The sequence below is a fragment of the Zalophus californianus genome, chromosome 11, assembly GCF_009762305.2.
Source record: "Zalophus californianus isolate mZalCal1 chromosome 11, mZalCal1.pri.v2, whole genome shotgun sequence".
In the NCBI taxonomy this organism is placed as follows: domain Eukaryota; kingdom Metazoa; phylum Chordata; class Mammalia; order Carnivora; family Otariidae; genus Zalophus; species Zalophus californianus.
In genome coordinates this window covers 49,318,652-49,462,830 of record NC_045605.1, presented here as the reverse complement: position 1 = coordinate 49,462,830, position 144,179 = coordinate 49,318,652, and the positions used below count along the sequence as shown (strand labels likewise).

The 144,179-nt window shown below is 41.5% G+C and overlaps 1 protein-coding gene, 1 long non-coding RNA gene and 1 pseudogene across 2 annotated transcripts; 1 reads left to right on the top strand and 2 right to left on the bottom strand.

Annotated features, from left to right (window-relative positions):
* The first annotated feature begins 47,239 nt into the window (after positions 1 to 47,239).
* Positions 47,240 to 49,571, top strand: LOC113913692 (annotated as a pseudogene).
* A 15,127-nt stretch (positions 49,572 to 64,698) lies between these two features.
* On the bottom strand, positions 64,699 to 66,252 carry FAM181B (family with sequence similarity 181 member B). The gene has a single exon (XM_027580805.2). It carries the CDS (start codon positions 66,121 to 66,123, stop codon positions 64,843 to 64,845), a length of 1,281 nt encoding a protein of 426 aa, XP_027436606.1. The 5' UTR covers positions 66,124 to 66,252; the 3' UTR covers positions 64,699 to 64,842.
* A 1,641-nt stretch (positions 66,253 to 67,893) lies between these two features.
* On the bottom strand, positions 67,894 to 124,228 carry LOC113915090. The gene is made up of 4 exons (XR_003517585.2): positions 123,798 to 124,228; positions 102,609 to 102,699; positions 70,713 to 71,256; positions 67,894 to 68,709 (listed from the first exon to the last, which is right to left on the bottom strand). It is a non-coding gene; the product is annotated as an uncharacterized LOC113915090 (long non-coding RNA).
* Between the last annotated feature and the right edge of the window lie 19,951 nt (positions 124,229 to 144,179).

Genomic DNA, 144,179 nt, shown 5'->3' with positions numbered 1-144,179 from the left:
GGATATGCAGAATATCATCACTCTATATCAAAGAGGTCCCTAACCCAACTTGGAAAGTTCAAGTGAGTTTACATGAATGAAGTAGTTCAAGAACACCCTTTTTTATTTGAACTTTTTATTTGAGTACATTGAGTACTAAATAGCATAGTAGAAGTTAGTGAGGAGTGGTGTAAGGAATAGGCATAAGTGAAAGCAAAGATAAGAACTGTGCTCTCTAGGAACTAGAAGTAGTTCATATTGCTGGAACACAAGGTATGAGGCAGGGAGGAAAGGAGATGAAACCAGAGAGGTGGATGGAAGTCAGAACACAGAGTGCTTGCGTGCCATGACAATGATCTTGAATTTTACCTCGTCAAAGATGGAGAATCATTATAACCCCTAATTATTACATAACTAGTGAGACTGATACCCAAAATAAATAAGAACATGTATTCTTATTTCTCTGGAATCAGTGTTTGATACCAAATGACTCCACCATTTACTGTGTGATTTTAGAAAAACCAATAAACTTCTCTAAGACTCATCTTCCCCACCTCTAAAATGGGGATCACAATACCTTGTAATTTTTTGTGAGGATTAAATGAGACAAAATATTTAAATATAGTGGAGTAAGAACTCAAGCCCTGTACAAAGTCGAGTCTTGCCAATTTTGACTGCTTCCTGCTTGAGTTTTATTATATAATGAAACAGTCTTCACAGAAAAGATTATTAGCAGAGAATCTCTTCTACAGCATCTTGTTAAATTGAATAAAAAAAATAAAGTGAAATCATCCTCCCCTACAGTTTCATCCATAGGTTATTTTACTTTCTACAGCAGGGCATCAATACCTTGCAGTATATGGGAACTGACTGAATGAAAAGTTGTATTTAATTGGAAAATCAATGAATAGAAAGAGAGTATCAAGGTCACAGAGACAGTACTGTCTTGACCACTCTCATTCCCTTGCCCTTTCTCTGGGTATTCCATCATCATATCACACTTGCCAATTCCTAAGCAGTCTTAATTATGGACACAGCCATTTGTCTTCAAATATCACAGCTCTGTGAAATCTATGCATCGATAAATACAGCTCAAAAGCTGTTTTCCACACTTCTGGAGAGTTAATTGCTTCTGTGGTTAAAGCAAATGTGGTCATTCTTTACCTTTGAGGGGGACTTTCAAGGTCTCCAAGTGGCTGGAGGCTTCCTATAAAGACAGAAAAAAGAAAACCATAAATTTAGGACTTCAAGTTGATTACCTCTCCATGGCCAAAAAGTAGCAAACCAGGCTTCCAGGATGAAACAAAGCCAACTAAATCAATTCTCTATTTCAAAATAGACATACTCTTTGTGCCAATCATCATTCCTTTATCTATTTCCTTTCTCAGAAAACATTTACTGGATGTGAGAGATGTGTCAGATATTTGGAGGGGAAAGAGAGAAAAATAAATGGCATCTATTTTCAAGATTAGCAAAAGCAAATATGCTCAAGAAATTCAAAGAAGCATAAGGGCATTATGACAAAATTCTGATCAGTACACAGGATCTCAAAAAACAGAGGATTAGTTCTACTACAAGATGGGGGTCAGGAGAAGCACCATGGAGGAGATGACACTTAAACTGAATCTCAAAATGAATATGGACTTGTCTGACCGTCACAAATGGGAATTCAGAAAGGAAAAGCTTGTCAGATGAAGCAGAATAAATAAAGGGATATATATATATATATCTATATATATATATCTATATATATATCTATATATATATATCTATATATATATATCTATATATATATATCTATATATATATATCTATATATATATCTATATATATATATCTATATATATATAGATATATATCACATCTTCTTTATCCATTCATCTGTCGATGGACAGCTTGGCTCTTTCCATAGTTTGGTTATTGTGGACATTGCTGCTATAAATAAAGGGACAGAAACATGTTGAAAGCAATCAAGGAACTCTAAGTCCTCTGATGTGGATGGCACATGGGGTAGAATAGAGGCAGAGGGAGAAGGGAAGCTAGGGAGGTAAGAAAGAGCCAGATGACAGAATGCCTTGTGAAGTTTAAGAAAGCTACAGGAACACTGATGGACTTTAATCAAGAAAATTATACACTAAAATATATTCTAGAAAAAAATCATTGTGACTGCCAGCCTGGATAGTGTTTGGAGAAGAGAGAGAGACAAGACTAAGGAAGACCAATTAAGAAGCAGTTGCAATCATTTAAAAAAGAGACCATGAAAACTAACCTAAGGGAATAACACTAAGGATGTAGATGAGCAGACAAGCACAAAATGAGAATGACAATTCCAAAGGCATGGCTGCAGGCAGGTAGAAAATAAAGTTCTTGGTTACTTCTTTCCAAGAACAGATGAGTACAGCCTTGGAAATCAGTAAGATGAGATTAACCAGAGCAAAAAGATGCTGAGATAAGATTATGGAGACCTTAATTCCATTAAATTCATCTGATTTTGACTGGACATCCAGATTGTGTCAGGAACCATGATACAGCATGCCTCATCCTGTGCAGAGATGAACAAGAGCAGATCTCTGACTCCAAGCACAACAGAAAATAGATGGGCAGAGTGGCTGTACAGGTTCAGAAGACCAGAGGGTAAGGACTAATCTCCCATTTGTGTTTATTGTCCATTTCCCCCCAGCCTCAACTAAAATGTAAGCTCTATGATGGCAAAAGTTTTTATCTATTTGGTTCAGCACTTAACAACAGATTTGGCATATAATAGCTGTTCATTAAGTATTTACTAAATAAATTAATCAATTTATCCGACCAGAACCTGTGTGCTCTTTCAGTCTATAGATTCAAGTATTTAAATCTAGAAGTTTTCAGGCGCCTGGGTGGCTCAGTTGGTTAAGCGACTGCCTTCAGCTCAGGTCATGATCCTGGAGTCCCAGGATCGAGTCCCACATCGGGCTCCCTGCTCAGCGGGGAGTCTGCTTCTCCCTCTGACCCTCTTCCCTCTCGTGCTGTCTCTCATTCTCTGTCTCTCAAATAAATAAATAAAATCGTTAAAAATAAATAAATAAATAAATAAATAAATAAATAAATAAATAAATCTAGACATTTTCAGCTATTATTTCTTTCAAAGTTGCCTCTATCCTATTATCTCCATCCGTTACTTCTTTAACGTTGGAATCTCTGGTTTCTGTGTCTCAATTTCTTTTTTTATATTTCCCATCTCTTTATGTCTCTATGCTATATTCTGGATAATTTTCTCAAATCTATCTTCAAAATGATTATTTCTCTCTTCATCTGTCAATTGAGTGTTTTATTTTCATGACTTTTTTTTCTTTCATTTCTAGCATTTCATTTTGGTTCTGTTTCAAATCTATCTATGATTTTTCAAATTATCTGGTTTGTGCTTCATTTCTATTCCTCTTTGATCTTTTATTTCTTTGATCAATTTAAATCTATTTATTTTAATATCTTTTAGATTGATCTAGTATTGCTATACACTGAGATATTTAGCTCATCTGCTGATATATGTTTTACCTGCTGATTTTTCTCATGGCATTTTCTTCTATTGTATGATTTTTAATATTTGATGTGCACTCATCTTCACCAGTACTTTGGGAGCCATGGTACTTTAGAAGTATCACAGAGAAAGTCAATTATCATGTGGTTTCACTTATCTGTGGAACATGAGGAATAGCATGGAGGACATTAGGAGAAGGAAGGGAAAAATGAAGGGGGAGAATCGGAAGGAGAGACGAACCATGGACTCTGAGAAACAAACTGAGAGTTTTAGAGGGGAGGGGGTGGGGGGATGGTTTAGCCCGGTGATGGGTATTAAGGAGGGCACGTACTGCATGGAGCACTGGGTGTTATACGAAAACAATGGAACATGGAACACTACATCAAAAACTAATGATGTATTGTATGGTGACTAACATAGTAAAATAAAATTTAAAAAAAAAGTATACCTGTTTCAAATCTGCCTCTGTTAGTCTCCACAGTTTTCACTGGTTTTAGACTAGTTTTTATGTTAATTTTTTGGTTTGGTATTAATACTACATTGGTACTACTTTGACGCATATCCCACAGCCATGTGTGATGCAGAAATTCTATTTCTCATTGGTGATTTGTTTACCAGACACAGCCCTGGGTAGAAAACAAACTTCCTTGCTGCCTCCCAGCAGAGGCAGGCCAGGTTTTTCTGGTCCTTATTCAGAAATAGAGAGATTTTCATGACTCCTGCTTTTAGGCAACTAGTTCATCAATAGCATAAGCTTGAAATCTGAGGTCTTTAATAACCTCCTGATGCCAATATCAGAAAATTCTAATCACCAGTCCCTGGACTTTAAAATTCTATATGATGTTACAATACCTATATAAGTTTTGTCAGCTTTACCACTCTGAGCTCCCTCTTTGTTTTGGCATCTGGGTATTTTCTGTTCTTGCTTTATTCTTCAGCTATGTATGCAAAAGTTCTTTTGTTACTGTATCCAACATGTTCATAAATTTGAAGAAAAGCAGTCCTTCCATTTCATCTCTATTTGCCAGTATTCATGATTCCATAATCCTAAAACCAAAATTGTAGCTTCAATCTTAATTGGGCAAGTTGCAAGAACTTATATTCACTCTCCTTCATTAAATATTTTAATGATATAAGCTGGGATGACATATTCATTACCAGATACCAATGTCTGAGAGGAAAATTGACAATATGATACACTTCTGGAAAAGATTGAATGTGGTGAGGAATCTAGAGACTGCCACAATGGAAGCATTTGACCATGAAAGCCTGCTTAGACTGAAGAAGAGGAGACTTGGGAGCACAAATATTTAAAGGGCTGTCATGTAGAAGAATTAGTCTTTTCTCATGTAGTTCCAGAGAACAGACCCAAAATTGTTCTGCAAAAATCTAGGATTCTGGTGAGCAAGCTCTGACACTGAATCATAACATAACAAGCCTGGACAAATCACTTACCCCTTATGGACTCCCGAGTACTCATCTGTAAAATAAGGAGGTTGAATCACATGAGTGCCAGGTTCCTTCAGCTCGATTAGACTTTGCTTCATTTCTCACCAAAGGTAATGAGCAGGATTTTTCCAGCAATGAATCAGTGCACACACCTGATGAATGATTTTGACCTCCCTTAGTTTATCCTCACTCAAAATAATGTATTGCTTTCTTTGTTCCACCTAGACTACAGATTTCATACCAGGTCTCCATAACCCCCTTTTGGGCCAGAAATTATAGTTTAGGAATGCCTGAGTGGCAGAGTGGCATGGGGAAAAGACTGTGGATTTTGGTGTCATAGAGACAGGAGTACCAAGCCAAATTTTCATTTTCCTTGTGCTTGAGCACCCTTTAATTTCTCTGAATATCCTTCTTGCATAAAATGAAATAATATATAACTTAATGGTTTTTAGGATTATTAAAATTTTAAAGCCAATATAAAAGTATCTGACACACAATAGGCATTCCATAAACGTTAATAAAATCAAATATCAAAATCAAATGTGCTGTATTGACAAGAATTGGAATAGTGCCTATGACAACAGGATGTATTTTAATCCTTCCAACATGTTATACCATCAAGCCTTCATATTTCAAAACATCTTCTATCCCCATCATAATTTGCATGCATTTCAAATTCTAGTGGTTAATTATTTTCATACAAGGTACAGTTATCTGAATTACACCAACACCTTGAGCATCTCTAGAAAATTATCTTTCCCTTGAATTGTTAAACCATGGGTAATCAAATCCCAGTCTCATAAATATTTGATTTAACGAAAAACAATTGCTATTCTTCTTGGTAACCAGTGTTTCTTCCAACTTATCTCTGGCCTCCTTCATTATCTCTTTACACAGAGGGATTCCAGCCTCTCATATCTTTCCCATCACACCAGAACGGTACTTTATGAGCTGACATCTATGCATCTATCTCCTGACATCTGAGAGGATCTTAACTTGGTAAACAATACAACTGGATTCATTAAAAGTTTCTGACTCATAACAACTCCATGAAAACTTCCTCTACTTTTCTGATGAGATTTCCTTCCTGGGCTCCTTTGTCATGGGGGTTTCATTCTGGTAAAGTTGTTCTTGTCTCTGAAAAAAGGAAATTAAAATCATCTACACTCCCTAGATACACAGGAGTAACTACAGACATACCTCATTTTATTTTGCTTCACTTTATTATACTTTACAGATATTGTATTTCACACAAATGGAAGGAGCAAGGAGCAACGCTGCACTGAGCAGGCCTATTGGCACCATTTTCCAAAAACATTTAATGCTCCATTTGTGTCTCTGTGTCACATGTTGGCAATTTTTACAGTATTTCAAACTCTTTTACTATTGTCATATTCATTACAGTGATCTGTGATTAGTGATTTTGATGTTATTATTGTAACTGTTTTGAAACACCATGAACTGCACCCATATAACATGGTAAACTTAACCAATAAATGTGTGGGGGCACCTGGGTGGCTCAGTTGGTTAAGCATCTGCCTTTGGCTCAGGTTATCATTGGGCCCCCTACTCAGTGGGGAGTGTGCTTCTCCTTCTTCCCCTGCTTGTGTGCTCTCTCTCTTGCTCACTCTCTCAAATAAATAAAATCTTTTAAATACATACATACATACATACGTACATACTTAAATGTGTGTGTATTCTGACTGTCCCACTGACCAGCCATTCCCTGGCCTCTCTTCCTCTCTTAAAGCCTCCCTATTCCCTGAGATACAACAATACTGAAATGAGGCCAACTAATAACCCTACAATGGCCTCTAAGTGTTCAAGTGAAAGTAAGAATTGCACATCTCTCACTTTAAATGTGAGATTTAAACTAGAAATGATCAAGCTTAGTGATGAAGGCATGTTGAAAGCTGAGAGGCCAAAAGCTAGGCTTCTTGTGCCAAACATTTAGCCAGGTTTGAACACAAAGGAAAAGTTCTTGAAGGAAATTAAAAGTGCTACTCCAGTGAACATACAAAAGACAAGAAAATGAAACAGCATTACTGTTGGTATGGAGAAAGTTTGAGTGGTCTGGATAGAAGATCAAACCAGGCACAACATTCCCTCAAGCCAAAGCCTAACCCAGAGCAAGGCCCTAACTCTTTTCAATTCCATGAAGGCAAGAGAGGTAAGGAAGCTACACAAGAAAAGTCTGAAGCTAGCAGCATTCGGTTCATGAGGTTTAGGGAAAGAAGTTGTCTCTATAACATAAAAGTGCAAGATGAAGCAGCAAGTGCTGATGTAGAAGCTGTAGCAAGTTATCCAGAAGATCTAGCTAAAGTAATTCATGAAGGTGGTTATACTCAACAATAGATTTTCAGTGTAGATGAAACAGCCTTCTAGTGAAGGAAGATGCTATCTAGGACTTTCATAACTACAGAGGGGAAGTCAATGTCTGGCTTCAAAGCTTCAAAGAACAGGCTTTATTAAGGGCTAAGGCAACTGGTGACTTTAAGTTGAAACCAACACGAACTTATCATTCCAAAAACCCTAGAGCCCTTAGGAATTATGCTAAATCTACACTGCCTGTGCTCTATAAATGGAACTATAAAGCCTGGAGGACAGCACATCTGTTTAGAGCATGGTTTACTGAGTATTTTAGGCCTCTGTAGAGACCTACTGCTCAGAAAAACAAATTCCTTTCAAAACCTTACTGTTCATTCACAATGCATTGGGTCACCCAAGAGCTCTGATGAAGAAGTACAAGATGAATGCTGTTTTCTTTTTTTTTGTTATGTTAATCACCATACATTACATCATTAGTTTTTGATGTAGTGTTCCATGATTGTTTGCGTATGCCAAGCAGTGCTCCATGCAGAACATGCCCTCTTTAATACCCATCACCAGGTTAACCCATTCCCCCACCCGGGCTCTCTAGAACCCTCAGTTTGTTTCTCAGAGTCCACAGTCTCTCCTGGTTCGTCTCCCCCTCCTATTTCCCACCCTTCATTTTTCCCCTCCTGCTATCTTCTTCTTTTTTTTAACATATAATGTATTATTTGTTTCAGAGATACAGGTCTGTGATTCAACAATCTTACACAATTCACAGCGCTCACCATAACACATACCCTCCCCAATGTCTATCACCCAGCCACCCCATCCCTCCCACCCCCCACCACTCCAGCAACCCTCAGTTTGTTTGCTGAGATTAAGAGTTCTTCATATCAGTGAGGTCATATGATATATGTCTTTCTCTGATTGACTTATTTCGCTCAGCCTCATACCCTCTAATTCCATCCACATCATTGCAAATGGCAAGATTTCATTTCTTTTGATGGCTGCATAATATTCCAGTGTGTGTGTGTGTGTGTGTGTGTGTGTATGTATGTATGTATATATATATATGTATATATATATATATATATATATATATATATATATATATATATATATATATCACATTTCCTTTATCCATTCATCTGTCAATGGACATCTTGGTTCTTTCCACAGTTTGGCTATTGTGGACATTGTTGCTATGAACATCAGAGTGCAAGTACCCCTTCGGATCCCTACATTTGTATCTTTGGGTTAAATACCCAGTAGTGCAATTGCTGGATCATACGGTAGCTCTATTTTCAACTTTTTGAGGAACCTCCATACTGTTTTCCAGAGTGGCTGCACCAGCTTGCATTCCCACCAACAGTGTAGGAGGGTTCCCCTTTCTCCACATCCCTGACAACATCTGTCGTTTCCTGACTTGTTAATTTTAGCCATTCTGACTGGTGTGAGGTGGTATCTGAGGTTTTGATTTGGATTTCCCTGATGCCGAGCGATGTTGAACACTTTTTCCTGTGTCTGTTGGCCATTTGGATGTCTTCTTTGGAAAAATGTCTGTTCATGTCTTCTGCCCATTTCTTGATTGGATTATTTGCTCTTTGGGTGTTGAGTTTGATAAGTTCTTTATAGATTTTGGATACTAGCCCTTTATCTGATATGTCATTTGCAAAAATCTTCTCCCATTCTATCAGTTGTCTTTTGGTTTTGTGGACTGTTTCTTTTGGTGTGCAAAAGCTTTTTATCTTGATGAAGTCCCAAGAGTTCATTTTTGCCCTTGCTTCCCTTGCCTTTGGCGATGTTTCTAGGAAGAAGTTGCTGCGGCTGAGGTCGAAGAGATTGCTGCCTGTGTTCTCCTTTAGGATTTTGATGGACTCCTGTCTCACATTGAGGTCTTTCAACCATTTTGAGTCTTTTTTTGTGTGTGACATAAGAAAAGGTCCAGTTTCATTCTTCTGCATGTGGCTGTCCAATTTTCCCAACACCATTTGTTGAAGAGATTGTCTTTTTTCCACTGGACATTCTTTCCTGCTTTGTTGAAAATTAGTTGACCATAGAGTTGAGAGTCCATTTCTGGGCTCTCTATTCTGTTCCATTGATCTATGAGTCTGTTTTTGTGCCAGCACCATACTGTCTTTTTTTTTAAGATTTTATTTATTTATTTGACAGATAGAGACACAGTGAGAGAGGGAACATAAGCAGGGGGAGTGGGAATGGGAGAAGCAGGCTTCCTGTCAAGCAAGGAGCCCGATATGGGGCTTGATCCCAGGACTCTGGGAGCATGACCTGAGCCGAAGGCAGACACTTAACGACCTAGTCACTCAGAAGCCCCTCAGTACATACTGTCTTGATGATTACAACTTTGTAATAGAGCTTCAGGTCCAGAATGGTAACGCCACCAGCTTTGCTTTTCTTTTTCAACATTCCTCTGGCTATTCAGGGTCTTTTCTGGTTCCGTACAAATTTTAGGATTATTTGTTCCATTTCTTTGAAAAAAGTGCATGGTATTTTGATAGGGATTGCACCAAATGTGTAGATTGCTTTAGGTAGCACTGACATCTTCACAATATTTGTTCTTCCAATCCATGAGCATGGAACGCTTTTCCATTTCTTGTGTCTTCCTCAATTTCTTTCATAAGTATTTTATAGTTTTCTGAATACAGATTCTTTGCCTCTTTGGTTAGATTTATTCCTAGGTATCTTATGGTTTGGGGTGCGATTGTAAATAGGATTGACTCCTTAATTTCTCTTTCTTCTGTCTTGTTGTTGGTGTATAGGAATGCCACTGATTTCTGTGCATTGATTTTATATCCTGCCACTTTACTGAATTCCTGTTTGAGTTCTAGCAGTTTTGGGGTGGAGTCTTTTGGGTTTTCCACATAAAGTATCATATCATCTGTGAAGAGTGAGAGTTTGACTTCTTCTTTGCCAATTTGTATGCTTTTATTTCTTTTTGTTGTCTGATTGCTGTGGCTAGGACTTCTAATACTATGTTGAATAGAAGTGGTGATAGTGGACATCCCTGCCGTGTTCCTGACCTTGGGGGAAAGCTCTCAGTTTTTCCCCATTGAGAATGATATTCGCTGTGGGTTTTTCATAGATGGCTTTTATCATATTGAGGTATGTACCCTCTATCCCTATACTCTGAAGAGTTTTGATCAAGAAAGGATGCTGTACTTGGTCACATGCTTTTTGTGCATCTATTGAGAGGATCATATGGTTCTTGTTCTTTATTTTATTAAAGTATTGTATCACATTGATTGATTTGCAGATGTTGAACCAACCTTAGAGCCCAGGGATAAATCCCACATGGTCGTGGTGAAAAATCCTTTTAATGTACTGTTGTATGCTATTGGCTAATATTTTGGTGAGAATTTTTGCATCCATGTTCATCAAGGATATTGGTCTGTAATTCTCCTTTTTGATGGGGTCTTTGTCTGGTTTGGGGATCTAAGGTAATGGTGGCCTCCTAAAATGAGTTTGGAAGTTTTCCTTCCATTTCTATTTTTGGAACAGTTTCAGAAGAACAGGTATGAATTCTTCTTTAAATGTTTGGTAGAATTCCCCTGGGAAACCATCTGGCCCCGGGCTTTTGTTTGTTGGGAGATTTTTGATGACTGCTTCAACTTCCTTAGTGGATATAGGTCTTCTATTTTTTCTATTTTATAGGTTTTCTATTTCTTCCTGTTTCAGTTTTGGTAGTTGATACATCTCTAGGAATGCACCCATTTCTTCCAGGTTATCTAATTTGCTGGCACAGAGTTGCTCATAATATGTTCTTACAATTGTTTGTATTTCTTTGGTGTTGGTTGTGATCTCTCCTCTTTCATTCATGATTTTATTGATTTGGGTCATTTCTCTTTTCTTTTGGATCAGTCTGGCCAGGGATTTATCAATCTTGTTAATTCTTTCAAAGAACCAGGTCCTAGTTTCGTTGATCTGTTCTACTGTTCTTTTGGTTTCTATTTCATTGATTTCTGCTCTGATCTTTATTTTTTCTCTTCTCCTGCTGGGTTTAGGCTCTATTTGCTGTTTTTTCTCTAGCTCCTTTAGGTGTAGGATTAGGTTGTGTATTTGAGACCTTTCTTGTTTCTTGAGAAAGGCTTGTATTGCTATATACTTTCCTCTCAGGACTGCCTTTGCTGCATCCCAGATTTTGAACAGTTGTGTTTTCATTTTCACTGGTTTCCATGAATTTTTTAAATTCTTCTTTAATTTCACGGTTGACTCATTCATTCTTTAGTAGGATGCTCTTTAGCCTCCAGGTATTTGAGGTCTTTCCGACTTTCCTCTTGTGATTGAGTTCTAGTTTCAAAGCACTGTCGTCTGAAAATATGCAGGGAATAATCCCAGTCTTTTGGTACTGGTTGAGACCTGATTTGTGACCTAGGATGTGATCTATTCTGGAGAATGTTCCATGGGCTCTAGAGGAGAATGTGTATTCTGTTGCTTTCAGATGGAATTGTCTGAATATATCTGTGAAGTCCATTTGGTCCAGTGTGTCATTTAAAGTTTTTATTTCCTTGTTGATCTTTTGCTTAGATGATCTGTCCATTTCAGTCAGGGGGTTGGTAAAGTCCCCCACTATTATTGTATTGTTGTCAATGTGTTTCTTTGATTTTGTTTTCAATTGGCTGCTCCCATGTTAGGGGCATAGATATTTACAATTGTTAGATCTTCTTGTTGGATAGACCCTTTAAGTAGGATATAGTGTTCTTCCTCATCTCTTATTACAGTCTTTGTTTTAAAATCTAATTTGTCTGATATAAGGATTGCCACCCCAGCTTTCTTTTGGTGTCCATTAGCATGGACCTCACTTTCAATCTGGGGATGTCTTTGGGTCTGAAATGAGTCTCTTGCAGACAGCATATCGATGGGTCTTCTTTTTTTATCCAATCTATGCCCTGTGTCTTTTGATTGGGGCATTTAGCCCATTTACATTCAGGATAACTATTGAAAGATATGAATTTAGTGCCATTGTATTGCCTGTAAGGTGACTGTTACTGTATATTGTCTGAGTTCCTTTATGGTCTGTGTTACTTTTAGGCTCTCTTTTGCTTAGAGGATCCCTTTCAATATTTCTTGGAGGGCTGGTTTCGTGTTTGCAAATTGCTTTAGTTTTTGTTTGTCCTGGAAGCTTTTTATCTCTCCTTCTATTTTCAATGACAGCCTAGCTGGATTTAGTATTCTTGGCTGCATATTTTTCTGATTTAGTGCTCTGAAGATATAATGCCAGGCCAGAAAGGACTGTAGGTTACAGATCTCTTCTCCCGAGCTGCTTTCAGGATTATCCCTTTGTCTCTGAGACTCGCAAGTTTTACTATTAGATGTCGGGGTGCTGACCTATTTTTATTGATTTTGAGAGGGGTTCTCTGTGCCTCCTCGACTGGATTTTGATGCCTGTTTCCTTCTCCACATTAGGGAAGTTCTATGCTATAATTTGCTCCAATATAGCTTCTGCCCCTCTCTCTCTTCTTCTGGAATCCCAATTATTCTAATATTGTTTCATCTTATGGTATCACTTATTTCTCGAATTCTGCCCCCATGATCCAGTAGTTGTTTATCTTTCTTTTTCTCAGGTTCTTTATTTTCCATCATTTGGTCTTCTATATCACTAATTCTCTCTTCTGCCTCATTTATCCTAGCAGTTAGAGCCTCCATTTTTTATTGTACCTCATTAATAGCCTTTTTGATTTTGACTTGGTTAGATTTTAGTTCTTTTATTTCTCCAGAAAGGGTTTCTCTAATAACTTCATGCTTTTTTCAAGCCCAGCTAGTATCTTTAAAATTGTCATTCTGAATTCTAGTTCCAACGTCTTACTAATGTCCATATTGATTAGGTCCCTGGCAGTTGGTACTGCTGCTTGTTCTTTTTTTTTTTTTTTTTGAGGTGATTTTTTTTCTCTCTTGTCATTTTGTCCAGAGGAGAATAGATGAATGAGAACAAAATGCTAACAGGATAACAACCACACCAGAAAAATATACACTAAAGAAATCAGAAGAGACCTGAAACAGGGGGAAAAGAAAGGGAAAGAAAAAAAAAAGAAAAAGGAAAAGATAAAAAACAAACAAACAAAAAACAGAATATGACCAAATATGATCAGGCTGGTGCACAGATCAGTGCCACACACTAGATTTTGGGCGTATTTTGATCTGTTAGAAGAAACTGTATCCCAAAATTTTAAGGAGAGAACAACTGATAACACACCAAAAATAAGGTTAACTACTATGAAGGGATAGAATATGACTCTAAAAATGAAAAATAAAAAGGATTTTTAAAAAAGGGCTTGATAAGATGTTGGTTGTAAAAGGGGAAAAGAAAAATTAAAAAAAAAAAAAACTTTGAAAGACTAAAGAATCATTGTAAAAAGGCCATGAATTCTATGTGCAGTACTCCCCTAGTGCTGGAGTTCTGTCGTTCTCATTGGTTGGTAAACTTGGTCTTGGCTGGCTGTTCTTGCTGATATTCTGGGGGAGGGGCCTGCTGCTGCGGTTCCCAAATGTCTTAGCCTGAGGCATAACTGGCCTGCCCTTGTCAGATCCGGGCTAATAATCTACTCGGGTTTGCTCTCGGGAGCTTTTGTTCCTGCAAGCTTTCCGTACAGCTTTGGAGGACGAAAGTGAAAATGGTGGCCTCCCAATCTCCACCTCAGAGGAGCCGAGAACTTGGGGGCCCCACTCCTCAGTTAACCCCCAGAGAAAAGCAGTCAGTCACTCCCTTCTCCTAGTCTCCGGCCACACTCCATGCTCAGCCAGCCTGTGACTGAGCGTTTCTATCTCTGGCACCTGACTCGGTGTGGACTCTCCAAACCCAGCCGATCCCTGCGGTTCGCTCTTGCACCATTCCTCCCAGGGGAGGAAGGGGAGTCTCCCTGGATCCACCGCTTGTTGGGTCCCTGCTGGAAGAGCAGTGGCCCGACTCTGCCGCAGATCGCGGTTTATGACAACCCTGAGCTGAGAGCCCACTCCTCGGCTCCGTCTCTGCAGCCAGCTTCCCCGCTCTGATACCTGGGAGCTCTGCCACACTCAGGCACCCCCGGTCTTTCCGTGACCCCAAGGGTCCTGAGACCACACTGTCCTGCAAGGGTTCCACCCCCTGCTTAGCCACTGGAGCGGCGTCCCTCAGTGGAGCCGACTTCTAAAAGTTCTGATTTTGTCCTCCACTGCTCTATCACTTGCCAGAAGCAGCCGACGGAGGCCCCCTCCCCCGCCATCCATCTTCCTGAATATTGCCTTGGATTCACTTCTCCGCACATCCTATCTTCCAGAAAGTGGTCGCTTTTCTGTTCAGCAAGTTGTTGCTATTCTTTTCTTCAATCTCCTGTTGAGTCGTATGTGTTTAGAATGGTTTGATCCCTATCCAGCCGAATTCCTGGGACCAAACAAAATCTAGGTGTCTCCTACTCCTCAGCCATCTTGCTCCAGGATGAATGTTGTTTTCCTGCCTGGTAACACAACATCCATTCTGTAGCCCATAGATCAAGGAGTAATTTCAACTTTAAAGTTTTAATACTTAAGAAATACATTTTGTAAGGCTATAGCTGCTGTAGAGAGTGATTCCTCTGATCAATCTGGGCAGAGTCGATTGAAATCCTCCTGGAAAGGATTCACCATTTTAGATGCCATGAAGAGCATTTGTGACTTATGGGACGGGGTCAAAATATCAATATTAACAGAAGTTTGAAAGAAGCTGATTCCAACCCTCAAGGATGACTTTGAGGGGTTCAAGATTTCAGTGAAGGAAATAACTGCAGATGTGGTGAAAAGAACTAAAATTAGAAGTGGAGCCTGAAGATAAGACTAAATTGCTGCAATCTCATGATAAAACTTGAATGGATAAGTTACTTCTTTTGGATGAGTAAAGAAAGTGGTTTGGGAGATGGAATTTACTCCTGGTGAAGATGATTGAAATGAAAACAAAGATTTAGAATATTACACAAACTAAGTTGATAAAGCAGAAGCAGTGTTTGAGAGGATTGACCCCAATTTTGAAAGAAGTTCTACTGTGGGTAAAATGCTATCAAACAGCATCATGTACTATGGACAAGTTGTTCTTGAAAGCAAGAGTCAATCAATGTGGCAGACTTCATTGTTGTATTATTTTAAGACATTGCCACAGCTACCCCATCCTTCAGCAGCAACCATCCTGATTAGTCAGTATTCATCAACATTGAGGCAAGACCCTCCACCAGCAAAAAGATTATGAATCACTGAAAGCTCAAATGATGTTTACCATTTCTTAGCAATAAAATACTCTTGATTAAGACATGTACATGTTTTTTAGACATAATGCTATTGTATACTTAATAGACTACAGTATAGTATAAATGTAACTTTTATATGCACCGGGAGATGAAAAATTCATTTGATTTGTTTTATTATAACATTTGTTTTATTGTGGTGGTCTGGAACTGAACCCACAATATCTCTGAGGTATGTCTGTATAACTGAACCATGAGGAAAATGTTGAAGAGGAACCAACTGAACTAATGTAGTATAGGGAATCTGGGTTTGAACTTGGGTTCTAAAGTCAGACCCACTTCGATTTCAGGCTAACACTCACTAGTTGCATGACTTTCAACAAGCTGAAAAAGCACATAAGCTTCAGTTTCCACATCTGCAAAATAGGCAGCCTCATCCCTAGCCCCCTTTTTGAAAAGTCCCCATTTCCCTTTCCCACTGGTTGAGAAATGCTCCATGGAGCACTAACTCTCTCATACATCCAGGTTGTACATGAGTGAGTGTTGGACAAGCTCTTGCAAGCATACTAGGAAAGAAAGCAGCACACACTTTATTGAGGTGCTATTAACAGTGAAGTTGGTAGACACTTGAGCAGAACTGTTACAGTGGCTGAACTGGAACAGAGAGGAACCAAAGAGGATGTGAGGCACTGAGTACACAAAAGGGATCCCATAAAGGTGAAGTAACAAGGCTTATAATGTCTTGCCCAAGATGACACAAATTAAAAACACAAATCTGGTCTTCCATATTAGATCCCCTTCTCTTTCTATTCCCCAAAGAGAAAAAGGTGAAGCTATGGAAGGATGTATATCCAGACACAACATTCAAGAATAAAAATCTCTCCATGACATATGTCCTACTTGGCTCTTCAGTCTCACCTGCCAACACTTTTCTCCTCACCCCCTATGCTCCAGTCTTACCACAACACTTGCAGGTCCTGGGTGACTTCAAAACCTAAGTTCTTATCGGTACTACACACTGTACTTCTGCTGCTCCTATTAAAGCAATCTAAGACTGCATTAGACAACCCACAGCTTTATATACTTGATGGCCAGCAGGAACTCCAAACAAGCATTACTCCAAGTTCCCAATTACTGGAAGTAAAAGGACTGGAGCCAGGAGCCCTGACTTCTAGTTCAGGCTACCTCTGACTCGACTTTGAGACCTTGGGCCTCCTTCCACTCCCTTGATCTGGCCTTCAGTTTCCTAGAATTCTAAATTATTGGGTAAAACAAATCCTTGCCAAAGTTCCTACCAACAGTAACAGTCTATGTATATGAGGCTATTATAAAAATAGATCAGGATTGCTGGAGTGGAGGTGGGGGGGATGGGTAACTGGGTGATGGACATTAAGGAGGGTACATGCTGTGATGAGCACTGGGTGTTATATGCAACTGATGAATAACTGAACTCTACATCTGAAACTAATGATGTACTGTATGTTGGCTAATTTAATTCAAATCTAAAAAACAGATCAGAATAATTCTTTCCATTTTCTCTTCTCATTATTTTCCTTGAGAATGAATAAAAAGTCTTCTGTGTTAAACAGATCAAACTTCTGGTTTTCCCTGAGCAGGCTGTCTGGGGCACTGAAAGTCAAGATTGTTGCGATTGGGGTAGAGTCAGGTGAGGAGATCATTCCAAAGCTAAAGGTCATCTCATAAGCTTCTTTCCAAATCTGGACAGTGATCCAGTGAAAGCACACCCTCAAAATCTTCCCATTATAGGAGTGTGTCCCAAAGGCACATGGATTGTCAGTGCAAGGAGAAACCAAAGAGGCCATAATATCTAAGCTCTTCATTTTATAAGTGAGGTACTTGAGGCCCAGAGAAGGGACATGACTCCCCCAAGATCCCATGAGCCACTCACTGAGATTAAAGCCCCAGCCCTCTGACTCAAGCTGGTGCTCTTTCAAAAGCATCACACTATCAACCTGAGGAATAAGATCATTGAAAAAAAGAAAATAAATAAAGCAATAGACAAAGAAACCAAGACCTGGGTTTGTGGCCTGGTTACTCTGCTTTCCAATTACCTACATTTCATCAAGTGTTGAAAGTCATGTGGACATGCTTAGTGACTGAATCTAACATAGTGAGTGTTTAATAATAAATGCCTTTTGAATCTGAATCCCTCAAGGAAGTGTAGTAAGATTTGGTTGAGGTAATTCATGTGAATATATTATATAAAATGTAAAGTAGTATAGAAATGGAAAGAACTGTTATATTTTCAACAATAAAACAAAGATCTTTTTAAATAGGATTGCAATAGATGAGAGAAATCATTACTTTCCCTCTCATGGACAAGTTGCGGCAATATTTATGCTCTTAAACTACCAATACTTGCAATTCTGCATCCAAAGTCTGAGGCTTGGACATCAGCATTCATCTTGACTTGAAAATAAATCCATTCTGTCTGGACCAACAGGAAAGACACAGTGCATAGCGAATATACTGAAATAAATAACTTAATGTAGGCTCTTGCTTGCTGAATAGCCAGCTGGGTTGACTATCTCCAGAAATAATTCAAGATGCCCTTGAAACAAGAAAGTACTACTTAAAATCCTCCTAAATATTTTATGGACACCAAAATAAAATGGATTGCTACTACAATAAACTCTTACTCCCTTAAAGCTTCTGAAAAAAAAAAATCTGTGACAATATCTATTAACCTCTCCTGAGTTGGGGCAGGGGGCAGGTAACTAGCACTAGAGAAACCCTCCACATGACTTTGACTTATACTGTCTCATTTAATTCTCCCTCTGGCCCTATTATTATCCCCATTCCAGAGATGTTGTCAAATCTCCCTAGAATCAAATCCAGGTCTATCTTTCTACCACATACAACCAACCCACTGGAAAACACAATCTCACATGCACCAGGGATATACCTTTCTGATGAGTCAGGTCTAAAAACCAAAGCAGAAATCTAAACCCTTGGAACACTCTTTGGGAATTTGGGAGTCCATTTGGATAACTGGGGTTTTTTTTTCTTTCTCTATAATAAAAAGATAGTAATACCTTGCTATGTAAAGAACTTTATAAAGTATTTTTTTATCAGTGGCATAGCTAAGATTTAAATCCAAGTTTTCTGACTCCAAGTCCAGCCCTCTTCCCACAAGAGCCTGTCTCAAGGGAATCAAAACAAGATTTCAGATACCTAGGGGCGCCTGGGTGGCTCTGTCAGTTGAACATCCGACTCTTGGTTTCAGCTCAGGTCATCTCAGGGTCCTGGGATTGAGCTGCCTGCATCAGGCTCTGCACTCAGCTGGGGGTCTGCTTGAGATTCTCTCAATCCCTTTCCCCTACCCCTACCCCAGCTCACATGAGCATGCTCTCTCTCTCAAATAAATAAATCTTTAAAAAAATCAAAAGAGGTCAGAGATCTAATGGATGACAATATAATCCTCTAAAAAGAAAAACCTCCTTATTTACTGAGTATATTTCCAGAGAAGAAAACAATTCCAATAGTATCATCTCCAGGATGGGGTCATCAAAGAAGCTATTGCCTTGATGAGAAAATTAACAAGCAAGGGATGATAGTCTATTTTCTAATTTCCCATATAGAAAGCATATATCAGCCCCCTGATGAAACCATCCCTAACCATAAACAAGAGCAAAAAAAGAAACCATAAAATATTTTTTTAATCCAGTAGAAACACTCTTGGGAATTGACATCAAGGCAGAGAGGAGTGGGAGGACGAGATCCCTACAGGAAAAGCTACAGATGCAAAGACATTCATCGCAAGGCCATGTAAACAGCGAAGCACTGAAAATAAACCACAAATCCAACAACAGAATTGTTAAATGAACTGTGGTACACCAACCAGATGGTATTTTATGTAACTGTTAGAGCATTTCTAAATGCTGGATAGTTAACGCTAAAAAGTACAGGATACATTAAATCAAAAAGAGAAAATTACTATGTCATGCAAAAATAACATATGTTATAAGCAAAAAGCAGAAGAAAATATTAAAGTGACAACTATGGATTTATAAGGATAACAGAATTATAAGATGTTTTGGTCTTCATTTTTAAATTTTCAGTACATTTTTATTATAATATATCTTATTTCTACTCCAGCTTAGCATTATTCCAAACTGACTTTCTTTTAGCCAAATAACAGAAAAAGACAAGACATTTACAATCTCTTTGGGGAATCAGTGATTTTTTTTATCCACCATGTGAAAGTTCTTGTAATTGATCTTTGTCATTCAATTCAATGTCACCCAAATTTACAGATCTTTGTTTCAAGGTAATGTAGATAAATGAGTCTCACTTTAGACTATTGACATTTTCTTGGCACTTGTACACCTCAGCACTTTGGGTGTTTGATTAACACGTAATCCAGGCTTGGGAAAGCTGAGAACTTGGTGTAAGGAAGTCCTCTTCTTCTTTCTGATTTTCCTGGCAGCACAGAAAGAGCATGGCTCAGAACTGAGAGACCAGGAATCCATTCTGCTTTGGTTCTACAACATACCACTTATGTGAATCACTTAGCCCCATTTGTCTAGTTGCTCATCTCTGACAGAACAAGGGTGGGAATGCCAGCCCACCCACCTCACAGGGCTGTGGTGAGAGATTCTCTGAGGTGAAAACGTGCTGTGCAGAGCTCTAGACGGGCGTTTCCAAGACAGGAACAGTTTTTCAGGTGTTGCACAAGTGATAAAAACTGCCATTTACTCAATGCCGTCTACATGCCAGGCACTGTGATCAGCATTTTATATTTATTATTCACATATTTTAAAAATATGCATTGATCATCCACTATGTAACACATTCTGGTACATGTAGGTCCAGAAATGTATCAGAGGAGAAACCAAACCCTTGCTCTCATGGAGCTGACATTCCTGTGATACAAGACAGACAATAAACAGCAAACATAAAAAAAATAAATTATACGATGTGTTAGAAGATGATGGGGAAAAGGTAAAGGTGTCATTGAGTAAAGGGGCTCCTGAGTCCTGGGACAGAGGAAGAAGAGATTTTAAATGGGGTGGTTTGGGGTAGGCAGCACTGTGACATTTGAGCAAAGACTTGAAGCAGAAGCAGCTGGTTCATGCAGATTATCAGAGAGAACACTGCAGACAGAGGATATTCCAGGGCAAAGAACAAAGGCTGGAGTTTGCTTGACATGTTGGTCAAAAAATTAAGGGGGATTCCATGACTAGAATAGGGTGCAGAAGAGAGAGAATAATCAGAAATGAGGTCAGAGAGGTAACAGGGATTCTGATCACACAGGACCTGGTAAAAGACCAATGTAAGGACTTCAGCTTTTATTCTAAGAAAAATGGGCATAGGGTTGGATCAGAGGAGTGAGATGATCTACTTGCATTTTAACCCAATATGTCTGGCTAATATATTAAGAATAAAAGGTGGCAGGGAAAGAGTAGAACCCAAGAAACCAGTTAGAAAGCTATTGCAAAAACAGGAATGGTGGCACAAACCAGGAGAGCAACAGAGGAGTTGGTGAAAAGTAGCTGGATTCTGTGTTTATTTTGAAAGTGAAGTGCACAGAATTTGCTGGCATGTTGAATGTAGGCTATAAGAAAGAGAGGAGTCAAGGATGACTATATGCCTTCTGACCTGAGAAATTGGAGGGATCAGGTTGCCATCCTCTAAAGTGGGAAAGACGGAAAATGGAAATGTTTGTCTTGATAATCCTCACCAGAAACCCATGATGTAGGTAATGTTATCTGCATTTACAGATAAGAAAACTGTTGTTTATATGGTTAAGTGACTTACCCACAGATCATACAACTTTTCAGCTATAGAGCCAGGATTTAAGCCCTGGTCTATCTGACCCCAAAGCCTAAGCATTTAAACACTGCATATTGCTGCTTTGCAAAGCAAAAGCCAGGAACATCCAAGTTTTGCCACCAGTGGCCACATACTCAGAATCCCATAAATGTGTAGATATATGACTATTTTATTAATAATAGTGGCAAATGGAAAGGGATTTCTGATAATGGTCATTATGTGAATCAACTGCCCAAAGAGACTTGACTCACTTCTGTTTACCCTTCTGTCAGTAAGCCTCCATGGTGCCCAGTTTCTTGATGTAGCTCTCAGGATTATATATGAGTTGTGTTCAGTTTCAATTATAATAACTAATAGATCTCAACACGCTGACTCAACACCTGGCAGCAGTTGTTGCGTGGCTGGTTCCCATTAGGATCACCTTTTAAAAGAAGCCTTTCAAAAATACAGACTTCAAGCCCCCTACCCCTTCACCTATAGAAATAGAATCTTGTGGAGGGTATTATGCTGAGCAAAATAAGTCAATCAGAGAAAGACATGTATCATATGATCTCACTGATATGAGGAATTCTTAATCTCAGGAAACTGAGGGTTGCTGGAGTGGTGGGGGGTGGGAGGGATGGGGTGGCTGGGTGATAGACATTGGGGAGGGTATGTGCTATGGTGAGCGCTGTGAATTGTGTAAGACTGTTGAATCACAGACCTGCACCTCTGAAACAAATAATACATTTTATGTTAAAAAAAAGAAGAAGAAGAAGAAGATGATGATGATGATGATGATAACAGGAAGGGAAAAATGAAGGGGGGTAAATCGGAGGGGGACATGAACCGTGAGAGACTATGGACTCTGAGAAACAAACTAAGGGTTCTAGAGGGGAGAGGGTGGGGGGATGGGTTGGCCTGGTGAAGGGTATTAAGGAGGGCACATACCGAATGGAGCACTGGGTGTTATACACAAGCAATGAATCATGGAACACTACATCAAAAACTAATGATGTAATGTATGGTGATTAACATAACATAATAAAAAAAAAGAAATAGAATCTCCTGGGGTAGATTTAGGAACCTTTATTTTTACAGTTGATTCTTCTGCAGTCATATAGGCACCGGTTAATTAAATGGTGCTTGAGAACTTCTGAGTAAAGCAAAAGCAGTAGGGGACAGATGGTTGGGCTATATTAGCTTACTAGGTTAGATGTGCTAGCTAAGGTTAAAATATGTCACTAGTCAATATATGGCCCTTGAATAGTAGCAATGGCATCACCTGGAAACTTGTGGGAAATGTAGGTTCTCAAGCCCCACTCTAGACCTACTGAATCTGAACCTGGATTTTAGCAAGGTTACCCACTGCTTTGTAGGCACAGTGAAACCTGAAAAGCACTGGAACATATTAATGAATCCTAATTGGACCCTACTCTGGGGTCAGATGGGCTGCAGATGCCTCCCTAGCCATTTTTTTTGTACGGTTGACATTATGTACAGCTTAGTTGATACTGGATTGGGTGCTTTACATACATCATCTTACTTACTCCTTACAACAACACTACGATTATTATTCCTCTTTTATAGGTGAGAAAACTCAGAGAGTTATAGTAAGTCACCAAAGGCCATTTTTAAGAAGCAGAGCTGGGATTTGAACCCAGGTCTGTTTATTCTCTCAAGTAAATGCTCATTGCACTGTACCATATTGCTTAAAATGAAGATCAAATTGAGGGCTCAGCCAAATTCAGGAAAACTCATATGGGCAACCAGGTGAAAAATGGAATTTGCCATCCAAGAATGTCTGTAATGGGATTCAGAACAACATGTCATTGAATCAGGCTTCTTCACCCAAACTTTAATCACATTAGATACCTGCCATTACATTTTTATAAAACAGCAGGTCTGGCTACTCTCTATTGCACACATAGTGTGGCATCTGGCATCTAGCTGGCTCTTGGGATGGCGTAGGCCACATTCTACATGAGGTAGGAGGCACCCTGTGCTATTTGTAGCAGTCGCAATCCTGTACGGAGTAAACTATTCCCTTGGAATAAACTATTCACCCATGTGCAGTAAACAGAACCAGAACAGCTGCTTCAGGGTGAGCCAAGCAGTACCATTTATGTGCCGTCAGGTTCCCTAGGATTCTGCAGGTAGCAATAATAATCATAGCAAATTCTTGTAGAGTGCCTTGGAGTCTGAAAAGAGCATTGACATTTATTGTTTTATTTGACTCTTAGAGAAGTCCCAAGAGTTAGATATTTTACTGATGAGAAAACAGATTCAGAAAGATTGATGACTTCTCCAAGACCATATAGCTAGCAAATGACCAAGCATGTACTCAAACCTGTCTTCTGATTTTAAATCCTTTGTTATTAGCCCAAGACAGTGAGTATAAATAGTTTAAGAGTTGAGCCCCAGAGCTACAGAAATCAGGGTGGATTTACAGTATGGATATACCGGAAGTTGCAGCCAAATGAAAGACATATATTTCTACCGAACTAGAATCTAGGCATGCCTTTTTGAGGAAAGACAAACATTTGGTTTCCAGTGGCCAAAGGACATCCACCTCCTCCCCATGTCCAGAGGTCTTCACAATAAACTAGTTCGACTATCGAACAGAAGTGAGGGTATCCCTGCTAGCAAGGGTAGCTTCACAAACTCCCTAGCTAAACTAGGAGGTTCTTCAGGGTTACTCCCTTTGCTACATGGAAAACTAAGTGATCGCTCACCCCAGCCTCTTCTTCCTGGCCTTCCCTATAAATATGTAAGGTACTGAACAACATTCTTCTACCAGAGTGCTTTCCATAGCATTATCCAGCTCTGTAGGCCAAACACACCTCACTGCACAACTGTGAAAGCTCGGGGGATCCTATATACTCTGCTACTCCTCTGCTTGTAGATCATTCTCAGTAAGTCTTTTCATTAAGTAATACCATACATCATTAGTAGTGTGGATTACTATGCACAATGTATAGAGAGGTATCGAATGTGGTGGGTTCATTCATTCTAGTGTTATGGGATTTTGGAAGTGGGAAAAGAATTTAACCAGACTACTTCAATTGAAAAACCTCACTGCTGGGGAACAGTGGTAGGTCACCAGCTATTTGGGATGGTCACTGACTGGATAGCTGGAAAAGTTATACCCTTAAACATGGAAGCTATAGAGCAATAGATCTGCGGTTAAAGGGCACCTAAAGAAGATAAGAATGCTCAAAACATGAGGATTTTTACTAACTTGGAAGTCTTTTTGAGCCATAAGGAGAAGTAATAAGAGATTATCTTGGAGACAGAGAGGTAGGGCATCCCACCCTCTACAGGACTATGATTCAGCTAACAGGGCAACTGACTCTCTTGGAAACAGGGAAAGCATATCCAGAAGGAAAAGCAAGACAGGCTCCCTTTATCATACATTCAAGCCACAGCAGTCAACCCCACTAGATATGAAATAGGTGATATTAAATGTAGCATATCTAACAGGGGCCCAAGGAAAACATCACCATTTCATCAAGTGTGTCAGTGTGTGTTAGTGTTAGAATTAGACTGTCGCTTATGATGAGCAGCTATCATAAGTCTCCAAGCCAGAGACATCCTTAGAGGTTTGAATGGTTAGTTTGCATGAAGTATGCCATCAGCCTTGTTGAATGAAGCTGACTGGCCTGTTATGGGGAGACTTTCATATGACTCTCACCACAGAATGAGATCTCTGGCTAAGAACAATGGGAGAATTGCTGTCTTAAACTGGGCACTTTTTGGAATTGTGTGTCCACAGACCACTGAGATTTCGCAGAAGAAGTGTATGTAACTAAACAACCCAAGGTTGTGGCCACTCTGTGAATGCTTGATCTGGTGGCATGGTTATAGAAGACCCAAGGGCATCAGGGGGAAACTTAAGCAATAAGGTTTTGACCTAGGGAATGCAGGATGATTTGGTATGGGCAGCCCCCCCCCCCCAGTTGGACAAACAGACAATGGCCTTGAATTTGCTTCTGCACTCAGGAGTAAAAGGGTAGACAGTCTGTTTAATCCTCAAAAAGGAATAATAGACCTACCTCTTGGGGATCCAGATGGAGAATAACTTTCTGCATTTTTATTATAGATATGGTCAAAGAGCCTCAAAGAGCTCTCCCTGAGAATCCCAAACACTGGATTAGAGTGTGAACTCATCACTACGTTGAATATATAACTCCTTATCAAATCCAGCTGCAAGAAACTTTATTGACTTCCCCACTCCTACACATTGCTATAGAATCAGCTGGGGAAACAGAATTTCATAAGCCCCCAAGAGTAGGGGATATAGTAAGGAAAGAAAAATCCTGATTTGGAGGAGGAGGCTGACTTCCATCTCCCCTTTTGTAACTTAATAGAACTGCCTCTGTATGGGTTAGCTCAACAAATAAACATTCAATGACCAGTTCCTGAGCTTTTCTGATGACTTCTTTGTTCTAACAAGGCTACTTGTTCAATCATTCCAGTTTGCAGGAGGCTAAAGAGTTTCCCAGGATGTAGGACATTAAGTTCTATAACATGAACAGCAGTCCCAAGCAAAACAGGATGGTTGGTAACCCTAATGACCAGGGATCTTCTATTCTAACAGTAATATAGATATCTCCTGGCTCCATAGCCCTTCATATGTAGAGCATTTTAGAAGTAGAAACAGAACATCTCTCTCCTGGAACTCCAAGCATGAAACCTATCCTTGTGGGATAATGAAACTATGGAGTTTTTGTCCTTTGTCCTTCAATACCTCTGCTTCTAAATTTTTCCTTTAAAAATCTTTTTTATATCTGCCCAAGATGGCATTGGTATGAGTACATCCCTTTGCACGTCACTGTTCCTGCCAAAGTTGTGGGTTTCTAAGATTCAGCAAATAACTTTTGCACAGGCATGAGGTAAGACACTGAGTCAACACATTAGAGCAGTCAAGAAAGATACAGAAAGTTGCAGGTATATACCAATGCAAAGAAAAGTCATGTGCTATATGGGCATGGATCAGAAAAACTGAACAAGAACAGACAGCCAGCTCACAGGCGTCTATTGTTTGGCCCATTCATGGTTTTTCTTTCATTGACTTTGAATGTCTAAAGAGCCTAGCAAGAGCTCTGTAGGTCATTGTGACTCCCAAACCCTACTGCCTCACTCTTGGCCACTGTACTCATTCACTACTCGTTGTGGATATAGAAATGCACTGCTGGATCCTCTAACCGTAGAGTCATTAGGCATGTCCAAAAAAATACAAAAGAAATACTTACCATAGGGTGGAAGTATCAGCAGGAAGTTTACCACAAAGTAAACGCAAAAGCACAGAAGGTGTGGAGGAAAGAGTTAAAACGCTGCTCTATAGTTATTGTTCCAGATGTTACCACTTCATGTCAGGACAACTAAAACTTGCTACTCATCTGTCTCCATGCTTGCAGATACCCTCCCCCGCACCTACCCCGCACAGTGCCATGACTGCCATCTGCACACCACTGCCCTACTCATCTGTACATCCCCCACTCCCCAGCATGTGGTAATACAAGTGTCCAATAATGACTTATTAACAATTTGTCCACTGATTTAAAATTTTGATGGCTCCCCCATCACTACCACCATGATTTCAGTCCTTTTTTTACCCATAGAAACCTTTGTTAAAATGAGTTTATTTGGAAACCCAAAACACAAAGGCATTAAGTAGAGCTACCCAGGTTGAAGTTGAGAAGGAGACCTGGACTCTTTCCCACTGTCCCTCCTCCTCTAGCACTGGTCTCTGAAAAGGAGTAGGAAACATCATGAAAAATGCTTTGAAAACCACTTACTTACAGTCTTAAAGCTGAACTCTAAAGCTCTTCATAACCATATCCATATGCCTCTTCATTGTCTCATCCTCTCTAAGGTGAACCTTCTCCTTCAGAGTGTTCAGCTCCCCCTGAGTTTGCCCTATTCATCCTCACCTCTTCCTGCAGTGCTTTCCCCAACTGGAATTCTTTCTGTCCTCTCCTCTGCCTGTCTAAACCCTACCTTATCCTTCGAAGTCTAGCTCAAGTCCCTTCTCCTTCCCACATCCCCACCAATTAGGCCCACATTGATTCTTCCTTTTAGGAAAATCATCGTTGGAACCTGAGGCACCATTTTGGAATATTCAGTACTTAATCTGGCATGGTTAACTGTCTCTTATGCATGCATAGGGCTTTCTAAACTAATCTATTTGCTCCTGAAGGACAATAATTATATCTTTCATTTTCACAAAGTATCTGGCACATGGCATGTGGTCCATACATATGACCAGAGATTTAGGTCTGTTCACATTACAGGTCCATGTAGATCAAGAGAGAGGAGTCCTATGATCCACTTTCTTCCTGTTACTGGAGTCATGCCTCTAGATGGGACCAGGTGTTGGTATTGTGGTATGTCTTATTTGTGGAGCTCAAACACTATGAAAAGCAAGAGGATTCACAGATGAATTCCTGTAGAGTATGCAATAAACCACGAGTCTCCAGATTAGTCACCAAGACCATGCTCTCTGTCCTGAACTTAGGTATCCATCTTTTGCCCATCTGAAGGGCTATGCCTGGAACTAGAAGGAATTTGACAACTGAAAAGCTTCAATGACATCTGATAGAATCATCACCAATGTAATACAATATATAACAATGTGATGCTAAGGCCCCAAGTGTAGGAGACACTGTCAGTGCTCTGTCCAGATCCCCTCAGATCCCTCACTATTTACCTTCATGTCATCACCTGTGTCTTCTTGGAGGGCTACCTCAAGCTAACAGAACACACTGCACATGCTGGAAATGCCTGGCATTTAACACACACATACACACCAGGGAGGGGAGGGGTAGACAGACTTAGCCAGTAACTACAAATACCCCAGCTCCTTCTTCCATTGGCTGGGAGAATTCTGAGACATGTGTTTTGCAGTGTTTTCTAGAGTTTCTCCATGGAATAAAGTAACAATTTCCCGTCGTGACGACTGACTTAAAGCTCTCCCTTAAGTGGCTGACTTCTCTTCCCCATCACTTCCTCCTCACCTTCTATGTTCCTTCCACCGTCCAATAAACCAAATGCATTCAAATCCTCATCTCAAGGTCTGATTCTCGGGAACCCAAACCAAAATACCAAAGCCATTAACCTAGAAATAGGAGTCATCAGAGATAGGCCTGTGTCAACATGAATGCTCTGAGATAAAGCGGCCAAGTAAGCATGTGCTGACCTCCTTCCTACAAAAGGAAACACACGCTTCATACTTCACCTCAGAGAATGCATGTTCCTCTCCCTCTTTCCAGGTGAGAAGAGCATTAACAGAGGACATGAACAACCAGCCGCACTACACAGAGACTCTTCTTTCCAACTCTTCTCATTGGCCTCTACTCATATTTAAACTATCAACCTCCCGCACAACACGTCTCGCAGGAAGCCTTCCCTGATCCTTCCTTCCTCTCACTTTCACTCCCACACACCCTCTATCCCCCCAGTCCTAGCACCAACAGCCTGTTCCTGATTGCTGCTTTCTGTTCTTTCCACCAGACTGTAAGCTCAGTGGAAGGTAGGACTGTATTTCATCTTTGTGTTTACCCTCAAAATATAACATGAGCTCTGGCACAAAGTAAGTGCTTAAAGGATAATTGCTGCATGAATGAATGAGTGAGTGAATGAATGAATGCAACTTTCCAAATGCCTATACTATTCCTGGTCATTGTTTATGATCTTGGATCATATTCTCTTCCACTTTCCAGAGTGACTGACCTAAACTCATAGGATACTTGGGTTACAAAGGACCACATAGATCCCTTAGGAGGCTATTTTCACAGGAAAACTCAGATCAGTACATTACAAGGCCAGGATTCAGAAAACCTGGCTTCTACCACTTTTAGATGCATAACCTTGAATAAATCTCAAATTAATTCTCTCATTCAACAAAACCCTGGACCTGTCTCTCCATCTATAAAACTGGGAATTTGTCCTACCTACTTTGAAGAACAGTGTCCTTCTCTCAATATTTATTGGGCATTAACTAGTTTCCAGGTTCTCTGCCTGGAACTGAAAATATAACACTCAGCACTCAGACTGTACTGTCCTCAAGTTGCTGAAATTGGTGATGATCCAATAAGATGAAGAATGCATCCTGCGAAAGGGGAAATTGATATTCAGAAAGGTATGTTATCTGTGCAAGTTCACACACTAGTTAAAATAACCAAACTTCAAAAACAGCTTTATAGTAAACAAAATACCACCTTTCCATAGCCTAGAGTTTCAGGTTCCCCTGTTCTACCTCCCTCCAATATGAAGCTCATATGTTCCTGCTCTTGCTTTAGATTTTAGTGTAGCATTATAATGTGCAATCTAATTTTAGCAGCGGCTGGGTGATATGGCCAAAATTAGCCAAATAGTAAGGGAATAAAATGGCAGTCACTCAACAAGTGCTGGCCACATTGAACCAAAGTGAATAGTTCCAGTAATTTGGTTTCTTAAGACTTGGAAAGTCCAAGGACCTGGAGCACGTCAAACACTCCAGCTGTATCAACCAGTTCAATTCAACCCCATTCCATTCAGTAAGCCTTTATTGACTGCCTATGATGCAGGACACTGCACTAGGATGGATGACACAAGGATGAACCTGGAGAGCTAAAGAATATTTACAAAGGACTAATCTTAAGTGAAAGCAGCTGCTACCATGCTTGGTGTTAGTTGCTGCCTGGTCAGTGTTTGTTGAGTGAATGAGTGATGAGTTTGCATATTCCAGTGATATTTACCTTCTTAAAAGAGCAGATACTCTGAGTCACATAAACTTTATTTGAACCCTAGCTGTGCTACTGAGTCTCAGTTCTCTCATCTGTAAAATGGTGATAATACTGCATTCTCTCCCCCTCCCCATCTTTTTTTTTTTTTTTTACAAATAGTTTCTTGAACATTTACAGGAACAAAAGTTTTAAGAAGGTAAGAGGGAGTTTGGTGCTGGCTGCACCACTAAATGACGGGTTTTAGAACTCCTCCTTGTACCCCTTCTGCCCAAGTCTTTGGGATCTGCTCCTTAGAGCATGAACTAGTACAGAATCCTAACTGCAAAGCTGTCCTCCTTAGAGACTTTGGGCAAGTCTGTTCAACTCTCCAAAGCAGGTCCATTCATCTATAAAATGGGGACAATAATAGTAGCTAACTCACAGGATTAGTGTGAGGACTAAGTAAGACAACATGGGGAAAGCTCCCCTCTCAGTGCCTGGCATAATATATAATAAATACATAATAAATAACAGTTCCCTCCATTATGCTGCTTCCTCCTTGCTGCCTTAACTGTAGGACACCAGGGTCTCATAACTCAATTCTCACCTTTCCACTGGGACCTTCCAGTCCACATTTAGTAAATGCTCCTGCCTGTACCACACCAAAAACAAAAGCAGAAAGATCTCCCTCAACCTGAAATCTACCATCTGTTATAACTAGCGGTGCAACCACCCCACAGCATAGGAGCCCCATCGTGGGCCACCTAATTGCCAAGGACACAGATCCTGTACCAGTGAAGGTCATGGAAAGGACGGGAATCACCCCAAGCCCTCTTTACTCCAAAGAGAACCAACTCAGCCGTGCCCCACCTGCCCAGAGTTCAGAGTAAGCTTAAAGAGAAATTCCATCTGCTGGGGGATGCTGAATCTGTGTGCAGGTCCCCAGGGGCACTTGTGGGCTCAAGGTGGGCGCTTCAGGAAGGACTCCATTACTGAGCTTGCAGCGCCACCTGGTGGAAATTCTGGCCAACACAGTTACTTTAATCCCACAGTCAAAGGCATCAACCTCTGGAGCCCAGGAATTGCATCTGGGCCAATGCTTAACAGGTGTGTATCATGATTGTCTACCAAGGGAAAGAGACCCATTAGCCCTTTTATTAGCAATCAACATATTTAACTACCAATCAGACCTTCCCCTGGGGAACTGTAGTGTGGGAAGTATGGGGGGGAGGGGAAAGCATTGTTGTATGGACCTGAGTTCAAATTCTCCAATGCAAAACCTACTGAGCCCTACACCTACTGGGTGGCCTAAGGCAAGTTCCTGCTTAGCTTCCACATCTTCAGAATGGAGATAGTTGTACTGATCTGGCAAGGTTATAAAGCATTAAATCAATTCTGTATGTAGAACACCTGGAACTCAGTAACTGTTCATACACCCTACAACCACCAGCAAGCATAGACCACTGTGAGCTTACTGTATAGACAGTCTTCTAACCCAAAGCAAGGAAGGTTAATGTTGAAATCAGTCCATGGGTCCCATTTTCCTAAAGCTTGTAAAGTGTTTAAATAACTTCCCATCACTTTCTTCCTAACCCTCTTCCCCAGAGACCCAAGTTAAGAACCTCCTATTAAGACCCTTTTCTTTCCTTCTGTCTCATTACAAGAGGTCACACAAGAATTCATGTAAGAGAGGGTTTAACCTTTCAAAGATTCAAACATAATGATCTCATGCAGAGAAAGGTAACAATAAAAGGGCGTAGACACCGCCCTAGCAACAGGCCCTGAGCCCTGGGTGGTTGGTGAGCCTGTCTTCACAATTGACTGGCAAAGACTGGAGGAGGGAGGGTCTGATATCATGATAGAAGTGTGGCATCAGCCTACAGTACGAAGGCTGGAAGGGGATTCAAACATCATCTCTTCCAATCCTTCACTTTACACAGGAGTAAACTAAGGCCCATGAGGATGGAGCTTTGCAGAAATCACATGAAATTAGTGACAGACTTGGAGACAGAACCCAGATGTCTTAAGTACAGAGAGCAAGATGCTCTACATATGAAAAAGGAGGTGTTTCAAATCAGCAGGAAAAAGAAAGATTAGCCAATAAATAGCACTGGGATAACTAGCTGGCCATTTTAGAAAAGGAAATAAAGCTAGATTCTTACCTCGCTTTCTATACCAAAATAAATTCCAGAGACTTAAAAAACATTTACATAAAAGCAAAGAAATACAAATAGAGAAGCAACAGGAAAAAAATGAGTTAATAATTTTATACACTTGGAGTGAAGAAACAACTAAGTATGACATAGATCCCAGAAGCCCTAAAGGAAAAGACTGCTAAATCTGACTATATAAAGTGTTTATACTTCTGCACAAGAAAATAAAGTTTAAAGAACACAAAAACTTAGGAGAATTATTGGCCACTCATTTGCTAGACAAAGGACCAATTTCCTTACTATAAAATGAGTTTTTACAAATCAATGAGGAAAAGCCACACAGCCAAACAGAAACGCTAACATCCAATAAGTAGATATGAATATGTTGTCACATTCATAATCAAGAAAATACAAATTAAATCAACATGGGGATACCACTTTATATCTCTATCAGTTGGCAAAATAAAGCTTAATAATACTCACTGTTGTCAAAGATGAGAGAAAATAGGCACTTTCATACACTATGGAAGTATAAACTAGTCCAAATTTTTAGAACAATTTGGGAAAATCTACTTCCCAATTCAAGGTGCAAATACTAGCACTGTTTTTTGTTTTTATACACACATGATCTCTTGTGCAAGTCCAGAATCTCCTTCCTGAGGGGCCACCCCAGGAAGTCCAAGGGCTTCTCAGAAGGAAAGGGTAGCTGTCAGCCCTGCTCATATCTTCCAGCAGAAAGAGATTTTGAAAATTAAATGTCTGCTCCTACAGGTGCTTCTCATTCCCCACAGCTCTGAATCACCGCGGGCAGCTAGTTCCGGAGTAGTCCTCAGACAATTCTTGCCCACTGCATGTATCTCCCTTGTGGTCCCTGCCTTCATCACTGGGATTCTTCGAGAGTGGGAGATGCCCACCTCCCAGGGCCACCTCAGAGAAGCAGGCTCCCCTTCACACTGGGGCCCACAAGGTTTTCTGCACAAAACTACATAAGTCCCCCTTTATTATGGGGGGGGATCTTCCAAGACCCCCAGTGGATGCCTGAAACCACAGGTAGTACCAAACTCTATATATACTATGTTTTTCCCTATACATAAATACTGTAAAAATAAAAGGAAACCTCATTTAAAATGGAGTCGTAAACCCTGAAGGGGGAGCTGTCACGTACACAGCAGTCCCACAGCCTACAGAACCAGCAGGAAGAATGAAGATACCATTTCAACAAGGGAGGGCACATTTCACATAGGAATTTATCTCCTGCCTTTAAATAAAGGAGGAGCCCACCCCGCCCCAGTAAGAATGCACGAACCACCGCCTGCAACCACTGAGACGGCCACAGCCTCAAACTCTTGTCCTTCTTCAGTGAACTTCTGTTCAGAACAACCCTCCCCAATTTCCTCCTAAAGCCTAATCAAAGCTGACCTTCCCTTTGTTTCTGCAGACTCGCCTGCAGTTCACCGCAGCCTGCTTGTCCCTAATTGCAGCTCCTCTGCTTTTCCTGAGTAAACTCACTCTTTTACTTAAACGAAGTTGCTCTTCGCCCTGTTTAAAGTTAACACTACGTATGATAAAGCTTAATTTATAGACACAGTAAGAGATTAACAACAATAGCTAATAATAAATAGAACAATTATAACAATATACTGTAATGAAAGTTACGTGAATGTGGCCTCTCCCTCTCAAAATACGTTATTGTGCCGGACTTGCCCGTCTTGCGATACCGTGGGAGAAGACGCCTGTGGGATGAGACGACGTGGAATGAATGACGCAGGCATTGTGACGTAGTCGTACGTACAACGTATTCTGACGATTCGTTAGGAGGAGGATCGTCTGCTTCCAGACCATGGTTGAGCAGGAGTCGCTGGAACCCCGGGAAGCGAAACTACACATATGGGGGGAGGGCTGCATTCCCCTTCCACGGGGCTGGAGGGTGCCTCCCAGTGTGGAGGTGAGGTCCAGCCGCTGTCCTTCCCGGGCTGAGAGGGGTGGTGCTCTGCACTGGTGGACACATGCCCCAGAAGGTTTGGGAGTAGGCCGCGCCCGAGCGCTGTGACAGATCTGGCCTCTGCCAGAGCGGCTGGTGTTGGACCCTCTTCTGGATGCCAGAGGTCTTTGAGAGTCCGTGAGCGCCTGGGTTACAGCCAGACCACAGGGCTCCATGCAGGGGCTACAGGCTTCTCTGTTCAGTCAGAGCCACGTCCCCAGAAAGCAAGGGAGCCCCCGGAGAGCTGGTTCCTGCGCACTCATCACTCTTACACATCACTAGGATCGCCCAAGTCTACCCCCCAAAGCTCTCCCTAACTCTGAATCTCAGGTAGAAGGTGAGAGCAGGAAGGAAAAGAGAGAGGAATAGAACCCCCTGCCTCCCAGAGGGACTTCTTACATCCATTGGCCTAACTCCTCCCGAGTTTCCCACTGGCTCCATTAAACCGTTTATTCAAGGCAAGGACGCAGCCTGGTGTACCCCTGCAGATGAAAGATGTCGTCCCTCAAGATGTGCTGGGGGGCGGAGAGCAGTTGCCAGCTACTTTCACCGAAAAAGAATAGTTAATGGATGGTGGGGCTCTCCCTTATACCAGAAATGTGATTTGTAGGAATTTGTCTTACAGAACTACTTGAACAAGGACACAATGATAGCCTTCGTAGCAGAAAACTGGAAACAACCTGAAGGTCCGTAAATATGAGTGGTTAAATAAACGAGAGTATATCCATACCATACAGTGCTACACAGCAGTAAGAGCAATGCAGTAGATTTATGTTTACTGATGTGAAAATGTGTGCGAGATTCTCTAGTAACTGAGAAAAAGCCATACTGCGAAGCATTTTTATAATATCCTCTATCATTTTTAAGAGATTCTCTACAAAGGGGCGCCTGGGTAACTCAGTCAGTTAAGCGTCTACCTTCGGGTCAGGTCATGATCCCAGGGTCCTGGGATCGAGTCCCACATTGGGCTCCCTGCTTTGCGGGGGAGTCTGCTTCTCCTTCTGCCTCCGTTTACTGCTCTGCCTGCTTGTGCCTCTCCCTCTCTCTGTCAAATAAATAAATAAAATCTTTTAAAAAAGAGAGAGAGATTCTCTATAAAAATATCACTCTAAGCCAGGTACTCTGAGTTAATATATGCAAGGCACTTATTTACTCCTCATACTGAACCTATAGTGTAGGTGTCCATTTACACATAGGAAAACTGAGCCCAGGGAGGTCATGTAACTGCAGTGAGCCCATGAAGCTAACAGGGACTTAGAGTTATCATGGGAACCCAAGCAGGCTGGCTCCAGGGTCCGACATCTCAGCACCACAACTCCTTTTTCTCTGTAGGTGGGTCTGCCCACACTTGTTTGGAAAGAAATCCAAGAAAATTCTTAGTAGTTACCTCCAGGAGTCAGGATTAGGAGACTGAAGAAATGGGAGGAGAAGTTTTACCTTTTAATATATGGCCTTCTGTACTACTCAACTATTTTTATAATAAGCATGCATTGCCTTCACAATATAGACACATATATTTCTTGTTTACAATGAGTCTCTAGACTTGGACCGATGCCATCATCCACCTTGAGCTTCATCCCACTGATACTCCCTACACTGATTTGCTAAAATCCTATTCAGCCTTTACTCACTCATCCATTAACACCGAATCTGCTCTGAGTGCCAGGCCTGCTCACTGGATGCACTGTCCTACTTAAAACCTCCAAAGACTGTCCCCAGCCATGACAAAGTCTGTGAGGCACTTCATACTCAGGCTTGGTCCTTCGGCAGCACTCAACAGTTACTCCCTGCTCACAAATTTCTCTCATGAGGTTCCCTTCTGTCCCCTCTTCCCGGATTGCTCTTGCCCAGCCATCCATTTCCACCCCCCCTTGTGGAACTCTTACTCATCTTTTAATGACCATTCCAGAAGAAGTACCCCAGTCTGGCAGCTTTCCCCAAACTCCTCACTGATGTCCCTTCCCCATCAAGAATGAGTTTGGTGCCTCTCCTCCTGCTCCCATAAACTCAATCCTGGACTTCACACCTCATTTTCATTACCTGATATGTGCACCTGTCTCCTGTGAGCTCCGTGAGGGTTCTGTGCTCATCTTTGCTTCCCAGGCAGCTAGCATAGGACCTGGCAAAATATAGATGCTCAAGAACATTGGGGAGCTAGGGGTGCCTGCCTGGCTCAGCTGGTGGAGCACATGTGACTCTTGATCTCGGGGTCATATGAGCCCCATGCTGGGTATAGAGATTGCTTAAAACTAAAATCTTTAAAAAAAAAAAAAAAAGAACATTTGGGAACTAATAGAAAATATTAAAAATAATAGTTAGCCCTGTCATATGCCAGGTACTTAACGCTTTGCATGGATTAGCTCTCAGTTAATCCTCACAGAAGCCTTATGATGGAAGAACTATAATTATAGTTCTAGCCAAGTGATTGTCATTTGCTTAAATTCGCATAGCTGGAAAGTAGTAGGGGTCAGATATAGATCCAGGCATGTGACCTCTTGAGAACCATGGGCTGAACCCCTGTGCTACAGCTGCTTCTTGATGGAAAACTAAGTACTCTGATTCTAGGCTCCTAACTCCTCTCTGGGTCTCCCACCACTCCCTAAGCTCTGACTTGGGAATGTAGCAGCCATGAAGCCTACGCTTTATGGAATACATACAGATGCCATTTCCTTGTTCCATCAAAGCTCCCAAAGGGGAAGCCAAATTTTGTTATTTGTGCTACCCCAGTGATCAGCCAGAGCCCGGAGCCCAGGAGCCAGCCCTAAGGTGAGTATCTTCAGGAGGAAGGAAGAGAGGGAGGGAGGGAGAGAGGAAGGTATCTCACCTCTTCTGAGTCAGTTGTCCGGGTAAAAAACAACTTCAAAACAGCATCTCAGCCTCTTTGCTATGTTTTTTTCTTTCTAAAGAGAATAGGGTGTGGTGGCGCCTGGGTGGCTCAGTCGTTAAGCGTCTGCCTTCGGCTCAGGTCGTGATCCCAGGGTCCTGGGATCGAGCCGCACATCGGGCTCCCTGCTCAGTGGGAGGCCTGCTTCTCCCTCTCCCACTCCCCCTGCTTGTGTTCCCTCTCTCGCTGTATCTCTCTCTGTCAAATAAATAAACAAAATCTTTAAAAAAAGAGAGAGAATAGGGTGGTCCTACTTCCAGAATTCCTAGGGGCACCAAAGCGCCTCAGAACTGACACTACAGCACCACCTTGTGTTCAAAGGCCATTATGTCACCCCAGTTGAAGTATGTAAATAAGGTAGAAGTCCCTTTTTTCCAGTTTGATGAATGGTAATGATCACACACACACACACACACACACACACACACACACACACACACACACACACACTGTCATATATACCCCCCCTTTACAAAATACCACTGTATGGTGGACACAGTGTGCTCTGCTTACATTCCCTGTCAGTAAAGGACTTGTCACCCAGCTGCAGGGAGTGCACAACTGTTGACAGCCTTTTCGTGTCAGCTCCAGGAATTACGTCTGCTGCAGAGCGCTGCCTCCCCCCAAGGTCACATCCTTCCTAGGGAGACTCACACACAGTGACTGATGGATGCAGTGATGTAGAGACTGGTGGTCTTTGTCCAACTAAAGACACCTCTGAAGAGTCATTCTCGCTCCAGAGCTCCCCCAGGGGTTGGCTGAGGCTGTCACTGGATCTGCATTTCAAAGATCTTCCCCCGTCCCTAGTCATGCTTCCTATCCCTCTTTTCCATAGGTATCTATCTGGATGTCACACCTTAATAACCATCCTGCACACTACACTCCATCACAGAATCTATTCCCACAACACTGCCTCTGAAATGTGGAAGTATCTCCGTTTATTCATCTATTCAAGAAGCATTTACTAAGCCTGTGTGTATTAAGGAATGAATTAGACACAAGACCAAATTCTCTATTTCTCTAATCTGGAACTTAAACTAGTCTAAATGCAGCTCCTCACTCTGTAGCTGGTTATAGGCAGGCAAGACTACAAATAAAACTGGTGAACTAGTTCATAGTACCAGTACCCTCTCTGAGGTCCTGAAGTAACCAAAAGAAATAGAACATCAGGGCCACACTGATACTTTATCAATGTCCTGTGACCTGCCAATCATGGGGAAAGGGGATGGATATTTCCCACATGGGTTCAAAGAGTACATTTTGAAAAATTTTTTTTTTAAGTTAGAAGTGAAAAGAAAGGACCTTCCCTGTGGCAGCATCTTATTACCCTTCTCGGCTTTAGTCCCTTTCCTTAACCAAAGCAATTAAGGGCATTCCTGGGGAGGTATCAGATGCCACCAATACTCTGACCCCTAATTCAGAGATGCAGGTCCTGGGAATTCCCCACCAATTTTCTAAATGTGAGCTCCTCAATTCTTCCATCATGCGTTTCAACATTAGGGCACCGAAGCATCTTTACTCAGCACCAGCCTCACAAATCCCAATATCATATTGACTACATATCACCTAGCAAGAGAGGAAAGTCAGGTGTTCTAAGGGCATGCATGTTGTCTCTAGTAGCTTCAAATGGTTAACAAAATGCAGAACATCACTGAGTGGACACCCATTGTTCCTGTCTATCCAGCACCTGCGCATCTTCCACATCTGGGGTACCTAAGCTTCTTCTGGGAAGTACTCTCTTCTTGCTCTAACCACATGGTTCTCCCAGGGCTCTTATGTCTGTATGTGATTCCACCACCTCTATCAGCATCAACATTGGGGAGAGACCCCACCTAACAAAAGAAGCACGGATTCACCAACCCCTGGAGGAAACCCATAACAGAGTGCACCCTAGTAAGAAATAAACATGCAAAGTCGTAAGGGTGGCTGGTTTGCTACAGTCTAAACAAGTCACTCACCTCTCTAGGTCTTCTTTGTTTGCGACAGGAGTAAGAACAGTCCCCATTTTATGGCCTACTATGTGTCAGATGCTATGCTTGGGCTTTACTTATCCTGCTGCCCTCACTTGTCTCAATGACACAGGGAGGCTGTTATTATTTATTCCCATTTTACTGATGAGAAAGTGCTGGTTCCGAGAGGTTAAGCAACTTGCCCAGTGTCACAGAGCTGAGAACGGGCAGGGCTCGTATTTGAACCTAGGTTTGTTGGTGTTAACAACAAAGCCCAGCTTCTTTACTCCACATATTGCCATCTCTTAATAGCGCTTCACAAGTTCTTAAAAGAGTGTATGTGAAAATTCTTCCTAGCACAGTACCTGTACATCACAGGCACTCAATAAAATCTAGGAGAGAATGTAGCCCAGGTGCAACAGTGGCTGTTCAGTGGAAACTTGCAGGATGGACTGCACAACCCAGCCCACCACCATCTGTCAGTAAAGATGGTGAAGTCACAGTGAATACAGAAGAGGCCGTGCGTGCTCCCTTACCCAGATCACCTCCCACAGAAAGAGTGTCTAGGGGGCAGTTTCAGGTGCTACCGAGACCCAAGCGTCCCTGAGAATTTCTCCCCTATCACTCCAGCTCTTCAATTCAGTAAACAGCCTCGCTCTTTCTCTGCCTCAGGCGAGAGGTTTATTATAGGCGTTTGTGTATTTTCATCACATCCCTCCGCTCCCGTGATTGATGCTTTCAGAATAAATGATCTGCCCCTCAGTCACTAATTGCCTGCATTTCAGGAATTTCTTCGGTGACCACAGAAAAGTCAATGAGTCATCACTCACCCCTACCTCAACCTCCTTCCAAGGCAAAACTGAAGCAGCAAGGCCGGAGCAATAGTATTTTATTGACAGGCTTATGTGAGCAAAGACAATGAAGCTTCTAATCTACCTCAGAAATAAGACTAGTGAAGAAAGTAACACTCATGGCCCATACCCAGCATATCTGACATCTGGTGGGGATCATTTTTTAACGTCTCCCTCCTCCATAAAATAAATTTAATTTCGGTAATAATCATGAAATAAAACAAATAATCAGGATGATAAAACAAGGAATGCAAGCGGTAAAAATGTTCTTTTTTGGCACTATGTATATCTATGCATGCCATTCAAATTAAAACTGAAATAATTAAAGTAGAAAAGGAAGCAAGTATGGGTTAACACTTCATATTTATGTTAGCTACTTTAAAAGAGAGGGTTGTAAACATGTAACGAACTGCTACCAAGAGACTGAACTGCACATTGTTCCAAGAATGATTGGCACAGAGAACAAAGGAATTGGAGTAACTCAAGCTCTGTTTCTTCATCTTTCAATCATGGTGTTATCCCTCTTTATTTTGAATCTACTGCTTAAAGGCAGAAATACATGCCCAAAATGGGCTAAAACAATTCCACATGGTTTCAAATTTCCTTTCCAAATCCACCTGTGCAGCTGAGTCCACGTGTGTCAGGGGCTCATGGAATAACTGGAAGTCCTCCAAATTAATTTCCATGTAAATTACAATTTTTAATAAAAGATAAGTAACAAAAATGTACTAGATGATGCATATATATGTGCATGTTGAAATTATTCAAACTCCACAGTACCCACAGTTGTTGGTTGGTTTGTTTGTTTTTGTTTTTTCAGGGACAAGTATTTTGTAACTGACATTGTTTAGAATTTCTTATTTATGGTGACCATAAAAAGCAAACCAATTTCCAGACAGCTTTATTATTGTTTATAAATTCTCCACAGACAGTGCACCCCCTTATTGCTCACACGGGCAGCAGACCCTTCAACTGCCCCACCCTTGTTACACCACAGTTATTGGCTACTGTGTTTAGATTCCTGCTTTGTCCACAAACCGTGCTACATACTTTAAATATGCTATTTCATTTAATCCTCACAACAATCCTGTTAGATGAATCCATACACTTAAGGATCTTGCCAAGCACACAGTGGGAACTCAATGAATGTTAGTTCTCATTTTCATCATCTTCATCATCATCAACCATCCCCCTCAATCATTTGAAGCTGAGGCACAGAGAGGGTAAGTAACTTACTCAGTGTGACCCTGCTAGTAAAGAACAGAACCAGAATGTGAATTCTGATCTACCTGACTTCAAAAGTGAGTTCCGTCCACAACACCATTTGACTAAACATGTGCAGGCTGGGTATTGTGTAGCGGAAAGAGAAGCTGCCTGTTTTCAACAGGATTGAATAGGTCCCGGACTCAATAGGACCCAAACGCTTGTGTTCAGTTAATTCCCTCTCACACTAGTTTTTCATAATATCTGACTTTCAGCCATTCATCTTTCTTTTCATTTTTTTATTTTTGTAAGTTTCATTTTATTTTAATTTAATATTTTATTTTAATTCCAGTTAGCTAATATACAGTGTTATATTAGTTTCAGGTGTACAATATAGTAATTCAACACTTCCATACGTCACCTGGTGCTCATCACAAGTGCCCTCCTTAATCCCCATCACCTGTTTCACCCATCCCCCACCCGTCCCTTCTGGTAACCATCAGTTTGTTCGCTATAGCTAACAGTCTGTTTCTTGGTTTGTCTCCCTCTCTATCTTACTTGTTTTTCCCCTTTGCTTATTTGTTTTGTCTTTCCAGTTTTAACAGGCAGAGCATTTGTTAGAGTTTAAATATTTCTGTGATCATTGGATAAATGTGTGTGCCCCCCATAGGGTGCTGACAGCTGCAAGAGGGCAGGGTGGGACCATATCTGCTTTGTTCCCAGAGTGTTCCCAGCACCGAGCATAGTCCTAGAACATTATAGGCATCAAAAATGCCTAAGTTGCATGAGTAAAGAATGAATGACTGGAAGAGCTTTTTCAAGTATATTTTCAGATTAAATGGGGTTCTCACAACAGGACGGTGAGGTGGACACTATTTTGCTTATTCTTAAATGAAAAAAATGAAGATTGAAAAAAATGAAACTTCCATCCCAAGATTCTTCACTTGAGTTACTTTCTTGTTATTTCCATTAATTTCAGACCCCTTTGGCCTTCCTTCAAACCTGCCTGGAAACCTGCAGTAACCCAGCACCTGCCTCCTTGGTTTCTATATGTTTAACTCCTATTTCCCTTGCCTGTGTTCCCAGCTGCACTGTGAGCTCTGTAAGGGCAGGGATAGTGTCTTGCTGTACATTGGAACCTCAGCACTTAGAACAATGTTTTATGTATATATTATACGTAACACATTGTGTATCTAAAATACATGTATAATATGAACAGACATATGCACAATAAATAATAGCCTGAATATGAGTTTAAGTCTGCCTTCTGTCGGCCATGTGTTTTTGGACAAGCCGCTTAAACTCTTTGAGCCCAGTTTGCTCATAGATGAACTGGGGATAATACCTTCTTGTAAAGTTTCTGTAAGGATTAACTATGCTAGGATGCCTAGAATAGATCCTGACACCTAATTAGAACGAAACAGATGATGAATGCTTATTTTCCCCGCCCTGCTCAGCTGCAGGCACAGAGGGCCTTCTGACCTACCTCTAGTCGTGGTGACAGGAGGCTGTAACACTCATAGGTAGGTCGGCCCAACTAGGGTACGACCCACAGAGGTATTTAGGGACCAGGGACCACAGCTCTCGTAGTAATTAAGACTGCCCTTTCGCCTTCTGGGACACAGAAGGAATGAGTACTGTCACTGGAAGCTCTTGCCCAGAGGTTCAAATTCTGAACACTTTCTCTGCAGAGGAAGAGACACCAGCTGGGACCACCAGCTTGTGGGGCTCAAGGTACAATGAACTCAATGCCACATACTGTAGAAGCACAAAGCCCTTGAGCCCTGGGGAGAGAAGTGGGGCTTTCAGCTCCTAGTTTCCACTGCTTCCCCTTCTAGGTGTCTGCTTCTCCACACTTCTCTCTAGTTTACACCACTTTTGCCAGACTGGAAGCTTTCCTCTTCTCTGAGTTCACAAGGATGCCTCCCCTCACCTATGGATATGTAGGCTGCTTGCCTTAGCTGGAGATTTGGGGTGGGGGGGAAGGGGGGTTACACAGCACAGCACAGAAGCAGCCTCCAGTGGAATGGTCAGCATCCTCTCATCGCTGCCTGAGGCCCTTCACCATGGAGCCTCAAGGACCCCTCAGCTCACCTGTTTCCAGTCTCTCTTGTCTCAACTTCTTCCTCCTCCTTCCTTTGCCCCTTACCTCACCCCACCAGCTGTCCTTACCTCATCCCCTACCCCAGAAACTCCATATTTTTCTCCCTTTATATCCAAAACTATAGAACCAAAGTTTTCAAGTCAATAAAAGGAACAAAACACCTGCCATTGAATATTACCCGCTCTCTTTAAAGGTATAGTGAATCTATAACAAGCAAAATATTTTCTGGGGGCGCATTTAATAAACATCATATCCTCCTTGGTTGCAGCAGCTCTGGGATTCTACCTTGACCCATTTCTTATCACTAGCTTCAAGGTGCTTATAGCCACCCCTCCCTCCTGGCAATGTCCAAATGCTGGCATTTAAGTCTCTAATGTACCCCTCACTCAAAGGATCCATGAGCTTCAATTCAATTCAGCATTTATAAATTGCCAGGTACTGGCAAGGAGATGCAGAGAATATTAAGCAACATTGCTGCTCTTAAAGAACCTGCATTCTAGCAAGAGACAGGTATATACACAACTGGACTGGATATAATTTGCTTTCAGTCATTTTTATGTGTCAATTACCACAACCTAATTTCTTTCCTAGACACAGTTCTGAAGTTTGTTTTATTTCTTCTCTAGCTAGTCCCTATGCTTCTCTCTCCCTTTCATGATGAGGATAGCTACCTTGAGACTAACTAAAAGAAAAGACTTGAGTGGGAAAATAATACCCTTAATCTGGTATTTGTTTAATGTCTTAAATCTTTATGTGCCTTGTAATCCAAATTTTCCCAGCCACATCTTCTTCTATTACATAGAACAGATCCCCTTCCATGGACCTCTGGAGCAAGAGAAAGGGCAAGAAATAAACTTCTACTGTGTTGAACCATTACATGCCTGGGTCCGTTATATGCTATTACATGCCTAGCCTACACATGCTAATTTTAAAACTACCTGCAATACAAGAGAGAATGAGGTAAATGCTAGTTAGAGATATAAGTCATGTACTTTGAAGAGCACAGATGAAGAAATGATATTTTCTGCATAATATTTATTGTTTAGTTTATCAGATTTTATCCTCACAATAACACTGCTGAGTATATTTTCTCTCCTTTGTATAACTCAGGAGAATGAGATTCGAAAAATTAAGGAATTTGTGCAACATCGCAAAGCTACCTTTAAGTGGAAATGGGGTACAAATTTAAGTGCTGCTTCAAAACCCATAGTCTTTCCATGACACCATGTTACCCCTGTAGTGGAGGTCAAAGGGGACTTGATGTGGGCCTGGTATATGAACTGGGCCCGAGACAATGAACAGGCTATAAAACCTAGTATCAGAGGCAGCCTAAGGTATTCCACTGATATCACACTCTTATGCAAATAAGTTTTGCATAACTGACCCAGAGTTATGTTGTAGTGGCTACAAAAATTGGAAGCAAACCTTATTTAATTCATAAAGCCACTTTCTGGAGAGATAATTAATATTCTTGAGTGGAGGAAATATTTGTCCTCCTTGTCTGGGTACACAAGTCATTGGGATGATGGGCCCCACCACCATCTGTCTGCGTAAGTGATAACTGCCAAAAACCAGGGGCTGAAGCTCTTAGTGGAGTGAGGATACTAGTATCAGCAGTTGGCTTGAGCCTCCTCGTATAGAACACACCAATTAAGAGAACTAATTAGGCTTCCACTAGATCCCACTGGGATTCATTAAAGGAAAATCTTGTAAAATATTTCATCCCAGAACATGTATTTGGATAATCCAGAAGAGTGATTTAATTAGAGGATTAAAATTCATTGAAGTAGGTTCCAGAATAGAATTGTTTCTGTCAAAACAACATGGAGATCACTATCTCAGGGCAAAAAAAAAAAAAAAAATGACAAGTGTCCTCTGCGTTCCTTTTTAATGGGCAGATGGTTGCAGTTATTCATTTCTTAGGGTTCAAGCATATAAGAGTAATTTTCATTGAGTCTTTCCTGCCATGATTAAACCACATTGATAATATAGATCTCAATTCCTCCTCCCAGGGTTGCAAAACTGTGAAGTCATTGGGGACCTGGACCTTCCGACAAAAGTCTTGTTCAAGGTCAGCCTTGCACTGAAGTTCTGTGTATCCCTTTCCAGACTGTGAGCCAAGCACAAGCTGTGTCACATAAAATTAATGCCAACCCAGCACCTGGTATATTTTGGTATAACCCAGAGTCTAAACTGCTCCAGGCAATGAAAGAATATACTTGAAATTTGTATGGGTCTCATATTGCCCCAAACTTCAAACTCTACCTGTGAATGAGGTTGGGGTCACAGTAATGGTCAAAATCCAAATTCTACTCTTTCCTGCCTCGACTTGTGTATGTGAGCCTCAACTTCTGCAAAACAATGTCAGAATCTTTCTAAGAATTCCAGAGACATGTCTAACCTGTGCCCTCAAGCAAAGCCAAGCCACAGTCTCTCTCCTCTTCCCACCGCTCTTCACTTTCCAAAAACTCAGACCCAGAACCAATGGGGACTGAATGAGGAAAAAAACTGAAATAGTAGACACCACATGTACTCAAACTTGCTCTCCCAACCAGCCACCAAGAACTCCTGGTGGGGTCTCCTTTATCCAGAACGTTTCTCCCTCAAGGCAAGGTCCTTTTTAGGGCTCCTCAGACCCTCAAGCAAACTGATTTCTGATGAGCTGGGCATCTCCCAGGCAGCAGACAACTTTCTCAGACTAGTCCATGTTGATGTTCCTTTTGCACATTCGCACATGTACCCTACCTTCATATCATTTATCAGAGTCCCCCCCAATTTATTTATTATGTAATTAATTAATTAAACTATGTGTCCCAGGGCACCTGGCTGGCTCACTCAGTAGAGCATGTGACTCTTGATCTCAGGGTTGTAAGTTCAAGCCCCACATTGGGTGTAGAGATTACTTAAAAATAAAATCTTTTTTTAAAAAAGTGTCCCCACTAGACTATAATCTCCAGGGATGAACTGACCCTGCCCATTTCGCTCGCCATTTCATCCCTGCTACTCAGCACAGATCCTGGCAAACATAGAAGTCACTCAGTGAACAGTTATTTAGTGAAAAGCCTCAAGCTTGGAATGCTTCCTTTTTTCCTTTCCCCTTCCCTGGCTTGTAACTGCCTATACTGTAGAAGACTAGCTGGTCAGGCCAGGAATTACTGTGATGAGGAAGGGATTCCCCTGCTGCTAGAAAATGGAGCTTCTGCTTAAATTATTAGGCATTATCACCTCCAGTGTGCCAAACACCTTCTAAGCATATTCTCTCATTCAATCCTCATAATAACACATGATAACACTATGAGGTGGATCTTACTATTATTATCTATATTTTATGGAAGGGAGGACTAAAGCAGAGACGTTAAGTAGCTTGCTCAAATGGTAAGAACTAGCAAGTGGTGGGGCAGGTAGAACAGGTACGTCTGCACACGCTTTGACAAGAAGATTCTGCTGCAGAATGGTTGCCCTAAGTCTATGTGGCCACACCTGAACTGACCCTGCTGGACAAGCCTATGCAGAGTAAAAACTGAATTTGGGGGGTTCAGTCAGTTAAGTATCTGCCTTTGGCTCAGGCCATGATCCCAGGGTCCTGGGTCCCCATGGCGGGCTCCCTGTTCAGCGGGGAGTCTGCTTCTCCCTCCCCCTTTCCTCCCGGCCACCACCCCTGCCCCAGCTCATGCTCTCTCTCTCTCTCACTTGCTCTCTCTCTCAAATAAATAAATAAAATCTTTTTTTAAAAAATTGAAGTCAGTTTTTTGGGGAATTTTAAAAGATTATGGTGTGAATGAAAATCCTGGGTTTTCTTAGACCCAAGACTAGGAGAAATGGTCACGGTAGTGACTATGACACAGACCGTAGCATTGCACCGCAGGATTTTCCTAACAGTCACAGAGGAGATGCCTGGTGACAGTGGACAGTCTCCCACACCACCTGTCAGTAGAACCCGCAGTGATGGCCCAGTGGCAGGTGGGCAGAGGGGAAACCAGTGGGTCGAGCGACTGACTTCACTAAGCAATGCCACACAGTTAGGCATGAATTCCCAGACTGCTGTGCCCATCTGCATCAAACTGCAGAAGGAGAAAAAGCATGGAGGACCCCATGTGGGAAGTTTTATGAGCCCGACCTACAAGTGAAGCATATTGCTTCTGCTCACATTCCACCACCTAAAACTCGGTCACATGGACACATCTGACAACAAGCCTGGACCTAAGAGCGGAAAGCATAACTTAGGAGCAGTTCAGGCCGGCAGAGCTTCCCAGTGTGCATCCAGCACCGCTCTGCAGTCTGGTCTACAAGCAGAGAAGGTGGAGAATTACATCAGTTTCCATTTGGTGGATGCCAGGGTAGACAAATTTAAGAGGGGAAGAAAACAAATCTGTTCCTGGTACCCCCATGCCATTGAAGCTACCGACAAAAATAGAGTCATTCACCAGTGTTGCCACTAGATGGCACTTTAAGCCTTTGGATTCCCCAAGTTTCGCTCGCGATGCTTTTGGGTGAAGCGGGATGAAAGGATTTTCCCGTCATCTGAGCAGAGATATAAATGGCCTTATTCTTCCTGGCCTCACCCCAAGAATGGGTCTGGGCCTGCCTTCACCTCAGGAAGATTAGCCACTGAGAGTAAAGAGAAGTCAGTGCTGTTAAGCAGGGCATAGAGGATGTCTGCAGGAGGCAGAGACACTGAGGCCACAAGACCTGGCCCTGAATGCTCAGAGGTTGTCACCTCACACTAACTCTGTTCATCATCTGTGAAATAAAGACTATAACACTACTGTAGTGTAATGCAAGGTTTTGGCTTTTTCAAACACTTTCACAAACACCCTCTACTTTGTCCCCATGACATCCCACCAAGGTCAGCATTAGGCATTACAGGTCCCACTTTGCATCTGGGGAAAGTAAGGGACTACAGTGAAAGTTAATTTGCCCAAGATCACAAGGCAGCTGGGGGCAGATGCAGAACCTGTGACTCTTTCCACTGTTCTGTTTTTTGCGTTCTGTAAATCACGGCCAATGGTTTGATTCCCTTGCTCTTGACTACCACATAAGGAAGTAAGCAGGACAAGTAATGTCATCACTGTATTCTTTTCATAGAGGAAAAAACTGAGATTCAGGGAGGTTTAATCAACCTGCCTGGGCGCCTGGGTGGCTCAGATGGTTAAGCGTCTGCCTTCGGCTCAGGTCATGATCCCAGGGTCCTGGGATCGAGTCCCGCATTGGGCTCCCTGCTCCTTGGGAGCCTGCTTCTCCCTCTGCCTCTCTCTCTCTCTCTCTCTCTGTCTCTCATGAATAAATAAATAAAATCTTTAAAAAAAAAAAATCAACCTGCCCATTTTGTCAGGACTAGGGCTATAATTCACATTTCCAGATTTCCTCATAAAAGAGGCTTTTTTTTAACCTTAACACAAAAGACTTCTATTGGCCAAAAGGGCTGATTTTCTCCACTTGCTGCCACACTGGGTGTAAATATTTACGTTCTTTTTAGATGTTTAGAAAAGACCTTTGTCCTCTCTCCCATCAAACGTGATCCTATAATTTTGGGCAGTGTCAAGATTAACCCTGCCCTTTACGTGCTTTAGTTGAACCTTTTGTCAACTACGTGAATACAAAAAAAAAAAAAGAAAGAAAGAAAGAAAAGAAAAGGAAAGCCAGAAAGGCATTCACAGAGGCTGAGGAAAAAGCAAGTAATAGAATAGGCAGCCAGGCCTCCACCACCTCTGTAAGAAGCATGTAGCACAGAGCAGCAGTTCTCCAACTGAGCTCCAACCCTGCCCAGCTGCCCCAGTCACCTCAGCAAGTGTCGGTGGAACTGGGGCTGTTTTTCAAGCCCTCCCCTCACCCCCAGTGATTCTGAAGACCAGCCAAGACGGAGGACCATTCTGCTCTCCAAGGCAAGTCCACGATTTGTTCCTATGTCTAAAACTTTTACCTTAGCCAAAAGGAAACACAAATCTCACTCAGAAGAAATGATGGCAGCCTTGAAGACCCCACCACCCGGGAGCCCCCCCACACCGCCCAGCCACGTCAACCCCACTGTGTTCTTTGACATCCGCCTTGGTAGGTGAGCCTTGGGCCATGTCTCCTTAGAGCTGTTTGCAAACAAAGTTGCGAAGACAGCAGACAACTTTCGCGCTCTGAGCACTGAGGAGAAAGGATTTGGTTCTAAAGATTCCTGCTTTCACAGGATTATTCCAGGACTTCTGTGCACAGGGTGGCCACTACATGTGCCATAATGGCACTGGTGGCAAGTCCATCTATGGGCAGAGAATTTATGAGAATTTCATCCTGAAGCATACGGGTCCTGGCATCTTGTCCATGGCAAATGCTGGGCCCAGCACAACCGGCTCCCGGGTTTTCATCTGCACGGCCAACACTGAGCGATTGCGTGGCAAGCGTGTGGTCTTGGGCAAAGTGAAAGAGGGTACGAATATTGTGCAAGGCATGGGGCGCTTTGGGTGCAGGACCCGCAAGACCAGCGAGAAGATTACCATCACTGACTGTGGACAACTATAATATATTTGACTTGTATTTTATCTTAATGACCAGACCATTCCTTCTGTAGCTCAGGCGAGCACCCCTCACCCCCATCTGCTCGAAATATCCCATATCTTTGTGCTCTTCCTGTACTTCTATAGGTTTCATATTTTCCTTACTCCCTTCCAAGTCCAGCTGCATTGCAGAGTTAAGTTTATGATTATGCAATAAAAACTAAACAAAAAAAAAGAAGAAATGATATCAAACTGACCTAAAACTCAGCTACAAGTATTAGTGATAGAGTTGGAAACCACTGAATAGCCAACAGGACTTGGATCTTCCTCAGACTCCAGATGAAATGGAAAAAAAATTCACAGCTAAAGAGGGAATTGTATTCTCTGACCCTGGGATTCTCAGATCCTGCTAATAGTTAGCGATGCGTGCGCGTAGCAGACACTATGCTGGGATTGTGTTTTAGTTCATCTTATAACCACCGTGCGGAGACGCCAGCACTCCCATTCGATAAATGATGAGAACACACGCTCAAAAATGGTCAAGGGCCTGACTCACTCAGTGCTTATAAGTAACAGGGTTGTTTACCTCCAAGTGTTAGAAATAAGGATACCCGGGGCGCCTGGGTGGCTCAGGTGTTAGGCGTCTGCCTTTGGCTCAGGTCATGATCCCAGGGTCCTGGGATCAAGTCCCACATCGGGCTCCCTGCTCTGCAGGAAGCCTGCTTCTCCCTCTCCCACTCCCCCTGCTTGTGTTCCCTCCCTCTGTCTCTCTGTGTCAAATAAATAAATAAAAATTAAAAAAAAAAAAAAACGATACCCACCCTTGCCTGGCCCTTTGCCAGTAGCCATATCTATGATTTCTCATCATCATACCAACCTTGGAAAGCAGGGAATATTCATATTCCCACTCTCCAGGTGAGAAAAGCAACACTTAGAAAAGTTCCATTACTCTTCCAATGGCATCTCTGGGAAAAGACAGCCACAGAATTCAGCCCAGGTCAGCCTGGGTCTGTTCTAAAGGTTCCTGCAACTCCAGGCCCAGGGTCACGGCTCTTGTCGCATCTGGGATTGTTCCCAGTTTCCACTGTTTTCCAACTTGCTCTCAGCACTTGGTGTGTGGTCACGTACAGGAGCAAAGGTAAGGCCCTTGCCCTGAATCATGGCCCCGCTCATAGAGAGGCTAGTAATTAAAGTCATGCTGCCGCACTTCCTGTTTCCTCATGCCATTGTGTGGGCAAGAACAGCTTTTCTTACAATGTCCTGGCAGCAGCCGAGACGCGGGCCTGTGCCAAGGTGATTCAGATTCTGTCTGAGTTCCGGGCTACTGTTCAAATGTGTCCCGAGTTTCTCTCCGGCCATTTTATCCCCTGCCATGCATTGCAGTCCTGTTGTTATGGACAGAATTGATTAAGAGATCAGATTCTGAGCCGCATTCTGCCTCCAGGACTCGGGCGTCCGGGGACTCCCTGGGAACAACACTGACCGTCCACCATGGGGCCCTCAGAGGGGGGGCCTGCTCCCCGCCAGGAGAAGGACCAGCCACACGGAGCTGCGAAGACACATGCTCCTGGCCCCACCACTGCTGGGAGTCCTTTGCGGGGGAGTTTGTTTTATCTTCAGGGTGAAGCCTCACTCTGCCATCACTCCTCTACAAACCAGATCATGGGAAGGGACAGGTTAATTACCAATTCTGAGTCATGGTGGACGGTTGGGCCCTTCTCGGTGCCAGAGCTTCCAGTGACCTTTTACCCCCAAGACGAAAATCCTGGGGCATCCAGAGCCCTTCCTCACTGGATGCAGAGAAGGGAGGGGACCGAGAAGTCTCAGCTATTTGCTGGGGTCTCTTTGGGCAATAATGGTAACAATAATAGTTACCGTTTAAAAGGGGTCTTATACAATGCTAGGGCCTCTGTATATGTCACCTAGTGCAGCCACAACCCTATGTGATATCATCATTGCCATGCGACAAAGGGAACTGAGGTTCTGGTTTAGTCATCTGCCCAAGGGCACACAGCTAAAAGGGAAAGGCAGGAATGAACAGTCAGCTCTGTCTGACTGCAGAGGCTCCAAAGATGCCCTGGAGCATTCAGCCCACCTGACTAATGTAGCCAGGACTCACCCACAGTGGGTCCTATCAGAAGCTGGGGGCTGCCAGCTAGACTAGGGACAAGGAGGCAGGAACAGGAAATAAACTAGAAACATCGAGGGAGCGCCCCTCCCTTAAAAGTAAGGAGCCCCAGTCTTTGTTGGCTCGGGCTGCTATAGCAAAGTACCACAGACTGGGTGACTAAAACAACAGACATTTCTTTCTCATAATTCTAGAGGCTGAAAGTCCAAGATCAGGGTGCCAGTGTGGTTGTGTCCTTGGTGAAGGTGTTTCTCCTGGTTTATGGACAGCTGTCTTCTCTCTGTGTCTTCACATGACAGAAAGAATAAGCTAGCTCTCTGGCCTTTTCTGATAAAGGCACTAATCCCAATGATAACAGCTCCACTCTCATGACCTCATCACTACCCAAAGGCCTTCCCCTCCAAGTATCACCACATTGGAGATTAATTTTCACCAAACAAATTTTGGGTGGATACAAACATTAAGTCCATAGTACCCACAGTTCAAATACCCTTTAAAAAAAGAAAAGCTGATGGGACACCTGAGTGACACAGTTGGTTAAGCATCTGACTCTTGATTTGGGCTCAGGTCATGATCTCAGGGTCATGAGATCGAGCCCCAGGTCAGGCTCTGCACTCAGCATGGAGTCCACTTGAGACTCTCTCTGCCCCTATCCCCCATGCACTCCCTCTCTCTAAAATAAATAAATATATGTTTTTTTTTTTTTTTAAGGAAGACCTGATGACCCAAGTAGATTGTAGAAAGAGAGGAAGGGTGAATATTGGTGGTACTGGGTCCTTGAGGTGACAGATGCCAGAGCCAGTCCCAATTCAATGTTCCTGGGCCCTGGTCTTGAGGAGGAGATTGTCTTCCCACATGAGACCTTCTCAGCAAATAGGAGCAAGTCTGTTCTAAGTAGGACCAGTCGTCAGCAGTGACCCCATAGGGCCACAGCTACTTACACAGTGCCCTTGTGCAAATTTGAAGAAGTGGGAGGACGAGGAGGAAGGTGAGGGCATCCCCTTCCTTGGGTGCATAGCTTGGAGAGACCAGGGTAAGCCTGGGCTGGATCGTAGTTTCCACTCACCATCTCCTTGGCTCTGCAGGCTCCACAGTGTGTATAATCTATACAATTCTGTGATCCTGAGCTGTATGGCAAGCAATGATGGTAGCAGATTTATCAGACCCCGTTCTAGACTCACTTGACAAAGCCAGTCTGAGTCTCCTTTTGGGACTGTATATCTTTTGGACTATGTAAGTCTCCGGGGTTCTGGTACTCTCTGGGGAGAGGAGAAGACTCTAAGGGGAGAAATACTAAGACTTTATGCAAATAAAGCAGTAGGTGCTTGAGCAATTAGGTGAACATAAAAGAACCCTAGCCATAGCTGCCCCCAAATTGTGGAGTTGTTCACACAAATTATACCACTTCTCCCACTTCTAGTTTCGGCTCACCGCGTGCTGTTCTGGTGTTCATGTCTTCTGTCTAGGTAGGTCCTAGGGATTCTCCTGGTCAGGCATGAACAGATTTATGTTTATGTTTCTCACTGCAAGAGGACTTATAGTTTATACCCTGCAATCTCTTGTGAACTTAGTGTGAGTCAGTCTTCCAGCATTGGATCAATTCTGGGGCACTGACTAAAATGTCAGGTGGAAAACAGGTTTCCACCTGGGCAGATGATCGTAAATGGAAGTAAATTCAGGCTCAGAGAGCAAGAGTACTCTGTTGAATTAGCAATGTCTGCCATGACTGCAGGAGTGAGGAGTGCTTCCTGCCCACACATTTGCCCAGGGCAAATTTCTGCAAATGCCTGTTACATCCTTCCCTCTTTTCCATAGAGAATATGACACACTCCCTTGCACTTTCCTCACACATGCTTGCCGTTGTCTGAAACTAACCAGAGGTACTCTGACTTCACATGTCATAACCCAGCAGCCTGGGCCACGTAGGCGTGATTGAAATGGCAGGCTGGGACACAGATTATTTAGATTTGTTGAGAGATCTCTCCATAAGATGACCTGGATGACATTTCTTTCTCTTTTTTTCTTCACCTTTATTGAGATATAACTGACATACCACATGACATAAATTTAAGATGTACAATGTGATAAACATATATATTGCAAAGTGATTACTGCAATAAGGCTAATTATATTATATGAAGTGATGGGTGACCCATCACCTCATATAGTTACCACTTTTTGTTGGGGTAGTGGTAAGGACATTTAAGATCTACTCTTTTAGCAACTTTCAAATATACAATACAATATTGTTAGTTACAGTCACCATGCTGTACATTACATCGCACAACTTACTCATCTGATAACCAAAAGTTTGTACCCTTTGACCAACATCTCCTAATTATCCCCAACCCCCAGCCTCTAGGCAATCGCCAAGCTGTTTCTATGTGTTTGACTGTAGATTCCACATATAAGTGAGATCATATAGTATTTGTCTTTCTCTAGCTGATTTATATTACTTAGCATGGTGCCCTTAAGTTTCAACCATGTTGTCACAAGTAGCAGAATTTCCTTCTTTTTTAAGGCTGAGTAACATTTGTGTGTATGACATTTTATATATCCATTCATCCACCAGGGAACATTTAGGTGGCTCTGATATCTTAGCTATTGTGAACAATGTTGCAATGAACTTGATGCAAAATCTCTTTGAGAGAGTGATTTCATTTTCTTTTGATATATATCCTATAGTGGGATTGTTGGATCATATGGTAGTTCTATTTTAAACTTTTGAGGAAACTCCATACCGTTTTCTATAATAACTGTACTAATTTGCATTCCTAATGGTGCACAAGGGTTCGCTTTTCGCCACAGCCTTGCCAATATTTGTCTCTTGTCTTTTTAACACTAGCGATTCTAATGAGTGTGAGATATTTCACTATAGTTTTGATATCCATTTCCCTGATGTTTAGTGGTGTTGAGCACCTTTTCATATACATGTTGGCCATTTGCATGTCTGGAGAAATGTGTATTCAGGTCTTTTGCCCATTTTTAGATTGAGTTATTTGTTGTTTTGCTATTGAGCTTTTGGAGTTCCTTATATATTTTGGATGTTAACCCCTTACCAGAGGTATTGTTGCAAATATTTTCTCCCATTCCATAGGCTGCTTTTTTACTTCGCTGATTTTTTTTCTATGCAGAAGATTTTTCGTTTGAGGTAATCTCACTGTTGATTTTTTATTTTATCGTTTGTGCTTTTGTTGTCATATCTGAAAAATCATTTCCAAGGCCAGTGTTAAGGAGCATTTTCCTTTTGTTTTCTTCGAGGGGCTTTGTGATTTCACATCTTATATTTAAGTCTTCTAATCAATTTCAAGTTAGTTTTTGTGAATGGTATAAGATAGGGATCCGATTTCAATGTTTTGGTGTGAATATACAGTGTTCCCAGGACCTTTTATTGAAGAGACTGTCTTTTCCCCCGTAGAGTCTCCCCAAAGAGTCTTCTTGGCTCCCTTGTCAGATATTGGCTGACTGTGCATGCATGGGTTTATTTCTGAAATCTCAATTCTATTTCACTGGTCTATGTTTCTGTTTTGATGCCAACACTCTACTGTTCCGGTGACTTTAGCTTTGCAATACAGTTGAAATGAGAAAGTGCTACACCTCCAGCTTTGTTCTTCTTTCTCAAGATTGCTTTGACTATGTGGGGGTTTTGTGGTTCCATGCAAATTTTAAAATTGTTTGTTCTATTTCTGTAAAAAATACCATTGGGAATTTGATAGGGATCGCATTAAATTTGTAGATTGTCTTGAGTACTATAGACATTTTAACAATATTATTTCTTCTGATTCATGAATACAGGGTATCTTTCCATTGATTTGTAGCCTCTTCAGTTTCTTTCATCAAAGTCTTATAGATTTCCCTGTACCGATCTTTCATCTCCTTGGTTAATTTTATTGCTATGTATTTTATTCTTTTTTATGCTACTGTAAATGAGATTATTTTCTTTATTTCTTTTTTAGATGGTTCACTGTTAATGTACAGAAACACAAATGATTTTCATATGTTGATTTTTGCACCCTGAAATTTTATAGGCTTTGTTTATTAGTTCTAACAGTTTTTTTGGTGGAGTCTTTAGGGTTTTATATATATAATATTATGTCATCTGCAAATAGAAACAATTTTACTTCTTCCTTTCTGATCTGATGTCTTTTCTTTCTTTTTCTTGCCTGATTGCTCTAGCTAGGACCTCCAGTACTATGTTGAATAGGAGTGGTGAGAGTGGGCATCCTTGTCTTGTTCCTAACCTTAAAGGAAAAGCTTTTAGCTTTTCACTGTTGAGTATGAGGTTAGCTGTGGGTTTATCATATATGACCTTTATTATGTTCAGGTATGTTCCCTCTCTACCTAGTTTGTTGAGAGTTTTCATCTTAAGAGGATGTTGAATTTTGCCAAATGCTTTTTCTGCATCTATTAATATGATCATATGATTTTTATTCTTCATTTTGTTAATGTGGTTTATCACATTTATTGATTTGCATATGTTGAACCATCCTTCCATCCCTGGAATAAATCCCATTTGTTCATAGTATATGATCCTTGTAATATACTGGTGACTTCAGTGTGCTAATGAGGAATTTTTGCATCTATGTTCTTCAGGGATATTGGCCTATAATTTTCTTTTTTTTTTTTTTTAGTGTCGTTATCTGGCTTTGGTATCTGAGTAATGCTGGCCTCATAAAATTGGCTGACTAGACTGCATGATCAAGAAGGGCCACAGGTTGTCCCTGTAGTTGGCTGGGACCACCCGTTGGATTCCATGCAGGCTGCTGGCTACGCTCTCCTGTTGGGTGGGGTTGCTATTCAAGATCCTTGATAGGGTGGGGCTTCAGACTATGCTTAGCAATCAACCTAGGCTATGAGACTGGGCAAGGTTGGTGCCCAGGCTCCCTGGTTGGGTGAGGCTACAAGGTGTGCTCTGCAGTTATGCGGGGCTGCTGACTTGGCTCCCTGCCCAAGCAGGTGGTAAACTGAACTCCAAGCTTGCCCAGGGTCTCTGGCCAGGCTGTCTCATTGAGTAGGGCTGGAAGCTATGCTCAGTAGTTGGGCAGGGCTGCTAGCTTGCCTCCCTATCTTGGCAGGACCATAGAATGGGATCTAGAGCTGGGACAGCCCCTTGGCTGGGAACCCAAACTGGGTGGAACTGCCAACCGACCTCCCTGGCCAGACAGGGCTACTGGTTGAGCTCTGCAGATAAGTAGGGCCCCTGGCTGGGCTTTTGGCTGGGGTGCCACCACAAGCATGAATATAGTGGGCCAAGATCCACATGCTTGCTGCTGTGAGCCTCTCCCTCTTCTCAATCTCTAGCTGATCCCTGGTGGTCTAGCCCTGCTGATTCCCCTAGTGATGAGGTAAGACTAAAGTGGGCCTCCTGGGAAGCAGCCCAGAATGCTGGGGAAGCTGGATGTCCACCTTGGGTTCTCTTTTCCCACAAGAAAAACTGTAGGCCCAGGAGATCCTCTAGGTGGGGTGCTATGCTGGCCTGTGAGAGGGGTGATGTAGTCAAAGTGAAACAGCAGCTTAGTCATGAGGTGCTGAAGGCAAGTGTGACTTGGACTTGGATATGTGCCCGGGGGGAGAACAGGATGAGAAGGGCAGGTGAGACATTCAGGGTTGTTAAATTCAATGAATGGTGGTCACATGAGAGGCAGGATTCTCATCCCAAGGCATCTTGGATTCTACTTTAAGCAGTGGCTGGAAGTGCAGAGAATTTGGTAGCAAGGAAGGACAGAGTCTTGCCAATAGCAAAGAGGGCTAGCAATTTGTTCCCATGATAAATGTTTGAGACCCTGTGTGTCAGACAGATAGTCCCAGAGGTATAACACACAGTGCCTGCACTCACAAGCTTAAAGTTTAACAAAGAGGAAGGGTGCCAGCCCCAGCTAATTGAACTGGGCGTCCTAATAGAGCTCCAGATTCCCCTGAGCTTGAGTGGGAGACAGGGCAAAAACCATGCCATGCACATCAAGCGCATACCAAGGAGGGTAGACGAAAGGCTGCACCATCTTGAGCAGGCTTGCCTGCTTCCCCACCACCAGGCGGTACCAAGGTGGCCATTAGATGTACATCTTTGTAAGGAGCAGATTCCCCATGCACTGTCAGGATGCCTTTACTGGTCCAGAGGCTGAGTACTTGCAGCTCAGTGCAGCTGTATGTGATGAGGTTCAACAATAGCCTCAGAGGGTGTAACAAATAGTTAGCCACAACACTCTGCCAGATGTGCCTCCAGCCTGGGCTGAACAGAACTGCTCCGACCACTCTCTAGCATTTTTGGCTACTGAGAGCCCCTCCCTCAAATTGTGGACAGCTTCTAGAGTTTTTCTTATATCTGTACAGAGTCCCTTTCCTAGAATTCCCTGACATAAAATGAAATAAATGTTGTTTGGTTACATAAGTCTTGTTTAAGCACAAAAAAAACCCCACTTTGTGTGACACAAATAATAGGATTAATTTTTAGTTGCCATGGTGTTCATTATTTTATTAGTTTCCTAGGGCTGTTGTAACAAAGTACCATAAACTGGGTAGCTGAAAACAACAGAAATTTATTATCTCGCAGTTCTGGAGGCTAGAGGTATGACATCAAGGTGTCAGTGTGACCACACTGTCTATGAAGTCCTAGAGGAAGATCCTTCCTTTCCTCTTCTAGCTTCTGGTGCTTGCTGTACAATCCTTGGTACTCCTTAGCTTGCACGGCATCAACCCAGTCACACGGCTGTCTTCCCTCTTCATGTCATTACATGTTGTCTTCCTCTATCTGTATCAATCTCTGTGTCCAAATTTCTCCTTTTTATAAAGATGCCAGTTATATTGGAATAGCTTCCACCCTAGTGACCTCATTTAAACTGGATTACCTCTGTAAAGACCCTATTTCCAAATAAGGTCACATTCTGAGGGTCTAGGAGTTTGGAATATGTTTATAGAAACATCACTATTAAAAAAAAAAAAAGATTTGTGTATGTATTAGAGAGAGAGAGCAGGGTTGGTGAGGGGCAGAGGGAGAGAGAATCCTCATGCAGACTCCCTGCTGAGCACTGAGCCCATCCCAGGACCTTGAGGTCATGACCTGAGCCAAAATCAACAGTCAGCTGCTTAACCAAATGAGCCACAGGCGCCCCTAAGAATATCACCTTTCGAAAGTGAAAAAAACAAAACAAAACAAAACCTGCCTATACCATTCATTTAGCAACAAAACTATCGAGTACTTTATGACCTCTCTTAGATTATTTTGGTTTGTTTCTTCACTTCCTTATTGACACTGAACATTTCATTGTGTCAACTGCTCAACTCAATTGCAGACTCATTAAAAACAGGGTTTCTAGTTATTGCTGATCTCACAGAAGAAAATTCTGGTCACACTCTACACATGGGACAAATGATTGAAAGCCTGTCACAATATCCTCAGTGCCTGCCACCAAAGGCCCTGCTCCAGGCAAAACAACTCTGCTCGCTGGTTTGATAAAATTACTGGTATGGTTGTTATTCCACACACATAATTCCTGCCACAATTAGGGTTCCCACAGAAGGGGGCTATCTTTGCACAGTAGGTTCTTAACAAATAGTGACATATGATTATATGGGCAATTGACAAGTTTGGGATGAAGGTCAAATGTGTGGATGAGTGGGAAGTTTCTTTTTCATCTCTAAAGCACCATAAAATTCATCCAGTAATCATTTATTACATGTTACTATTGCCAGATTCCAGAAAGTGGTAAGAATGCAGAGGCAATTACCTGCTCCCAATGGAGGAAGCAGAGAGATAACAACTGTTTTAACAGTGTAATTAATTGCTATAAGAAGATAAGCCTGGGATTTGAGAGTATCATAGATGATTCCAGAGTAGAGGGGCTTAATTGATCTAGGGAAGTTAAAAAAGAAGTCGAGACTTAAGCTGAGAATAACAGGGTTAGCAGAAATTAGCAAGCAGAGAAAATGAAGAGTGCATTCTAGGTATAAGTAGGGCAGAAATAAATTCATGGAAGTGATATGGATATGGAGTATTCAAGCAACTATTTATAATTAGTACTAAATCCCCGAAACACAGGGACTATAGAGGGCTGGTAGGTAAGACCAGAGAGGCTGGCAGGAGCCACATGTTTAAGCTGAGGACTTTGAATTTCACCTTGGAAATGACAGGGAGCCCCTGAAAGATTTTAAGGAAAGTAATGATGGCACTAAAGTTGCGTTTTAGAAATAACAGCTCAGGGAGCGGTGGTGAAGATGGATTAAAGGATCGTGACTTCATAGACAAGAAAGTCATTAGGAGATCCTTACACTAGGTTAGGTGGGAGGTGATGAGGGCCCAAACTAAGGAAGTGACATTGGCAAAGGAGTGCTGAGGAGATACACAAGAGTTGCTCAGAACAGCATCTTTCAAAGAGCAAGCCCAACTCATTAGTGAGCCATAAAAGCCATAGAGTGGATAATAACCAGGTTTTATTAATAGAAAAGAAAACATCAGTGTTTCACATAGCTCCTAGTAAGAATCTGGCTTGGTAGAAAAAAATTTTCAATGACCTATTAAAGTAGATCATTGAATATTAATATAGATAATAATCTAATAATATCTAAATTATTAAATGTGAGTATGTTTATATGGATATGAACTTATATGAATAGGAAATGGATATATTGAGACATAACATAAAATGAGGTTTTTCTGAAGGTGATGAAGAAAAATATTTGAGACCTACTGACTTAGAAGCTAGTATGGACTAGGCCTCGGTAACTGTTTGGTCAGGATGAGAGCCGCTACAAGAAGAGTGGGGCTGGGTTGACTGTGGGCGACTCCAGTTGTGTATGCATTCAATTTCGGACATAAAGTTTGAAAAGCTTATGAGCCCTCACCCCTCCAAGAGAACTTGTCTAGGAAATAGGTGGGGAAATGGGTCTAGGATGAAGGAAAGACGCCAAGTAGGCCTAGATTTGGGGCATCCTTAGTGCATCAGTGATAGCTGGAGCCCTGGGAAGAGCCACCATCACTGGGAAAGAATGTGTGGAGTATAAAGAGCAAAGGGCCGAAGTGAGAGGAGCCAGGGCCACACCAGTGGATGGGAGTTCCAGCAAGAAGTGGGCATGGGCACAAAGTTAGGAGAAAACCAAAAGAAAATAATATTCCAAAAACCCAAGGAGGAGAGCTTTAGGAAGGTGGGGCCCAGTTGTTCAGATGCAGTGCCGAGGTCAAAAAAACTGAAGGCTGAAGACCCCGTGGTTGGTGACTGAAATTTCAGTGAGACCAATTTCGGGGAAACACTAGGCAGAAGTAGAGTGACCATCTGTACTGGTTTGCCCAGGACTGAGGGGCTTCTTGGAACTTTTAGGGCTAAAACCAAGACAGTCCCACACAAACTGGGGTGGTTAGGACCCCAAATAGGCAAGGTTTAAATAGTAGGTGGAGGCAAAAGGTGTGGATTCTTTTCCTGAAAGACTCAACTCTAAAGAGAAGACAGTAGAGGAATATCTAGAGAAGAGCTTTCCACTTCTTTATTCTCCCTCTTTCTTATTTTTAATCCATATCAAATGTTTATTTCTAGGAGGAGAGGAACAAGTGAGGGTGAGGCCGAAGATACGGGTGACTAAAGATGATTCATCAATCATCAGCGTATTGTTCTCATGAAGTAGGGGGGGCAGGATGCTGAGCTGTGAAAGAGGGGGTGGGAAATAGAGAGAGATGACAACAGATACTCTCCATCTTGTCGGGATGTGGGAGTGAGGAGAGGGGTAGGGCAGAGGCTTGAATGGAGATGAGCAAAGGCTTAGGACAGCCACTTAAAGGATGCAGGAAGACACTCCAACACATTCCAGGCACCAAGTTTGAGGTGGGGAATCATGAATATGCAGCATACACTGTAATTATTACCAACTAGGTTAAGATCCATAGCCTGTCAGTCATACAATTGCAAGCATATTATATTTCTTATCTTGAAAAATATCTACCATTGTACCCCCCCCCAAAAAAATCTCTACAAGCACTTATGTGACTAAACAAGAGGCAAAAATACTTTCTAACAGGCTGCACTAGAAAATGACATATGAGAGGAAGCAAAAATAACGTCAGCCCTTGGCCAGACTATTATTAATGGCTGCTACTTACGGTACTACAGCAGATGGCATGATCATGGTCAGACACACATGTGCTCAGATGGGAAGGCAGTGTGGGGAGAAGAGGAATCAGACATGGGGCAATTTGGAGCCTACATAGTGACCAAGCACACGTTCTCTGCGTCCTGGACAGCAGGGGGGGTTCGGAACCTTGGCGTAATGCCAAGCCTTGGCTGGCTGGTACTAAGAACTAGCCCTTCCCTCTTGGTGGGTATTAATACATTCCCTATGCCAAATCCCCACGAGAACTCTTTGTGAAGATTGTTACTCAATTTTGCCAACAGGAAGCCTGTGTCTCAATACGGCCGAGTGACTGGTCCGCCGCTGGTAAGTTAACACAGTAAGATACCGCTGAGTTGACTGGTGGAACCCCTCCCTTCAGCCTTCCTTTGTGGTGGGGATTATAAAAATACCTGAGCACAGGCCTTTTGTAAGAACTAAATGAGACCATGTCTGCAAAGGTGCCAGGGACCCCATAGATGCTGTTTCTGTATTTGTCTAGCACAGTGGTTCTCAACTGGCAGCCATCTTGCCCCTCAGGGGACACGTGGTAATGGAGATGTTCTTGTCACTACGAGGGGAGTGTCATTGTTACCTAGTGGGTAGAGGCCAGGGATGCTGCTAAACATTCTACTATGCACAGGACAGCCTGCGTAGCAATGAATTATCTTGAACAAAATGTCAATAGCAGTGAGGTTGAGAACCCCTGCTGGTAGCATAATGCAGGGGACTGGGGACCCTAACACACTAGCAAAGCACAGCAGAGCCTTGCAAGCAGCAGCAGGTCTTGCTGTTCGGATACTTGTAGATCTGGATCTCGGGCCCATTACTTGATTTCAACAAGTTATTGAACCAGTCTGAGCCTCTCTTTTCAAACAGGGATAATAATAGCACCTACCTCATGGCACCGTTAAGGAGCTCAGTGCGGGCACAGGGAAACACACAGTGTTGGTATTATCATGGTTAATGAAAGGCATGGAAAAATCCTGGGAGAGAGATAACCTGTTTTACTGAACTGGGTATAAAAAGAAAGAAATTAAGAAAGAAACATTGCAGTACCTGCTATGGCCTTAGTAATTGTCACAGGGTCGTTAACGTTTTCCTCCCGTTAAATTCTACCCTGGATAATACTCATCATAAAGTAGTTCAGAGAAACTGAACCACTGTTGAATAATATTCTGCTAACACAATGGAATTAGTCACTTTTTATCACTTTGAAAGAAATCCGATAGACACCAAGTTTCTGGAGTTGAAAAAGTTCTCTTATCATTAACAAGACTCATTGCTCTGTTTCCTGTGGCGCCATCTTAAGAAAGATTTTATTCAGAATAAAGGGACTCAGTAATAGCACTTAAAGTTTTCTGCCATGTCTTGATACCTTACAAATTCCTTTCTGAAAATGTCACAGCACTTTTGACTTGTACAAACATTAATCTGGATTTTAACATCTTTTGCAGTAAGACGGGGGTTTCTACTTTCTCACATGTAGATATTCTTAGAATCTGCCTTGAACCGAGGCAGCTCTTTGCAATGTCATTAATCAGTAAATGACATCTCCTTACACATCCTGATTGTTGGTCTTCATGCATTTTCATGGCAGGTCTGCAGAACTAAAGGACTCCCTCTTTTCTTTCCAGCTGCTCCCTCCCCACCCAGTCTTTCGTTCTCTGCCCCTCAACCATGCCCATGACGTCATCTGTTCTCTCTGCCAAGTTATGGCTGGTTAAAACATTTATCTGACTTTCCCCCCAAAATCTCTCTCAGATAACAGATCGGACTCTTCTGGGCCCTTCAGATTCCACTCATCAACCCTGCTATTTAGGGAATAGAGACTCCTTAGGAAACTCATACCCTCACCATTCCCTTCCACAGGGAGAGTTTGAGTATAGGGAGTGAGGACGCACAGGGAGGCAGAAACCAAGCAAGGGGGTGTGGGGTGGGGAGTGGAACAGAAGAAGAAAGGGTAGATAGCATTTACAGCTTGTAAGGGAAAGGGCAATCGCCAGGCATAGGCCAAAAAAGAGCATGGGACTCACAATCCTAATGGTTTCCACCTGTATAAACTATTGATACATGCATATAAAATATGGATACCTGCAGAACCAATCAAGCAGCCCCAAGGAGTTTTATATATTTCCCCTCTGAGCTACCCAACAAGCTATGAAGAAGAGATAAGAGAAGGAATATTATCCCCTTCCTCTCAAATAAGGAAATTTAGATACAAAGATGTTATAACTTGCCCAGTGCCACCTTAGCAAAGTGGTTGAAGAACAGGAAAAGGAGAGAAATGGACCCCCAGGTTTGCCAAATTTAAGCTTCCTACATAAAGAAAAGCTGACAGAAAAAAATATCAAGAGAGAGCAGGAGACCATAGAAAGAGAAGGAAAGTAAGCAACAGCACTGGTGAGAGTGGAAAGAAATAGAAGGATGAGATAGAAGAGGAAGGGAGCAGAGAACACGGAGGAGTGTCACAGAAGAGTCGCATGCAGAAGGACCTGCGCACAGCAGTTCAGCTGTGGGCCACTGACCTCCTGTCCTCAATACCACTCTCACCTCGCACGGCAAGGAGACCATACCGAAAACCGTCCTCTAAGAAAACACCCCAATCAATAAGGTATCTTCGCTCCAGTCTTTTCAATAGAGGCTTTAATTCATAATGCACTCAAAGGGGAAGGAAAGTTAGGAACCAGCGCACTGTTTGGGTGGGCAATTACACTGAACACACTGACCTTTTGCTGAAAAGTTGGAGAAGGGTCAGGTGGCTACAGAAGCCATCCATTGCCCCTTCGACCATCCCCACCTCATTCCCCAAAGCCCGGCGTGGTTTCTTGCTTGTCTGGTCCGGTAAGAACCTACCAACGGCTTTTTTCTTTCTTTCTTTCTTTTTTAACACTTGAGGCTGTGATTAAAACAACCCCCCAACTCCTCTTCATTTTTTTAAGTTTCTTTTATTAATTGAATATTTTAAAATCCCGTTTCATCTCCACGTGCACTTTCCTATCGTTCTTAGGCTTAGGAGAAACCCGGAGGCGGGAGCTCCCCACAGCAGTCGCAAACAGGCAACGGTACCTCTCCCTCAGTCCCGGTGCGCCCCCTCCTCCCCGGGCGCCCCTTCCCAAACCCCGTCCGGTCTCCAGAGGCTGGAATAAGCCGTGCGGCTGTAGCCCGCGCTGTAATCGTAGGACACCTGATGCGGCGGCGGTGGCGTGGGCAGTGCGCAGTCTGAGAAGAAGGGGGCGAAAGACGCCAAAAGGCCGGGCGCGTCCTCTCCGCCGGGAGAGTCCGCCGCAGAGGGGTACAGGGGGCGCAAGGGTTCGTTCAAGGTCAAGCCGCCGCGGGGGGCGGCCAGGGGTGGCTTCTTGGTCGGGGGGCAGCCCGGGGCGCTCCAGGACTCGGAGTACAGTAGGCTCCCCACCATCGCGGGTGGCTGCTCAAAGAGACCGGGCTCCAGCTCCGGGGGGCCCCGCAGAACGGCGGCTCCCGTGGGAAACACATCGAGAGGCTCCGCGGCGAGCAAGACACTCGCCTCTGTACCGGCGCCGTAGTCGGGCCCCAGCAGCTCGAAGAACTCCACGGCTTCCGCGCCCTTCTCCAAGTCGCCCAAGCTCACGCCGGGCCCCGACGGTCCGCAGCCACCGCCTCCCGCCCGGGACGGCTCGGTGAAGAAGGACGGGGGCAGGTTGCGGGCCCGCAACGGGACCTTCCTGGCGCCGGGGACGGCCGTACCTCCCGCGGGGCCGGCCGCGTCCCCTCCCGAGCCCCCAGCGCCCGCTCCACCGAGCCCGGCCACGGGCGCCGCCACCGAACCCCCAGCCCGCTCGTCGCCCCCGGGGACGTGGCGCAGCGAGTCGAAGAGTGCGGCCAGGCTCCGGCTCTGCAGGCTGGCGGCAGCCGCGGCCTGCGACGCCTCCCGCCGGGGGGCAGCCTTGCCGTGGAGCGGGACCGCGACGTTCTGGGCGCCGGGGCCGGCGAGGGATCGCTTGGCCGGCGCGTCGGGTGCGCCTGGAGAGGGCGGGCCGGGGGGCGCGGCGCCCATGAGGCCGCTGCAGCGCTTGATCTGCTTCTGCAGGTACTTGCGGTGGTTCACCTTCCGCTTCGACTTGCCGGGCTTGTCCAATGCCAGCTTGATGTTGCTGGACGCCGAGTCAATGAAGCTGAGCAGGTCGCGGGTGGCCTCGCGCACGTCCCCGCCCTCGGCGCCGGCCAGCAGCGCGCCCGCCGGTGTCCCGGTCTCATCATCCTCGAAACAGCAGCCCTTGTCCAGGGCTCCGAAGGCGCCCCCCAGCCCGTCCGGGGAGCCCCCGAAGCCGAAGGGGACGAAGGGGTGCGTACTGAGGAGCGCCGCCTGCACCGCCATCGCCGCAACTCCCAGGCGTCCCGCCGTACGGCTGGTGCGCCCCTGGCCGATTCCCGCCCGCGACCCAGGCCCGGCTCCCGCCCTGGCGCGCCGCGCGCGGCGCAGCCTCCTCGCTCGGGGCCGGGCTCGCCGCTCGGCCTCGCGGGGGAGCTCATTAGGTCTTGTAAGCGAGGGGCGGAGGGAGGGAGCGCAGGGCTACCGCCCCGGTGGCGAAGGGGAGGGGCTTACTTAGCCAGGCGGGGGCCAGGGCGGAGGCGGCGGCGGCGGCGGCGGCGGCGGGAGGGCGCTTTTCCAGCTTTCTGGGCTTTCTCAAGCTCATCACTTTAACCCCTTCGTTTCCCTGCGGCGTTTCTGTTGGCTAGCTGCAGCAGCACGAGGCGAAGATAAGATGGCCTGGCCTCAAACTCCAGCTCCTGTACCACCACGCTCTGGCGCGGGAGACTCTCCCTGAGGCTGAGAAGGCAAGTCCAGAGAGGTGGGTTCAGCCCCCTGCTCTGGTAACAATAATAGCCACCAGGTATTGGGGACTTGCGTATGCCAGGCGCTGTGTGTACATTATCACATTTCATTTTTGAACAATATCCCTTATTAATAATAAGTGTATATTATTATCACCATCTAACAAATGAAGAAACAGCCTCAGAGAGGTTCAGTGAGTTGGCCCAAGCCATATTCAGTCCAGTTCAACTCCAAAGCCATTCCTAAGTCCTTGACAGAATTTGTGCTTTCACTTGGCCCCTTCCTCCTCATCTATATGGTGAGAGCAGGCAACTAGTGTGTCTTCAAGCTATAGACTTGCTCCTAAGGGTCTAATTGGAGTTTCCACAGGACTCTCAAGACCGGTAATCCTTTTTCTACCCTATTTCTATTATATTCTTCTATTGTCAGAAATAACAGTTAGCTTATAGTAAACTGAGGCAAGCACTGGGCCCATCTTTTAGTATTGTAGATAGACGGCAGGAGGCAAAGGAGAATGGAGTCACTACCTTAAGCCAGCTGGTGCTTGAGAGAGAACCCTGTGTGTGTATAAAACTTACAGCGTCTTAGGATAAAATACGGATGGGAACCTCTCCTCTACTTGTCATGCCATTTAAGTTGTCCTTCTGGAACTTCTGTTGCATTTCAAGGATCACCCTGAAGTTCACTTGGATCCAGTTTCACTTGCGCGATCCTCTTGGGATAGAGAAAATGAGCAATATTGTAGACCACGGAAGATGATTCACAGAAGACGTGTCTGTTCCCCATTCTGTCTTAGCTCCACCGCTCTGTGATTTGCATTAAAATCCATATTCTGATAAGTACAGGGTTTTGGCCAAACCAGCCAACCCCTCTCTGCCTTAATTTACTCACATTAAATGCAGGTAAGGGTCGCCCACCTTATGAGCACCTGTCATATTTAAAGGAAACATCCTATGAAAAATCCTTATCTGTTGACTCTTGCATACCCTGTGATGAGTATTCACCCTTATTTCTCTAAAACACAAGAAGGTGACTATATTCCCTTATGTCTTTTCTGTCACAGGGTGTTGATGAAGATTCAATGAGATCACATATATGAACACACAGTGATAGAAAAGACATATAAGGTGTGTGATAAAGTGTTCTCTAAATAAGTTATGATAGGGGCGCCAGGGTGGCTCAGTTGATTAAGTGACTGACTCTTGATTTCAGCTCAGGTCATGATCTCAGGATTGTGAGATTGAGCTCCCCCCTCAGCAGGGAGTCTGTTGAGATTCTCTCTCTCCCTTTCCCTTTGCCCCTCCCCCCCAAATAAATGAATAAATCTTTAAAAATAAACAAATAAGTAAGTTATGATAGTTTAGATGCAGAGTCTGCCTCAGGGAGATGCAGACCATCTCTTATAAAACTCTTTTCTTTAAGCCTCATTTTTCAGGATGTAGCAAAATGATTTTTGAGCACCCTGAAGGCACAGACTTATCAAAGAAGAGAACCCAGATGAGCACTCTCCATTTAGGAGATGAAGTAGACACTTCCTAAGCCAACATAGCTGAATCAAACTTTTTATTTTTTTAAATTAAGGTGGCTCAATTATAATGTACCTTTCATTAGAGTTACACACAGGATTTTGTCTTTGATCACTGGACTATCTGTTTTACTCTTGGTGACATTTGCACTAAGAAAATTGTGTGAGCCTGTTATTGAGTTGTGTTTCTCACCTGTCAGATGTGGATGTTAGCACTTACCTTCCCCTTTTTGACAGGACCATTCCATAGGCCTCCATGTCTGGCAGCTAAGAACACTCTTTTTTTCACCACCTTTAAACTGAGCAGGTCTTACAAATCCCCAGACACAGATTGCATAGGACTTTACATTTAATTGTTATCTTTAGTCTGAAAAATCTCTCTTAATCTGCAGAGAGTTAACTAAGCCCTAACATAATCATATTCAAAATAAATAGAATATTAAGGGTGTCATGTGTAAAAGTCTCTTCATTTCCAGACCTTTGGAGTTTTAAGCTCAGAGCTGTTTTGGAGTTAGATGAGGACAGGTTCAAATTCTGGCCTTTCACTTGCTAGTGGGTTCTTTGATGAGTCAGTTCATCTTCCTGAGGCTCAGTTTCCTTATCTGAAAAATGGGAATGGTTATAACTGTTCTCAGAGTCTTTGTGAGAATTACATGACATAACAGGCAAATAATACCTCTGAGTCTTACTTTTCTCATCTGTACAATAAAGGTAATTTCAACTCCTCAAAGATTTTGTGAGTTGGTGCTTATGAAAGTTCCTGGCATGAAATAGGGGCTAAACAGATATCCATGTTCTTGATTCCTTAGGCCTCACCAGTTCCTTACCAACACATCACTCTATAAAATCAGCATCATCTGTCCTTTCCCCCAACAAAGCGACTATTTTTAAATGCAAGAGAGCAGCTCCACTTGAAGGCTGTAGAAACTTAGAAAAAGGCAATGTAATGTAGCAGAGGGAGAGCTGAAATTAGAGCCTGAGATGAAGACTGGAGTCCAATCCTGCCTTTTATTATCCAACTGATTATAAAAAGCCCAATGTTTCCATCTATAATATGGGAATAACAGTGTGAACCTATTTGATAAGGCTACTGTGAAAATCAATGAGCTAATGCAAGAGGAAGTTCTTTGTCAACCATAAAGCTCTCTATATACGTACATATAAGATATTCATGGCTTAGAAGTTCTGTAGCCTGATTCACAAAATTGATCCTTATACATAAACTATCCATCCAGTCACTTATTCATTCAGACATTATTGACACCAACAGTATTGGAGCTAGGACTGGGAAATACAGAGATAAGAAGCCATGATCTCTATCTTTCCTGATGGAAAGACAGACATCAAACAAGTCATTATAATACAATGCAGTACATGCCTCAGTGGAAGTAACTTAAAGGTGCAATAATTGATGGGATCAGAGGACCCTCAGGTCTGCTCGGAAATGTCAGGGAAGCCTGCATAGGCAGGTAGCATTTGAGCTAAGATTTAAATGATGCATTTGAGTGTACCAGGCAAGCAAGCCATATCTGTGGGAACAGCCTGGGCAGAGGCATGGTCATATGAAAGTAAGGGTATTTATGGAAAACTATAGATAATAAGGCAACAAAGAACAACTTGTACTTGAAATAACTAGTACCTGAGGCCAAAATAAATCCTTAGAGCTTCCAATATCCAACTAAATTGTACATGGAGACCCCACCTCATGGTCTCAGATGCTTTCCCCCTTGATCTACTTTACTTTGGGGAAGAGCTCTATCTGGGGTGAAATTAGTTTCAGCAGTCAGTGGCCAGCTCCTGCCAGGCCCATTGGCCCCTCCTCCTATACCCTGAGTGAGCACACTCACTTGAATGACTTTGACATCAATACATTTCATGTCCTATGGGGCAGAGGGACCCAGCTCCAGCCTGCACGAGGGCCTCTCTGCACAGCTTCAAACTAGAGCTCTTTTGCCCCAGTGATACCTAATGCTAAGCAAGTGGGATTAGTCTCCTTGGGAACCAAGCCCCCCAGGGGCTCAAGGGCTGAACTGCCCCAAACCGTTTGGGAGAATTGAGATTTCATATTGTTCTTTTACACTTGGATTTCAGGACATTACTTAGACAAAAGCCCACCTGAGAGCAGCCTCCTTTCTTGTGGGTAAATATAGCAGCAGGATCAAGAGCTGACTTACTTATTTTGTTTTCCTCTTTGTAACTTTAATCATACTCCCTGCAGGACAATCTTAGTCCTCAGAGATGTCAGGAATGCACATTCTTAAAGGGAAAAATAATTATGCATCTCTCTCTCTCTCTTCCCCCATACCAATTTCCCATAGCTATTTTTGAAACCTCAAATAAAATAAATCAATTCCTCAGTTTCACCACACTATTTATTAAGAATCATTTTCATCATAAAATAACATTACCTTACAAATTGTGCACACCCAAAAACGTATTTCTTGTTTTCTTCCTCATCCTTTCCTCCTGCAAACCACATTCTACTAACACTAGATCTTAATGTCCCTCTTAAAATATTAGATGTTATTCTGGTTATCTATAATTGTAGAGCAAACTACTCCTAAACTGAGTAGCTAAAAACAAATGACATTTTATTATATCTCACCATATTATAGATTAGTAATTTGAGCAATCCTTGGCTGAGTAATCCTTCTGGTCCATTCCACATCGACTATGGTTGGTCTGGAGGATCCAGGATGGTGTCATTCATATGACTGCACCTGTGCCTATATATTCTGGCCTCTGTAACATACCGATCTAAGGGTACTTAGACTTCCTACATGGAGGCTCAGGAATCCCAGAGACAGTGCTGCAAGTGGCCCCATCTGGCAACTCCCAGGCTTCTTATGAAATAGTCCCAGAATTCCCAGGATGTCATTTTCACTACATTCTACTGGTCAAGCAAGTCACTAAGGCCAGCTCAGATTCAAGGGGAGGGAAATTAGAATCCAACTCTCAATGGAAGAAATAGCAAAGAATTGGTTTGGTACATCTCTTGATCTCTTTTAATCTATATTGCCTCCATTTTTGTGTGTTCTCTGCAATTGGTTTATTGAAGGTCATTGCCTTTTCATCTTTTCCACATTCTGAACTTGGTTAGTTGCATCCACCTCCACAGTGTCATTTAACATGTTTCTCTGGCTCGTTTCCTATAAATGGGAAGTAGATATAGAGTCTTGAACAGATTCATGTTCTTTCCTATGCTGTAGTGTGCATGCGCACACACACACACGCACACACACACACACTATAGAATATATGCTACAATATGTATAATACTTTCATAATAACAATGCCAATATTTTTACTAATAATATAATTACTACAAACAATTCTTTTTCTTTCCTTCTTTTTTTTTTTCTGCCATCCTTTTATCCTCCAAACATTCCACTAGTGAGGAACAGTCCAATTACTACGTTTTAAATTCACTTCAAAAATCCTATGTGGGGATGCATGGGTGGCTCAGTGGGTTAAGCGGCTGCCTTCAGCTCAGGTCAGGATCCCAGAGTCCTGGGATCGAGTCCCACATCGGGCTCCCTGCTCAGCGGGGAGCCTGCTTCTCCCTCTGCCTGCCACTTCCCCTGCTTGTGCTCTCTCTCTCTCTGACAAATAAATATTAAAAAAAATCCTATGTGGTTATGCCACCAAGTCAACAAAAAGTAGGCTCACTTGTTTTACTTTGTTTTATATAAAATTGCTTTATAAATCTTTAATTTTGTTTTATAATCTTTAAAAATTTACATGGTTTCAAAGTTACAACTACACCACAAGACATATTCAGGGAGGGCTAGCTTCCATTGTAGCCCCTCTACCCTATTTTCTCCCTTCTTCCTATAAGTAATCGTTGTTGTTTCATTTGGATTCAGGCTTATTCTTTGTTAGATAATCATATTTTTATTATACATGCTTTCCTCTACCTTGTTGTTGTTGTTTTTTAAAGATTTTATTTATTTATTTGAGAGAGAGAGAGACAGTTAGTGACAGAGATAGCGACAGAGCACAGAAGCAGGGAGGAGAGGGAGAAGCAGGGTCCCACGGAGCAGGGAGCCCGATGCCGGGCTTGAGCCCAGGACTCCAGGATCATGACCTGAGCCGAAGGCAGACACTTAACCCTGAGCCATCCGGCACCCCTCCTCTACCTTTTTTTTTTTCACTTAACAATAATATACCTTCATTCATTTTCTTTTATAGTTGTGTAATATTCCACTGAGTGAATCTACCACAGTTTATTCAACCAGTGCTCTTACGATTAACTTAGTTGGGGTTTTTCCAGGTCTTTTATATTACAAACAGTGCTACAATGAATAGCTTCAATGAAAAACCAAGATCTACTAACTACTGGTCTGGTGCTCCTTTCATAATATCAGTGTAGTTATGAATTGCTTAGGATAAAGAGAAGAATCCTCCATACTAGAGCCAGTCAGGTATTTCTTTCAAAGGTTCTCCTGGAGTGAACAGTCTTCATACACAATAGCTGTAGTTGATTATTATAAGAATGGCCCCAGGGTGCCTGGATGGGATGGTTAAGTGTCCGACTTTTGATCTCAGCTCAGGTCTCGATTTCAGGGTCATGAGTTCAAGCCCCATATTGGGCTCCAAGCCCAGCGTGGAGTCTACTTAATATAAGGAAAAAAAAAAAAAGAATGGCCCCAGTGAATCACTGATCCCTGGATCCCAACCCCTTTGCAATGTGACATTGGAACTCTTCCCATGGAGTTTATTTCTCCACACCTTTAAATCTGTGCTGGAGACAGTACACAAGTTCCAGCCTTTGCAACTTTCCACTTAAGAGATTTAGCAGCTTCCACTTTCATACTCTTGGAACACTGAGACCCCACACTATGAACAATCCCAGGAGAATCAAGTTACCCCTGATGGCAGCCAGCACTGCAAGACATGCCAGTGAGGCCATTTTGCACTCTCCAAACCCAGTTAAATCATCAGATAACTGAAGTCACATGAGCGGTTCCAGGAAAGACCTGCAAAAGAACCATTCACATCACCAACCGATACAACTGTATGAAATAATAAATTTTGGGTCTAAGCCAGTAAGTTTTGGGATGATTTGTTATGAGACAAGTTTCATGGGCTATTTGTTAAATAATAGCCTTCACTGTAGAAGAATAGCCACACACTCCAATAAATCTTTCAAAGCAACTAATCAGAAAGCCTTCATTCTAACTGAACACCTTGGAAATATCTCTTGAGCAAGATAATCCCTGCCCTGCCCACTTCAAATGAGATCATGGATGTGAAAGCACTTTGCAAATGGGGAAGCATCCTACCAATCTCTATTTGTCCAATTTTTTTTTAAATGCTATGAGCTTTCCAGAATATTGCTAAACCTGGGCAGCAGTACATGCATAAAATCAACATTAGATTCTCCTACCCTAGACGATCACTACTAACTAAGTCAGTGTTTCCTAAACTGTGCCCTCCATCCCATGCCTGTCATCAAAGATTGATTGCTCAGGTGATCCCCAGTGATTTCAAAGGAAAAAGAGCTGAAACCATTTTGTGCACATATACTCTATAAATTTTTAAATTAAAAATTATGACTTTCATAGAAATCACAATTTATTCTTTATAATCACATCTTAGTGACGACACATGTATTACAAGGACTGCATATGTTTGTTCCAGTTAAGTTATATGACCAGTTAATAGATGTGCTTTTCACTTCATTTTTATGTAATTTACACAGTACAATTTTTGTTGGTTACATTTTCATTCTCTTCGTTATTAATATAGTACACATCTGGATCTCAAATCTATGAAAGTAGATCAATGGCTTCAAAGCAGTTTTTGCAATACTAAATTAGTGAGAAAAATATTAAAAACATTATATATTATATATAGTGAATAAGAGAAATGAGAATATAAAATGTATATGTTGGCATAAATGTATCTGTGAGTATAATAATTTATAAAACACTGCAAAAGAAAAGAAAAAGGAAGAAGAAATTTGGAAACTAGCTGATTTGGGCCACAGAACCCAGGAAAGCTTCAGTATTTGAGAAAGTAAGAGTGAGGAGGGGGACTGAAAATAGGAGAATTGGTTGAAAGCCTGTGTAAGAAGCAGTTAGGCTCTAAGATCCCTTCCCCATCTCATGCAGCCACAAAACAACCTCTCTTCTAATTGGATTTGGAAACAAGGTTTTTATTTCCTATGGAATTGGAACCAGAATGTTTCCAGTCTAGGGGATTCCTTGTGCAATGGAGAGTGAGCAATGAGACATCGTACTGAAAACAGGCGATTAAATGAGGTTCCACATTATGAATAATGACCCTCAACATTTTCAGTCAGTTTCTAGAATGTTTGCAGCAGGTTATCTACTCCTCAATCAGGAAATTGGAGTAGTCTTCTCTGAAGGGTTAAGAGCACATGAGAAAAAATTGGATGGATTTCCAGTAAGCTTTTTAGTTATCCACTCTTAAAAATAGTCATCCAAGTTTCATCAGATATTTTGGCAACATCTTCAACATGGATGTCAGAGACAAACAACACAAAAACAAAAACCTTGGGGGATGAGAATCCTAGAGGAAATTGACATTGCAAAGAACAAAGGAAAACTTCCATATAAATTATAATTAAAAGAAATAAGATTAAAGATATAAGAGAAAATATTGCAATCATGAAACAAGAATTAGATGATACCAAAAAAGGGAAGGGAATCAAAAACAAGGACGAGCTCTTAGAAATTTGTGGTAATACATTTTAAAAACTCAGCAGAATGATTGGAAGATAAAGTTGAGGAAATCTCCTAGTAAGAAAAAAAAGTCAAAGAGATGTTCAACATTAAGCCTAGAGGAATTTCAGAAAAGAGAATAGACAAAATGGAGAAGAAAAAGACGCACATCAAAGCACATTAGAAATTTTTAGAATATCGGGGCGCCTGGGTGGCTCAGTCGTTAAGCGTCTGCCTTCGGCTCAGGTCATGATCCCAGGGTCTTGGGATCGAGCCCCACATCGGGCTCCCTGCTCCGCGGGAAGCCTGCTTCGCTTCTCCCTCTCCCACTCCCCCTGCTTGTGTTCCCTCTCTCACTGTGTCTCTCTCTGTCAAATAAATAAATAAAATCTTTAAAAAAAAAAAAAAGAAATTTTTAGAATATCAAGGAATAAAGGATAAACATCATGTACAAAAAATAAAAATGGTGCCTGGGTGTCTCAGTCAGTTAAGCCTCTGCTTTCAGCTCAGGTCATGATCCCAAGGTCCTGGGATCAAGTCCCACATTGGGCTCCCTGCTCAGCAGGGAACCTGCTTCTCCCTCTCCCTCTACCTGCCTCTCCCCCTGCTTGTGTACTCTCTCTCTGTCAAATAAATAAACAAAATCTTTTAAAAATAAATAAATAAAATAAAATAAATAAAAATAAAAATGGAATCAGAATAACATCAGACCTGTGCACTCTCTCTCTGTCAAATAAATAAACAAAATCTTTTAAAAATAAATAAATAAAATAAAATAAATAAAAATAAAAATGGAATCAGAATAACATCAGACCTAGGGGCACCTGCATGGCTCAGTCAGTTAAGGTTTCATCATTTCAGCTCAGGTCATGATCTCGTGGTTGTGAGATCCAGCCCCACACTGAGCTCTGCACTGAGCCCGTGGAGCCTGCTTAAGATTCTCCCTCCTCTCCCTCTGCAACTCCCCGCTCCACCGTTTGCACTTTCTCTCTCTCTTTCTAAAAAGAAGAAGAAGAAGAAGGAAGAAGAAGGAGGAAGAAGAAGGAGGAAGAAGAAGGAGGAGAAGAAGAAGGAGGAGAAGAAGAAGGAGGAGAAGAAGAAGAAGGAGAAGGAGAAGAAGAAGAAGAAGAAGAAGAAAAGAACAAGAAGAAAGAAGAAGAAGAAGAAGAAGAAGAAGAAGAAGAAGAAGAAGAAAGAAGAAAAAGAAGAAGAAGAAGAAGAAGAAGAAGAAGAAGAAGAAGAAGAAAGAAGAAAGAAGGAAGAAGAAGAAGAAGGAAGAAGGAAGAAGAAGAAGAAGAAGAAGAAGAAGAAGAAGAAGAAGAAGAAGAAGAAGAAGAAGAAAGAAGAAGAAGAAGAAGAAGAAGAAAGAAGAAAGAAGAAGAAGAAGAAGAAGAAGAAGAAGAAGAAGAAAGAAGAAGAAGAAGAAGAAGAAGAAGAAGAAGAAGAAGAAGAAGAAGAAGAAAGAAGAAAGAAGAAGAAGAAAGAAGAAGAAGAAGAAGAAGAAGAAAGAAGAAAGAAGAAGAAGAAGAAGAAGAAGAAGAAGAAGAAGAAGAAGAAGAAGAAGAAGAAGAAGAAGAAGAAAGAAGAAAGAAAAGAAGAAGAAGAAGGGGAAGGGGAAGGGGAAGGGGAAGGGGAAGAAGAAGATCAGACCTCTCATTAACCACACTGGAACTTGGAAAACAATGGAGCAATGATCTTAAAAATCTTAGAGAAAATTATTTCCTACTTAGAATTCTATACCAAACCCAGTAATCACTCAAGCGTGAGTATAGAATAGCAACGTATTCAGACATATAATACCTTATAAAATTGTCTTTCAAGAAACTTTTCTCAGGGCACCACTGAATAATGTGCTTCATGAAAAAAATAGAAGAAAAGAGTATCCAGAAAACAGGGGATCCATCATGAGATAGAATCCAATAGAATTCCCTGGATGATGACCAAGAGTAGTATCACAATAATAACTATATAGCAGGCCAAGTGATAACAATCAATCCAAATTGAAACAGGAGAATGGAGAATTCCTGGAGGAGGGGATGTCTCCAAGAGAAATAAATGAAAGTAATAGATATACTTAGGTATTTGAGCATGACGGTGGGAGGTGGCAGATACCCTCGCTGCTTTCAATACCCCACACTTATTCTTACCTGACAGAGCCCACCTACTCCTGTGGAAGCTGAATATGACAGACAATTGTACCTCCCTTTTTTTTTTTAAGATTTTATTTATTTGTTAGAGAGAGCATGGGTGAGAGAGAGAGAGTGAGCAGGGGGAGCTGCAGGCAGAGGGAGAAGCAGGCTCCCTGCTGAGCAAGGAGCCTGATGCGGGACTCAATCCCAGGGCACTGGGATCATGACCTGAGCCGAAGGCAGACGCTTAACCGACTGAGCCACCCAGGTGTCCCTGTACCTCCCTTTTAAGTACAGCATGGCTTGAGATCCAATCTTGGCCAATGAGACATTAGGAGAAATTACTCTTGGGATTCTAGGAGAGTCCCCGCTTTCCTATGTATCAAAAAGAGAGATAAAAGGAGAGAAAGGAAAGAGAGAGGAAGAAATGTTCCCCTTCGTGCCTTTGTTCATTTATAAGTGATACTTGGAGCTATGAAAGGCATTTTATAACCATGAGGGAGAAAGCCTAAAAAAGAAAAATCAACATGCTGAGGTTGGCAGACCAGAAATGTGAAAAGCACCAGGATCCTCAATGACATTATAATGTCATTGAATTAACCAACCCTCGAACTCCCTATCTACAGACTTCTTATCTTTAAGGTTTTATTTATTTATTTTTGCGAGAGAGAGAAAGAGAAAAAGTGAGCATGGCGGGGGGAGGGGAAGAGGGAGAAGCAGGCTCCCCACTGAGCAAGGAGCCCAGTGTGGGACTAGATCCCAGGACCCCAGGATCATGACATGAGCTGAAGCCAGACGCTTAACTGACTGAGCCACCCAGGCACCATTTTTGTTTTTTGTACAGGGCAGACGCCCCCTTTTTTTTCCTAAGACTTCTTTAAGAGTGAGATAATAGGGGTGCCTGGGTGGGTCAGTTGGTTAAGCACCTGCCTTTGGTTCAGGTCATGATCTCAGGGTCCTGGGATCAAGCCCTGCATGGAGCTCTCCTCTTAGCGGGAAGTCTGCTTCTTCCTCTCCCTCTGTGCTCTCTCTCTCACATAAATTAAATAAATAAATAAATAAATAAATAAATAAATAAATAAATAAATAAAATTAAAAGAAAAAGAGTGAGATAATAAACCTCTTATTTAGGCTACTCTTAGTTGGGCATGATGCTACTTGCAATCGAAAGCATTCTAAATTCTCTAAGAAAGTGTTATCCTTCTGTTAATGTGTTTAGGGAAGAATTAATGAAATGTACATAGAAAACTAAGTTCCCCCCACCAAATAAGGCAGTTATTAACTTCGGGTAAAACAAAAAGCTGCACAAGAAGTTTCAGTAAAATATAAATGAACTGTGAAGAATACTTACATAATAATAGAATAATCATTGAATATGAATTTAACCCAACTTTGTGCTGGAGCTACATGGGGAGGACTGGGAAAAGTTAGAGGGGCAGCACACCACCAGTGGAAAAGGTCTAAGTGTTCTATAAGCAACAGTTTCAGGGGAGGCGGCCTTTTGAGGGGTAACACAAAACATAAAAGGAAGAGAAAGCAGAACTGACAAGGAGAGTCTTCAGACTCCAATGCAGATCTGAGACCTCTGAAAGGAAAGAGGAAGCCAAGTCCAGCAGGGAGGGCCTCAGACAGTTCGGTGGATCTGACAGAAGTCTCTGCAAGCCTGCAGGAGATGTCTACAGTTAAGATGACACATTAAAGGAGCACTACACTAGGCAGAAGTAGCTAGGCCTTTGCATCACCACTTTGTGCAGTCATCTTCTGAAGGGGTCACCTCAATGAGAGTGTGATCTCAGCTTGGAAGAGGAGGAAGCCTGAGCAAGCTAACACCTGAACACTACCAGCTCGCCATATTGGCATCAGCTAGGCAATGAGTCCTTTCTTGAAGAGGGATCTGGGCAGTGCGTCTCCATGTTTGTCACATAAGATTATTTTGAACTATGTAGGTAAAAATAGAAAGAAGAAATAGTTTTTAAGTGTTTAAAGTGAGAGGGCGCCTGGGTGGCTCCATCAGTTAAGCATCTACCTTCGGCTCAGGTCATGATTCTGGAGTCATGGGATGGAGCCCCGCATTGCGCTCCCTGCTCAGCAGAGAGCCTGCTTCTCCCTCTGCCCATCACGCTGCTCATGCTCGCTCGTTCTCTCTGTCTCCCTCTCAAATAAATAAATAAAATCTTTTAAAAAAATGTTTAAAGTGAGAGTCAGAAATAGGGATAATGCAGAAGAAAACCATAATACTTTTTTTCCTTAAAAACCATGCACATATCTATTTTAATAACACATTAAAATCTAAATTTAAAAAGTAATTCTACAAGAGCTTTTTCATTTAGTTCACAATTACTTTATTCCAAATAGAAATGATGACACTATAATGTTAATTTGTAACAATGTCAAGGATATTTCTCAAGTGCCTTATCTTAGCAACATATTCAGTATCCTGAATAGGCAGGCCTAATCAGTAATTTCCAGCTGAGATATCAAGACTATTTTATATTGAGGATAAGATAAGTGGATTTTTAGGAATAGCACTGTAGTTTAAAGCAGCCTGATTTTTTCCTTTTAGGTGATGATTTTCTTCACTTACCCAAGAAAGAAACTAAGGGCATATTATTGAGAAATATTTCAAAACTATATCCACATACTGCAATGGAGTATGAAAAAGTACTTTCTAGAACCAAATGCAGCTAAAATTAGAATTGGAAGTCCATGCACCATTATTTCCCAAATTAAAATATTCAGGTATGTTATGCTTGTAAAATTAACATCTGATGGGATGTTGAGTTAAAAATCTCTTTATAATTTCTAGGTCTTTACAATTGGGCTGATAGTCGTGCTCGCTTCGGCAGCACATATACAATTGGGCTGATAGTCATAGAAAACCAGATAGGTAGGTAGGTAGGTAGATGATTAGATGATAGATAGATAGAGAAGAGAAAGAGATCCTAATGTGAGCAAATTATGGCATTGGTTCAGCTGTTGTTACCACCATGATCCCAGTCTTATTTTTCTGCTCCATCTGCCTTAATGTGTTAGTTGTCATCCTTATTTGGGTGCCTCATGGTTGCAAGACAGCTGATTCACTTCCAAACATCACACCACTATTCCAAAAGGGCAAAGGGCCTTTTCCTCAGGAGGCCTTATGATTTTATACATAAAGGGAAGCCCTTCCCAGAAAAACATTTCATTAGCCAAAACTAGATTACATGCTTACCCTCATGCTACTCAATGACCAAGGAAAAAGATACTACCTTGCTTTGTTTAGTCCAATTATAATTTACCCCCGGAGCTGCCTAGGCATCTACACTTACTGAGATGGAGGGATCTCTGCCCAACACCCAAACAGATCAATGTTCTGTTTGCAGGGAAGAAGGGGAAAGGATGGCTGATGAGTATATAATGGATAAGATGCCTTGTTTGATCCAAATATCCAGAACTGTCTAACAGAACCAACAAACATTTGCTGTTATTCCCAACAAGCTATAATCGGGAGTCAGAATTTCTAATTTAGTATAAATACAGAATAAGAAAAATTACCTAATTATAGAATCTGACCTATAGCTGAAGCAATCTGTTATTGATCTGGATATAATCACTTCAGTGAAAGTCTGCATATGAGTTCATCATTACTTTTTTTTAAATTAACATAATGTATTATTAGTTTCAGAGGTAGAGGTCAGTGATTCATCTGTCTTATATAACACCCAGTGCTCATTACATCACGTTCTCCTTATTGTCCATCACCCAGTTACCCCATCCCCCCAACCTTTTTATTACTTTTTAAAGCTGTGTTTCTTGCTATAATATATGATTAATTTTTTAAAATTTTATTTCATTTACCTAAAATTGGTGACCTGTATTAATGGTCATGGGTTTTCTTTTGCGGATGATGAAAATGTTCTGGAATTAGATAGTGGTGATGGTTGCATAGCTTTGTTAATATACTAAAAACCACTGAATCATACACTTAAAAGGGTGAATTTTTGTGGCATAATGAATTATATCTTAAAAGAAATGGTGGCATGCATGTGTGCTGAGTTCCCATTAAGAAGAAAATGGGAAAAAATTACACAAGTCCCTGCATGTGGAATCTTCTTTTGTTCTGACTTTATTCAAATACCTGATTGTGCATACCTCTCTTAGAGACTTCAGTTGGATCAGTGTGGAGCAATATCCATCAGGACACAGCATAAGGCTGCTCTGAGCCCACCGAGGTTTACACCAGAATGTGACAAGGGCAGACACCAGAGACACTCAGTGTCTCAGCAAGCCTGGGTAACTTGAGCAGCCCTCAGCCCAATATCCGGTATGCCAGACAGAAATGCTTAAAGACCTAGATCCTATTATATGAGGTTGAATTCATTCAATTAAACAGCTTAAGCAGCTCGGATCAGCCGCTGGAACACTTCTCTGCGCAGTGCTAAAACAATGGCCTAAGGGGCAGCTGAAGTTTGTTTTCTCTTGTGTGAGGCCAGCTGGAGTTGCCTAGCACATGGCCAAGCTGGGGAGGGCCAACACAACATAATTGCATTAAACCTGCCTGTTCTTTCCGGAAAGCATTTCCTGACAGCATCAAGGAGGAAATGAATTAAGGGGGAGATTTCAAGTCTTAGGATTCCACACCTACCATTCAGTCTCTTTCCCCCAACCCCACAAAATCACTTTTATGAAAAGAGAACCTGAATTTAGATTCCCCTGCTTAAGGCTTGTTTTATTAAATTATGTTTGGTGTTTCCCCATCATTATTAAAGTGACTTTTGTCAGGCGTATCATTTGGGGCGGCCAAAAACATACTAGATTATATTTCTCTGTGGCAGAATTAGGGTATCATGAATTCCATTGCACTTTCTGAGAATCCTATTCTGCTTTCAAACGTTAACCTTTCTCAAAAAGCCCTCCCAGTTCTTTGTTACCACCAACTCAGGCTGCTCTATCTCCTTCCCTCCTGCTTTCCTGATACTTTACCTCAATCTCTTTGATGGCACTTCTTTCTTCATTCATCCATTCACTCACAAGCATTTATTGAGCTTCCACTGTACATCTGAAGCATACCAGGGACCTTCAGTCTTCATTTAATCCTCACAATAACCCTTTCAGGTAGTTAATGTCATCCCCATTTTACTGAAGGCACCTAAAGTCACAGAGCTTAGGCAACTTGCCAATAGTCAAAGAGCTGGTGCAGACAGCGTCTAGCTTCAAATCTAAATCCACTGTCCCCATGCCCAGTCTGCCGTGAATCAGCTATTTGTGTACTTGACTATCTCTGTCACCTAAGAAATATCTTTTGGGGCCTACTATGTGCTAGGCACCATCCTAAGCACCAAAAGATACATAATTAAGTCCTGGTCCTAAGAAGACAGGCATATTTCCAACAACTTATCTGAGTCATGGAGACTAGGCATGGAGAAATGCCATAGACATGGCTTCTGTCCTTAGAACAGTATTTGAATAGGGGCACAAGCAGATTGTTACTGGAGCACAGAAGGGGAAGAAGGCTTCATAAAGAAGATGCCATTGAGTTGTGCCATAAAGGATAAGGAGTTTCGGTAACTATAATTCTTTAAGAAGGTGGGGGGGAAGGGCATCCTAAAAAAGTCCTCATGGGACAGGACATGGAGGTATAAAACTGCAGGGTAGCGTCAGGGTACTTGTGGTAGTACCATGCGGCTGGAATATAGGGTGTGAGGCAGGGAGTAGAGGGAGATAAGATCAGAAAGGCTGCCTCAAATGCTATGCAGAGGAGCTTAGACTTGATTTTATGAAAACCGAGAGAACCACTGGAGATTTCTGAGCAGAGGAGCTTATTTATCTTTGTGTTCCATGGCATGTGGCACACTGCCTTGTCCATGGTAGCAGTTTTTATCATTTGTCACTTTCCTGGCACCAGAGGAGACTTTGGCCCCCATACTGATGCCATGCTCTGTTTACAGAGGAAAAATAATGCCCATGCTCTTGTGTATAGCAATTTTCTTGCCAGCCCCTCTGCCAAGTCATCCCAGGTCTGAGAGCAATCTTTCTCTTTTATCCAAGGCCAAATTGCTGCCTCCTCCATGTTTATGTCACTGCTACAGACTCTGCTAATTTCTCCTTGGCGAACAGAAGCTGGTCCAGTGGAAGAAGCTCTAGACTGGGAGATTTAAGGAACCAGTGTCCTGATCCCAGCTTTACAAGTACTTAGACTGTAACCTTGGCCTATCTCCCATCTATAAAATGGATAGCTGATCTCTACATTCCCTTTCAGACTTAAGAATCTTTGATTTTAGGGGCGCCTGGGTGGGGCAGTTGTTAAGCATCTGACTCTTGGTTTCTGCTCAGGCTGTAATCTCAGGGTCCTGAGATCGAGCCCTGCATCAGGCTCTGCACTAAGTACAGTCTGCTTGAGATTCTTTCTCCCTAGCCCTCTGCCTCCTCCTCTGCCCCTCCCGTGCATGCTCTCTCTCTCTCAAATCTTTTTTAAAAAAGATTTTATTTATTTATTTGTCAGGGAGAGAGAGCATGCAAGCAGGGGGAGTGTCAGGTAGCGGCTCCCCACTGAGCAAGGAGCCCAATGTGGGACTCGATCCCAGGACTGGGATCATGACCTGAGCCAAAGGCAAACACTTAACCAACTGAGCTGCCCAGGCGTCCCTAAATAAATAAATCTTTAAAAAAAATTTTTTTAAAGAAAAAGAATCTCTGGTTTTAAATGCAGGGTCAACATGCCTTTAGCTGGGCCAGATGGTAGCTATATCTACAAAGTTCTGCTTTACCATGTAGCAGAATAATTTTCTGTGGTTGTAATTTGTTTTATTCTCCCTGTACTTTGCCTCATATCTCCATCCTCCACCAGCTCTTTGCCTATTCCAGAAAGGTTGCTAGGATGTTTGCACCTATGCCTCAGGAGAGTTTTGTGTTGCTAAGCAAAAGCAGAAGTTGCTACAGAAAACCCTCTCTGTCAGTCTTTGAAAGTCTAAATGCACTGAGGATACCAGGCTATTTGTCACAAATAGGGTCCAGAGAGAAGGGAGCACTTTTCAGAAGAGAGAGGCAAGAATGGCAAGATTGAAAATTTCTTTCTTAGGATGACCATAACATTGATTTTCCAAGGGAGTACATTTTTGAGAATTAAAGGTAACATTACTTTTTAATAATTACACTGGAAGCACACACATAAACCACATGGTCCTAGGAAAACTGCATGGTGTTGTCACCCTATCCTATACCAGCATTAAATCCAAGAAGAATCATGGCATCATGAATCACTGTCCTACAGACATCACTAATCAATCCTCACATTCTTTCCATCCAGCCCAGATGAGATTAGAAATTTCTCAGCATAGTACTCCTGACACTACTAATCCATCAGTTTTGGCCCTTGAGTCGAACTCTTTTTATTACAGCTAACCTTGTAACAGAAATCAGACATACTGGAAGTCATGATCCTCTGCCCAGATCGCCTCCCCCAGCTGCTGAATTTACTGTCTGCTAATGGCTGACAGCTAGAGCTCTCACCAAGCATTGCCCACAGCTGAGGGAAACTGCCTTGCCCAAGGTCATATCCTTCCCCAAGTGCACCAGAAACCAATGACTGGCTGATGCAGGGTTACAAACACCAGACCCCACCCCTCCCACCACCTTGCTTCAATTTGAGTCAAGTGTGAAAGACCATCCTAGAGCCAGAGCTTTCCACAAGATCAGCTGAGGCTGATAGCAGGTCAGCTTCTGCCCAATCCTGACTTCCTCTCTTCCCTAGGGATGGGGAAGAGAGTCTCCCTCAATCAACCTTCAGCATACAATTCCATTTCAAGATCTGTTTCCAGGGATCCCTATCTGAGGAACCAAGCTACCTCTGTGCTGTTAGTAAGAGGTAAACCCCAAAATAAACTTCTTAATTTTGTACCTTAGTAAAATGGATCAATTAGTATTTATTTCTTGTTCCCATATTTAAATGATCTCAATTTAAAAGCTGCTGTAGAGAACACACGCCTCCTCACTCTTTGAAATCAGGAAAGTGCGAGTCCTGTCCTTCTCTGGTCTCTAGTGGAGGAGACAGAGTTGCTATGTGGTTCCACAACAGTAAAGTGGGACAACATTTTTAGGGAGAGAGGAGACCTGGGTTTTAGTTCTGGCTTTGCCAATGACTATGATGTAGGAAAATCATTTCCTCTCTCTAGGTGGGTCCAAATTTACTTGTCTATAAAATATAAGGCTTATCAAAAAAATTATGAAAAACTTAGAAATGAGGCTAAAAAGTGACTCCTGCATTCTTTCAATGTTATGCAGGCACAAAGACCTCCCAGAGATTGTCTAGAGTAATGAATTTAATTTTTCTCACCATTTGCCAATAGTTGAAGATTCCAGATTTAGTAAAATTTCTTATTACCTGGTAGAGTTTTGCCTAGTAGATATGCAAATAATTTCTACTCATGGAACCACAAAGATTTATAGCTCAGTTTTTATGTAACCAGTAAATGTACCGTAATATTGCAATAGTATATACCTGGCTTTTTAAATGTTCTTTGAACCAATCATAACATCTTAATGGTGTCTTTGCTAATTCATGAGTTAAATAGACTCTTTTACATGTAGTTTATTTATATTTGCCTGAGAGTCATGATTTTACCTTTTTAAAAATTATACTTCATCAGGCTTGATCTGCTCCATGATGCTGAAAGAAAACCAATCCACATGGGGCGTCTGGGTGGCTCAGTGGGTTAAGCGTCTGACTCTTGATCTCACCTCAGGTCTCAATCTTACTGTCCTGGGATCAAGCTCTGCACTGGGCTCCACGCTGGGTGTGGAGCCTACATATAATAACAAACAAACAAAAACAATCCACACAGCCATTTTGATAATTAGGGGATCTCATGGTATCTATACAAAGGACTCCTTTCTGTAGAAATCATCTGGACCGTGTACCCTTAGGAGAGTAGTCGGCAATACCAGAGTCACCAGAACCACCATCCCTTGACCACTGTGTGGCTGGGGTGGAGGCTGGGGAAAGAGGAGCACAGCCAAGGCTTAGTGAGAGAGACTTTCCCAAGGTTTCCCAGGTCTGAAAGGTATGCACGTTATGTATCATCAGCACTAGGATTCAAACCCAGGCCTGTCTAGCACTCTCGAAAGCCCATAACTCCCACTCCTCATACTATCATGCCGTGGCTCAAATGCCTGTAATCCCAATGTATATCACATATGCCTGGCACCTAGTAGGCAATCAATGTATATCCTATGAAATTAAAATTTTGAACTATTCCTAGTGACTAGAACTTCAGTATTTCCAAAGGACCAAATCTATTGATGAGCCTCACTTCAGAGCACTAGAAAAGATAGATACTCGGGAGCCAGACAGGCCTCCGTTCCATCTCCTCATTGCCATTTAGTGGCTAATTAGCAGTATAGCCTTGAACCAGAAATGAAATCCCCGTGAGCCTTAGTTTCCTCTCCTCCTATATGTAAATAATCTTCATAGGCTTCTTATGAGGATTAAAGTAGAGAAAGAAGGTGAAAGTACTTAGCACAAGACCTAGCCCAAAGGTGCCCCCACCCACAATGGTCTTTTGGTCTTTCCTTCCCCTCTCAGAAGAAGCTTTGAGCCTTGGCTGTTTGCTGCTTCTACCAGCCCCCACTCCATGCACACAGTGATCAAGGGATGGGAAAATCCCTCTGTTCAAACAGGTGTCACTGTTCTAAACCTACAGTCTCATTTCCTGATCGTGTCTTAATCTGCTCGTCGGTGGTGAAAGTTGATTTCTTGCACATTCTTATATCAGTGGGAATTTCTGCCCTTGGCTGACAGGCATTATGGGCTGGCTTTGACATACAGCCCTACAGGGCCTGAACAGCCCCTATTCTTTCCCAGTCCTGAAAGGGAGCTTTGTGCCAAGGATTCATTAAACTGCACTGCACAGCCCCTTCATAAATGGGGCTCAATAATGAACAGTCGATTTAACTGGAAAAGCTGCTGGAGCTGTTAAATTAAAGGGAAATAAAGTGCATTTTAGACTCAGTCTGCCAGAAGAAATGGTGACCTAAAAGGAAAATCTTCATTTTTATTGAATTGAAGTTTTTAAAAAGTTTAAAATGTCCAGGAAGCTTCCTTGTGACAGGCAATGAGACATAAAAGCTCAGAATGCAGGCTTGAGATAGAGGTGCTTTTTATTCACCATTGCAAAGTGTGTCTCGAGCTCTTAAATGGTGCAAAGGAATGATCTCATTTTGAGAAGGAAATATGAGGAGACTCTGCAATATATCACAAGAAGTGTTGTTTGTTTGTTGTTTGTTTAAAATGTTTAAAGTATTTTAAGACCAAGATTTCTCCTTCATTCTTGGAACATTCAAAGGACCAAGAACCATTCTTTTCAGTTTTTCTACTCTCTTTCAGGAATAAGAACTTTCTCTGGGAGGAATCCAATTGTTTCTCCTCACACTACACCTCAGAGTTATATGTTTGATTTAAGTATTGTGCTTTGACATCTGACTCAGTAGTCCCTCTTTTAGGTCTGAGATTTTTGAAAGTATGCATAAGTGCTCCAAAGAATTTTCTCTTCAATTTCTTTTTTTGAGTTATATAACTTCCTGGCATGGTGAGAGAGAATGTCTACTACATATGCTGGAATGTTATAGTTTCCAATAACTCTCAGGTGCAAGAAGCAAAAGCCATTGTGCTTTGGCAGATAGATTAACCATACTGTGATCTTAGCTTTTCTCCACTAAGCTGCTGTGAGCTGGGAATTCTTCTTAACATGCTTCCCTATCCTTCATGTTTTCAAATCTTTATATAGAATCTGCTCCTGGGTATGTTACAGTCTTCACTACCCTAGTCAAGGCCTTTTCTGGTTTTCATCGTTAAGCATCATTTGACCATCAAAAACGACAATCACTCATCACAGGGAATTTAAAGAGAAATCTGAAAGGCAATGTGAAATAAATAAAGACCCACTTCCACCCTTATTGTTCAGGGTCACTGGAATCCAAACACAGATTTTCAGTTGCAAAGCTGTATAGAAAAGGTAAAACTTATTTTTTGAGAAGTTATATGCTCTGTTTCTGAAACCTACTTTTTCATTTGAATTCTAAGCCATCGATTTAATTTTTTAGGATTCTGCATTAGGCAATTCAAAACCACCTTGAGAATATCCTGAAGTTGAAAAAAATAAATCTGTGCATGTATTCATTTTAAATAGTAACTATGGTGATCCAGTAAATAGTATTGTTTTATTCTTCATTCATCTACCACTAATGAGTCACAGTCAAACAATATAAATCATGGGCTCTCCACACCATGAAATTCTGGATTCATAATAAAACTGCTGCCTATTTTAACAAATTCTAGGATGGACCTTGGCCATTGTGAGCCCTGATAGTTATTAGGGTCTACACCTGCATCAGAATAATTTCATTCTGATGAAATTTCACCATTTCATTCACCTTCCATTAAAGATCTCCAGACTCCAAAATGGCTATGCCATCCTGTATGGATTGTGAGGACTGATTACATTTTGACATTTAGCAGTGAAATAAATATTCATTAGAAAATACATATTAGACCAGTCCAACTTTTACATGTGGCATCAGTCATTCAAACACACTGTCCCAGTCATGACTTATTCCTACATAAGCAAACATTAAACTATTCAAAAGATGGAGATAAGAGAATTTTCTGAATCTGCACAGATTTGACTACAGCTAGACTACAAGTTAAGGAGAATGTTACTATGTTACAGCTCATCTAAAGGAAAATGACTGGGAAAGCAATGGTGATCAAAACCAAAGCATAGGAGGAAGTATGCTTCTATAGGATTCAGAACATTTATTAATTCTTCTATTCATTTTAATGAATAAAATCTTAAGTGCTTTTTTTTTCCTACAAATGCATAATTTTTCTGAGGAAAGGAAAGAAGTTATCCTCAGTGCCTAACAGGAAATGTGATAGGTAGAGGTTTAATAACTATTTGACAAGGGAATAAAAGAAAGAGAAGGAGGAAAAGGAAGATAAGGAAAGAGAAAAAAGGGAATGTGAGACAAGGAAAGGAAGATGTTAGCCCAGGGAAAATTAGAAACAACATAATAGCCTCCTTCACAATACATCATTTGGGGGAAAGGATTAGATTTATTGTTTTAGAAACCAAATAATTTCACCAAGAGCTATAAATAGAAAGCTAAGAGATCTCTGGGTCCTAGCTATAAGGAGTTGCTACCCCATTCAAATAAGTAAAAAGCTGAAAAATCTGAAAAATCAACAACTCTTTTTAGATCCATAAGAGAAATAAGGTCACAGGTCAAACCCCCAAAATTAGAAGGACAGGCAAATACAGAGAATCACACTTACTGGAGCAGAAACATCCATGGGACCGGTGCCAGGGTAAGATAACCTGAACTGTAATTGCAAACTGCTGGGGGCTCAGTGTAGAAAAGCTTGATAGATAAAAACTTCAGGGGGACCCTGCCATCATAGGATTCCTCCAAATTTTGTAAGTTTTAGTTACTGGAGCTCTACCAGTTCTCACAGTAAATAATGAAGGAAAAAAAAATCCCCTTGTGCTTCTAGCAGGGGCAGGAGAAAAAGAACCACCTTGAAATATGCCAGAGTGTTCTGTTCTGAACAAGGTCTGCCCTCAGGAAAAACTAACCAGAGCCTGACCTACCTGGAGAAGGAAATATCCAACTCCAGCTCATATGAACCATCCTGTCCCTCTTGAGGGGAGGAGAAAAAAAAAAAAAAAAACCCTGAGAAGCACTTGTGAAGTTCATTGTCCACAAAAAGACTGAGCCCTAATCATAGGTCTATAAAATCCTTCCCCTCCTGCCACACTTCACCACCTCATTAGTAAAGTCTTATTTAGTTCCTTTTACTCAATACATAATGTTCAACTATCAAGAAAAATTACAAGGCATACTAAAAGGCAAAAACATAGTTTGGAGAGATAGAGCAAGTATTAGAACCAAATTCATATATGGCAGGGATATTGGAATTATCAGACCAGGAATTTAACTATGATTAATATGCTAACAGATCTAATAATAAAGTAGATAGCATGTAAGAAGAGATGTGTGATATAAGCAGAGAAATGGAATTTCTAACAACCAAAAAAAAAAAAAATGCTAGAGATCCAAAACACCGTAATAAATAAAGGATGCTTTTTTCATCCTTGCAGTAGACTGGGCAGGCCAAGGGAAGAGTCTCTAAGTTTAAGAATATCTCAATAGAAACAACCAAAATTAAGAGACAAAGAGAAAAAAGACTGGGGAAAAAAAACAGAACAGTGGGACAATTACCAAAGGTATAACACAAGTATTGAAAATACCAGAGGGAGAAGAAAAAAGAACAAGAAGAAATGTTTGAAACAATACTGACTGAAAATTTCTCCCAAATGAATATTAGACACAAAATCACAGATCCAGGAAGATCAGGGAACAGCAAGCAGGATAAATGCCAAAACAAACTAAAAATTCACTTTGGGATATCATTTTCAAGCTACAGAAAATCAAAGATAAAGAAAAAAACCCACAAGAAGCCACGGGGCAGGGGAACACTTACCTATAGGGAAGCAAAGGTAAAAATACATCCAACTTCTCACAAACCATGAAAGCAAGAAGACGGTAGAGGGAAATATTTAAAATGCTTAAGAAAAAAACACCACTCTAAAATTCTGTACCCTATAAACTTATCCTTCAAGTGAGGGAGAAATAAAGACTTCCCCATACAAAGAAACATTGAGGGAATTTTTTGCCAGTAGATCTACCCTGCAAAAAAAATATTAAAAGAAATTCTTTAGGAGAAAGAAAATAACATAGGTCAGAAACTTGGATCTACATAAAGGAAGAGCAAAGGAGAAGGAATAAGTAAAGGTAAGAAAAAAAAATTTATTTTTCTTTTTGTTTTTAAATTTTTATTTTTCTTATTCTTAACTGATCTAACAGATAACAGCTTGTTCAAAATAATAATAGCAATAATGTATTTGATTATGTATACTATGTATATGTTATGTGCGTGTGTGTGTGTGTGTGTGTGTGTATATATATGTATATGCTTATGTACAAATGAAATGAATGTCAGCAATGATACAAGGCACAGGAAGGAGAGGTTAGGATTAATTTGTTTATTATAAGGCACTTACACTACACATAAAGCAGTAGTATTATTTGAAAACAGACTTGGATTAGTTGTAAATGTATAGTGCAAACTCTAATGAGCTAAGAAAAGAGAAAAAATGGAATTATATAAAATACTTCGGCTCAGGTCATGATCCCAGGATCCTGGGATCTAGCCCTACATCAGGCTCCCTGCTCAGCAGGGAGTCTGCTTCTCCCCCTGCTCATGCTCTTTCTCTCTCTCTCTTTCTCTGTGCCTCTGTGTCTCAAATGAATAAATAAAGAAATCTTTAAACACACACACACACACACACACACACACACACAAAAAGGCAGAAAAAGAGCAGACCACAAAGAAAAAAAAAGGAACAAAGATTAAGGGCAACAAATAGAAAACACCAATAAATATGGTAGATAATCCAACTATATCAATAATCACTTTGAACGACAATGGTCTAAATGTATCAATTTAAAGACAGAGGTTGTCAAAGTGGATTAAAAAATAAGACCCAACTTTATTTTGTCTACAGGAAGCCCACTCTAAATATAAAGTACATATAGATTAAAAGTAAATGGATGGAGCCTTTTCAGATGGCACTGAAGCTGGAGAAGGAAGCCCCTGCCTAAAGCCGAAGCCAAAGCAAAGGTTTTGAAGGCCAAGAAAGTGGCGCTGAAAGGCGTCCACAGTCACACACACAAAAATCCACACATCACCTACATTCTGATGGCCCGAGACACTGTGTCAAAATACACAAGGCAAAAACTGATAGAACTTCAAGAAGTGGATAAATTCATTATTAAGCTTGAGACTTCAACACCCCAGATCCAGCAGGCAGAAAATCAGTAAAGACATAGTTAAACTCAACACCATCAACTGAATATAATGAACATCTATAGACTACTTCATCCAACAACAGCAGAATGTGCATTCTTCTCAAGTTCACATGGAGCATTCACCTAAATAGGCCACATTCTGGGCCATAAAACACATATCTTCACAAATTTACAAAAGAAATCATACAATGTCTTCTCTCAGACTACAATGGAATTAAACTAGAAATCAATAACAGAAAGAAAGCCGGAAAATCCCTAAATCCCTGGAGATTAAGCAATGCATTTCTAAATAACACATAGGTCAAAGAAGAAACCTCAGGAGAAATTAAAGAATATTTTGAACTGAATATGAAAACATAATCTTTCAAAATTTTTAGGATGCAGCAAAACCAGTGCTACAAGGAAATTTATAGCATTGAATGCATCTATTAGAAAATAAGAAAGATCTAAAAAAATTTTTTAATTAAAGAATTAAAAAAAAGAAAACAAGGAAGATCTAAATCAATCACCTATGGGCCCAAGCCCATAGCCCATCAGAAAATACCTCATTCTCCCAAAGTTCCTCTCCTTTCAGCACCTCTTGACATCCTTCTTCTAACCCAGACCCCCTCAGAGCTCCCAGCCCTGAGCTCTAGTCAGAGACACCAGAGGCCATGAGACCTAGTCCCACAGCAGAGGCAAAGGTAAGTCTCTCCTGCAGCCCCACCCATAAAGGGGGTCCATCCCAAAGTTGGAGGAAGAGGAAGTTTGAAGAAAGGGCCTGAGTCAGTGTCCCACATGAAAGGTTCTACTGCACGGAGGAGATGTGGAAGAAGACAGCTTGCTTCTTGACAGGAAGAGGGATGAAAGAGGACAGAAGGAGGAAAAGGGGAGTAGAACACTAGAGGTTAAGGTAAAGGAATTATGGTCACTACAAGCTCTGGAGGCCTGTTTGCCAGGATTCTGAGGTAGGAAGTGTCTTCTTAGGCATTTCCCTTTCATTTAATCTGTGACCCCTACATCAATGGTCTTCAAACTAGAGTGTATATACATCCGAGGGTATAAAAAGGCTCTTCAAACTATTTGGATAGGGTAATGGTAACAAAATGAATGTCCATACCCTCAAATCTCATATGTACTCTTTCTTTCTTTTTTTTTAAGATTTTATTTATTTGACAGAAAGAGACAGCAAGCACAAGTAGGCAGAGAGGCAGGAAGAGGGAGAGGGAGAAGCAGGCTTCCCGCCGAGCAGAGAGCCTGACGCAAGGCTCGATCCCAGGACCCCAGGATTGCTACCTGAGCAGTAGGCAGACACTTAACCGACTGAGCCACCCAGGTGCCCCTCATATGTACTCTTTCTTAAAATTGATTGGGGAGGTTTATTTCCCATCCTGTCTCTCACAACCGTCTTTATTTTAAAAAGAGGAGGGTGCGTCACAGCCACCCCTTCCTCTCCCATTCCTTTTTCCTTTCCCTTTCTTGCCCTACCTTTCTCTTCCTGAACAATCTAGTCCTGAAGCACCCAGGAGAAGCAGACCAGACCCAACATGTGTCCTGGCAGTGAGACAGGGTGGGGTTAGAAGAACTGAAGTGGCCCACTGTAAGGTGTCAGAGCCCAAGCAGCAAAGGGCTATCAACCCATGTGTCAGCCTGACGTGGGGAAGGGGGGCGGTCCATGGAAGAGAGCTCCCTGTTGAGTGTCAGAGCCAGAGCACAGTGAGGAATGGGGTATGACAGATCAGAGCCCAAACAAGAGAAGGAGGCATCTATGTGGAGGAGAGGCCCAGCACAGAATATTGGAGAGGGCTGAGGAGGGCATTCGTGTAGGACAAGGGGTAAAGACAGTGATGAGAAATTGGCTTTATATAGGGGGACTGATCAAAAATTAAATATATTAAGGATCAAGAGCCAGGATTCTTACTTTCAGAGAAGAGAGTTACAAATATTCAAAGCAGAGGGGGACTAAAATAAGTCCTGTGGTATTGCATTAGAACTGGAGGCTTTGATGTGAACTTATGGGTTTTAATATATGTAGATAAATGTAGAAATAAATATAGACATAAACGTGTGTTCCCTAGTCCTGTCTACTGGGAGGAACTGGGAGCAGCCACAGGCCAATAGCAATAAACATACTTTGTACACAGATCTTGACTCCTTGGATAATTAGCTGATTCTAGTACTGAGGAGGGAAAGTATGAGATGAGCCTGGAATATCTCTTTGTGCCAGGGAAAGGAAATGCTCCAAGAATGATGGAGATCTGTCAAAAGGACTCAGAAACAAGTTTGAAGGGGTTCCCACTGACCAAATAGAAAACAATTTGAGCATCAAAATAAGTAAAACTAAAAACCATGAGTCCAAACAGATATACTTAAATGGATAAATTAAAAGTTTGATAAGAAACTGAATATTTACATAGCTTTAAAGTACCTCCCCACAAAATATGTATTATATATAAAGTAGAAAAGAGGAGGAGCAAGATGGGGGAGGAGTAGGAGACCTGGGTTTAGTCTGGTCCTAGGAATTCAGCTGGATAGGGATCAAACCATTCTAAACACCTACGAAATCAAGAGGAGATTGAAGAAAACAATAGCAACAACTCTCTGAACAGAAAAGTGACCACTTTCTGGAAGGTAGGACATGCAGAGAAGGGAATCGGAGGGGATATTTGGGAGGATAGATGGCGGGGGAGGGAGCCTCCGTCGGCCGCTTCTGGAAAGTGATAGAGCAGTGGAGCACAAAATCGGAACTTTTGGAAGTTGGCTCCGCTGAGGGACGTCACTCCAATGGCTAAGCAGCGGGTGGAACCCTTGCGGGAACAGTGTGGTCTCAGGACCCTCGGGGTCACAGAAAGACCAGGGGTGCCTGAATGCAGCAGAGCTCCCAGGTATTGGAGTGGGGAAGCCAGCTGCAGAGACAGAGCCGAGGAGTGGGCTCTCAGCCCAGGGTTGCCATAAACCGTAATCCACAACACAGTCAGGCCACTGCTCTTCCAGCAGGGACCCAACAAGCGACAGATCCAGGGAGACTCCCCTTCCTCCCCCGGGAGGGGCAGCGTGGAAGCACACCGCAGGGATCTACTGGGTTTGGAGACTCCAGATGGGGGCGGGTGCCAGAGATAGAAACGCTCGGTCACAGGCCGGGTGAGCACAGAGCGCGGCTGGAGACCAAGGAGACGGGAGTGACTGGCTGCTTTCCTCTAGGGGCGCACTGAGGAGTGGGGCCTCGAGTTCTCAGCTCCTCCGGGACAGAGATTAGGAGGCCACCATTTTCACTCTCGTCCTTCAAAGCTATATGGAAAGCTTGCAGGGAACAAAAGCTCCCGAGAGCAAACCCGAGCAGATTACTTAGCCCAGACCAGGCAAGGGCAGGGCACTTCCGCCTCCAGGAAAGACATTTCGGAACCAGGGCAACAGGCCCCTCCGCCAGAAGATCAGCAAGAACAGCCAGCTGAGACCAAGTATACCAATCAATGAGAATGGCAGAACTCCAGCTCGAGGAATACTGACCATAGAATTCATGGCTTTTTTCCCATGATTCTTTAGTCTTTCAAAGTTAATTTTTTAACTTTTTTTTTATTTTTCTTTTTCCCTTTTTCAACCAACAACTTATCAATCCCTTTTTTAAAAAATATTTTTTATTTTTTCATTTTTAGAGTCATATTCTATTCCTTCATAGTAGTTACCCTTATTTTTGGTATATATATATACATATATATGTATATATATATATATATGATGTTCTGTTTTTAAAATTTTGGGAGGCACTTTCTTCTAACAGACCAAAATACGCCCAAAATCTAGTGTGTGGCACTGATCCATGCACCAGCCTGATCATATTTGATCATATTCTGTTTTATGTTTTGTTTTGTTTTTGATTATTTTTATCTTTTTCTTTTCTTTTTTCCTTTCTTTCCCTTTCTTTTCTGATTTGTTTAGTGTATATTTTCTGGGGACGTTTTACCCTGTTAGCATTTTGTTCTCTCACTCATCTGTTCTCCTCTGGACAAAATGACAAGACAGAAAAAAATCACCTCAACAAAAAGAACAAGAGGCAGTACTGACTGCCCGGGACCTACTCAATACGGACATTAGTAACATGTCGAACTAGAGTTCAGAATGATGATTTTAAAGATACTAGCTGGGCTTGAAAAAAGCATGGAAGTTATTAGAGAAACGCTTTCTGGAGAAATAAGAACTAAAATCTAACCAACTTGAAATCAAAAAGGCTATTAATGAGGTGCAATAAAAAATGGAGGCTCTAACTGCTAGGATAAGTGAGGCAGAAGAGAGAATTAGTGATATAGAAGACCAAATGATGGAAAATAAAGAGGCTGAGAAAAAGAGAGATAACTACTGGATCATGAGGGCAGAATTTGAGAGATAAGTGATACCATAAGATGAAACAACATTAGAATAATTAGGATTCCAGAAGAAGAAGAGAGAGAGGGGCAGAAGGTATATTGGAGCAAATTATAGCAGAGAACTTCCCTAATGTGGGGAAGGAAATGGGCATCAAAATCCAGGAGGCACAGAGAACCCCTCTCAAAATCAGTAAAAATAGGTCAACACCCTGACATCTAATAGTAAAACTTAGGAGTCTCAGAGACAAAGAGAAAATCCTGAAAGCAGCACAGGAGAAGAAATATGTAACCTACAATGGCAGAAACATTAGATTGGCAACAGATGTATCCACAGAGACCTGGCAGGCCAGAAAGGACTGGCATGATATCTTCAGAGCACTAAATGAGAAAAATATGCAGCCAAGAATACTATATCCAGCTAGGCTGTCATTGAAAATAGAAGGAGACATAAAAAGCTTCCAGGACAAACAAAAACTAAAGGAACTTGCAAACACAAAACCAGCCCTACAAGAAATATTGAAAGGGGTCCTCTAAACAAAGAGAGAGCCTAAAAGCAACATAGACCAGAAAAGAACACAGACACTATACAGTAACAGTCACCTTACAGGAAATACAATGGCACTAAATTCATATCTTTCAATAGTTACCCTGAATGTAAATGGGCTAAATGCCCCAATCAAAAGACACAGGCTATCAGATTGGATAAAAAACCAAGACCCAATGATATGCTGTCTGCAAGAGACTCATTTTAGACCCAAAGACACCCCCAGATTGAAAGTGAGGGGGTGGAAAACAATTTACCATGCTAATGGACACCTAAAGAAAGCTGGGGTGGCAATCCTTATATCAGACAAATTAGATTTTAAACCAAAGACTGTAATAAGAGATGAGGAAGGACACTATATCCTAATTAAAGGGTCTATCCAACAAGAAGATCTAACAATTGTAAATATCTATGCCCCTAACATGGCAGCAGCCAATTATAGAAGCCAATTAATAACAAAAGCAAAGAAACACATCAACAACTATACAATAATAGTGGGGGACTTTAACACCCCCCTGACTGAAATGGACAGATCATCTAAGCAAAAGATCAACAAGGAAATAAAGACTTTAAATGACACACTGGACCAAATGGACTTCACAGATATATTCAGAACATTCCATCCCAAAGCAACAGAATACACATTCTTCTCTAGTGCCCATGGAACATTCTCCAGAATAGATCACATCCTAGGTCACAAATCAGGTCTCAACCGGTACCAAAAGATTGGGGTCATTCTCTGCATTTTTTCAGACCACAATGCTTTGAAACTAGACCTGAGTCACAAGAGGAAAGTCAGAAAGAACTCAAATACATGGAGGCCAAAGAGCATCCTACTAAAGAATGAATGGGTCAACCAGAAAATTAAAGAAGAATTAAAAAAATTCATGGAAACCAATGAAAATGAAAACACAACTGTTCAAAATCTTTAGGATACAGCAAAGGCAGTCCTAAGAGGAAAGTATATAGCAATACAAGCCTTTCTCAAGAAAAAAGAAAGGTCTCAAATACACAACCTAACCCTATAGCTAAAGAAGCTAGAGAAAAAACAGCAAACAAAGCCTAAACCCATCAGGAGAAGAGAAATAATAAAGATCAGAGCAGAAATCAATGAAAGAGAAAGCAAAAGAACAGTAGAACAGATCAACGAAACTAGGAGCTGGTTCTTTGAAAGAATTAACAAGATTGATAAACCCTTGGCCAGACTTATCCAAAAGAAAAGAGAAATGACCCAAATCAACAAAATCATGAATGAAAGAGGAGAGATCACAACCAACACCAAAGAAATACAAACAATGGTACAAACATATTATGAGCAACTATATGTCAGCAAATTAGATAATCTGGAAGAAATGGATGCATTCCTAGAGATGTATCAACTACCAAAACTGAACCAGGAAGAAACAGAATACCTGAACAGACCTATAACCACTAAGAAATTGAAGCAGTCATCAAAAATCTCCCAACAAACAAAAGCCCAGGGCCAGATGGCTTCCCAGGGGAATTCTACCAAACATTTAAAGAAAAATTAATACCTATTCTTCTGAAACTGTTCCAAAAACTAAAAATGGAAGGAAAACTTCCAAACTCGTTTTATGAGGCCACCATTACCTAGATCCCCAAACCAGACAGAGACCCCATCAAAAAGGAGAATTACAGACCAATATCCTTGATGAACATGGATGCAAAAATTCTCACCAAAATACTGGCCAATAGAATACAACAGTCCATTTAAAGGATTATTCACCATGACCAAGTGGGATTTATCCCTGGGCTGCAAGGTTGGTTCAACATCCGCAAATCAATCAATGTGATACAATACTTTAATAAAAGAAAGAACAAGAATCATATGATCCTCTCAATAGATGCAGAAAAAGCATTTGACAAAGTACAGCATCCTTTCTTGATCAAAACTCTTCAGAGTATAGGGATAGAGGGTACATACCTCAATATCATAAAAGCCATCTATGAGAAACCCACAGTGAATATCATTCTCAATGGGGAAAAGCTGAGAGCTTTCCCCCTAAGGTCAGGAACATGGCAGGGATGTCCACTCTCACCACTGCTATTCAACATATTATTAGAAGTCCTAGCCACAGCAATCAGAAAACAAAAACAAATAAAAGGCATCCAAATCGGCAAAGAAGAAGTCAAACTCTCACTCTTTGCTGATGATATGATACCTTATGTGGAAAACCCAAAAGACTCCACCCCAAAAATGCTAGAACTCGTACAGGAATTCAGTTAAGTGGCAGGATATAAAATCAATGCACAGAAATCAGTGGCATTCCTATACACCAACAACAAGACAGAAGAAAGAAAAATTAAGGAGTTGTTCCCATTTACAATAGCCCCCCAAACAATAAGATACCTAGGAATAAATCTAACCAAAGAGGCAAAGAATCTGTACAGAAAACTATAAAATACTCATGAAAGAAATTGAGGAAGACACAAAGAAATGGAAAAACATTCCATGCTCATGGATTGGAAGAACAAACATTGTGAAGATGTCAATGCTACCTAGAGCAATCTAAACATTCAATGCAATCCCTATCAAAATACCATCCACTTTTTTCAAAGAAATGGAACAACTAATCCTAAAATTTGTATGGAACCAGAAAAGACCCCAAAGAGCCAGAGGAATGTTGAAAAAGAAAAGCAATGCTGGCAGCATCACAATCCTGGACTTTAAGCTCTATTACAAAGCTGTCATCATCAAGACAGTATGGTACTGGCACAAAAACAGACACATAAATCAATGGAACAGAACAGAGAGCCCAGAAATGGACCCTCAACTCTATGGTCAACTAATCTTTGACAAAGCAGGAAAGAATATCCAGTGGAAAAAAGACAGTCTCTTCAACAAATGGTGTTGGCAAAATTGGACAGCCACATGCAGAAGAATGAAACTAGACCATTTCCTTATACCACACACAAATATAGACTCAAAATGTTTGAAAGACCTAAATGTGAGACAGGAGTCCATCAAAATCCTAAAGGAGAACACAGGCAGCAACCTCTTTGACCTCAGCCACAGCAACTTCCTAGAAACATCACCAAAGGCAAGGGAAGCAAGGGCAAAAATGAACTATTGGGACTTCATCAAGATAAAAAGCTTTTGCACAGCAAAAGAAACAGTCCATAAAACCAAAAGACAACCGACAGAATGGGAGAAGGTATTTGCAAATGACATGTCAGATAAAGGGCTAGTATCCAAAATCTATAAAGAACTTCTTAAACTCAACACCCAAAGAACAAATGATCCAATCAAGAAATGAGCAGAAGACATGAACAGACATTTTTCCAAAGAAGACATCCAAATGGCCAACAGACACATGAAAAAGTGCTCAACATTGCTCAGCATCAGGGAAATCCAAATCAAAACCTCAATGAGATATCACCTCACACCAGTCAGAATGGCTAAAATTAACAAGTCAGGAAACGACAGATGTTGGTGGGGATGCGGAGTAAGGGGAACCCCCCTACAGTGTTCGTGGGAATGCAAGCTGGTGCAGCCACTCTAGAAAACAGTATGGAGGTTCCTCAAAAAGTTGAAAATAGAGCTACCCTACGACCCAGCAATTGCACTACTGGGTATTTACCCCAAAGATACAAATGTAGGGATCCGAAGGGGTATGTGCACCCCAATGTTTATAGTAGCAATATCCACAATAGCCAAACTGTGGAAAGAGCCAAGATGTCCATCGACAGATGAATGGATAAAGAAGAAGTGGTATATATATACAATGGAATATTATGCAGCCATCAAAAGCAATGAGATCTTGCCATTTGCAACGACGTGGATGGAACTGGAGGGTGTTATGCTGAGTGAAATAAGTCAATCAGAGAAAGATGTGTATCATATGACCTCACTGATATGAGGAATCCTTAATCTCAGGAAGCAAACTGAGGGTTGCTGGAGTGGTGGGAGGTGGGAGGGATGGGGTGGCTGGTTGATAGACATTGGGGAGGGTATGTGCCATGGTGAGCGCTGTGAATTGTGTAAGACTGCTGAATCACAGACCTGTACATCTGAAACAAATAATACATTATATGTTAAAAAAAAAAAGAAGATAGCAGGAGGGGAAGAATGAAGGGGGGGAAATCGGAGGGGAGATGAACCATGAGACACGATGGACTCTGAAAAAGAAACTGAGGGTTCTAGAGAGGAGGAGGTGGGGGGATGGGTTAGCCTGGTGATGGGTATTAAAGAGGGCACGTTCTGCGTGGAGCACTGGGTGTTATGCCCAAACAATGAATCATGGAACACTACATCAAAAACTAATGATGTAATGTATGGTGATTAACATAACAATAAAAATTAAAAAAATAAATAAATGAAAAGATTAAACAAAGAAGAAGTGGTATATATATACAATGGAATATTATGCAGCCATCAAAAGGAATGAGATCTTGCCATTTGCAACAACATGGATGGAACTGGAGGGTGTTATGCTGAGCAAAATAAGTCAATCAGAGAAAGACATGTATCATATGACCTCACTGATATGAGGAATTCTTAATCTCAGGAAATAAACTGCTGGAGTGGTGGGGGATGGGAGGGATGGGGTGGCTGGGTGGTAGACATTGGGGAGGGTATGTGCTATTGTGAGCGCTGTGAATTGTGTAAGACTGTTGAATCACAGACCTGTACCTCTGAAACAAATAATACATTATATGTTAGAAAAAAAAAAAAGAAGAGGATAGCAGGAGGGAAAGAATGAAGGGGGGGAAATCGGAGGGGGAGACGAAACATGAGAGACGATGGACTCTGAGAAACACACTGAGGGTTCTAGAGGGGAGAGGGGTGGGGGGGATGGGTTAGCCTGGTGATGGGTATTAAAGAGGGCACGTTCTGCATGGAGCACTGGCTGTTATACACGAACAATGAATCATGGAACACTACATCAAAAACTAATAATGTAATGTATGGTGATTAACATAACATAATAAAAAAAATAAAGTAGAAAAGAGTAACTTTATATAGTAAAAAAGCCTGGAAGTTACCACATTAGTCAAATGATCAAAATAAACATTAGTAATGGGACAAATTGAAATCACACTCTACTAAGATGGAATGCATCAAGAAGAATACAGAATTATTTCTGAGATACTCCTGCCTAAAATACATAATCTATATCTAACATGAGAAAATATCTGCCAAACCCCGGTTAGAGGTGCCACTGGCATGGAGTGTGAGCATAAAAGCCCATTTTGGGGAGCACAGTGAGGGGAAAGAGAAAACTGACCTGCTATGGACAATTGTTCTTCCTTCTTCTGATTCAGTACTGGGTTCCAGACAGAACACATTAAATTCTTCTGAGAAGTTTTCTCTGAAGAGAAGTGATGCTGTTACATGGAACAGAGCACTTTTGTTCTGGATCTGAGACTCAGACACAGCTGGAATTTTCCCTCCCTGCAAGTACATCCACCAAACCTTTGGCTGAAGGAACAAGCCTCCTGAGTTGCACTCTAATTGGATTTCTCTGGACTTAGTGACCTCCACATGGAAGTGAGGATCTATGCTAAGAACTAGGAAGAGAGAGAGAGAGACGTCAGGTTCTAAACTCATTTCCCTGCACACATGTTCCTGCCCTCCTTCTGAAGAGTTATTGCTATGGACTAGACCCCAATGTGTGGGGCAGGAAACTGAGGCTCTGAAGTCTTGGCTTCAAGACTTCAGAGATAGATAGGATCCAATCTATCTATCCAAAAGATAGGGATCTAGACTCCTGAGCTAGATAGGAGCCCAACACAGTCCAACACAAACAGTCCCTACCCATTTCTAAACCTCTACCTTCACCCCAAATACTTCTGCATGACCTCCTTAAACTGGTCCCTTCCAATTTTGTACAGATACACCACCTGGGAGGACAGGGAACGGAATCAGCTTACCTTATCTTGGTAGTGCTTTGAGTGGGAAAAAGGAAGCAGGGCAGATCAGGGCAGAACCACCGGGTTCACAGGGCCCTTGGATTGAATGTTCCTGAAAAGAGAAAGAGAACAGAGATGGAGCCTGGGAGGAGTGGAGGTAAGTTTGGGCAGATGGAGGAGACTTGACTTACATATTAATGGTTGGCTATTTTCACCCTCCTAAAGTCCTGGGGACAAGGTCTGAAAAGGGATAGCTACTGGATCATGGGGGTCTCTTTTCTGACCTGAACATACACATAGAACTAGGAAGAGGTTGGAGATGTTAGAGGTGGGAGGGCTAAGACTGGACAGCGGTGAGGCAAGCAAGGTGCTCAGGGCACAAAATTGAAGGATGTACTCGCTCTTAAGTCATGCAAGTAACCGTGAGAGTGAGAAAGTGAGTGCCTCTTTACATTTGTTGACACATAATATTAACCATCACTAGCCACCCCTTGTCAACTTGGCATCCATATATATCTCCTTATACCATACTTAATCTCTGAATTAAGACAACAAGTAGCAGTTTTCTTTCAGCTGGCAAGACCAGCAATATAACTTCACTATCCTACCTCAGGAGTATATTAACTCTCCAGCCTTATATCATAATTTAGTTTGCAGGAACTCTGATCATCTTTCTCTTCCACAATATATGACACTGGGTCCATTATAATGAGATGACATTATGCTGATTGGACCTACTGAGCAAAGGAGTGACTACTCTAGACTTATTGGTCAGGTATCTGTGTGTCAGAGAGTGGGAAATTAATCCAACAAAAATTCAGAGGCCTTCTACCTCAGTGAAACTTCTTGAGGTCCAATGGTGTGGGGCATGTAGAGATATTCCTTCTAAGATTAAGGATAAAGTGCTGCATCTGGTGACTCCTACAACAAAAATAAAGGCACAATGTCTAGTTGTTGTTTTTTTTTTTTTTTTTTGGAGTCAACCTATTTCTCATTTGGGTGTGCTACTCCAGCCCATTTGCCAAGTGACCCAAAATGCTACTGAATTTTTTGGAATGTATGGTAACTCTAAGTTTAATAGTTTGAGGAATTGCCAGACGGTTTTCCAAAGCAGCTATACTCTTTAACATTCTCCCCAGCTGTATATCAGAGCTCTAATTCTCCTACATCCTCATCAAAAATACTTGTTTTCTGTCTTTTGGATTATAGCCATTTTGTGAGTGTGAAGTGGTATGTCATTATACTCTTGATTTATATTTCCTTAATGGCTAATAATGTTTAGCATTTTTATATTATTATTGGCCATTTGTATATGTACTTTGGAGAAATGTTTACTTAAATCCTTTGCTCATTAAAAAAAAAATACAAAGCATTCCCATATACTCCCCCTCTCTTCAGCCTCCCTACTATTAACATCCTATACCAGAGTGGTACATTTGTTACAATGATGAATCTACACTTATATCTCATTATCACAAGTCCATGTGTCAACTTGGCTAGGTTATAGTACCTGGTTGCTTGGTGAAAGCCTAGATGTTGCTCTGAAGGCAGTTTAAGATGTGTTCAACATTCAAATAAGCAGACTTTGAGTAAAGCAGCTTACCCTCTACAATGTAAGTGGGCCTCATCCAATCAGCTGAAGTTCTTAAGAGAACACACTGAAGTCATTTACAAGGAAAGAACTCTGCCTCCAGATTGCCTCTGAACTAAAGACTGCAACACTGACTCCTGCTGCAATTTTCAGTTTGCTGCTCATCCCAGCAAACTTCAGACTTGTGAGCCCTCACAACTGTGTAAATCAATTTCTTAAAATACACACACACACACAGAAACACAGAAACACCTCCAATTCATTCTGTTTCTCTGGAGAACCCTGAGCTATAATATAGCTATCCTTCATGTAAAGGGGTGAAGGCTAAGGCATGTGGGGTTTCTTTTTTGGGGGGGTTCTTTTTTAAGTAATAAAAAGGATCAAAATTGATATGGTGATATTCACTGTGAATATACTAAAAATCATTGAATCACACACTTTAAATGGATGAATTCTGTGGTATGTGAATTATATCTCAATAAATCTGTTAAAAATATCTCTAACTACAAAATAAAAAATATTTTAAGCATATTAATTAAAAATGTAAAGGTGACATTGAAGGAGAAATAGCTATGAGTTGAAGGTAGTTTACTTGAACAGAAATTAGAGGTAGAGGGCACCTGGGTGGCTCAGTTGGTTAAGCAACTGCCTTCGGCTCAGGTCATGATCCCAGGGTCCTGGGATCGAGTCCCGCATCTGGTTCCTTGCTCTGCAGGGAGCCTGCTTCTCCCTCTCCCTCTGCCTGCTATTCCACCTGCTTGTACTCTCTCTCTGTGTCAGATAAATAAATAAAATCATTTAAAAAAAATTAAAAAAAAGAAATTAGAGGTAGAAATTACTCAACCACTATCTCTTCAAATATTTCTTCTGTCTGATTTCTTTCTTTCTCTCTTTTCCTTGTTGGACTCTAATTACAAATGTGTTAGACTTATTTGTTTATTTGTCCCATATCTCCAGAGGCTCTATTTTATTTGTTTTTGTTTTTTTCCCTCTGTTTTCTTTGCGTTTTACTGTAGATTTCTATTTGATTTATGTTGAAGTTCAAGGATTTTATACTCTGGTGATTCCAGTGTACTATGAGCTAAATGTTTTTAAAATCATTAAAAGCGGGGGGGTACCTGGGTGTCTCAGTCGGTCAAGCAACCAACTCTTGGTTTCGGCTCAGGTCATGATTTCATGGTCCTGGGATAGAGCCCTGCGTTGAGCTCCATGCTCAGTGGGGAGTCTGCTCAGGGATTCTCTCCCTCTGTCCCTCCCCACTGCTCAAGCACTCTCTCTTAAGTAAATAAATGAATCTTTTTAAAAAAGCATTAAAAGGATTGAAGGAATGGTAGTCAAGGAGCCAGTACTACACATTAAGGTCACATCACCACTAGGTTTCACAGTCAGGAAACTATTTCCACTACCCAAAGTTCAGAAAACTAGGAAACCAATGCTGCTGTCACAAAGCTGTTGGCTGAACAATAGAACGTGGAATCTGGCCACTGCAAAAACTCTTGCCAGCTGAAGTTCATACATCAGCTGCCACCACCCAATAAGAATGGCCTCTACCTTCCTTCCATCTTCCAATCTAACACAAATGTACCTCATTGGAAAAGCCTAAATTACATTCAGAATTCTAGTAACAAGTGAGTCTGTGAAATGAAGTTTTTACCTTTCCAAAATCTGCAATATAAGGAGAGGTTGAGAACATAGAAGAGGTAGAAACAATTGCTAAATGCCAGTAGACAATAGATAGTACATTCCACCCCTTTGCTGACATAATATTGATACACAAAATTCTACCACATTTAAATTTCCAATCAACAAAATAGCAACTATAATATAATATAATATAATATAGCTATCCTTCATGTAAATGAAAATGCACTTACCCTCTATCCATAAAAAAGGGCTTACACCCAAAGCCCCATCACTCTCAGTATTCATCTATTGGTGATGTTCTTTTCTCTTCCACCTCAGCCACAATCCCATCTTGATAATCTAATGAACCAAATTATAAAATTAAGTACCACCAATATACCTTATATAAAATAGTAAGGGAAAGAAAGAGTGGAATAAAGGAAATCGGCTAATAAATACATGAATATTCATGACAAAGCAATATGCATAATGACCACAATTCTCATTTCTCTAAGTGGTCACAAGACGATAGTTGGTATTTATAATGACCTTCTTCCACTACCAGTTCCATGATCCTTTTGCCTTAGCACCTCACCTAGTGGGTGTTTTTACTTGATAAGGTAATCCAAATCTTCATTTGTAAAAGGTCTGAGCCATTCATGGTTATCTCGTGTTGGCTTGCTGTGATCTTCCATTTACCTTTCCTACTCAGTTCTTAATACCAGGAAATACCTCTCCCCATTGGATCCTTTTTACATCAGTCAGGGCCGCATCATGAAAAAACAAACCACCCTAGGAAATTTAAACATAGGAATTCAATATAAGGCATTGCTTATACTGATGTTGGAAGACTGAATGAAAGAGCCAAAAGGGATATGTGAGGGAAGCCAAATATTAGTAACCTAAGGAAGCAGCAGGCCACCCTTGGGACTGAAGAAACCACAGGGAAGAGACAGGATTACCAGAATTTGCAGATGTGGAGGGGTGGCCCTCACATAGCTGGTGCTCAAACTGAGGAGATATGGTATAACTGGTACTAGGAGTGCCATTAAGGAGTTGTCCCCTGATGCTGGAAGGACACTAATGGGAGCTGAAAGCAGGAAGGAAGTCCCATACCCTCTCTTCTCTCATTCCAATTTCCCACCAGTGTCTCCCATTGGCACCACCTAACTGGAAGAAGCCAGCTAGCAAGGAAATCTAGGAAAAGTATTTTGCAGGGTCCTAGCTCCAACATCTCAGAACAGAATATAGAATAGTGGGCTTAGGTCTATGAGATAAGAGATAAGTAAAAGAGATGCACAATATATCCCTCAGCCTACTCAGTATCCAATCACACCCCTTTACCCATAACTAAACTTCCATACAACGACAGTAACAACTTCATTCTGCCTCCTAAGAAGGTGCAACTAACATTCATACAAAGGAAGACACTGTCACCCGAAAAGGGGAGACAGAGCCCAGAAGCCATGATATCCACCTCTGGATGAGGTTAACTTTTGTTTTAGTTGGTCAAATTCCACCTGCATATTTTGTAACCTAAATATCAAATTGTAAGGTTAATCCCAATGAACAATTCCTATGTAAAATAATAGAGAAAAAGAGTAAGGAAAATAGTTAATATATACTAATATACACATAAAAGCAAGGGGTAGAATAGTACCTGCTATAGTTCTCATTTCTATAAATGATCTCAATGCCATAATTGAGTTTTACACTTTCTTATTCCACTGACTTGTTCCTCTTTCCTTCAGCTATCACCTCAATTGATCAAGGTTCACAAGCTTGTGAAATAACCCAGATCTTCATTTTTAAAGGGTCTGAAGATTTAGCAGTCCTACCTTTATTGGGTCACTATAGTGCACCTAGAGAATACCCTGGTTTCCAGATATTTCTCTTTGCACCATTGTGCAGCAGCAATCCAATTTTCTCTTGGAAATTAGAATGAATCACCTCAGCCACTGCAGTCATACCCTTCTTTGTATGTTAGATCAGTGACATAAGGAGCCCAACATTGCCAGGTGACTTCCAATTCAATGGAACTATTGCATGTCTCCTAACAAAAACATTCTTTCTTTATGCATTAAGCCCTCTAAAATCAGCAGTGACCAAACATAAAGATGGAAAGAAAAAATGTTGCAGTTTTTTGGGTAGTAAAAGAAGCAATTCCCACTTTACCTCCTTAATTTCTAGCCCTGTGTATTCTAGCTAAAAGATAAATAGAATTGTATATTGGTTGCTAGATTAGCATATGTTCCACATTGTAGAATAGCATCCAACCTCCAAAAGTATTGTTTCCCAGCTAATGTAACTGGACCATTCTACTACCCTGCAAAGCCAGCTGTTTCTGAATAGTAGGCAACATGATTGCACAACAAAAACAGTGAATAATACTATGAGCTAGAGCCCATAGCTTCACCCCCTCTGCTGTCAATAATTATTTCCTTGAATAAAAGCAATGAAATGTGAGATGCTGTGATGACAAATAAGGCATTCTATAAGTCCATAGGTGATGGAGTTGGCAGAAGCATTTGGGAAGAAAAGCTAATCCAAATATTCTAGTGAGAAAATTTGTTCCATCAGTAATTGAAAGGAGATTGAAATCAACTTGCTACCAGGTGGCTGGTTTGTACTCCCAGGGTATAGCACTCGTCTTTGCTGTTGGCAAGCTGGGCTTCCAGATGTGATCACAGGTAGTTCAGTCTTGGAGGGGAGGAGGGGGTGCCATGTTGTTAAACCCATGCACAGGGGCGCCTGGGTGGCTCAGTTGTTAAGCGTCTGCTTTCAGCTCAGGTCAGGATCCCGGGGTCCTGGGATCGAGCCCCGCATCAGGCTGCTCCCTCGGCGGGAAGCCTGCTTCTCCCTTTCCCACTCCCCCTGCTTGTGTTCCTTCTTCCGCTGTCTCTCTCTATCTGTCAAATGAATAAATAAAATCTTAAAAAAAAAACCCATGCACAACCTTGAGCAAACATCAGAATGACTGGGAAAAAAGACAGACTGACTTCTACAAAACTGGGCTCTTTTGCTCCTACAGTACATTTCTGGCTGGAGCCAGTAAAACATGTGCAACCATACATAGACAAGGCTAGAATTTTCTTCCTTTGTCAAATCATCACAGAAAATTCCCCATGAGGCCATGGAATGGGTTTAGGGAAAGTTGGCAAAGCAACAGTAGATACACGACGTCTGAATCATACAATTTACTTGTGCAATCAAGTCCTATTCTACATCTAAGTCACTTTTAATTGATGTAATGCTTTTCCCAGTTTGCCTAGGGCATTCTCAGTTTTAGCACTGAAAATCCCTCTAGTAACCTTCTCAGTCCAGGTAAACTGGGAAAATTAGTCACCATGGTTGCTGCACACACCCAACATCATGGCTTTGATTAAGTGATGCCCACTTTATAATGTGCATCTCCAGCAGTATGTTCTCTTAGAGTCCCATGATCAGGTATTAAGTTTCTACCCACCAAGGCCTGATAGCGATTCAGAAGTTTCCAAAAGGAAAAGAGTAATTTTCTAGAGAAAGTGTAGCTTTGTTCCAAAATCCTAAGAGCCTACAATGTGAGTTCCTTCAGGAGCATGCTCTAACCTCTATAGTACCCAAATATGTCACATTGAATGTAAGCATCATTAGCTTGGTTAGACCATAAAACAGCATAGTTACTTGCCCTGTAGCCTAATTTTGCTCCAGAATCTTCTCTTTCTTTGGGCTCCACTGAAAACCAAGAGCTTCAGTTGGAAATATCTCTTGGTAAATAGGTCCAAGCAGCACAATTAAATGCAGCATATGTCCCTTTCAAAATCCAAAAGGAACACCAAATTGTTTTTATTTCTTCATGATACAGCATATACTGTAGCAACTTGTCTGTCATTTTGGAATGATAGATACAGATATAGAGATATATCCAGATAAATAGCTTTACAGGTGCAAGGCTGTGCAGATTTGCTTGCAAAAAAGACAATATCTGAAACAGCAGCTACAGTGGAGTCATCACCTAATTAAATTTGTGATAATCCACTGTCAATATCCAAAATCCATCCACCTTCTACATAGGCCAAACAGGAAGTTAAATGAGGTGAATCACCACCCCTATATCTTTTAAGGTATTGATGATGACACTAAAATCTGAATTTCCCCTACAAGACTATTTACTGTAGTCAGTTTCATGGCTTTCACTTGGCCTTTCCTACCATAATGACCTTCATTCCACAAGTCAGAAAGGCAACGTGGAAATTCTGTCCATTGTTGAGTAGGTCTTTTCCAAGTATGCATTCAGAAACCAAGGAAAAAAACACTCAGTGAGTTCTTAAGCCCACATTTTTTTTTAAGTAGTTTCCATGCCCAGCATGGAGTCCAGTGTGGGACTTGAACTCACAACCCCCAGATCAAGACCTGAGCTGAGATCAAGAGTCAGAGGCTTAACCGACTGAGACACCCAGGCACCCCAGCCCACACTTTTAATATCTGTATATTTTTATTTTTAATTATATTATATAAATGTCCCTGGGGTAAATAGGTGGATGGATAGACAGATAGATAGATAGACATCGCTGATGTTTGAATACTACCCTACAAAACTGTATGTGGTAGACCTCTTAGAATCCATGTGAAGATGATTGAGTTTGTGAATTTAAAACTCAGAGAAAAGGTCAGGGTCAGAGGTAAAAGTTCGGAAGCCATAAATATATAAATGTTATGTAAAGAAAGCCATGGTATTAGATGAGATCATCTGAGAAGGGAGGATACATAGAAAAGAAAGCAGGGGGGCACCTGGGTGGCTCAGTTATTAAGCATCTGCGTTTGGCTCAGGTCATGATCTCAGGGTCCCGCATCGGGCTCCCTGCTCAGCAGGAAGCCTGCTTCTCCCTCTCTGACTCCCCCTGCTTGTGTTCCCTCTCTCGCTGTCTCTCTGTCAAATAAATAAAATCTTTAAAAATAATAAGAAAAGAAAAGAAAAGAAAAGTAAAGAAAAGAAAAGAAAGCAGGGAGGAAGATCGAGTCTGGCAGCACTCCAAAATTTAGAAATCAGAATGAAAAGAAAGAGCCAGCAAAAGAAACTGATCATGACTTGTCAATGAAGTAGGAGGAAATGAGAAGGTGCTATTATGGAGACCAAATCTTATTACATTCTGTTGGGAAGTGATGACTGAAAAAAAATTATGACTGAAGTCAACCATTAAGGGGTTTTGTTTTGTGGGTTTTTTTGGCAATATGGTAGCAATTGTTATTTGGTAAACAAGATAAGCTTCATTACAATGACAGAATTAGGATAGACTAAAAGATGAGAAAATGGGGAAAGTGAATAAAGCCAACATTTTCAAGGAATTTTATAGTAAAAGGAAGAGAAATGGGAAAAAAGTTGTTGACTGGTGGCTAAAGATAGATATTATCACATTCAAAAGTTATCCTTTCATTGATAAAAACTAAGAAATTTTAACATGAATGTTATTGAACTTTATCAAATGACTTTTTATTTCAATAGACTAATTTTTGGAGCACTTTTAGATTTACAGAAAAACTACAAGAAAGTACAGGAAGCTCTGATATATTGCTTCTCCTTCCCCTGCACAGTTTCTCCAATTTTTGACATTTTGCATTTGTGTGGTACATTTGTTACAACTGATGAACCAAATTTATACTAAAGTTCAAAGTTTACATTAGGGCTCACTCTGTGTTATACAGTTCTGTGGGTTTGGACAAATGTGTAATGTCCTACCTTCTCCATCAGAATATCATACAGAATAGTTTCACTCTCCTAAAAATGTTCTGTGCTCCACTCTGGAAAACAGTATGGAAGTTCCTCAAAAAATTGAAAAATAGAGCTACCCTACGACCCAGCAATTTCACTACTTGCTAGTATCTTTACCCAAAGATACAGGGCGCCTCGGTGGCTCAGTCATTTAAGTGTCTGCCTTCGGCTCAGGTCATGATCCCAGGGTCCTGGTATCGAGCCCCGCATCGGGCTCCCTGCTCCGGGGGAAGCCTGCTTCTCCCTCTCCCACGCCCCCTGCTTGTGTTCCCTCTCTCACTGTGTGTGTGTCTCTCTCTCTCTGTCAAATAAATAAATAAAATCTTTAAAAAAAATTTACCCAAAGATACAAATATAGTGATCCGAAGGGACATCTGCACCCCAATATTTGTGGCAGCAATGTCCACAATAGCCAAACTATGGAAAGAGCCCAGATGTTCATTGACAGATGAATGGATAAAGAAGATGGATGATATATATATAAAATGGAATATTACTCGGCCATCAAAAAAAATGAAGTCTTGCCATTTGCAAGGACATGGATGGAACTAGAGGATATTATCTTAAGCGAAATAAGTCAATCAGAGAAAGACAATTATCATATGATTACACTCATATGTGGAATTAAACAAATCAGAGGAGCATAGGGAAAGGGAGGGAAAAATAAAACAAGATGAAATCAGAGAGGGAGACAAACCATAAGGGACTCTTAATCATAGGAAACAAACTGAGGGTTGCTGGAGCAGAAGGGGGTGGGGGATGGGGAAACTGGGTGATGGACATTAAGGAGGGCACATGATATAATGAGCACTGGATATTATATAAGACTGATGAAGCACTGACTCTACCTCTGAAACTAATAATATATTATATGTTAATTAATTGAATTTAAATAAATAAATAGGAAAAGATAAAAAAAAATGTCCTGTACTCCCTCTCTCCACTTCCTCTGGACCACTGGCAACCACTGATCCCTTTACTGTTTTCATAGTTGTGCCTTTTCCAGAATGTCATATAATTTGAATTAAGCAATATGTAGCTTTTTCAGATTGGCTTCTTTCACTTAGCAATATGTATTTAAGGTTCCTTCATGTCTTTTCATAGCTTGATATCTCACTTCTTCTATCACTGAATAATACTCAACAGTATAAATGTACCATGGTTTGTTTATCCATTCATCTATTAAAGGACAACTTAGTTATTTCCAACTTCAGGCAGGTATGAATAAAGCTTCTATAAACATTCTTGTGCAGGTTTTTGTGTAGACATAAATTTTTAACTCATTTGGGCAAATGCTTAGTTGTGCAATTGCTGACTCATATGGCAAGCTTATGTTTAGCTTTGTAAGAAACTGACAGACACTCCTCCCAAGTGGCTGTACTATTTTGCATTCCCACCAGCAATGAATGAGAGTTTCTGTTGCTCACATCTTTGTCAACATTTGCTGTTATCATTGTTTCAGATTTTAGCCATTATAATAGGTGTGGAGTGGTATCTTATTATTGTTTTGATTTGCAATTACCTGATAACATTTGATATTGAATGTCTTTTCATATGCTTATTTGCCATGTGTATATCTTCTTTGGAAATGTACCTGCTCAGATATTTTGCCCCTTTTTTAATTGGATACTTTGTTTTCTTATTGTTGAGTTTTAAGAATTTTTTTTGTATTTTGGATACAAGTCTTTTATCATATATTTGTTTTGCAAATATTTTATCCCACTCTGTGGCTTGTCTTTTGATTCTCTTAACAGTGTCTTTCACAGAAGAGAAGTTCTTAATTTTAATGAAGTTCAAATCATCAATAATTTCTTTCATAGATCATACTTTTGGTGTTTTGGTGTTGGATCTAAAAAATAATCACCAAATCCAAGATTAGCTAGATTTTCTCGTGTTGTCTTCTAGAAGTTGTATAGCTTTGTGTACCATGTCTAGATCAGTGATTTGTTTTGAGTTGATTTTTGTGAAAGGTGTAAGGTTTGCATTCAGATTCATGTTTTTGCTTGTGAATGTCCAGTTGTTCCAGGCCCATTTGTTAAAAAGACTATCCTTTCTCCATTGATTTGCCTTTGCTTCTTTGTCAAAGACCAGTTGACTATATTTGCATGGATCTACTTCTGAGCTTTCTATACTATTCCATTGATGTATTTGTCTATTCTTCTGCCAATGTCTTAATTACTATGGCTTTATAGTAAGTCTTGAAGTTAGATAGTGTCAATGCTCTTTGTTCTTTTTCAGTATTGTGTTGACTATTCTGGTTCTTTTGCCTTCCCATATACACTTGAGATTCACTTTATCCACAATATAACTCACTGAGCTTTTGATTGGGATTACATTGAATCTATAAATCAAGTTGGGAAGAACTGACATCTTAATAATAATTAGGCTTCCTATCTATGAACATGGAATATTTTTCCATTTATTTAGACCTTCTTTGATTTCTTCACCAGAGACTTATAGTTTTCCTCATATAGACATTTTACTCTTTAGGTTTATGTTTATAAGTTAAATATCTCGATTTTTTTGGTGTTAATGTAAAAGGCATTACTTTTTTAATCTCAAATTCCAATTGTGCATTGCTGGCATGTAAGAAAGTGATTTACTTTTGTATATTAACCTGTAATCACTTATTAGTTCCAGGAGTATTTTTGTGGATTCTTTAGGGTTTTCTAAATAGACAATCTTGTCATCTCAAAAACAGATAGTTTTATTTCTTCCTTCTCAACCTGTCTACTTTTTATTTCCTTTTCTTGTCTTATCGCATTAGCTAGGACTTCCAGTACAATGTGGAATAGAAGTGGTGAGAGGGGACATTCTTGTCTTGTTCCTAAACTTGAAGTTTCCTCTATTTGTAGTTTGCTAGAGATTTTATTATTTTGCATGAGTGTTGGATTTTGTTGGAAATTTTTATTTCTGCATCTATGATATATGCTCATGCTTTTCCTTTAGCCTGTTGATGTGATGAATCATATTAATTGTTTTTTGAATGTTGAACAAGGCTTGAACACCTAGAATAAATTCCATTTGGGCATGGTGTATAATTCTTTTTTAATGATGTCTTAACTCTTATCAAGATGATTTACAGGTGATAATACATTACAATTATTTTATATTATTATTACAATATATTACATTATTACCTTTCCTAATATTGGATTTGCCTAATACTTCTATAATTAAACTACATTTTGTATGATGCATTCATCATTTAATATAGTCATAAATTAAACCTAGTTATTTTATTAAAGACATTTCTATGCAGCAGTATGGAGGCATTATAGTGCTTCATATTGGAAAAGAACATTGGTTTTGAAATCAAATCATCCTTGATCTGAATCCTAATTCCACAACTTGATGGCTATCTGAGCTTCAACTACTTATTTAATTTTCCTAAAGTGTTAATTCCTTCCACAGAAGGATTAAATAAGATCTATGTCTCATGGCACATGGTGGGCACTCAATTAGGTGCAAGGTTTATTGATCTTAATATTTTAAGATGATACAAATACTTTTTTATACTTCTTTTGCCAGACTTTGGTATCAAAGTTTAGCAGGTAAGAATTTCAGCAACAACAAAAACAAAAACAAAAACATCCCTATGTTTCTTTATTTTCTCTAAATAATTTTAACTTTGATACCAAGCTTCCCTCCAGCTTTACAGACAGAAAATTTAACCTCAGTCATCCTTGGGGATACCTTTTTGCCAGGTATTGCAAGATTCTGAGGTCTAAAAGAGCATAAAACTTTAGGATAAATTCTCCAGTCAGCAGTCACAGGTCATTCTCATTGAGACACAGTCTCTCAAAATTTGCAGGCCCATTCAGACCAGTCTCTGTTCTTTCCAGAAGTCAGAAAAATGGTTAGAAAAATGGACTCAGGAGATAGATTTCCAGGTTCAAACCCTGTCTCTACTCCTTCCAAGCTGAACCTCAGTTTCCTCATCTATAAAATGGGGAGAATGATAATAATTAATGAGTTTATGTGAGAAATAAATTCCAGTATGTAGCATTTTCAAAAGTACCTGACACACAGTATATAAGTGTTAGCTATTGTTATTCTTTGATTAATTATAGCCTCGGAACCTTGGGCAAGGCTAGGAACTCCACTAAGGTTTTATATCTATCCCCTGTCGGGAGTGGCGGGGAGATAATGCCAAGGAGTAGAAAGCCATTTTCAAGGGACCCACAAATCTTTATCCCTTTCTCAGTCTCCTGGAACCTTTTTCTTTTAGGTCTAGCTCTTTGAAAAGCCCTAAGCTGAAAAAAGACCTGCAGAAACATACATGTTTATGAACTTCAGAACCAGTTTCACTATAGAACGTAAGTTTCCTAAATGTTTCTCTTACACAAGCTGTATCCTGATTAACCCCAGATGAAGATCTTCTGTATCACAAGGGGAAGATTTTGAAGGGTCAGTTTGGGAAGTGGAAGACTTAGCTGAACATTTGGGTCTCATAAGCCTCTTTAAAGCAAGCTCACTTACATATTGACTTGGGACTTTTTTCCAAAGCTGCTATATGTGATGAGTCTCCCAAATTATATCCCAGTAAGAAATTAAGCCTTGTTAATGGAAAAGGAGTATCACCCACTTTTATTTTCATGCAAATGGTCCCAGCAGAATAAAAAGGGGGACAGTGAAAGTGATGACACTGATCTAATTATCTGCAGGCCAATATCACCAAGTTCTTGAAAGGAACCCACAGAATGGCCTGACACAGACACACAAAACACAGCCAGGAAACAATTGGGACCCTAGCAACAAGGCAAAAACTGGCTCCTCTGTGCATAAAGAACTGTTTTATGAGCATTTCTTGTTACTTTCCATTAAGTCCCACTACCTCTTCCAAAGAAAGCTGCAGTCTATTTTTAATCAATGCCCCATTGCCTATAATCACTGACATATACCATTCCAACTTCTGCTTTCTGGCCTATTGTCCTCTCACACAGCTTCAAGCCCTGGTTTTATGGGAAATTTAACACATAAGAATAAGACTTCATTGGATACAAAGCCTCAGCATCCAAACACAACCTATCCCTCATAACCTATTAACCACTAAGTGAAGCCAGTGTTAAAATGTCTACATTTAGGGGCACCAGGGTGGCTCAGTCATTGAGTGTCTGCCTTCGGCTCAGGTCATGATCCCAGGGTCCTGGGATCGAGCCCCAGCAGGGAGGCCGCTTCTCCCTCTCCTACTCCCCCTGCTTGTGTCCCTGCTCTTACTAACTCTCTCTCTCTATCAAATAAATAAATAAAATCTTAAAAAAAAATCCATATTTAAAATAAGGAAAATGAAATCCAAGGAGATGAGGCTACTTGACAAAACATTCAAAGCTAGCAAGTAGAAAGAAAGGAGTCCCAAGTCTAACTCTTTTCACTGCACCACACTGCTGCCATGTTGTTAGGATACCAACAAAAAGGAGAAATGAGAGGTAGGCTCCAAAAAGCAACATTCAGTGCAATTCAGTAAAAGGTTTCCTGGTTTATGCTTTAGTTTCCTGAATCCAGCCTGCTTTACCTGGGTTCCAAGGCCCTCCCAACCTTTGCTGAGGAGCCTCTTCTCTAAACGGAGCCTCTTCTCACCATTACCTTGCAAACTTTGGCTAACTATAGTCTTATATCAAATCCTGGCTGCCCTATTCCTCCCCCCTCCGCCCTCGCCCGGGCCTTGTAATTATCTAAGTATCTGCACTGCCTGGGACCAAGTCATGTCCTGCCCTGTTTCCAGATAAGAGTCCTCGCCTCCTAATACCAGCTCAGATCAAATCAAGTTCGTCACAACCCCTGAGGCTCTTGGCCATCCCCCTCAGGGATCAGATTTACGGAGAGTTTACTTCCCCTGTCCCTGCCTAAATCCAGCTCCCACCACTTCTCTAGGGCCTGCTGTTAAGGTCCCACACACTCTAGCAGAGGCAGTGTCGCGCAGGCAATTACCATACCTTTGGAGTCAGGCATTCTGGTCTAGATTTGAACCCCATTATGTGAGCTGGGCAAGTTATTTCAGCTCTATAAACTTATATATTCTTATCTGTCTGTGGAGAATGATACATGTAACTTGTGAGGACTTAGCACACAGTGGTAGTCCAGTAAAGGCTCGATGTGTCCAAAGTCATAACCCTCATTTATATTTAATCAAAATTCTTCCTACTGTTATTTAAGAATAACTTCACATTCAAATTAAATGATCAATTGCCTTGCTACTTAAAAATAGCTAACAGTATTTAAGTGAATATGATTAAATGAATGATTAAATAATTGAATGAGTCAATCAAACCATTGGATATATGTGGTAAAAATGAATCAATTCAGTTAACAAATATATGTTAAATACTACCATGTCCCAGCTACTATGCTGAGTTCTAGATAAATAGCAGTGAATAAGATAGACAGGATCTTTACTCTCATAGAGCTTACAGTCCAACACTTACTCTCTCCTTCCTTTGGTTTTTGATACAAAGTCTATGATAACTTTCAACAAAATGTATTGGAATTTATTTGCTTTGGAAGCTGCTTCCTCCATTGGCCTGTGAGCACCATGAAGGTAAGAGCTGGATCTTTCAAATACCAAATGATTTCACTCATATGTGGAATTTAAGAAACAGATTAACATAGGGGAAGGGAGAAAAAATAAGACGAAATCAGAGAGAGAGGCAAACCTTAAGAGACTCTTAACTCTAGGAAGCAGACTGAGGATTGCTGGAGGGGTGGAGGGCGGGGGTTGGGGTAACTGGGCGATGGGCATTAAAGAGGGCATGTGATGTAATGAGCTGTTATATGCAACTAATGAATCACTGAATTCTACCTTGAAACTATTAATATACTATATGTTAATTACATTGAATTTAAATAAAAAATTTTTTAAAAAGCTGGGTCTTCATTACCTGCCTCAGGGCCTGGTTATGATTCATGACTTTATGTACTAACCCAATTTCCCACTCCTAACAGAGATTTTGCTCTCTCCTCTGGACTTCCCTTAAGTGGGCATGTTCCTTCCCTCTTCGCTGTTTCTTCTTCCCTGACCAAAATCCAGGTAGGAGACTGCCCTAGAATTTATCCCCCCAAGACCTGGTGGGAGTGGGGGTTTGGCCAGGGAAAGAGTTTTATGCCCAGTTGCAATTTATGGATCCAGACAGTGACTTTTAATTGTATACATCTTAAAGGAAGATGCTGATGATGTAACAGAAAAATGAGTCCAAGATAGTATGTCAACTGAAGAGAGCCAAATCGGGTACCAGGGAATAAGCCCACGGTGATGCCCAAATTCATGCCGGAGGCCAGGATTGCCTGCCGCTCCCTTGCTGCTCCCGCCATGCACTTGAGTCACCAGCCCTGGTTAGTTAAAGGAACAGAACTATGTGGACACTGTCAACCTGTGGAGCTTCAAACCTACCCCAGGACCAAAGTTTGGATCAAGACTAAGTAAACTTGAGACTGGTGACTCATTTCCTTGCCAGGAAAATCAGCTCGGCCTTCAGAGGTTCGGTCCTGACTAAAAAACTGAATTCGATCAGTGCCAGGGTTTCTCCACCTGCTTTCTGGTGCCGCAGATGCAGGGAGGACAGTTAACACACACTAACAATAATTTGCTCTTACTTACACTATGGGCAGAGAACAGGAAGCCTACAAGCAATTGCCTCACCCCTGTCAGAGCTTGTAGCTGGTCATCATGAACCTCTGAGAGCATGTGGTTTTCAACTATTTCCCAAAGAAACACTCTGGAGTAAATGATACCCAGTAAGTCACTTCATAAGGCAGATAGTAGCAGAGCTCCTATGGTGGGCTGGAGTGAGGGTAGGTCTGGAAGGCCTGCTCAGCCCCCTCCTTGTCCCTCACAGTTGGTAGGAGTTGGGGGAAGGGAGCAGGAAGGGGGAGAGCTGGGGAAAGGATGAGGAGGTTGAGGTTCATAAAGAGAAACCACAACGCTTCAGAGCATTGGGATTTCATATTCTTTCAGGGTATTATATGCCAAAACAATGGTGAATGAGAATGGTCAGGAATGAGTAATAACTGGCTGCCAGGATCCTTGTTAACCATGGTGATTATCTCCCAGCCAAAGTCAACAGGCAGCAGACTGATAAGAGACGCATCAGTTCTTCTGTTCACGATTCATTTAGAGCTTTAAAAAAAAAAAAATATGGAAGCCCATTTATTCAGACATTCAAGCTAGGTCTCTAGTCAGCAGGAAGGCATGTGTTCCTTACTCCTCATCTTCTCCGACTCCTCAAAACCAAAGAGGAAAAGGTGCCAAACCAGCTGGTCAGAGAGGTCTGCCTTCAAACTGGACCTTCTTTCAAAGGCTCTGGAAACAGAAGGCTGCATAACTGCATCTACCTATGGCCAGACATCCTGAGAGGCCCCCTCTTGCACCACACCCCAGCTCTGGGCAGCTGCTTCCCAGCTGCAGCCGTTGCCAGCCCTTGGCCTGGAGAAAGGCAAATAAACTGTTACCATTTATCACCTGTCAAAAATTCAGACTCTGCTTGTCCTGAGCAGGAGTCAGACACAAAAAGGCAACCACCAGTCAGAGCATAAGAAGGACATGAGGAGGGTCAAGGGGCCTGTATCCCACTTGCAGGGAAGAAGAAAGGAAGGCGACAATGTTTTGCCACTGTCTTTCTGTCTACATAGGAAGGCAGAGTCTTATGATGTGTGTCTCTCTAGGAATAAAAAGATCAGGCTGAAGGTCTCCATTCCACCCTTTCACTGTGTGCCTTCCAGAAACTTACTTGATCAAAGACCTGGTTCCTCCATCTGTAGAAGGAGGATAATATGAACACCCACTTCCAGGTTTTTGTGGAGATCAGCTAAGGAATGTGATGAGCCTTATGAAGTGTAAAGCACGATATATGTGATTATCAAGAACTCTCTGGAGACTATCTGGTTCTGAGTGTGTTTATCACCTTACCATCCCCTTGTTTCAGTTCTTTCCTGTGTATACCATGTTTGCCCAGTGGCACTGAAGGAATTAGCAACTTCAGCCGCTGGGACAAGAGCCTAATTAGATCACAACAGCTGCAAGGTAACACAAGACTTTGAACTTTGACAGGCTGGGGGTCCAGTGTTGCCTCTTACTAGTTATGTGACATGTGACATACTATTATTCTCCAAGTCTCTTTGTCCTAAGTTTTTGTGTAACATAGGGCTAATAGCATATACCTTCGAGGTTAAGTTTAAGTGATATACCGTCTAAAGTGCCCAGCTTGGGGCGCCTGGTTGGCTCAGTCGGTTAAGCGTCTGCCTTTGGCTCAGGTCGTGATCCCAGCGTCCTGGGATCAGTCCTGCATTGGACTCCCTGCTCAGCGGGGACCCTGCTTCTCCCTCTCCCTCTGTCCCTCCCCCCTGGGCTCATGCTCTCTCACTCTCTCTCTCTCTCTCTCTCTCTCGTTCACTCTCTCTCAAGTGAATAAATAAAATCTTTTTAAAAAGAATTAAAAAAAAATAAAATAAAAAAGAAAGTGCCCAGCTTATAGATCTTGTTTGTCCAGATCATTAAGACAAAACATCTGGAAACTGGTAGTCCAGTTAATGGGGATGCAGATTTAAGAAACTACCATTTCATGTTTTCTTTAATTGTTCCAATCTTCCTGAAAAGATGAAGGGGCAAGAGGATTTAAAAATTTCAATTAAATATCTCTTTCTCTTCTAGTTTAACAGTCTCTTTCATGTATCCTGGTGTCTTTGGAGGTAAATGCTGAGGCATTCTGTTTTCTTCTCCTTCCTCTGATCCACCCAGGAAATGGCATTAGGGTCTGCGAGGAGGGGTTGTTTGGGTTGGTGGCAGCTGGGGAGGAGGCCCCTCATATCTCTTTAGGAAGTTCCTTATGCCTGGCCCCTAGACTGGTGCACTCGGAGGTGTTACTGATCCTACCAGGTCTCTGGGGATATCATACCACCAATCTCAGCACATCTGAGCCCCATACCAAGATGAGCAGAAACTTCTGAATATCCTGTATTCAGCTGGAGGAACCAGTAGTGCTACCTTATGCCGTCTAGCTAGACGACTTCTCAGCCACAGCTCCTGACTCTGCTTAGACTCAGTGCTAACCCAAACGTACAACTTCTACTAGAGGCTAGTAGCATCCCTGGACCCTGGTCCCAGGCCACTAGTCCCAATACTTTCAGTTCCCTCACACTTATCTGAAGACTTCTATGGTACACACACACACACACACACACACTCCCTACACACATACCTCAAGATCATACCCTTAAAAGGGGGGCAAGGAGATGAGGACTCTGATGTCTGTCTTTTTTCCTACCTTTTCCATGCTCTCTTCTTCCTTTCAACATTAACAATGCTAGGAGAGGGGGGATGTCTGCCCTGAAGGGCAATACTATTTCCTGAAATTTTTGTTTCAATTTTACATGAATATATTCGTGTCTGTGTGTTAGGTGATGATAAAAAAAAAATGTATCTATTCCCATGAATTGTGGTCAAAAAGTCTGAAAATCCCTGGCTAAAATTAAATTCTTGTTAAGGAATTTAAGCTTTGCTTTTGATATATGAGTAGCTTAAGACCACTAGAAATCAAGCTTTTCTTTCAAAATGTCTGACTCTCAAAATTATCTTTCTAAGGATTCAGCAAAGAACTCAGGTCTGAAATGGAAAGCTGAATAACGGGCACTTGGCTCTAGGTGGTATCTGGCCTTCTAGTGAAAGATAATGACATTGAGTCACTGAGTAAGAAGCCACAAGACAATAAAATGTATATTAAAATTCATCTGAATAGTCTAAAAAGTATGATCCTCAGTATACCTTGCAGAAAAGTATGCACACCACTGGCAGCCCTGGCCCAAGGAAATCACCAAGATTCAGTGACTTGTTACTCCCTGATGTCTTGCCAGACATCTCAGAATCAAAGATGTTCTGATTGACTTCTATCCTATCACAAATGGTCTATTAATAATCCAGGGATTATCTTCAGCCAAACTGAATTATTTATTATTCCTAGAGCCAAATTTAGGGGTAGGCCAGCCAGGCCATTTCCCAATACCCCAATTTAAAAGGAGAGTTAAGGCAGGTCTGGATTATATAATGTCAATACAAACAGTTTTATATATAAGTGACCGCCGCCTAGTTTCACCAGGAAAAAAAAAAAAAATCACCAATAGAGGCAGGAGCAAGCCTCAGAGCACCTTGGGCTATATGGGAAGAGTGCCTTGGAGCCTGGGTTAATCCAGATAAGACCACCTTTCTCAGAATTCTGTGCTCCTGATGGGACTCTCACCTCTCTCTCCTCCCCCAGCTCAACACCCATAGCCTCATACTACATCTGCCTTGAGACCGTCAGAGTTCATCTCACATGCCCTTTATACCTGTTAAAGTCAGGCATCAAAAGGAGTCTGGACATCCTCATCCTCTGGGCTCTCATCCCCACTTGGTTCTCTCTATCCTCTTTTCTGATGCCACTGACCTCAGGAGATACCTTAGGAAGCCCTTCTATTGTATCCCCCTGGAAATCAAAGTCAGTCATCAGCAAAACCATTACATCCTCAATCTTGTACTTTCCCTTTGCCTTCTTGTTCTAACAGAAACCTGACCCTTCTGGGAGGACATTGCTTCCCCAGCAACCCTCTCAAGTGGTTGGGTTTTTTTATCTCCAAATTCCTTAAACTATGGAGCCCAGGTGGGGTTCTCCTTGCCTATTACAATGCCTCTGCATCTCCCTAAAACTCCTAGTTTTAAATCATGTCACCAGACCATACTGCCCACTCCCCACTCTTGGTCTCTGTCATCTACTGACCTCTAAGTCATGCCGCCTTATTTCTTGGAGAGTGTGTTTCACTTTTACTCTTACTTAGTTATAATTCAATAATTTCATTGAGACATAATTTCAATAATCATATAGATGTTCCTCCTGATATCTTGGTTTCGGTGTTCCTTGACCTCATCTCCTCGGATGATATTATCCTGCAGTTCAACCTACCCACTCATTCCCATAGTCTTATCATACAGCTTACTATTATCAACAATGGTATTTATCTAGTCTCAGTTTCAAACATGCCACCTTCTGATCACCACCCCCTCTTAACCTTTCCTGTCGTGGTATTCCAAGTCCAAGAAATCTTTGACCACACAGTAACCTGCAATCTACAGATTCCACTCCTTTTCACTCTTGCCCACTAGAGCACCCTTCTGTGGCTTCACTCCTCACTTTACCCAGCTCAGAGCCTATACTCTGTCATAATAGTTTTCTCCCTTACGTGCACCTTCAACTTCCTTTTCCCTTTCTTGCTTCATTGTACTCACCTTGAAAACTCCAATCTCAGTGAGAGCCACCCCTTCACTTCTCCCAGGCTGCTTCTGACCAGCTGAACCTGGTTGGAGGTAAACACACAGCTGTGCTGACCGGGATGACTTTATGTTCATGACTCCTCAACTGGAACAGACTCTTGGAACTGCTCAGGAGTCATCCCCCTGATCTAGTCACTCTCCAGCTTTCCTAAGGAAGTATTTCATGTATTTTCCTCTCTTTAAACTGCCACCCCTTCTTCCATCATTGCTTCCTCTTTCTCAGAGAAAGGAGAAACAGTCACGTAGAACTTCCCGAAGCGGCATCAGCCCATTTGCCTCACACGTGTCTGTGCCTACATTCTCTACCTTCCCTCCTGTTACTGTGAGTGGGTAGTCTTTGCTCCTATGTAGAGCCAATTCTGCTGGCTGTATTTTGAAAGCATCTAAAATCCAACCTCTTCTCCATACCCACGTCATTACCTCTTTGGTCCAAGATACTAAACCTGGTTTCTTGCAATAAACTTCCTAACCAATGTCCCTATTTCCTCCCTTGACTCCAAACTTTTACAAATGTGTCAGATTGTTCACTCCTCTGCTCAAAACCCGTTAGTGGTTCCCATCTCCTTCAGAATAAGAGCCAAGGAACTCCATAGAGTAAACCATTCTCTCTTCTCTGAATCCTGTGTGTGCCACTGTGATAACACTTCTCACACTGAATACTAATGAGCTTGTTTACCGCTCTGTTGTTGCCTACTCTGTTAATTCCTTGAGGACCTGGGTTGGGGGCATTTTCTTTTTCTTTTTAATTTTTGGTATTCCCAGCTCCTAGCCCAATGCCTAATACCTAGAAGGAGATCCACAAATATTCATTGAACTTTAATTGCCCGTAACAACCATGAGTCTGCCTAACCCTAATTTTTCTTGAAGCAAAGTCCCAGGTATATTCCCAACTAGACTATGAACTCCATGAGGATGAAGAGTGTATCTGCTTCTTCCATGGCGCCTGCCACAACACCTACTACATACTGGGTGCCAGCCAGGTAAATGGCTACCCAATGAGTGAACGATGAATAAGTAATGAAATAAAGGTCCTACACCTCAGGCTGACTACCCCCCTCCTCTCAAATGCCACTGTCATCTCCAGAACAGCTCCTTGGACTTTTTTGAGAGAAGGCTTAGAGTTGTTAACTTCTTTCAGCAGTGCCGAGTTGGCAAAGGGGAACTGCTAGCCTCGTTTCCCGGGTTCAGCTGGCTGGGCTCCGAGCTCCATGGCTAGCCCTGGGTGAGGGGGAGAAAGGGAAGGGCAACTATAGATCACTGCTTCAGTGAAGTGAGCAACACTTGCTTCCGCAAAGAAAATATCTTCTCTATTTACCTTTACCTCAACTCAGAAGAGCTCCTGACCAGCCAGCTTTGTCCCCAGACTCTTTCTCCTCAATCTCAGGAAGCCAGGAGCCAGAGCCCACTCCCTCTGTTCTGGTGTGTGGTCTGAGTTGCAATTCTGTCTGGCAGACAGTATGGAGGACCCCAGGTCAGCAGGGTCATCAGAATGCTAAGAGGAAATCTGATTGATGAGCAAGTGTCAGCAGGAATGAATGGGAGCCTTAATTAATGACTTCTGCCCTGTTTCAAAGAAAGGTTCCCTTACACCCAGTTCTCTCTTTTCTCTGAAAAAAAAAAAATTGGGGTGGGTGAGGAACTGAGGAAGAAAAGGAGGAATAAACACCCCTATAATCCAAAGTTTTCTAAACGACATAAAGGAGACTTCAAAGACAGACATGGTCAGTTTTTTATGTGCAAGACTGGTTCAGTGATTCTCTCCTCTCTTTGTTTCCATGGACAGCTAGGCTCCATTCCAAAGCTAAAAAATAAAAGGCCACATTGTTCTGAGGGGAGCTAGCTTTTACAAGAAATTTCCTCCTCACCACTGGGGCAAATTAACTGCCTCAGCCCTGGGTACTCCGGGAGCATTTCTTCCTGAGCTGGCTCAGCAGGCCAGCCCCCCATTCCTGCCCTGCTCACTCTCACCAGAGGAGAAGCATAATCCACCTGGTCCACTCAACAGACTTTTGAAAACTGACTGGCCTGGTGAAAGATCACAAATCAGAGTGATAAGTGTGGTAACAGAGGCCTAATCAGGGTTCATGTGTTAAGAGGCAACATTAGGTTACAGAAAGATTCCTAGAACGGGTGGTATCTAAACCAAGGCTTACATTCAGGAATTTTAGTTTATAACTCAGCATTGAACATCTGCCACATGCCTGGTCATGGAGCTGGATGATGGCACAGAATGTAAAAAGGAAAGGTTCAAATCACAGCTCAGCAAGTCACTTAAACTCTCTGCTCTTAGAATCTCACCTCTAACATGGATTTCATAATACCTATTTACAGGAGTTGGTGAGGGAGCGATGAAATGAGACAATATAGGCAAAATTCTTATATAGTATGCGTTTGGTACATAGAAGTTAATCAATAAATGATAGTTTAGAAAGGAGGAGGACAGTTAGTCCCTGCCTGGAGCCCCCTCAGTCCAAGGAAAACAACAAATACAAAAAACAAGTAGTCCTATTGTGTCTTAGTTGTTACGGCAGCTATAACAAATTAGCATAGACTGGCTTATAAACAACAGAAATTTATTTCTCACAGCTCTGCAGACTGGAAGTCCAAAGTCAGGGTGTCAGCACCATCAGATTCTGGTGAGACCACTCTTCTGGGTTGCAGACCACCACCTTCTTGCTGCTCCCATTCACGAGGGCTTCACTCTCATGACCTAATTACCTCCCAAAGGCCCCACCCTCCTAATAGCATCACATTGGGGGTTAGGATTTCATGAATTTGGGGGTGGGAGGATTAAAACATTCAGTCCATTGCACTTTGTGATATTACAAAGGCTACAAAAGGTATGCACAAAATATAAGTATGAAGTAGAGTGTACACAGAATAGTAACCCTCACGGGAAGTTTCAGCACAGATTTAATAAAGAGCCAAATTCGATCTGAGTGTTGAAAATCAAGTAACAATTCACCAAGTCAAGGAAGCTGGGAGGACCATCTGAGGGGGAGGACCAGTGAAAGGACATCAAGCAGCTACTACGGGCTGTATGAGTGGAGATTCCACAACAGATGAAGAGATTCCATGACAGAAGCCACCGTACTTATCAATGGATTGGACAATGGATTGAGGGCAGTGGAAGAAGTCAAAGATGGCTGAGGGTGGGCTTGGTGGCAGGAAGATGGTGATGCTCCAAATTAATCTCATAAGAAACAAGGCAGAGTTGCTCATTCAGGGTAAAGAGGAAAGAGCAGATTGAGTAGATCCACAAACCACAACAATGGGGTAATTTAGATGCTTTTATGCTTCTGGAATTGATGAGCTGGAGGGAGGACACTTGGCTAACTTTTGCCCAACATCCTTAAATTGTAACAGACCCCACTTCTGTAACTCCATCACCTGTATGAATTACTGTTGAAACCCTTATCAGATATTCCTCTGGCAACCCTGTCAACTGGGTGAGCACACCTGCTGTTGGTTTAAAGAGATGACAACACTGGAACAATGAGTAGCCTCTAACTGAAAAAATTATAGGTCTGTTAATGAATTGACTTAAGTGACTTAACATTCAGGGATTAAGTTTGCTGAATTTTGCAAAAACACCTGAAACTAGAAAGTCAAATGGTTTTCCAGTGAAAAATCAGGTCTATGTAAAAATCTACAAAAATTATTTTACAGATAGTTTTTTTGACCACTTGTACATTTTTTTTGCTAGAAAATACATGCACATGGTAAAGAAATTCTAAAAGTATAAAAGGTTACAATGGAAAGGAAATCTACCTGTCCCCCAGCCATTCCCATTAATCCCTTCCAGAGGTAACTACCAATTTCCTGTGTATCTTTAAAAAGAATATATTACCTGGTAAAATATATTCTCCACTAATAAAAGCGTGTTTGCATATTTTCTTTTATTTACACAAATGTTATTATACTATACTCACAGTTCTGTACCTGTATTTTTCCACTTAGCAATTTACCTTAGACATTGGTCCATATCATTATAGAGTTGTTCTTTCTTTTTCACCATTTTAGCATTACCAAAAAAAGTCTTTATTAAATATTCTGGTATATATTTATATAAATATTCTGATACTTTCAGTGTGTAGAATAAAGCCCAAGAAGTGGATTGTTCCTTATTTATAAATTGTATATCCTGATTGTTGAGGTTTTTCTTAGTGAGTTATAGATGTTTTTTATACACTTATTATGTGTCAGGCACTGTTCTAAGCATGTTACATAAATTAACTCTTTTGGTCCTCATAATAACACCATAAGGTAAATTCTATCTAGCATCCCGATTTTCTTAAATGAGGAACTGAAGCTCAGAGAGGCTTAATAGTTTTCCCAATGTCACACAACAACAAAGTGGCAGAGTTTGTATTTGAACACAAGCATTCTGGCTCCAGAACCCAAGGTTAGCTAACTGTTATACAATACAGCTTCTTAGCATTGTACCCCTCTTTTTCATCTAATGTCCTCCATGTACTGTATGGCATTGGATGAAGGAGGGCACAAATGAATACTTGACCCAGCAGGGAGACCAAAAGAGGAAGAATAAGGTAACTCAGAACAACAACAGAAAAGTTGCCACCCCTCTGTGCTCTGTCAAAAAAGGATAGAAAGTAGGAAACTGGTTTAGAGATCAACTTGTGGCCATCTTACAGCAAGGGAGTCCTTAGGCCCAGGGTAATCTGTGTGAGTCTTAGAGCCTCTTGAAGAATGCTAATAAGAAGAGCTTCATTCACCCAGATATTTCAATGGGGGTCTGGAGGCAATTGGAACTGCTGTCTTTCAGAGACTGTGCTCCTGTAGGCTGTTCTTTCTCTGGGTTTCCCCCCTTGGCCCACTCTCCCCAAACCACTATCACCAATGCGTTTCATAAGAAAAAGAATTGAGAGCTTTTATTTCCATAGGACATAGAATTTGAAGAAATCACTTGAATCCCAACCAAAAACAACGCTCCACTTGCCCATCAAGATTGGGAAACCAAGGCCCCAAACAGGAAGTGACTCACAGCTCTTTCCATAGGAGCCAGACCTCAAACTTTGACCCTGGTTCCCACCTCGATATTTTTTATACTGTTGGGGAAATAAAATAAAAACAAACTCTCTTCCCATCCCAGAAAACTCCACAAAGGTTGAAGAGAAAGAAAACAATTTTATTATCGAATAAGCATTAAACCAGAATATAATGCATATCAGGGGAAATCAATCCACAAAGAGATTACAAAGACAGAAAGAAAACTTACCCTTTTATATAGTTTTCTATAGGCTGAATTTTTTCCCTTAAAAATTCATATGTTGAAGTCATAACCCCAGCACCTGAGAATATGACTGCATTTGGAGATAGGGCCTTTAAAGAGGAAGGTAAGAGGCATCTGTGGCTTAGTCGGTAAGGTATGTGACTCTCAATCTCAGGGTCATGAATTCAAGCCCCATGTTGGGCATGGAGCCTACTCAAAAATAATAATAATAGGGTGCCTGGGTGGCTCAGTTGGTTAAGCGACTGCCTTCAGCTCAGGTCATGATCCTGGAGTCCCTGGATCGAGTCCCGCATCAGGCTCCCTGCTCGGCAGGGAGTCTGCTTCTCCCTCTGACCCTACCCCCCCATGTGCTTTCTCTCTCTCTCATTCTCTCTCTCTCAAATAAATAAATAAATAAAAATCTTAAAAAATAATAATAATAATAAATAAAATAAAAAATAAAGAGGTAGTTAAAGGGAACACCCTAATCCAATCTGACTGGTAGCCTTCTAAGAAAAGAAAATTTGGACACAAAAAAAGTCATCAGGGATGTGCACACAGTGGAAAAGTCATGCAAAGACACAGTGAGAAGGCAGCCATGTGCAAGCCAAGGAGATGCCTCAGAATAAGCCAAACCTGCTGACACCTTCAGCCTCCAGAAATGTGAGAACATCAATTTCTGTTCTTTAAGCCACCTGGTCTGTAGTATTTTGTTATGGCAGCCCTAGCAAACCAAGAGCCAAGAAGATGCAATCTATTTCATACATGTCCTCAGGTAAGAGGACTTGACAGCACCATCTGTCACACACATAATTCAACCTAGATTCACCTAGTAATTGAGGTGGCCATCTATGTTGGCTAATTGGCTTTATTAAAAAAATTAAAATATAATTTTCATATCTTTGTGAAAGGAGGTAGTTTTACAACTTGGAGCTAGGCACCCACTGAAGTTAGGTTCCTACCTTTCCCATAGAACTGGGATGTAGGGGTGCTATCTTATCTCCCTTGATGATTATGTTTCAAAGGGATGGTTCACAAGATCAATGGTGGTGTCACTGCACAACAATGTGAATCATACTTAAGGCCACTGAACCATTCACTTTAAAATGCTCTACATGATCAATTTTACATTATATATATCTTACCACAATAAAAAAAAAAAGGAGAAGCCCTTGAGAAAGACATTCCTGGGTTGTAAAACTGGCAGGATGCTTTTAAAAAGATTTATATACATCTGAAAGGGTCTGAGAAAGCTCAGAAAGAATTTATAAGTTTTCTAAAGAAAATGTTCTAAGAAGAAAGAGAAGGAAAGTCTTTTCTCTTACTCTCAACAGGGAGAATTAAGTCTCTTATTTTTAATTTGTATTTGCCCTTAAAATCTAAATCTTATTCCCTAATTTCACACTTAAGGAAACTGAGGCCCAAAATGATGAAAGAGCTTCCCCAAGGTCACATACTTGGGGAATGGCAAAGCTTGGCCTTGAGTTCAGGTGTCCTGACACCCAGGCTAGTGCTCACTTTTGAGATCCCACCAGAGACAATAAAACCACTATACCTGTATCTGGAGAAGCAGCATTTTATCTTGCAGCTCACTGCCTGGCTACTATGCATTTTAAGTAGGCAATATCCTTTGGCAGTATCTGTGTGGCTAGAACCAACATGATGTCTCATCTCAGTCTGGACCAAATACAAACTACCAAGAAGCCTCTTTGGGGTCCTCACTCCCTGCTGCAAGGGGAAGAAGAATGAGACCATGAACAGTACCTCTGTCACAGTGCTTAGGAAAGTTCTTCTGCTTTCCTTTCTAATCTGTCTTGACTTGGACAGGTGGTATAATTTCTATACACCCCATCTGCTTCTAAGCCAAGAAAAGCCCTGTGAAGGTAGTACAGAGGAAACAAAGCTTGAAGGGGTTAGAGGAGAAAATCCTGGTGCTTGGCTCAATGTGGTGCCACATCCAAGAGCCTGGATTATATTGTTCCCAGCACTAACACTAACAGCAACTATGTTTCAACAGCACTTAACAGTTTCCAAAGTATGGTAAAACTGTTGTTATTATCATCACAACAACCTCTAGTAAAAAGGAAGTCTTTTATACACACCTACCACCTTCCTCTTCCCCTTCCCCTAACACATACACACAGATACCACTACACCTTCCAGTCAAAATACACACATACATGTTTCTCCTCACATCACATCCATTTTTTTTTAAACCTTCCAGACATTCAGGAGGTTGACCAAGATGGCAACAGAGGGGCTTTTGAGCTCCCATCCTCCCATGGACACACTGAATATACAGCTAGTCAGAGCAATTTCCTCTGAAATAAATCCAGAAACTAGCTGAGCAACTCTTACACATAAGGCAGATGAAAAAATGCCCAATTTGAAATGGGTAGGAAAGGCTGAGATACGCTTTTATTGCAGACTGTACCCCCAGGGCAGTGCCATGCATTTGGGAGGGAAATCCCAAGTTCTGGCTTCTCTCTAAAGTGCACAGAGTTTGGATCCCATTTTTAGTGGGTGTTCTAATTTTTAAGACTCCTGAGTGATGGGTCCCCAAAACACCTAGCTCTACAAGCCTACAGCAATGGCATTCACAAGTCCCACAGAACTATAGTAAATAAAGAAGCAGTTTTTAATGGGTGCACAATTACTCACCACAGCTATACCCCCAGGGATCCATGCAGAAGGAATAGGGAAAAAAAGGTCCATTTTCCAGTATTTCCCCGAGAGGAGTCTATCTGTATACTTTTGAAAGCTGCTGCCTAAGGGTCAGGCTTCTAATTTACCACAGTGGACACCTCCCCCACTTTCTCCCTCTAGCCTGCTCCAAGTCACCAATATTAAACTGGAAAGGTATATCCACATGTCTGTGCCCAGTTTTTGCAGCCACCACCCAAGAATTGGGTTCCCATATCATCTGCCTTTAATAGCCAACAGGGCTTGCTTTCATAAGTCTCACAGGACTGTAGGAAAGACACTGTTCTTAATGAGTGCAGGAGTACACCCCTGTGGCTATACACTTGGGCCAAGCACAGAGGAAGCAAGCAAAAACTTGGAATGGGGTTAAATACATACTTGCCCAGTAGCTGCTCCAGCTTCTAATCAGCCTTCATCTGGACACTGAATTTGATCTTCCCCTTTGGGACACTGCCAGGTCTTGGCACACCTACAACTACGTAGTCCTTCAGAATTGAAGGAGATGTAGAGTTTTCCAGAAAAGCAAAAGCTAAAGGAGTTCACCACCACTAGACCTGAAACTATAACACTCCTAGAAGAAAATACACGGAAAAAGTTTCTTGAGATTGGCCTTGGCAGTGGACCATGATTTTTTGGATATGACACCAAAACCGCAAGCAATAAAAGCAAAAATCAACAGATGGGACTACATCAAACAAACAAACAAACAAAAGCTTCTGCACAGCAAAAGAAACAATCAACACAATGAAAAGGCAACCTATGGAGTAGGAGAAAATAGTTGCAAGCCATACATCTGATAAGGGGTTAATATCTAAAATATATAAAAAACTCTTACAAATCAATAGCAAAAAAACAAATAACCTGATTAACAACGGACCAAAAACAAAAACAAAAAAGCCTGGATAGACATTTCTCCAAGGGGAAAAATATTTAAAAATCATGATATCTTATCTTCAATAAAACACACGCCATAGAGACATGATACTTGGCAACCTTTCTCAACGAGAATCCCCTGATGAAATTAAATCTTACAGAAAATATTTTGAACTACTTTTTTTTTTTAATTCCTAAAGATGGTGCATAGCTAGGACCATTTCTAGATGCAATGGAGAAAAGTTAATTCATTACACACAATGGATACTTTAAGCAGTGAGGCATAATTCCTTCATGAAATACATGAGAAAGATTTAATAGCCAAGGAAGAGGGAAGGGTCAAGAAGAAAGCCTGGGTTTCAGGCTCAGGACCTGAGAAGGTGGAAGTTCTATTTACTGAAACAAGAAATAATACCCTATCCTCAGCCCTCTGGTTGTAGAACATTCTGCTCCATCTAGAGTGGTATTTCTTGTCCTTTTTGCCCAATTTGCCGAGATGTCTCACAAGCAGAATCACTCCTCATGTCCCAAAACTAAGTTCTCATTTTCTATTTGCCTACATTTTGTCTCTATCCTCAGTTGATTGGACTAAATCCTGGAGATGACACAAAGTCAGTATTTTGTAATCATGAATTCAAGGGCAGGGTCTATGCAGATGTATCTCTGTAATCTCACACAGTGTCTATCTACCACTGAACTCCATACATATTGAGTGAATAATTAGGAATGAATTCATGATGGCTAAACCATTTGCGACTTTTGAAGCCAGAAAGTGACTTAAGATTTGTGTTTAAAAGGATTACCCTGGCTATAGTGTGTAGAATCTCCTAAAGCAAGTTTTCTCAACCTTGGCACTTACTGATATTTGAACTGGTTAATTCTTTGTTGTGGGAGGACATCTGGTGCATTGTAGGATGTTTAACAACATCCCTAACCTCTAGCTACTAAGTACCAATAGAATTCAGTTCTGAAAGCCAAAAATGTCTCTCCAGAAATTGGCAATGTTCTCTGGGAAGCAAAACTGCCCCTTGATGAGAACCACTGTCCTAAAGGGAAAAGAAGATGAAAGACCATTCAGGTGGCCATTCACCAGATAATGTTATAGGAGGAAGAAGGAAGTGTACTCACGTTGGTTGAAAACATTTACAAAGTGCTGGGCACTACATATATTACCATAATTTAAAGAGGAATATGGGATAAGAGAGCCCCACCCCCACACCACCTGCCCCCAGAAATCCCTTCAGGATTACCTGAGGTCAAGTTCCCAAATGATTTAATCCTAGGACAGACACCATCATTTTTCCTGGCCCCATTTGAGCACAGTGAAGTCTAATTCCCACGCCATGTCAAAGAGGAGTATTTGACATTACTCCATGGATATTAATTTAAGTTATTCAGGGGAGGCCTCAAAATCACTTTTCGGTCAGCTCCAAGGGGAAACAGAGCAGATTTTTCTTTGGTACAAGCTGGTCAAACTTCAGGACTTGGTTGTCTTCTTCCTTTGCCCAAGCCCTCATGCATCCTTGGAGAGCCTCTCCCTGGGGACCATGCAGCACCTGGGCTAAGAGCTAAATGCTGGAGCTAGCCAGCATTTCTGGAGAGGTCCAGCTCAGAGGGCCCTGGCAGGTGACTCTGCGTTCACTCAGCAGCCTGGGGGCTCAGTTGGCTCCTCTCTGCTCCCACCAACACCCGCTGGTTGCTGCTGGTATTAATAACCTGAGCAGCAGGAGTCTTTGCACCAGAATCGGGCCTGTCTGGGTAATTATCTAGTGGCCTAGGACCAGTCAGTAAATTACTCTGTGACCTGGGAATTCAGCAGGTTACCGCCATCACTCAGGCTTGCTCACTTTATTGCTCTCCCCTCCTGCTGCCCTGGCATTTATTTGTCTAGTTTACATTCAGTGCATTGATTTCATGCCTTTTGTTTTCCATCTTAGAGGTAAGAAGTAGCCTCTTTGAGGAGACTAGTTCTCAGGTCAGTGTAGTGACACAGGAAGCGGGAATATTGGAGGTTTTGTTTTGTGCAATCTTATAGTATGCCCGCAGCACGCCAGCACCTGCTCTCTGTGGCATCCCAAATGTTTTCCAATCTTTTTTGTCAGAGTTGTGACACATTCCAGTAAACTACCTGTCTATGTAATCTTGCTTATTGGGGAAAGGAGAGCCAGAGAAAGAGAATCTCATGTCACTCCCACCTCACACATTACACGTCAGCTATACCAAAAGGGAACAGCACATTCAAGCTAATGTTCCCCAACGCAATAGTCTCTCTCCTCTGAGCACTTGTTCCCTTTATCTAGAGCACTCTTCGCCCTCCCCTTCACCACACTGTTACTCATCTTTCAGGTCTTATTTTAAGTGTCACTCCCTCAACCCAGAAAGCATTTCCTCACCCATCTGTAACATTGTCCGGTAACTCGTGCCCATTTGGGACTGCCATAGCCAAACTAAATGTTTTGCCTTATTATAGGACTAACTCCAGTTGGTTGCAATAACCTGTTTTCTTGCTTGTCCTGTCTTTCAGATTATGAGCTCAGTAAGAACAAGAACCAAACCACATCTCTGCAGGGCCCCCATTTAAAGTAACCAAAGAAAATTAATAAATAGACATAGGAAGGTATCCCCTAATTCTTTCCTCCAGACAAACCTGATTCCCAGCATCAGTTCAGCCAAGATACTTACATATCCAACACCCTTCTCCAAAGATGGCTGTTATGAAGTCTCCCAGTGGGGAAACTATAGCTTCAGCTAAGGACTATATTATACCCATTCCCCAGAATTATCTATTACACATCTCTCCCTCTTTTCAATTTACCTTTTTTTTTTTTTTTTTAATCAGAGGGAGAGTGAGCACAAGCAGGGGGGAGTGGCAGGCAGAAGAAAAAGCAGGCAACAGGCAGAGGGAGAAGCAGGCTCCCCACTGAGCAAGGAGCCCAAAGTGGACTTGATCCCAGGACCTTAGGATCATGACCTGAGCCGAAGGCAGCCACTTAACCAGCTGAGCCACCCATGCATCCCATCAATTTACCAATTTCTATAAATGCACCTGAAGATAATCCTGTATTTTTTTTGTAACTCTAATTAAATGTTTACTTTCACTTTATAACCCATCTAAAAAACAGATATTCCTGGATCAGCTGATTAAACTGCCTTATAACCTGGATAAAGACCTTTCTATGGAGTCAGCCTTGATTTCTTCTTACATTATGTGCCCTCTATTCTGAAAGTTTTCTCATTCCAAAATTTGAAGTATATTTTGTACTTCTGCACCATAAAATGGCAAGAGTTGCCACTTTGCTGCAAAACTCTTTTGATAAACATAATATAAATCAAGAAATTAATTAAAATAAATAACTTACCTACTTTTTTCACAAAGGTACAGAGTGAGAGATCATAATCTGTCTCCTATGTACTCCTCCAACCTGCCCACTCCACTACTAATCACAGACTGCTTCCAGCTCTAGTTCAAATAGCATAAGTGCTTTCCTAGCCAATGTGCTTTTACCTGTGCTACCCCATCTGCTTGGAATGCCCTTTCTCCTCTGTATACCTGGAAAATTTCTAGATCTGTTTTGAAACCCAGCTATGGTTAACTCCTCTGGGTAGTCTTTCTTGATTTGAGGCATAGCCCAGCATAATGAGTAAGGCTTTAGACTTTCAAGTCAGACAGATCTGGGACTCCAATTTGGCTCAGCACTTATCACAGTGGAAAAGCGACTTCAAGGTTCTGACCAAGCCTCAGCCTCCTCATCTGTGAAATGGGCATGACAGTTCCTCCCTCACAAGGCTATAAGGATTGAATGAAGTAACTTAAGCATTTGGCTAAGCTCCTGGCAAATAAAAAGCACTGTGTAAGAGTTGGCTATTATTATTGAAATAATCAATTCTTTTTTTTTATTTTTTTATTGTTATGTTAATCACCATATATTACATAATTTGTTTTGGTGTACTGTTCCATGATTCATTGTTTGTTCATAACACCCAGTGCTCCATGCAGAATGTGCCCTCCTCAATACCCATCACCAGGCTAACCCATCCCTGAAATAATCAATTCTGATGCACATTTATCAAGCTGAATTTTACATGCCTGCCTCCCCTACAAGACTGTGACTTCCTTAAGGGTTAGACACTTATTCATATATGTATTCTCAGAATTAGGCATAATGCCCAGCATATAGTAAATAGCCAACAAATGTTTTGTTGAGTTAAAATGAATTATACATTTAGAAGAGAATTCTTAAAAGAACAATTAAAAAAATACTTTAAATAAAGATAAAATAAAAAGTGTACAATGTTATTTGACAATATTCTAAATTGACTGTGGCACTTTCATATTTATGTTCACATTTTTAGTATGGTTCTCACAGTGACTTTAAGGGGCAGGCATTATTATCCCGAGTTCACATATTAGAGAAACAGACTCAGAGGGATCTAATTTTGGCCCAAAGTAAACAGAGCAATTTGCAGAATCCAAACCTGTATCACTTTTCTCTTCTCTTAAGCTTCCCTTTCCCACCCATCTCCCCATTTTCGCCCTCAAAAAAAGGAGCAGCTAAGCCACTCTTTAACTCAGGTGTAAAATGTTAAGCTTCCACAAGTAATCCCTCACCCAGCACTCAATGAAAGCAGGCGCTAAGACCTGGGCCCTTCTCAGAGATACCATTCCTGCTGATGACCACAGCCTCAGCTTTTCCACATGCTGTGGAGAAAGTAGGCATGTGTTGTACGTTTTGCCCTCAACATTCAGAAGAAAACACTTGCTTTCTGCCAGTCCTTTGGGTTCCTCTAGACTTTTCCTGTGCTTTTGTGCAGCTGAGAAGGTGAAGCGTAAGGGTATCCAAAGTGGCAAACAATCCCTACCTCTGGAGACAGGCATTTACTAGAAGAAAGAACGGACCAATGGCTTCCCAGAGCATTGTTCAGCCACATTAGAGAAGGGATTAAGCAGATACATTCAGCTATTCTAACAGATTTTCTTTAAGCCTTGAATACGCCTCTCACACTCACTCAGATAATCACATTAGTTTTGTCATTAAAAGCTCCCTTTTATAGAAAGTACCTAAACCGCTTAAACCACCCAGAGAGGTTGCATATATTATCAAACACCAAGACAAACAAAAGGGACTTTCTGTTCCACATCTCAGTTTTCCTTATTCCTCAAAAAATTTGGGAAATAGAGGAAGAGATGATTTTTCAAATAGACAGTGGCAGGGCAACAATTCTCATTCCTCCCTTCCCTTGGCAGTGGAACTGGGAAGACCAGAAAACTCCTTCAGCATTGAGGCCAGGAGAAAACAAAAGTTAAGACAGAGATGAAGACAGTAGGGCAAGGAGGGGGTAGAAAGAAGTGTGCTTGCCTCTCTGCACAGAAAATTCCATTTGGAACCAAGGAAGAGTAGAAAAGCACAAGATCTGGGATCAGACAACTGTTGCTTACTAGATCTGGGGCCATGGTTGGGGTGGAAGAGTCACGTCATTTCTCTTGGCTTCATGATCCTCCTTTATAAAATGGAGGTAATATCTGCCTTGCCTCCCAGAGGCCCAGGGATGTTGAGGGGCTCAAATGAGAAAAGACAGGCAGCAGAGTTCTGAGATCTATAAAGTATGACACCAGCATTACAGGGGAGGTTTCCCTTGGTTTTCGTTTTATGAACCCCATTAACAATAGAAACTAGGTCTTTTTTTTTTTCACAGTAACTTGGTTGGTGCCTAATGCTTGGTACATAATGTGTACTGAATTTTTTTTTTTTTAATAATGCTTTTGTTGCCCTTCTCACAAAGCTCCATCCACCCTGCAAACCCTCATCCCTCAAGTCTCCATACCAATGTTACTTCTCTTTTAAAAACTCCCTCAAACCTGCAGGGTGAATTCATCACATGTGCCTTCAGGCAATGCAACACAAATTCTTAGCCCCATCATCTGACATTGTGACCACCTCTCCCCATTAACACTGGGATTCTTGAAAACAACCTGCCTTTGCCTTTGAATTCTTACTAATACTATACTGCATAGAGTTGCCATTCAATAAATATTTCAATGAACAAATGATAAATAAACAATCTAAAGAATTACAGTTATTTGGCCCAGGAAAGGTAAATTCAAGGAGTGGCTTAAGAATCAGCCTCTGCAATAAAAGTTATTAAATTTTAGAGAGGAGTGTGTCTGTACTAAACATTGTGCCACTGTATTATTTACAATGTAAGACTGATGGGTAAATTGAATTAACGATGTTTTTCATCTCCTTTGTAGGGTAAAACTTGAGGGAAGGGCCTTAAATTACAATAGAGAAGATTAAAGATTAGACTAGTTTCTCGACATCAACATTATTGCCATTTTGAGTCAGATAACTCTGCTGTGGGAGGTTGTCCTCTGCATTGTAGGAGGTCTACTCACTAGATACCAGCCTAACCCCAAGTTGTGACAACCAATAATACCCCCAGACATTGCCAAATGTCTCCTAGGGGGGCAAAATTGATACCAGTTGAAAACCACTTGCTTATACCTAAGCACTAAATTCCTGCAGGTGAGGGTTTATGTGGCATCAGACAAAAGAGATGTTGGAACTCTGACCATAAGTTCCTTAAAGATAAAGCACATGGTTTATTTTGCTGATTTATGTTGTACCTTCCATTCTAAAGGTAGGAAGTTTGACCAAATGAACTAACATCATGGTAACATATAAAACATCTTCTGTCAACTGCAAGGGAAATTTTTTTTTTTTTAAGATTTATTTATTTGAGAGAGAGTGTGTGCGTGCGTGTGTGGGAGAAGGACAGAGGGAGAGGATCTCAAGGAGACTTCCCACTGAGAATGGAACTGGACGCAGGGTTCAATCTTAAAACCTTGAGATCATGACCTGAGTCAAAATCAAGAGTCAGACGCTTAACAAACTGAGCCATCCAGGTGCCCCGCAAGGGAGATTTCTGAAACAGGAATCTGACTGATAGCCTTTGTTGATGAGAGAAGGGAGGCTTTTATTTATCAAATCATCTAGCTACTTCACTGTATTGCACATATTCAAGGGCACTTATTGTACACCCTGTGTCATAGCACTTTACATAGTACCTGAACAAAAAGTTTCATTTCGAGTTTAATTATCTTGAAGTTATTGACTTGATGGTTTTCTGTAAATCTTTGTCTATTTATCTCTAGATTTCAGGAGCTACAAAACAAAGAAAAATACTCATTAAAATCATCCCCCAAAGCTACAGAGGAAGTTTGATAACAGATGCAAACATCTCTGCAGTGGAAGAAGCACCTGATTCCTTGTCTCGGTTCTGCCTCCACATGAGCTACCGTTGGTCCCATAGTTAAGTTAACAGTATATTCAGATGTCTGAGGCTTGTTTTTCTCAAACTACTTCATTTGTGTTATAAAACAGCATTCCTTCTCCCTCTTCAACTGTCTACTAAGGCATTAGAAACTGGCCAAGAAACATTTATCTGGCAAAATTTTGGCTGAGAGTGTTCCTCCGAACACTGTAGAATCTATTTCTAGATTAAGCCAGATAAGCAAAAAATACATATTCCAGTAGCGTATTTTATTAACTCATTATAGAATAATTGTTGTAGTATGGTGTTAAGACTTTCCTCTAGGGGAACCTGGGTGGCTCAGTTAAGCATCTGCCTTCAGCTCAGGTCATGATCTCACGGTCCTGGGATAGAGCCCCATCTAAGGCCTCTCTACTCAGCAGGGAGCTGCTTCTCCCTTTCTCTGCCTGCCGCTTCCCCTGCTTGTGCTCTCTCTCTCTGCCAAATAAATAAAAACTTAAAAAAAAAAAAATAAAGCCTTTCCTCTACACTAAAAGACTGTGTAAGGATGAATACAATGAAATTTAGCAATATGTGTAAAGAAGATGAAGATCTCATCACATTTTCCCCCTCTCTGAAGCTCCAACAGGAAATTCCTGCCTGGGCTCCTCCAGGTTGATTGATCTGATTTATTTTATGCACAGTGTGAACTGTTGAACTGATTTTGTCTTCTTCTTTGCAGATGGCTGCTAGAAAAGTTAGCCAAATTTTCTTGGCCCCTGTCTTTAAAAAATATATAGAATTCCATGGCAGTATTTCTCAGTGAGTGTTTGGCAAAGCACTAGTTCTTCAAATGTTGAAAGGAGTTCTGGATCAAATAAGTTTGGAGAATGTTGCATTCTTCACAATGCACATAGCGTATCAAAGTTTGAGAGATTCTGTAGTAAAGATAATCTGTTTAAATTTATTTCAAACATTTTCATCATGTATATTTTCTTGATGAAACACCCACTAACATCTGGCCTTATTAGCATTCTGTGGAACCTATTTGATAAACGCTGCTTTATGATTTGCTTTCCTAGATCCATTTTACATCTCTATCCCTTTTAAATCTCTTCTGTCCCACTCTTACTGTGTTTAATGTATATCTTTAGAACACCTTTAGAACCAGATGTAACAAAAATCTAAAAATTAATATTAAATAAACATGTTAGCTATATGACCTTGGGTAGGTAACGTCTACACTCCAGGCCTGAGCTTCTTATTAAAGGTGTCAGCCACGTTAAACACACATGTAGAACTAAACAATCCAAGACTGAGTTCACACTCTGCTACTGGAAGCTTCCATCCTCCCATCTCCATTAGTAGGTAACAAAATCTATTGGAACCAGCCCCTTCTTTGACCCTTTGCACTGAAAAACGGCTTCCGAGATATCCATCCACTTGCATGTCTCTGTTTCTAATGGTCTAGTTCCCACCTAACCTCAAGACAGAGTTACATTCAGCACCGTGACAGAGTGCCAGGCTGACAGAGTGGGAGAGGGAGCCAACAGCACACTCAGTTGAAGAGAAGGTAAATCAGGAAGTCTGAGTTCTAGGGGTATTGAGTACTAAGACATCCCCTTTCCAAAATCTAGGAAAGCCTGGGACAGGAGGTCACATGAGCACATAAGAGCTGTGAAAGGCCCTTTGCTAGAGAGACCAATGGATAGAAAGCTTGGCCTTTCCACCCTGAAATGTATCTACTCACATAAATTTACAGAGGGCCTACTGAGACCTGGCTGCCAGACCCCATCCTAGATGCTGATTACTAGAAAGAATAAGACATAGTTCCTGCTCTCAAAGAGCTTGGTCTTCCTAAAAATACAGTGAGAACATTTAGCAAAATATCACAATTTGGGATATGTGTACTAAATTAGAGGTAGTTGGGCACCGTTTAAGGTACTAGAGATGCAGAGATGAATAAAACAGACAATCCTGACCTTGGTGGAGCTTACCTTGTCACTGACATACTAGGTATGAACCCTGTTCTTTGAGAGCATAAATAAGGAAACCATTCATTCCCTTTAGGAAAACTGAGAAAGACTTCACAGTGGAAGTAACTGAGTTGACCTGGGCTTTGAAAGATGCACAAAAGTTTGCCAGTGAAAACATATTGGAGGGTAATGCTAGGAAAGGAATTTCGGAGAAAATTTGGTGTGACTGAATGGCAGGGCATAAGGAAAGTAATAGGTGGCAAATAAGAATGGGAAGTGAGTGCAGAGAGGTAGATCCCAATTTAAGCCATGGTTGTACCACAGCACAAGTGGTAGGTTGGCTAAGTGGAGCCATATGTACTACAGTGTAGGAGAATTAAGATGTTTAGGCCTTAATTAATGTATCATGGTAGATACAATAGAGTAGTGGCTCCTGAAGTTTCCTGAACACTGGTTCCTTGAACTAACATCCCATGCTTTGATTACCATCTATTCACCAAGGCTTTCCAGCCCAGACTGGATTCCAGATCTTTACATCCAACAGCCCTACTTGACAGCTAGCTCTACGTGGTTATTTCAAATTGCATAAAACTCAGCCTGACAAAACTGAACTGAACCCATATTCTTCCTGCCAAACCTGCTCACCCTCTACCCTCTGGTGCTTTTTGCCAGTGTACAGCACCACATCTATCCAAGTGCATAAGCCAAAAATCATCCTTGACACCTGTCCAACTCATATCTCAGAGAATACATCACCAAATCCCATTGACATTCCTTACTAAATCTCTCCCAAATTCATCTACTTCTCATTGCCACCTCTACCACCTTAGTCAAAGCTACCCTCTTCTCTAACCTGGACAAATGCAAAAATAATGTGGTCTCTACATCACATGCTTGCCCCCTACAATGCATATTCCAGCATGACCTTTTTAAATGAAAATGTGTTCATGTCACTCCCGACATAGGACCATCATTGATTTCTCATTCCTTATGACGACTCCTAATCATGGTCTACTTGAATGAGCTTTCTCCCTGCCCAAATATGCAGCTTCATTTTATGTCACTTTCCCTGTGGTCTGCTATCCTACTACAGTGGCCTTCTTTCAGTTCCTGGAACATGCTACATTCCAGGCTTTCGCACATGCCATTTTCTTCACTCCTCTTCCTATATAGTTTCCATTCACACTTAGATCACAGCTAAAACATCACATCTCTAAGTAGCATTCTCTTCTTCCTGCAGACTAGCTCAGATTCCCTGCTAATAACCCCCACTCTTCAGGGCACTTATACCAACTCATTGTATAACTTGACATTTCATGTCTTTCTACCACTAGAACATAAACTTTATTAGAACAAATACTGTGTTTGCTTTTTCACCATTGTTTTCTCCAAGTCCCAGAATGCCTTATGCCTTGTAGATTGCTCTGTAAGAACAGGAAAAGCTGCATTCTCCATTACCATTTTGGAGAGACACAATGCATATTTACAGATTAAAAACAAAAAAGAGCAAGTATTTAACTTTGTTTGACCCATCATTTTTCCAACTAGCTTACCTGTGGATCTTTCTACTACATATTGGCATTTTGTTGGATACTTATGTTCTGGAAAACACTGTGAGACAAATATATACATATATATATATTTGCCTGAACTGCTTCCTCTCCATCCTAAACAGTGTATCTCTGAAGCCATGGTTTTATAACCTCATCCCTCCCTAAACACCTGAGAGTTGTGGGCTTGTGAGATGGTGCAGCCACAAGGGCCTGAGGACATCATGCCGGGAAGTCGTTATGGGCCTTGTACCAGCAGAGAAGCTCCTCTGCAGAGGAAGAATGAAGCAACCATGGGATGAGACGCTTTAGGCGAGGATCCCACACTCAGATGGGATCAGGCAGGATAACAGGAGTGAGGTGAATTGACGGGGCATTTCCTGTCTCAAGATACTCAAATTCAGAATTCTTTCAACTGGTGGTTCTTAAAGTATGATGCCCAGGTATCACCTAGGAACTTGTGAGAAAGGCAACTTCCCAGGGTCCATCCCTACAACATATTACAAACTCTGGGGTGAGGCTCAGCATTCAGTGTTTTAACAAGCCTTTTAGGTAACTCTGTATATAGAGTTTAACAAGCCCTCTGTAACTCTGTATATAAAATGTAGGTATACATTTTATACTGCTGGCCAAATTATAAAAATCTCACCCATAGGCTGGTGACCTCTGTTGAAAGTGAGATGAAACAGAAAGTAGCAGTCTTGACTTTTCATAAGTCATGAAGACTTTCTAGACCCTCGTTCCACTCCCT

Bases quoted from the DNA above. Each gene is read 5' to 3' on its own strand.
- FAM181B (XM_027580805.2), bottom strand. From the start codon at position 66,123: ATGGCGGTGCAGGCGGCGCTCCTCAGTACGCACCCCTTCGTCCCCTTC.